Source organism: Pseudoliparis swirei, chromosome 19 (assembly GCF_029220125.1).
Source record: "Pseudoliparis swirei isolate HS2019 ecotype Mariana Trench chromosome 19, NWPU_hadal_v1, whole genome shotgun sequence".
Taxonomy (NCBI): Eukaryota; Metazoa; Chordata; class Actinopteri; order Perciformes; family Liparidae; genus Pseudoliparis; species Pseudoliparis swirei.
In genome coordinates, this window is record NC_079406.1 from 20,520,080 (window position 1) to 20,663,387 (window position 143,308).

The 143,308-nt window shown below is 40.9% G+C and overlaps 9 protein-coding genes across 11 annotated transcripts in view; 5 read left to right on the plus strand and 4 right to left on the minus strand.

The window, feature by feature from the left end:
- The first annotated feature begins 1,755 nt into the window (after positions 1-1,755).
- glra4a (glycine receptor, alpha 4a) lies at positions 1,756-49,699 on the plus strand. 2 transcript variants are annotated; one of them, XM_056438979.1, is made up of 10 exons: positions 1,756-1,847; positions 28,545-28,675; positions 30,116-30,183; positions 31,508-31,731; positions 33,407-33,489; positions 36,803-36,940; positions 37,225-37,439; positions 39,039-39,188; positions 48,851-49,006; positions 49,203-49,699. In XM_056438979.1, the coding sequence occupies exons 1-10, from the start codon at positions 1,780-1,782 to the stop codon at positions 49,281-49,283; spliced, it is 1,314 nt and encodes a 437-aa protein (XP_056294954.1). In that variant the 5' UTR covers positions 1,756-1,779; the 3' UTR covers positions 49,284-49,699. The 2 variants fall into 2 exon arrangements, with proteins under 2 accessions (XP_056294954.1, XP_056294953.1); XM_056438978.1 differs by having other exon boundaries at positions 48,851-49,291.
- Positions 49,700-59,726: 10,027 nt separating this feature from the next.
- LOC130209382 (kinesin-like protein KIF2A) lies at positions 59,727-77,694 on the minus strand. The gene is made up of 5 exons (XM_056438982.1): positions 77,616-77,694; positions 77,164-77,351; positions 76,572-76,662; positions 75,897-76,044; positions 59,727-59,758 (listed from the first exon to the last, which is right to left on the minus strand). Exons 2-4 carry the CDS (start codon positions 77,271-77,273, stop codon positions 75,898-75,900), a joined length of 348 nt encoding a protein of 115 aa, XP_056294957.1. The 5' UTR covers positions 77,274-77,351; positions 77,616-77,694; the 3' UTR covers positions 59,727-59,758; position 75,897.
- A 24,286-nt stretch (positions 77,695-101,980) lies between these two features.
- Positions 101,981-109,021, plus strand: gla (galactosidase, alpha). The gene is given in 8 exon segments (XM_056438980.1): positions 101,981-102,598; positions 104,117-104,291; positions 105,263-105,437; positions 105,649-105,740; positions 107,649-107,810; positions 108,173-108,370; positions 108,556-108,682; positions 108,685-109,021. Coding segments are annotated over 8 exon segments (1,269 nt in total). The 5' UTR covers positions 101,981-102,437; the 3' UTR covers positions 108,864-109,021.
- A 104-nt stretch (positions 109,022-109,125) lies between these two features.
- Positions 109,126-111,588, minus strand: rpl36a (ribosomal protein L36A). Of its 2 annotated transcripts, none has more exons than XM_056438984.1 (5): positions 111,570-111,588; positions 110,795-110,900; positions 110,641-110,708; positions 110,422-110,544; positions 109,126-109,206 (listed from the first exon to the last, which is right to left on the minus strand). In XM_056438984.1, the coding sequence occupies exons 1-5, from the start codon at positions 111,570-111,572 to the stop codon at positions 109,186-109,188; spliced, it is 321 nt and encodes a 106-aa protein (XP_056294959.1). In that variant the 5' UTR covers positions 111,573-111,588; the 3' UTR covers positions 109,126-109,185. The 2 variants fall into 2 exon arrangements, with proteins under 2 accessions (XP_056294959.1, XP_056294960.1); XM_056438985.1 differs by lacking the exon at positions 111,570-111,588 and adding an exon at positions 111,450-111,467.
- Positions 111,589-112,710: 1,122 nt separating this feature from the next.
- On the plus strand, positions 112,711-122,351 carry btk (Bruton agammaglobulinemia tyrosine kinase). Its single transcript, XM_056438976.1, has 18 exons — positions 112,711-112,811; positions 116,554-116,712; positions 116,804-116,908; positions 117,315-117,396; positions 117,559-117,684; positions 117,777-117,841; positions 117,925-118,112; positions 118,287-118,349; positions 118,543-118,597; positions 118,700-118,779; positions 119,056-119,183; positions 119,329-119,400; positions 120,062-120,233; positions 120,449-120,668; positions 120,812-120,876; positions 121,417-121,535; positions 121,663-121,820; positions 121,955-122,351. The coding sequence occupies exons 2-18, from the start codon at positions 116,572-116,574 to the stop codon at positions 122,024-122,026; spliced, it is 1,911 nt and encodes a 636-aa protein (XP_056294951.1). The 5' UTR covers positions 112,711-112,811; positions 116,554-116,571; the 3' UTR covers positions 122,027-122,351.
- Positions 122,352-122,633: 282 nt separating this feature from the next.
- timm8a (translocase of inner mitochondrial membrane 8 homolog A (yeast)) lies at positions 122,634-123,956 on the plus strand. Its single transcript, XM_056438986.1, has 2 exons — positions 122,634-122,835; positions 123,313-123,956. The coding sequence occupies exons 1-2, from the start codon at positions 122,725-122,727 to the stop codon at positions 123,478-123,480; spliced, it is 279 nt and encodes a 92-aa protein (XP_056294961.1). The 5' UTR covers positions 122,634-122,724; the 3' UTR covers positions 123,481-123,956.
- A 13-nt stretch (positions 123,957-123,969) lies between these two features.
- Positions 123,970-127,335, minus strand: zgc:101583 (uncharacterized protein LOC494104 homolog). The gene is made up of 5 exons (XM_056438981.1): positions 127,203-127,335; positions 126,494-126,550; positions 126,112-126,202; positions 125,362-125,522; positions 123,970-125,240 (listed from the first exon to the last, which is right to left on the minus strand). The coding sequence occupies exons 1-5, from the start codon at positions 127,333-127,335 to the stop codon at positions 124,618-124,620; spliced, it is 1,065 nt and encodes a 354-aa protein (XP_056294956.1). The 3' UTR covers positions 123,970-124,617.
- A 463-nt stretch (positions 127,336-127,798) lies between these two features.
- Positions 127,799-130,737, plus strand: mars2 (methionyl-tRNA synthetase 2, mitochondrial). The gene is given in 4 exon segments (XM_056438977.1): positions 127,799-128,313; positions 128,764-129,098; positions 129,519-130,236; positions 130,239-130,737. Coding segments are annotated over 4 exon segments (1,797 nt in total). The 5' UTR covers positions 127,799-128,024; the 3' UTR covers positions 130,694-130,737.
- A 716-nt stretch (positions 130,738-131,453) lies between these two features.
- med12 (mediator complex subunit 12) overlaps positions 131,454-143,308 on the minus strand; it is a 25,700-nt gene continuing 13,845 nt past the window's right edge. Inside the window, exons 18-43 of the mRNA XM_056438966.1 lie at positions 142,591-142,734; positions 142,344-142,507; positions 141,760-141,891; positions 141,274-141,501; positions 141,004-141,148; positions 140,611-140,731; positions 139,499-139,609; positions 139,291-139,404; positions 139,012-139,148; positions 138,300-138,479; positions 137,883-137,954; positions 137,621-137,781; positions 137,305-137,466; positions 136,581-136,782; positions 136,238-136,347; positions 135,974-136,109; positions 135,511-135,660; positions 134,776-135,138; positions 134,503-134,644; positions 134,170-134,384; positions 133,823-133,897; positions 133,272-133,501; positions 132,921-133,101; positions 132,460-132,702; positions 131,957-132,038; positions 131,454-131,844 (exon numbers count right to left, since the gene is read on the minus strand). Coding sequence (XP_056294941.1) covers positions 131,807-131,844; positions 131,957-132,038; positions 132,460-132,702; positions 132,921-133,101; positions 133,272-133,501; positions 133,823-133,897; positions 134,170-134,384; positions 134,503-134,644; positions 134,776-135,138; positions 135,511-135,660; positions 135,974-136,109; positions 136,238-136,347; positions 136,581-136,782; positions 137,305-137,466; positions 137,621-137,781; positions 137,883-137,954; positions 138,300-138,479; positions 139,012-139,148; positions 139,291-139,404; positions 139,499-139,609; positions 140,611-140,731; positions 141,004-141,148; positions 141,274-141,501; positions 141,760-141,891; positions 142,344-142,507; positions 142,591-142,734 — 4,038 coding nt within the window. The 3' untranslated portion in view covers positions 131,454-131,806. The remainder of the gene's footprint in view (positions 131,845-131,956; positions 132,039-132,459; positions 132,703-132,920; positions 133,102-133,271; positions 133,502-133,822; positions 133,898-134,169; positions 134,385-134,502; positions 134,645-134,775; positions 135,139-135,510; positions 135,661-135,973; positions 136,110-136,237; positions 136,348-136,580; positions 136,783-137,304; positions 137,467-137,620; positions 137,782-137,882; positions 137,955-138,299; positions 138,480-139,011; positions 139,149-139,290; positions 139,405-139,498; positions 139,610-140,610; positions 140,732-141,003; positions 141,149-141,273; positions 141,502-141,759; positions 141,892-142,343; positions 142,508-142,590; positions 142,735-143,308) is intronic.

Here is a 143,308-nt window from a genome sequence, read left to right on the forward strand (position 1 = left end):
GGAAACGGCAGGCAGAGTATCAACAGGACGAAGGGCTGGTAGGTTCACGGGGAGTCGGACTAGCGGGTTAACCAGGGACAGGCAGGGTCGGCAACAGGAAATCCGTCGAGAAACAAGTGCTGGAGAGTCTGGCATAGAAAAGGAAGAACCATCTGGCAAGGTGTGTGTGTGTGTGTGTGTGTGTGGCAAGAGACTATATAGGGATTTGATTAGTGATCAAAGACAGGTGTGTAAACAGGTGAAGGAAGTCAGACTGACGAGGTGGGCGTGACTGAACCACATAGTGAGGAGCTGAACTGTGACAACAGGAAGAGAGTTAGACTGACGACGGGGAGTGAGGAGGGCGTGGAGCTGAAACTGTGACAGGTGTGGCTTTCATGCTGAAGATAAGAATTTGTTCAGGATTTCACACCTGAAATACATATTTTAAATCTATGACCTCACTCTTTCTTTAACCCTAAACCCAGTTATTTTAGTAGCCCAATTTTACAGCACTCATGTAAAGGATTTAAAAACTGTACCCGGAGGCAGTGCAACAAGCTAAAAACACAGCAATGACGTTAGCGTTAAAAAGTTGATCCGGCAGCTAATTGTCCATTTGCACGTGCAGCAGATAATTGAAACATTAGCATCCATTTCAACTTGTTTTTCTGTCCACCTGATAAATGAAAACCAAATAAACTGTAATTGTGGCTTTTTTGCTGCTGAATGCTTCGTCCACCAGCTAGGTGCTAACTTTGTCTGTCTGCTGGTTGGGCCGGGCAGTTTCTGCACTATCGATATACATTTTTCATTAAACCTATTGTTGTCTGCTGCTGCTGAAAGGAGGTTAATACAAATAGTTTGTAGTTGAGAAACCAAAACAATGTTGGTTATCCTGACACGAGTACTATAAGTAAGAATCCTCTATAAGATGCACTCCCACACACATCCTCCATACTGTCTCCTCAGTGATTGTTCATTCCCTGCACCTGCCCTTAGCCTCTTCTGATTGTTTCATTCCCTGCATGCACCTGCCATCAGCCTCTCCTGATTGTTTCATTCCCTGCACCTTTCCTCAGCCTCTCCTAATTGTTTCATTCCCTTCACCTGCCCTCAGCCTCTGTTGATTGTTTAATTCCCTGCATGCACCTGCCCTTAGCCTCTCCTGATTGTTTCATTCCCTGCACCTGCCCTCAGCCTGTGTGCCAATTTGCCTACAACCAGTCCTTCTTGTTCGTAAAACGTGTTTTTTTGTGTCACTCAAACCTGGAGTCCAGCCTGTTTTTTCTGCACCTGAACCTTACCCGTGAAAGCCCGTGATAGAAATGTGTATTTGGACGTGTTTTCAGCAATTTATCTCATCACCGCCATCACTCCATACACCAATTAAGCTCAACTACACATGAGGCAGCCGCCAAAGCAAAAGCTACCATTGCTTGAAATCTTCACACCCGTTAATTTTTTTCTTTTCTTCTCCTTACAACGAGAAAAGAAAGAAAACAAGCTGGCAAAACCACTGTCCAAAAAACCACAGGGACACGCAATCCGACACTCCCCATCCACGCGCGCACTTACTGTCCAGCCTGCTGTGTGGATGTGTGCAGCCCTCTGGACTTGGTGGGAGGGGGAGAAGTTTCCCCCTAAGACAAGCTGCTTGGATCACACCGAGAGAGAGAGACGATGCATGCCTTCCTGTCAGCCGAGTCTCACGAGCTGCTCAGTGGATTTGCTGAATTTCCAACAATTAATTTTCTGCAAGTTATTCAACGGGACTGAGGAGAGACTTTAAAGCAGAGGATGCTCTCACAGGTTATTCGGATTCTGTATGTCTTGTCTTTCTGCTTTTTCCAACGAGGCTTTATCAGGTGAGGCGCACTAACCTCTTTTATTCTCATGAGTTTTTGTTCCGTCTTATTTTCTGCTCTACATCAACTTTTCAACCATCAGAGGCGACGCACATACTCGCTGTTCACGTCATCTGTCTTTTTAAGATACTTTTGACCTGATTTGGATGCAACTCTCCAGATAACTGACCCAACCCGTTGTTTGTATTGTTTGAAATGTTTTTTTAGCCCCCTTCAAATAACTATCCATTTTTGGCTACCAGGTGTCGCAGCCATTTAATGTCATACAGAATATGAAAAGCACCTGTTATAAAGCGGTGGGCTGTGTGCGAGATGCGAGCGGAGGTCATGATTTCTGATTTTCATTAAAAAAACGAGAATTTCACGCGTCGGGAGAACTGGAATCTCTCGTCACCAACTCAAAAATGAAGAAAAAAACCAATATAGTCTCATTTTATAATTTTTAAATTGCAGTGCATGCAAAGGTACAACAAAGTCAACATGAAAACACGTATTATTAAATCGCGGCATCAGATATCTAACCGTGTTGTCGTAGTGCGAAGAGAAAATAGGTCCTGGTCTCAAACTACCTGTGGATTTCCCGCTGGTACAGAACTGGTGGCTTTCGAGGGAGAACACAAATGTATGATATGATATTCATATAAGGTCCACCAGCATGTGGGAAACATCACATGCATTGCCTGCTTAAACCGAAACATGCAATGGGGCAAATGTGCATGGCTCAATGTTTACAGCAACAACAAGAAAAGTGTTTGGCACACGTACATCGCGGAGTCTTTTTTCATTTTTGGAAGGACAGCGGGGAAAGCTCTGGTCCGTGTGTGTTCATTCTGTCGGGGGATAAACAACAAAAACACTCCCCTCTCCATTCCCCTTATTACTTATACGTTTCTCTCTCTCTCTCTCTCTCTCTCTCTCTCTCTCTCTCTCTCTCATAACATCCACCAGCAACCAAGCGTCCTCCTCTCTCTTCCTTCCTCATTCCATCCATCCTTCATATCCCCTCTCTATTCTTCTTGGTGGCAAAAAACTTATTTGCAGTGAACACTTTCCTTATTTCATGCCCTGCCGACCTCAGGTGGGAACGAAAGGGAATTAAGATCTGCATAATCCTGGAGTGGAACCGAGCCGTGACTCCGTGAACCCAGGGGCGAGGAGAGCAGCTCTTAGCCTGGAGGGCAGTCGACTGACAGCCCCTCCTCTCAGAGATTACACGCTCTCCTACTAGCTTGTGTGCTCGCCACGTAGGTAGGAGGGAACGAGAGAGGAGAGGAAGGGATCGAGGAGCACGAGGTGGGCAGGTGTAAAAGACAGGCCGAATCTGATAGAGCTCTGGAGTGGTGTGCTGGAGAGATAGAGGGTGACAATGGGAATGGAGCAAACTGGGATGGAGAGAAATGTGAAAGAGATATTGAGAGAGTGATTCATTTAGCTGGAGGCTGCGTGGAGATTAGTAAAGTGGAGAACTAGGCCGGGAGATTGAGAGGAATTGTTCCGCAATGAAAGAGGAGATGAGATTGATCGTTGAGAGGGTGGACGGTTGGTGTCAGACACAGGAAGCATAGTAAGAGATTTGAAGAAAATGATTGTCATAGACAATAGTGAACACATTGGATTTTACGAACTGAGAATGTAAAACGTGAATGAAGGGTGGAGTAAATAAAGTTCATATTATAGTCTGAGAGGGTGGTGGCTGAGGGTTTGGAGATGGGTGTGAGAGAGAAAGAGACTGTTGTGTCTCGTGCTGTTGCAACACTTCTGGTCCGTTTGGATCAAAAAGGAAACCCAGAATATGGTTTCCTGAGCCTAATCTGCATTCCCGTTTAGTTGCATGTGGGTTTTGTTATGGGACTTTTCAAGGGACACATGTAATACAAAAAATGAAGAGACAAATCATTGTGAATTGGTAAAGTCGTCGCTTTACAGCCAAAGTGTTGTATTGGCCTTCATTGTTGCAGGGAGCATATGTGTGTCGGTCCAACCAGTTAACTTGTTTAGTGTTCACTCTTCCCCAGGTAACTACTGCCGGCAGTTATTTGAAATGTTGCTGCCGATTGGTAGGATTTAGATTCGTTATGTTGCATGATTCTGGTTTGTTTCATTGGTTTACATTACTGCCCTCTTTGTTTCCCAGGATGAATTAATTTGTGGCTGGGTATCGGCTCAGTGCTGATCTGATAACTAACTTATTGATACTGTGATACTCAACATACAGTTGTTGGTGAAATTAGACTCCAGGGGACAACAACATGATAATGGTGGTGGCACACATTATTACATAATGAGATAATCCTGGGAACACCCGCTTCTCTACTCTGACAAGCTAAGATATTGACTCTAAGAAAGGCTTTTTTGTCCCATTTTAAACAAATTTTTTTCATAAAAATTGGGAAATACAAGAGAATAAATCTGACGAAAGATTCAATGACAGCTTTTGTTCAGTACATGGCAGTTTTTTGTTTAAAAGGGAACAGTGTGTAGGCATCTGGCGGCGTGGTTGCAGGCTTCAACCACCTCTCCGCTCACACCTGCCCAGCACCAGTTAGTGCACAGTTGGGCACTATAAAGACATTCAATGTACTGTATCGTTAACTATGATTTGCAACCGCCGCCATCTGGTGTGGAGGGTCATTAACAAGCGGAACTTAAGTCATGCTACTTGCGTCTGTTCACAGCGGGGTCTTAAACAGCAGTTTTGATTCGTGCAACTTTGATTAAGTTTCTACATACTGCTGCCCTAAGGACGACACACAAGAGACTTTACCGAAATGATCACACGTACCGACTTCACCAGTATGTCGCGATCACAGCAGCGGAAACACGAATTTTGCAAATGGATCAACGCCATCTAATTTATGTTTGTTCGTTGGCAAACTGTGAGGCTCCCTGATGTTCTCCAGTCACTGAAAGATCATGAGTCAGACGTGGGGTTGAGGCGCACTGTGTTTTTCTCTTAACTCTAACAAATTAATTAAAGTAGATAATCGCTCCACTTACAGACATCACATCCTCAGAAAGTGGGTCACTAGCAGAATTATCTAAATAAACAAATGAAATGACTTAACTTCTTTGAAAAGGAGTATGAAACGCTTTAATCAATTTAGATGTTATTTTTATTGTTGAGATGTGTTCTGTTTCTCATATTTGGTTTTAAATAATGTGGATTTGTTGGGTTCGATGTACTGTAACAGGCACGCAGGAAACAAATCTAACCTAACACTTTTAACAATTAGATAACTTCAAATGTGTGTTGTGGATTCGATTGTGTTAGTTGTTTCCCCATGGATGACCAATTAAGATGATGCATATGTCACTGAGATATTTCTCGTGTTTCTGTGCTTTTGTTTAATAACTGAAAAATGTTCAGCTAAACCATCATCTTTAAATTTCAGACTCAAAGAGCAAATCCTTCTAGACTCTCCAGTTTTCATCAATGACGCAATATCTGTGTGTATATAACTGAGAGCTCATTATTTTCTTAAACTGAACAGAGTCCTATTATAGCAGGAAGCAGAACAACTTTGAATGAAGTGTTTTCTCAGAAAGTTTGTAACATTAAAATGATGAGCCTTATTAAGGGTCCATTCATACTTATATCATACACCAGTCATTTTGGCCCCACTTTGAGCTTTTATTTTACAGCTACTGCACAGTTAAAAAATTGCAAGTCAAGAGAGTATGAAGTAATGGGAGAGGAACACGTTGTGGGACTGGCCCTGCTGTGATGAGACATGGATGACAACATGTTGTGGCAAATAATGTCCCCAAAGATAACACTCCTTAATTAAAGTCACCTTTTTCTTGATCACCAACTTCATATTTGAATGACTGCTGGGCAAATGGGTGCAGGCACGGTCAGAGAGGCAATTACAACTTTTCATTCGAATAAATAAATGAAATAAATCATTTAAATCAGTGGATTCGCTTGCAAAATAAACACACAAAAGTTAAACTTCTGTTAACTTTGGTGCACAAAGTTAGGGTTTCGACAAAGAGCAAACTGACTTCAAAGCGCCCTACTTTGTATGAATGCTGAACCGAAGTATTCAAAACTGAGAGCCACGTTAATGGAATACTATAAAGTAAGAGCATTAAGTGCTCTAACAAAATGTTAACCAACTACTTTAAGTAGTCTCAATCTCACCAAGCTCCTGGAAGATGAAGTTGCCACTTTTTGGCCTGACTGGGTCTCAACGTTTTCTCAAAGGAAAAAGTCAGTAAAGGGACTGCAGCGTATGACTAATCACACACATGGACAAGTCTGCTGTCAGCAGAGCGGCACATTTTACAAACAAAGAGAAAACAATCATATCGGAGATAGACGTTAAACACATAATTAATGCTGAAAGTAAACGCACCTTAAACTGCCAAATGCAAGAAGGGCAGCAGGCAAGAAATCTCCTACACTGTGAATGCTTTAATTAACAGATGTATAATATCACTGCTTCATCTAGAGCACAATGGATCTGACTTCATTTGATGTGTGTATTCCGGTAAGTTAATGTGTTGCTTAGATGTATTCAGCTGCAACCCCAGTGACGTGAAACTGAATTGAAGGCCGATCAAAAATCTGTGAATGTAAGACACGACTCCGACATGTCGCCCTGCGACACACGACTCGAGAAGCTGACACACGGAAGCGAATATATGATGAGAGAATATATACAGATCTTGTTTTCCCTTTTTTCTCCCAAGTCATTTTCACACTTCTGAGGTGGCAGCGGAAAATAAGGCAAACATATTTTCACACACGCCATAAGAATAGATCTGTAACACATTAATTTAATGGAATACACACATGGCATTCTAGTCATATCTCTGGGGAAATATAAATCAGTTAATTTACGCATTTACAAAGTCAACGATTCATTACCAGCTGTCTTTTTTGCATGTTACTTTTAGTCTGGATTATGACTTGAACTTCTTTTATGATCCACGTACCCATCTTTTATTGGTCAGTAGGCGGTGCTTTTATAGGAGTTGATCTCGAACATTACCTGCTACACGGAGCAGGTTAGGTGTTCAGCATAAGTAACAATGGTCATCTATCTCGATAAGAAGTGAGCCTCCGTTGTGGAACTGAAAACCGTAAAGTTACTTCGCTAAGCCCGAATCCTGCTTCATGGTACAGAGCCCATGTCCGGATTTCTGCCAATAGACTTTTGAATACCCTTTAAAACCTCAAATTTAAATTACTTGTGTTTTCCTTCGAGAATTCTGTGAAACACCCATTAACAGCAGAAAAATAATACTCACAGGAAACAGTCTGGCCTGGCTAAATTGTGCTTACTTCTCTCCAAACTTTAAAAGCTCAGTGTTTGGACGAGAACACCATCATTCTGTGATATCTTTTAATTAAATTCTGATGCTAGTCCCAGCTGGTATGGAAGTATCTGCAAAAGCAAAGTTATATCTGGAGGCTATTAAACAGTAGAGGGAAGAGGAAGTAAATGATTGTGTGACTTCAATTCAAATGTTTTACAACCAACATGAATTTAAAATGTGTCTTGTCCCTGACAATAAATATTTGCATCCGAAAATGCGGGTGAAAAAACTCAATTTCCACCTGTTAATTTAATAGGCGGTCATTTTGGTCTCCGTCGACGAGGTTCTCTTGAGTCGATGTGTCGTCTTCTTTTGCTCTTTCACTGCTGAATGACTTATTTCCTCGAAACCTCTGAAAACGTCTGGTAAATACAACATTTTAAATGATGCCTCCGAAACTGAGTGATGGTCGACTAAGAATTTGGTCAAGGACAGCCCTTGAAAAAATGAAAAGTGCCAACAAAGCAGACATGCTTGACATCACATGCAGGGACTAATCGTATTTTTTTGTATCAACTGAATGTTAATGGGGATGTCATCTTGATTGGGGTTCTCTTATCTTTTCACCCAAAACAAGTCCCTGCGTACGTGGCTGATACACATAGTAGAGCAGCAAGGAGTGCTGATGAAGAGGAAGCGTGAAAAGAGGACAGATGGGATGTTTACGTGAGTTAATGACAAAAAATGAGAGCCAAGCTGGAGACAAGAGTCGAACAGACGGTTTGCGCTCCACTTCCAACGCCACCATGAACAGTAGTGGTGTACTTAGTAATGAAATATAAAGACTAAGGATACAATGAAGATTCTTTAAAAGATAATCAAAGAGTTTGTATTATTGTGCTGGTACGCTTTAAATCTCATTGACGATATATCGGAAACGTAACTGCAGTGTGTCAAAAGGAAGACTTCAAACAAGTCATTATTTATTAAGCCTGTTCTCAGAGGACTATTTGGATTTGCTTAATCAACAGGCTTTTTTTCACCAGTAAAAGTCACTGAAACACACTTTAAGCAAAAGTAACTAACCTCAATGCTTTTTATGTTTCATCAGCAACTCTTTCTTTAAAAACAAAAGGGAGTGAGGGAGCACACACACTTGGCCACACAGTCGGATTTTAAATTAAATTTTTCATCATGGATGAGAAATTGGTGTCCATCCAAGCCTATTCCTTACCAGCCCTAAACCATGTCTTTGGGATATGCCTCGGCTTCCAGCCGAAATCAAAACCACAAGCCACTGAATAATAAATGCATCATGAAGTGTAGCTGATGGGCATCAGCTCAGGGTAAACTTTTAATCCCCACAGATATGTATTAGCCAGCTAATGCTGAGCTGGAAGAGCATTAAAGTGCAACATTCTCTCCTGTTCATGCAGGGAACCACAAAAACAAATTCCCTTAGGTCAGCTCTTTATATAGAGGTTCAAATCAAATAGGTTTTTTTTGCTTTCTACACATCACTCCCTCACACACATGCAGGAGGTGAAAGAACGCATCGAGTTTCATTTGCAACTCATGGCCACACAACGTCTAGCCTTCAAACTGCAAGTATCTCCAAGACAAACTGAAGAATGAGACATTGCATAATATATGTCAAAAATCAAAGATACTTTAATCAATATGTTCACAGAGAAATATCACCCACTCTGCAGCTCCCCAAAGCTTTTAGCTTCTTTCAGCTTATTGCAGCGAAATAGCTCTTATCAAACTACTACATTCCACTTTCCTTGCATTACTCATCTAAATGGTGACTAGCTGGTGACCAAAGTGGAGCATGTAGCAGCTAAGGAGCCAGATGTTTTCCTCAGAATGCAGTGGTGATCAGAACAAAGCTATAACTTTGAACATTCAAACATGGCAGTTTAAGTTTCTGCTTGTCACGTGACTTTGTTAGAATACTTCAAACACAGCAAATGATGTTGTGTGCATAGACTTTGGATTTGACAAGCTTTCAGCTAAATGTTCATGTATCAGAATCAGAATCAGAATCAGAATCAGAATCAGAATCAGAATCAGAATCAGAAACAGGTTTATTGCCAAAGAATGAATGTTTTCAACAAAAACGAGATTTTTTTTTTTGTGCAACATGCAACATTGACATGACACAACAACAAACAAAGGAAGGAGGGAGAGAGGGAGGAGGAGGAGGAGGAGGGAAGAGGAAGGAGGAAGGAGGAAGGGAGAGAAGAGAGAAGAAGAGGTGGGGGTCCTGGGGTGTCAGTCAGGGTCCCCAGTCAGTCCGGATGTCCGAGGACCGCCCGAAAAAGCTATTGGTGTGGCGGGAGGTCGTGGACATGATGGACCAGCCTCCTCCTCGAGGGAGGAGGGAGAGGAGGAGTGGTGGGTGGAGGGGTCCCTCAATCTTTCTGGCCGTGACCAAGACAGTGAACAGGACAGGAGGAAGACCCAGACCGATAACCCTCGGCCTCTCGGCTCTCGGGATGATGCTCGATGCTCTGCTCTTTGGCTGCTGCTTGGCTGTGGGCAGTGAGTGGTGGAGGAGGAGATGATGATGGGGATGGCGATGGCGTGATGGATCGTCAACTGCATCTTCCTGCTCCCTGGCAGGTTCTCTGCTCAGGGAAGAACATCCTCTGCTGGGCCTTCTTGCTTTCTTGTTGGGCTTTTCGACCACTTGAGGTCCTGAGGGAGAGATGAGGACATGGAGGAGGAGGGACTCCAGGAGGAGGAGAGAGGGGGGCATCGGAGGGGCGAGGGGGGCTGTGGGCTCAGGGAAGGTAGAGATCTCCACTGTCAACCATCTCCCCTCCATCTCAGGTTCTGGCTGCACCAGGTCACCCAGTGGGGTCAGGTCCACCAGGGGGTCAGTGTCCCGCCAGAGGCCGTCAGAGAGGTGGTCATGAGGGTGGTTGCAGAGCTGAACTCAGGGAGCTTTAGGAGCTGGTGACTGTGGTGCTGTTGGTGAGGTGAGAGGGTTGCACAGAGGAGGGAGAACAGGAGAGAGGGAAACCAGGAGCCTGGGGCGTGTTCTGGAGACTCTCCTGCCTTGCTTGCCAGCTCAGATCCTGCTGCCAGGAAGATCCACCCAGGTGTGCACGTGGCGTCCAGGGTGGAGGCTGGCAGCTGGGGACGGGGCAGAGCTGAAGAGGCAGCAGGGAGGGAGACAAGAGGGACAGAGCTGAAGTCCACAAAGGAGTCAGAGGCTGGAGGATGGGGTTGGTTGATGCTGGCTGATGACTGCACCCAGACTGTGTCTGTGGGCGCCTGCACTGCAGGGGGTCCAGGTGTTGGTGGTCAGGAGTGGCAGGTGGTGGACTGATGGTGTGATAGGCACCAAGCGTTCAGAGCAGAGTCGGACCAGAGTGATCATTGAGGTTTGATCTTGGGTCATTTTTTGTTGGTGGGGATGATGGTGGAGGGATGCCTGGTGATGGGATTGGCATGTCTCCAGGGAGGTGTTGAAGATATCGGTGAACACCTGACAGGGTGGGTCGTGAGCCGGGGGTGACAGAGAGGCAGGTCCAGGGGCGCTGGGTGGAGGTTCTGCTTTTTAAACAGCCTGTTGGATCCAGGGCAGGAGCCCGAAATCGAGGGCTGGAGTTGATGTGAGAGGATGGGCTGGGTGAGCCCTGATGATCTGGAGGGGATGGTGGGGGGGTGGGCTGGGGATGGGGGGGGGCTCTCAGGCTGTGCTGTGGGGCTTGTCTGTCTTCTCAGCGGAACATTTTTAGCTCATGCTCCAGAAGCTGGAAGATTGTAGGGAGGTGATTTGGTGCAGATATATATTTGTGTCCCATACTACAGCTTTTATATTAGCACTGGTGTCACAACTTATATCAACAATGACGAGGAATACCAGGCAGGTAGCTGATGTGTGAGCACTCAACGTAGATGTGTCGGCTTTAGGTGGCGTCACTGTGGTTACAAAAACAGTCATTCACTGACGGCTCAAACCATGCTGGTGTGTGAGTCAATGTCTATAGGTCACAAAATATGTGACACAGTGGTAAGGTTAATGTCATTAAGTGGACATGTCCACTCTTCTTCAGATTAAAATGGCTAATCATGAATAGAGCAGCACTTTGGCTCTGATGTTCACTGCAGGAGGTCAATGTGTTCTCTGCAATTAGAAACAGGAAGTGGTGGGACATTATAAAACCCTCTATTGTTGTCATTATATTGGACCATACAATCAATGCTGATTATACTTCATTTATAAGAAAGAAAGTGGAGATTTCTTTTAATATTTGGGTCTTGAACTCTTAAAATAAATTTCAGACAGGTCAGGAAAATTATTATTTTACAGCTGATATTGAAAATAATAAATTATACAGATGTCGTCCATCAGAACACATCAGAAACAAATCTCCACCCTGTAGTTTCTAATAGTCTTTTTAGATTCGGTTTGAGGTTTCCTTATATGGGAACCCATCCCATGAACCCATGAATCTAGTCGTGAAAATAAAAGCCAAAACAACAAACAAATCGGCCCTCTTCCTCCATTTCACTCCAGTCGAGGTCACTCATGACCAGTGAAGCAGAATGTGTGGGCGGTAAAGGGGGTCGGGAGGGTTGTTGACGGGGTTTACAGCTGTGTTCGTAAGATAACACAACGGCAGTAGGGGGGGTCTCTCCTCTCCAGAAGCATGAAATGACAGTAGTCCATGCTTGGATACAAGGCAGGAGTCTGCGTAATGATGTTCACACTGAATGCATTCGTTTCTGATGTTAGGGCATTCGTACAAGAAGAAGCTAATCACATGCCCAAGTCCCATAATTTCAATGTCAGTGAGGAACAAGATGTTAATGGTATGAGGCAGAGTACATTATTGAATGTTTACCTTATTGACATTCAGCTATTACTGCTGTAAACGCGATATATCAAATTGGTTCTCCAATAATCAGTTTCTAGAGAAATAGCTCTGTATTGATGTTTGGAGGTGTCCATTATCTGACACTTTGTGATGTAAGTGGGCTGTTTTTCTGCAGGTTACTGTTTCGTTTTGTATACACTGTGCAAAGCTGCTTCAAGGGTAACACCGATCCTGTACTTCCACAAATCCCTTGTGCTCTGACCTCTGGATTACTGGCAGACGTTTCTCCTTCACATTAGTGAGATGACTAGATGTCCTTGACAGGTGAAGGCCTGTATTGATGATATTATAGTGCGCTCAAGTTTTTTTTTACGATTACAAAAACCCTGGCAGAAGCCCAACCAAGTCTTTCTTAAGAGCAGAACACAACCATTTAGAGTTTTGAAAGTTGGGGTCACAAAGCCCAAGATTATCTGGGTTACATCGGTACAGAGCTTCATGGAGAGAATACTTTTTAAAGGATGCAGCTTTAACTCTAACTCAAACTCTAACACGGATGTTTTATCATACTAATTGCTGTTGAATAAACCCTCGGATCTATACGATTATTAAGTCTCATTATTTACTGTCTTTGTTAATTCCTGGAACTGAGAAAGAGATAAGTACGCCTCATTTTGGACAAGGAGCATTTAATCTCTCTCTTTAGTGCTACTAAATCAACGTTGTAAACCTAGTCAGCGTATTCATTGATACACTGTTCGCTTACAGGCAATTTGAGAGTTATTTGAGACAAGCTATAGCATGTCGCTCTTAAAAAAAAATGGAGTTCTTTCCGCCGTGCTGTGCTATTATTTTGTATTGAGTGTCATTTAGTAGCCAGTTATGAACGCGGTTCAACACATGAGCAAATGTCTGTGGTGGAAGCATACATCCCTTGTTTTGCACCTCATTTTATTTAGTGGATGGAAATGGGATACTAAACATATTACGGTCGTATGGCAGGTTTACACAACATGTTTCATGCTCTAAAACGCAGTCTGAGTCATATTCATCTCTATTAGATCCTATCTTGAACATTTAATTAACTCTTCCCCCTTTTCCTTGATTCCATCAATGTCCTGCTAGGCATTTGTCTTCCCCTGAAAGGACAGCTTTATGTTAGTTAAGATAATGTTAGTGGGGCCAGAATTTAATATTCATCAAATTCACTCATTGTATTAATTAACAGTAACATTTAATGTTTAAGGGCAATCTGTATTGCAGTGAGTAATAGTAAAGGTGTATATGATTAGTTATTAATGCTGCATGTTACATAGTGTTCGTCAATATGGACTATTCAGGAAAAGCTTTTCATTTAATTAAAACCTAAAAAAAACCATTTTGTGATTTCTTGTAAAATAAAAGCCATTTGCAAAAAGCTTAAAAACGCAAGAGATTTTCCTCCAAAATGACTTTGGTAAGTACAGGAAATGTAATCAATCCATATACTATCTAGTAAATGGTCAGATATAACTATTTTCCATCTAAATTCATTCAAATGTTTCCAAACTAGGAGCAAAGTTGTATGATCAAGAAGTGAGGATGCAAAAACACACATTTGCTCTCCCCTCTGACTACTCGTAGGGTCGCAGCTGCTCTGTTTGCTCGAAAGCTCGAATGATTACACCTTCCATAAAAAAAATCTTCACCAATAAAGTTGTACAAAATCACTCAAACTTCAACAAGAAATATCAAAATAATAGAACATAATTGCTTTAAACTTCACAAAAGCCAACTCACGTGTTGAGTTGACAGAAAAATATAAATAGTGCCCTTGTTCGATCAAACTGCTGAATTGATAATTTCAAGGTAATCCTAGTCTTAAATGTCCTAAATTGTAAATAGTGAGGTTTTCATATTATTTTTATTATAAAGCAAGTCTAAGTGCTATATATTAATTTAAAGGCATTAAAAGCATATAAACAGTCTTATAGAAACCTAAAATACAAGTATGAACGTGTAAAGGAGCATGATGTGTTCCCTTTAATGACATCACATTTCGAGGTCCCAATGACATTGAGGAGAAATGGTAGACATCACAGTCAAGGAGAATATGCTCAGACGTGATTTTATCATGTGTTTTTTTTGGCCTGGTGACGCACACACTATTTGTCATGCATACTTTGTTTCCGTGTCACCTCAGGCCACACTGGACACAGAGCTTCCTAGCCATCCATAACAGGGCTGGAGACGCATCTTTTTATCATGTTGAACAGATGCTGTGCGAGTCCTGAATGTATTCTTTCTCTCACTTTGGTGCTTGACCACTGAGACCCTCCATTTGTCTGCGTTGCCACAAGACGCCCACATTGTTCCCTGAAAGAGTGTCAAATTCACTGGTTCTCTTGAGATGTAGGATGTTTGTTTTTCAATAAATGGGTGGTACGCTCGATAAATCTGATAATGACACCGCTTTATGCTGTTGTTATTAATTCCACCAGTAATTCCTGAGACAATTTAGATGTGTCTGCAGTTTAGGGCAAATTACACCGACACAAAACCTCCTCTTTTGTACAATCTCTTGTACAATGAAGTATTGGGTTATTATTGGAGCAATATCATTTTCAAATGTGTGTGGAGAGATGTGAAAATGTATCTCAATCCATATAAGATTTGTGAATCTCTGAGTGCACGCTCAAATTTGTAAACGTGTCTATGATTCTGCAAAAATGTGTTCAAAGTTGTACATAAGTAAAATAATCCCACATCTTGTGGGTCAACATTACACAATGAATTCAGTTCAAAATGTCACGCTTAGTTTCCACTGATTGTGATTCTGATTGCGAATAACTTCCGTTTTACTAAAATATGTAAGTGCTAGGGAGCGACTTTGAGGTTAACAGGTTGTGTTTCATAAAACTTTTAATGATTTACCCAAAAAGTATTTGTTATTATTGTTATTAAAGCTGAACTTTACCAATTAATGCTATTTTCTTTCCAATAATGTACTTGACATTGACATAAAGGGAGTAAATGTATGTATCTTCTGCTCAGCAAAGATGAGTAAATTGTTTTATCCTGCTGCTTTTGTTATTTTAGGAAGTACAATAGACTTCATTTTGGGATATATGGGTTATGCTCAGTTGCAATAACAATCATCTTTAATAAAGATAAGGTGATATACACATGGTTAATATGCTAACCTGACATTTGCCTTACAAACTGCAACAAAACCAACCATTCTTACTGAATATCTCATTACACATCTGTCTAGAGCCAAAAATGTCCCAAAATAATTACACAAAACCCCAAATATGAAGTCAAAGTTCTCATCAAAGGGTTAAAAACAACCTCTACCTTTTGACATGATGACGTTCTACGTTAACAGCATGCAATGAGAAGCGAGCATTTGAGTCTGCTGTTAGTCTGCTTCGCCTCTGGGTATGATTCAGAAATTCCCTGGTAAACCCAGCTCCATGGTGGCTTTGTCCTGACACTGTTGCTTCCAGCAGCTTGATCAAGCGAAACAGGCCAGCGGCAATGCCTGCGACTTTCTTCGTCCTTGCTGTCATGTCCAAAAATATGGATCATGTAGAGTGCAGTGGCTGTCTTGGAGTGTGTGTGTGTAACGTGTGTTTTAGTGCAAACCATTCTCTGTATGACAATTTGCCGTACGTCTACTGAGCGTAAACATCGCTGCCTTATACAGATTGATAGCAAAACCCCAGGAGCTTTTATTCCGTGGTTTAAGGCCCAAGTGGACCATAACAGGGGCCAAGCTCACGCTGACTCCCCCACTGGCCCGTGGCTTTCTCATTGCTCTCTTTTAATGCATTAGCTGCTATGGTGCCATTGTCCCTGGGGCAAAATGAGAGCGTCACCAAACTCTATTTCGCCCAAAAGCAGCCACCAATAGGAGTTCATTACTGTAATGAAGTAGCCAGAGGAAAGTCAGAACTGTGGAAGACTAACCAAGGGCTACTACCATATATAAAAAAGGGATAACACAGTTGTATATACTGCTCAAAGCAGTTAGCGAATGTTAATAGAAGAAAAAGATTATTGCAGCTGGAAATGACTCGCGGGTAACAGGTAAAATAACATGCTATTAAAGCATTTGATTTATATGACGACTGATGGAAGCTGAGACCTCTATCCATACTCATAGAGTTGCATTTAGAAAAAGGAAGACATTAATCACCACATCAGTCTATGGCTTAATTACATGTTCACTGTACACAGATTGTTGACTAATTCTGTAAGAAACGAGCTTGAGAGATTTCACAGTGGCCAGTAACAGACAGGTTGCAGAGCTCCGACATGTGGAGTTGCACATACCCTTTTCTTATCCACTAAAAACATGTTCACAATGAAGCCCAGTGCTTCATTATCATGCAATTACCGTCCCAGTTTGGTTCCATCAAAAAATCCAATCTTACTTCTCAATTCCCTGTATTTCATTATGGGAAAAAGATAGCCCAAGAAAAGGCACAAGAAGCGTTGAACGTGCAGATGTTGAAAATATATATTCATGAGCCTGGTTCTATCTGCATGAAACCAGATGTTCTATATTTTGTGTTTGATCCAAGAGAACAACATGGACGTTTTATAGTGCCAGGCAACATGACAAAAATACCCTAAAGCGTATATGGTGAGAAGCTGACACATCAAAGCAATCTTTTGCAGCCACTATAGTGCCTTCTCTCTATCAGAAATCCTGCTAGCTATGTTTCACAGAGAGTGACAGGAGGCAATTCATGCTGGTATCAGATCTTTGACATGCAAAAGGTGGCCTGCATACAGAGAGGCTTGGAGAGACATTGTGAAGATGGGTGGGTCTGATGAAGCTATATTCATCTCCCTTAAGGGGAAAGGTCAGCTCTTTGGGTTTATCACAGAGATTGCCATTTAAACTGCGGCGGTTAGAAACCATTTGTTTGTTTGATTTAGCTTTGGGGGGAGCTAACAGGAGGTAAATGCTGAACACTTCATATGCAGTTAAATACACATTTCTCCCTCAAAGATTAATTTTAATGAAGAGTTGGAAAGGGGGCTTCGTTGTCATTGATTCAAATGGCACTAGTGATTGTAGGTTTAAGATAATAATAAATGCATTTGACAGGACTTACTAAAAGGGGTTCTGTCTGAGGCTATATAGCCAACCAAGCTAAACTTGTATAAAACCCTATCTATATCAATGTGTACGTAATATATGTAAGTGTGAGCCAAGACGTGTGGTACAGTATAAAGAGGAGCACAGTCCGCACAGGGAGAAGATAATGTTTAAAAATACCAGACTTTCTCCCAGGAGACTGCTGTTTGTGTCCTGTGTGAAAACCAGAAGTCAACTTTAACTTAACTAGACAACACCACTTCTGTGGTTATTTGAACTCAAACATTGTTTAGTTCTTCAACCTAATGAAGTAGTTGTGTTGCCTTAACACAACAGGGGGTTGCACAGGAGCACTAATTGCTTGGTTGTAAAGTGTTTAAGTTAAATTCACAATGAATGGCATGTGGCGTATGGGGCCTAAAGAGGAGCAGTGAGGAACATTCACTAAGGGCTCCATTTACATGGCTTCCAAGGATTGAGGTGCAATGAAACTAAAAAGACCCCAAAGCACATAACCACCCAGCAGAGGCAGTGACACATTTCACAATATATGCTAAAGGCTATCATTACACTACTTCAATCTTAGTATCTAAAGTAAGCATACAGCATACAGTGAGCTCTCCTGGGCCTGATATTTCTGAAATTCAGTTCCTCATATTTCCACATTTATTAGCATTCTTATTTAGCAGAAAAAGTAGTGTAGTTGTGATTTAGTCAGCGTTAGCATGGATTAATCGGCCTTATTGAACCCTTGGGTTGGTATTGAGAAAGCTAAATATACTTTTCACAAAGGAAATTCTACCATTAGCATTGGCTCAGGGTTGAACTAATTAGGCTTTGCTCCAAAACAAAAGATCAAAGATAACACAGAGGAGAATAGAAATTGTTCAAAGACGGCGGTGGTATTAAAAGCAAGCCCAGTAAACACCACAATATCGAATGGAGATCTGAGTGTTCTGCCACTATTGAAAGTATCATTATTCTGCCAACTATCTTTGTTCCTTCTGTCAGCTGTCTAACCTTTTGATCCACACACAAACTGAAATAGTATTCCTCCGTGTTATAGACCTTATAGATTGTTGTCCACAAACTATTACAACCATATTAATGCGCCACACCGTTGCTCTTGTTGACATCTTCCCTCATTATTAGGAACATGGATGCTGTAATTTATTTTGAATTGATTTCACACACAGTGTACTGGTGCCATAAATACTTGCAAGCTGGAAATTGTCCTCTTATTATTTATTTATTAATGAGTAACATTGGCTGACAACTGCTAACCTGACCCACCAAATGTTTTGGTATACGGAATCATCAGAGAAACCGTCATTGGAAACTATTTTGAAAAGGCCATGCCCTTTAAACAAATATATATGTGGCAGGTGAGATTGGATGCACCAACTGTCAATCAAACTGTTGTAAAAGTCAGAAAATATATTTTCCATGGAAAAAAGCCTTTAGTGTTGTTCTTTGCTTTTCTTTCAGTGAGGAAATAATCTCCAGTTCTGATATGAATGATGCTATTGCAGCTTCCATATGGGAACCTCTTCAATTGCCTCTCTGTATTGTCACACACACACACCTAAGCCGCGCCTGTAACTGCCAGTAGCTGCCAGTAGCTCCTCACAGGAAGCTAATTAGGCCAAGCTCTGGCTTAACGGACACATACATTGAAGCCTGACAAGATGGATTTTTGTGTGTGATATGTGATCGTCACGGAAATCATTTTTTTGCCTTGAAAAAAATACAATATAAATACATATGTATATATATATAATATATATATACATACATATATGTATGTATATATATATACAAGTATATATACATATATATTATATACATATACACTACCGTTCAAAAGTTTGGGATCACTTAGAAATGACTTTATTTTTCAAAGAAAAGCACTGTTTTTTCAATAAAGATAACATTAAATTAATCAGAAATACACTCTCTACATTGTTAATGTGGTAAATGACTATTCTAGGTGGAAGTGTCTGGTTTCTAATGAAATATCTCCATAGGTGTATAGAGGCCCTTTTACAGCAACTATCACTCCAGTGTTCTAATGGTACATTGTGTTTGCTAATCGCCTTAGAAGACTAATGTCTGATTAGAAAACCCGTGCAATTATGTTAGCACAGCTGAAAACAGTTATGCTGGTGATATAAGCTATACAACTGGCCTTCCTTTGAGCTTGAAGTTTGTAGAACAAAATTAATATTTCAAATATTAATCATTATTTCTAACCTTGTCAATGTCTTGACTATATTTTATATTCATTTGATAAATAAAAGTGTGATTTTTTTTTTCATGGAAGACACGAAATTGTCTGGATGATCCCAAACTTTTGAACGGTAGTGTATATGTGTGTGTATATATATACATATATATAGGCAGGGCTCTCAAGTTTTGAAGACAGGCAAGCGTGAGATTTCCATCGGCATCGAGCCGAAAAGAGTTGTTGACGGGGGGGGGGGGGGGGGTGGTGCTAGTGACTATTTTTTTGCTCCATCCCAAGGCGCGCAGACTGGCGTCGGAGCTCTGCAGCGGAACAATCGATCGGTGTATTGAGCACCCCTGCATTCAAGCATTAAATAGCCGAGAGGTTTTTTCAGCGTGAGGAATTCGATGTGTGGCGGGAGTGCGTGAGATGAGACCGAATTGCGTGAGTCTCACGCTCAATGCGTGAGACTTGAGAGCCCTGTATATAGGTGTATATATGTATGTATATGTATATATATATAGATATATATAGGTGTGTATATATAGGTATACTGTATATATAGGGGGGGGGGGGGTTGACGTCACTCGCTGTGACCGCTGCGCGTGCAGACAACATTTGACGGAGCAGAGCAGCGCGTGAGCTCTGATCGTGCGCTCTTTTAATGAAGTATCGATCCTAAAAATATGCTAAATCACATAGTTTTTAACATACGGGTACTTTGTTAGTATCGATACACCATGCAGCGTTACAGCAGTAGATGTAGCAGACTAACATTCAAGCTAACCTAACTTCCCAAACGCTGTCGACATCTGAATGCTGATTGGCCGAGACTCGACACGTCCCATCAAAGATGTTTTATTGCGAAGAGCACCACTTCACATTTTTTCCGCGTCTCACTGCAATCTCAACGGCAGCGGGCCAGGTGAAAAAAATAATAAATCGGAACGCGTCTCTGATATTGTTCAGGGGGCCGGACCAAATGTGGAGGCAGGCCGGATCCGGCCCGCGGGCCGTAGTTTGGGGACCACTGTTCATAATGATGGATATTGCTCTTGGGAGGGGGGATATATTTAAAAATTAACTGTTTGAAAAATTCAGGAGTAATTTTCAAATTCGCCATCTATTTTATTTAGTTATGATTGAATATGCATGTATGCCCTGAAGGCTTCTCCCATGACATTGTAAAACCATGGAACAATTTCCCAGTAATCTACCTTGCAAAGGAGATCCCTGTACTGAATACTTAATGTTCACGTCATTTCATCTCGGCCCAACTAAACTCGACATACAGCAAGTGTATTGTAGTGCAGTATGTATTTTGTCATTGAGTTTAACATTCTGACTGCATCTATTTTGGGTTGTTTAATTATGTCTTCCATCCTGAGGTCTCAAGGTGTGATTCATTGATGTTAACCAGGTTCAGTCAAAGGTTTCGACTGTCAGATGCTCTGTCTGCATTTCCACACCGAGGGGTGTCACTGTGCAGGACTGGCAGTCATCATGTCATTGAAGATAAATGTGCAAGGTTTAATTGCAGTGTGTTCCAAATCCCTTTCTCCGATGAGCCTATTGATCAAAAAAGAGACAGTAGTAACCATCGGCCATCACATACAGGATTGTAAAGAGTACGGCTTCACAGGTCATTAAAGAGAAAACATGACATGTCGATGGATCACCGGGAAGCATTCTGTGGTTGAATGTACTTTAATAAAAGTCCTGCCAATGACACGAGTCAATCCGTATGATTAAAAGTGGTGTTGGTTGTCCAAAAGTCCTGCATTCAAACACAAAGTTAGAGCACGTCTATGAGGGCAATATTTTAGGCTCAAGTGAATGTCAAGGGCAATTGGACAAGTCGGAAATTAGAGCAATGTGTTTCAACAGGCGGCGAGAGCAGTTTTGTTCCGTTTCCCCATTATGCTAATAGCACTAAAAAGTTAGTATGTTCATGCATGGATGTCTAATGGGCCCGATATCCCTCAGTGCTTCCTTGTAGGAAACTAGGGAACATTCACACTGTGATATGATGTGCTTTTCTGATCACCAGCCTCTTAATGAAAAAGCAATTAAACGAATATATTTGGACTCCATGGGCAGAATCCCATCCCATCTCATTAGAAATCATGTCATCGGTTACTTACGAATCTGAGGCTCTATGAGGTAAAACGACAACATACAGACAACAATACTCCTTGTTTAAGTGAAAACCAATCAACCAGTCTTGTGGACTGCATATATACAAACCTACATCTAAAGAGGCGAGAATATAGCATTTATGTCATTCCATATATATACACGTAAGCTTAATGTTGTAAGAAGAAGAAAAAGAGGAGGCAGGGACTTTTGCAGATGTAAAGAAATGGTTGGTCTCTTGCTGACCTTCGCCTCCCAACCCTCTCACCCCAGTCCATTTGTGTCCTTATACATTTAAGCCTTATATACTGAACAAAGAATGACAGCTCCAGCTTCTTTTCGTTTGCTTGGTTATATATTCCTTGTAACTAAATGATGCAGTACACTGGAAACGGGTACCAGTTATGCTGCCTCTCATTTCTTGCCTTAGCTGCCTTGGCAATGAATTTAAACGATATATCTAATTTACTGGATTATTTAACTTTCCTTATTTGAAGCTTGTAAACGATCAGTCGCTAAAATTGGCTTCCAAGATCCATTTACCCACTTTGCAGCTGTGTGGTATAACGAGAACTCAAAAGACCAGTATCTGTGAGTATTATATCCATATAGGACGATTCTACATACATCTCTCTCGTTACTTAACTAATTTGGATTAACACCTAATAGAGATAGTGTTTTTCATTTCTATTGGGGAAAACATATTTCTGTGACAAATTTTTTTTTAAACAAGTCATGCATCGATGCTTGCAGGAAATTACTGCACACCGTTTTCCTGAACCATTGGTCATGTGTGCACATAGTTTGATTAAAATTAATGGCTGAAGATATTTGTGCCTGAAGCCCAGTTGGGTGAAACGCTAATCAAATGCAGAGTAGCTCTTCAGATGAGTTGCTCATACAGTTGCTTCTCATGGTTGATGTGCTTACAGCACAGACCTCACAGGTTTGTCATCACAGTGTTTCCCTCTCATAGCTGTCGACTCTGCACGGGATGATGAACAACTGCTACTCAAGCTCAGGTCTATTGCTGCAAAGGATGCCAAAAATAAAGAAACACGTTTGTTTGCTATGTATATTTAGGCTTCTCCTCAGAGACAACTAAATATGTACAGTAGTTGTTACGATCTCAGACACTTAGGAAGTAGGACCCAATTGCACGACCCGGGAGACAGAGATAAAGTATTTGTAAGTACTTTATTTTTCGGTTCTGCAGTGAACGACAAGGAACACTGGGAGACAGGGAATTTAAGCACATGGTAACAAGACACAGGTGGGACCAATGGCTGACACTGATGAGCATAGGAGACAGGTGTGATGACAGGTGTAAACAATCAGGAAGCCTGGAATGAGAGAAAGCGGCCAACTCCTGATGGCCCAGGCTGATTGTAAAGTCGTGGATAAGAGTCTTGTCTACGATAAATGAAGCAGCTATCCAGCTTCTAGCCTCAGGACCCTTCAAAGAACTTGATGACTCTGGACACTCAGCCTTCATCCGAGCTGAACTGGAGAAGAGACTGGCGAGCACCAGTGCCGATGGAACCATCACCTCTTCCTCGTTAGGGAAAAGTGGAGGCTGGAAACCATTGACACAATGGAATGGAGAGAGACCTCCATTTGACTGAGGGTGATAACCTGATGACAGGCTAAACTCTTTCCAGAAGGCGGAAATGGAAACAATGTCATTAGGGAATCCATGGATCCTGAATGATTCATCATGACCGGATGAAGTGAGCCATCTTTGAAAATCGATCAACCACTGTTAGAACTGGAGCAAGCCCATCTTAACTTGAGATGAGGTCTTTTTCTTCATGGATGGCCACCAGAAACGTTGTTGAATCCTGAACATTGTTCAGCACAGATGAGTGAGCCCAGTGGATGACCGAAGAGCCTCAGGAACAAACAGCAGATTGTTGGGACATGGAAGGATGGTCTTTTGAATCTACTAAAGAAAAGTGTCCACCTGGCCTCATGGATGCATCTTGTTGTCTTCAGAAGTCAGAACATGCAGAGGAGCAGCAACAGAACTGAAATTGATCCATTTGGATGTGATTAGGTGAGACTATGTATCCTAAGAAAGATACCGCCTTGACATATAGCTGATTATCCAGTAGTTTATGGAGAAAATCAGTATGTCATCCAGATACACAAACACTGAAATATTCAAGAATTAAACCTCATTCACAAAAGCTTGAAAACAGATTGCACAGTCCAAAAGGCATTACCAAGTACTCATAGTGACCATTCTGAGTGTTGAACAGTCTTCCACTCATCCTTGTTTTATTCTAACCAAGTGATATGCATTTCTTAAATCCAACTTGGTGAATATCTGAAGCAGTTCAAAAGCAGATGACATGAGTGGCAGAGGATAGCGGTTCTTCACCGTAATGTCATTTAGTGGACTGTAGTCGATAATCCCTGATTTGAGTGAAGAGGAGATGTATTCATCCATTGCTGTTCTCTCAGGTCTCAGAGATCAATGGGACAGTCAAAATCTCGGTGAGGAGGAGGCTTTAGACTTGTTTTAAATCATGGTAACAGGAAGGTACCTTGTGTAGATCAGGATAGTCAGGGTGATCTATAATGATCCTACTAGAGTCTGTTGGTGCATTAACAGGTTATTTATAGTAAGGGCTCAGTGCAATAACAGGATGAGATAGTCAATGGTCTGATTGTTAATACAAATGTCTACCTGAGTAACAGGTCGAGGAGGAAGTAGAAAGCCTGGTTCTTCCAAGCTGCATGGGTTCACATCAACCACCTGAAACAGTCTTCTGCTGGCCTACCATGCTCAGATAAAAAGCTGCTGGGTTGTGTTGAAAATGCAGATCACACTGTACCAGAAAGGGAGCAGTCTGTTGATGAGTGAAAAATTATTCATTTGGGCAACCAGTTGTTGCATCTGTGTAGATAATTCTTCCTGAATCAGCTCTTGTATTTCCGGCTGACTTTGTCCAGTCTTTCCTCGTGATGGATCTCAGACACTTCATGGTAACAAGACACAGGTGGGACCAATCAACAGTAGTCCTGGCTGCCACACAGAAAGTTCAAAGAACTTCTGAGCAGCCATTTGAATTCTGCATAACCACCTCCACTTGAAAGTGTATCTATCCACAATTGTGTGTTTGCTTTGATTCAGCTTGGCTGTCAAAGCCAAATTAAGTCACTTAGTAATAAGAGTAAGAGCTAAAACCTGCTCTATAGAGGAAGTAACGAAAGGTTTGCAATGTGTTCTCGACAGCAGTCTGGTACGGATGCTCAAATGAAAGGAACGCAGGGGGAGGCAAAAAGGTCAGGCTCATTAAATGTCACCAAAGAGCATCTTCATAATTGAATCACTCAGACAAAGAACCACATAAATTAGCTTGAAGGGTTCTTCGGAGCCACTTGCAGACTTGTAGTTTGTAGTCATGAGAAATTGCTGATATCGTTTTAGGATTGACTGTTGTACAGTACATTCACCTCAAAAGAACTACTATCCAGAATATTGCACAATATATAAAGTATATTGTATATCAATAAAGACATCCGTTTTTGCAGGGCATCCAGTTTTGTTCTTTCCCCTCATGCACTGCTCTCAAAACAGAAGACATCACTCTGGATGCAAAGTGTCCAACAGGCCGTTTCATGCCAAAAAACTGAAAGATCAAATCTTTCTTCTCTCACCCACTCTGTGAAATAAGAATGTTGAAGCACTGATGAAACAATAGGGAGGAAACGCATGAGTCCCATTAGAAATGCATGAGAGCTAATCGGGAGGTGACGTACATACCCTGAGGGAAAGCAGAAATCCACAGCTGCTCCCACAGCTCAGGGTGAAAGGTTCAGGTGTAGACCTCAACACAAAGAGTTCACGAGGAAAAATAGCACTCATGCAATTTTATCTTATAATTCATATCATACAAATGCTAAATGTATGGCACTTCTGAAACCTCTGGAATGCATGCCATAAGATGTGTACGGTAGTATGGCAATCGCTTCTGAATTTAATCAATGTGTCTGTGCTCCCAAATAAAGAATTTAAAAATAAAAGCTTTTTTATCATTAATCCACTCAGAACCACAACATTCTGCATGTGTGGGGAATGTTATCATTAGACAGACAAACATTTACTGGCATAGGAACGATAACAATAGAATAAATGTCAATACATTTGATCTGATCATTGAGGCCGGCTGTAAATGGATACTACAGGCAGACGATTGTGTTTGACTGGTAGCATGAGTGATCATAGAAATAACAGCTGAGGAATGTCATACTCTTTACTCGCATCAACAAGCAGAAATGACTCACAGAGACAGTGCCCCACATCCAGACTGCGTTTCGCTGAAATTTGCTGTGGAAGTGTTTGTGTTAATTAACAGTTTTGACTTCAAGTACTGACTCATGAATGTACAGTATATAAATTAACCTTGTCTTATGCGCTAGACTTGCAGTGTCTTGGTAAGTTATTTAACTATCGTGAATGATTTTCACAACATAAATCCACCCGTCATCAGCCAACTGGGTCAAAACACATTCACAAATCTCTGCTACATGTTGCGTTAGAGACCTTTTCTTCTCTCCATACATCTTGAGAACTACAGTTTATTCTCACAATCATTTGTCTCTGAAAGCTTGTGACCTGTCAGAGGATATCACACTCAAGAACAAACAAGATGTTTTATTGTTTTGTGCTGATCCGTAAAGCAAGCACAACCCAAGACAGTTTGTTATGGCTTTTTGTTGGAGTAAGAGTCTGACCATCAATCCATCTTGTGTGTGTGTGTGTGTGTGTGTGTGTGTGAGAGAAAGAGAGAGAGAGGGAGGGATAAAAGGAGTACCCGCATACTGTAAAATCAGCAACACTACAGAGTGGACTTTAGCCAGAAGCAGTGGATTGGAGTCAGGGGACCAATGAGAGTTGAGCTTCATCATGTAAGAAAGACCTACATGCACAGCAGCTCCTCTGAGGGGAATCAACAAAAAGGTTCTGGTGCTTGTGTTATATTTTGCAGTAGTGGTGGTGGTTCTGCAACTATTGGATGATTAGCACTGAAATGTGATACGTTGCCATGGTAACTGTTTGTATGCTAACGTACTAATGTTGCAGCACTAATAGGGTCGAGGTAACATGCCGAGAAAAAAAAGATTGAAATTTTTCACGTGTGCCCTACCACTGCATGTGACACGCTTCACATCCCCACAGTTCAACGTCCTCTGGTTGCAAAAAGAAGTCTGATTGTATAGAATTTGAAGAGAAAATGATGTTACACCTCAGTAAACATTTTAAATATCAGTCCATGTCCTCAATCTCTAGTTTCAAGTCTTCTTCAATAAAGTAAAGTATGGTCCCATTTAGAGTAAAATAGACATTTCATTGTTTTTATCTCACAACTTAAAACCTTTCAGTGTGTTTTAGCGTAACACTAATGATGCCTAAATATGTATTTTTCAGCGTTGGGTTGTACTTAGCTCCCCCCTTTCATGTCACTTAAAAAAAAACAAGATGGCACAGCCAAAATGGTAAACTTGAGGGTCACCAATGGGTGACGTCACGGTGACTTTGTCCGCTTCTTATACACAGTCAATAGAAAGTAGAAGTCAACCAGAAATCTTGAATGTTTACATGTACCTGACCAGGTGATCACTAAGTGGGTGTTTGGTAGTAAGATAATTGTGTTCTTCTCATCACAACCAAGTGATTTTGTTGTCGAAACCATCTAACCGTGTACAAACTCTAATAGCACTGGCAGATCAGAAAATCATCATATGAATATTTTTTTTTAATCATAATATGCATTTTGGAGGCAGTAATCATGTATTTTAAGTGTAAAGCTAAACAATAAATGACAGGGGGCTATTAAAGAATAGATTAGTAGTGGTTTTGATGCAACCTGCAAGCTTACAAGATGTCAACACATCATGTTCTGGCAGAGGTTCGGCCTCTATGAATTGTATTGCTAGCTAATTATGCCAATGCAACACTTTACTCTTAGTTATGTCTCGATTGATTTACACAGATGGCTGCAATCACTCAAATTCAAATATCGAAGGACAGAATGTCAATGTCAACCACAAAGGAGTTGACATCATGCTGGTTTCCATCTGAGACAGCGAAGCATTGACAAATCATGCAAGGACACTTCAAACGTCTCAGTAAGCAATCCAATGTATTATTTTATACCACTTAAATCTAACCGTAGCATCATAAACATTGTAAAGTAGTCAAAATATCATCAAAGTATGATGTCTTCGCCATCACTGCAGCTACATTCTAAAATAAATTCCTAATGGTTGACATCCCAAAGATATCCTCCACAGAGTCCTGATCCTGTAGCCCCTGACAATGCACTATATGTGGCTCCAAATACAACTAAGAGGCCATAAGATTGGAAGATCAGTGGCTACACACACACACACACACACACACACACACACACGAGAACACAAGGCATCAGCAAGGCTGTGCCTCGGAGGGGATTTAACCAGCCATCTGTACTCCGGAGTTTGAGATCATGACAGATTGTGAACCGTTAACAATTGTATCAAACGCATGGGGTGCAATCAGCTGTGCTCCAACGGGGACCAGTGAGAAATCAAATCCATTACGAACATTAAACGTCATTTTTCTTGTTTCCTTTTATGCTTCCTTGTGTCTTTTTTTTTGGGGTCGTTCTTCAATATTTTCTGTCTCTCTTCCTCCCCTTACTTTTACTCTGGCCTGTTGGTTATTCCCATCAGGGGCTGCCGGAGCCTCACTGGAGCTTGTATCAACACCTTGCTATCCCTAGTGTGACATTTACAGCATTACAATTGAACAATCGATCTGTCAAGCCTTACCCCTGCGAAGCCTCGAGCTGTGGGAAGCGCAGGAGAGGGACAACTCTACCTCTCCATCTGTTTTGCGTCTCTGTAGTTAGGCCCTGACAACTCCAATAGGTCTTACACGTGATGCCAAATAGATATGTTTTTAGCTGCCATCATTGTCATTTCTCATACTCATCCACCGCTGGGTATTTTTTGCTGATTACTAAGTTGGTGACTGTTCCCATTTTTTTTAGCACCACCCCCACTGCTACCTCTCATACATACAGAAACACCTTCCTCTGCAGTTTCAAAAATGTCTCTTCCCCCCCCCCCCCCTCTCTCTCTAATTTCAGACTGAGCTCCTGTAAGGAGGAGATAAAGCCCCCCAGCAGGGCAGGACCGCAGATGTCGCCGTCTGACTTCCTGGACAAGCTCATGGGGAGAACATCAGAATACGATGCCCGCATCAGACCCAACTTCAAAGGTATGGTATCCCTCAAGAAAAGTACAGTAGAAAGCACTTGGAGAAAGACAGACCACTCCATCTGTGTTGTGGAAGCTAGACAGCTGACCATTATCATGTATACGTGTAGTCTAGTCTAACTAACCCTTTGTGGTGAAGGACAGTTCTTGTGTCGTATTGATGGCGACTTAATTATAACACATAATATTTGCTGCACAAGCACACAGCGACCCTGTCTTCACAGTTATGTTTTGAAGGAAATGCAAATGCTGCCTGGAGTATGTTTACTGGTAATGTTTTTTATCCAGTACAGGAAATATGCATGAGTCATAGGGAGAGAGTCCTCCTCATAGTTTGCTTTGCAAAGTCAGTTTGCAGTCTTGATTGTTAATTTGCTACTCAGCTGCAGCACATTATAATCAACAACATAGACCAAATACATTAACAATGGTATGTTGACAGTATTCTTGACAAATGGATGAATACATTGGATTTCAGTTGGATTATTCATATGATTTCTAAGTTTATGGACAATTATGTGTGATGGATAATACAGATTAGGACATTCTTGTTAAGTGCAAATCCTACCGATTCTATGATTATGTGAATCATGGCTGCGTGTTTAGATTGTTGTGTTTAGAAGTTGTGACTCAGAGAGGAAGTACGATTTTTCACCGGGCACTTATGATTGAAGTAGCTTCATTGCCTCCATGAGCTGTGTGTCACAGCTGCTGCTCCAAATGCTGATCGTGGTCATAAGCAGAAAAAATCAATGAGCCAAATGACAAAAACTAATATCCCGTTGTTTTTAGGACGCCGGAATGCACTTGTCCCTTTTACCTGACGCAGCCTTTTTGCCTCACTTCTCTACAACCGTCTAGGGAGCAGTTTGGTTAAAGTTAAGAACGGATTATGGTTTGAGTTCACTGTTAATTAGTGCATACATCTTTTGTCGTACTTCAAGTCACTATTGCTTTTTCAACATCAAACCCAGACCATGGTCTTCCCCAACCAAAACCAAGAGCTTTGAGCGCCTACATATAACCTTTAAAAGTCAGCTGACTATGGACAGTATGTTTTTTTATGAGAGCTACTTCCAGGATACTGTAGGGAAAAACAAATGAAACATTAAAAAACAAATTTTTAACAATTTTTATTTAATGTATTTGCTGTTGCAAAGTAGTATTATATAAACATAATTTCAAAAGTCAGGGTTGCACACAACCATTTTCATGGATGCCAAAATGTGGACCGACGTTTCTGTGACCTTCCTTTCTCTAAGTCGTAACAATCCCAGTTGTGGAGCTTGCATGACTGAAAATGAATGAAGCAACTTTAATAAAACTTAAAGACCCACAAGAGATATTACAATATAATAGGTTTTGTTGAATGTGGTGCAATCTCATAGATCCCATCTGAGGGGAAATATGTGAGAATTCAGTCTGTTTTTTCTTTCCTTAGGCCCAGCTGTAAATGTCACCTGTAATATCTTCATCAACAGCTTTGGGTCCATCACAGAAACTACAATGGTAAGAAGACATTGGAGATTTTTAAGTTTCAAGTGTTCGTTTTCTTAAAAGCTATCTGCCTCACTAAAATTTGATCTAGACGGGATTATGGATTAGGGTTTGTATTTAGTCTTGTTGCATTTCCCCTGTGATATATATAGAAATCTTTATACACTCCATCCTCTTTCATCCCTAATAACTTCTTTGCTAATCCACTCAGGGCTGAAGCCGTTCCCTCATTTCTGTGTTTCCCGGAGCATAACAGTGCAACCTTCAGAGGCCAATGGGTCCCTGACATGCTGATAATGAACTGTCCACTCTGCAATTAAAATGAAAAATTTAGAAAATTGATGAAAGGGGGTATGGGAGAGAGGATGAGGGGTTCAGGGAGAATTAGTTGTCCTCAAGTCTGCATTTCCACTGTTATAGCTTCTGGGTCTGCACAACACGGCACTGTTTCAGGGTGTCTGAGGGAGGCCCATGGTCAGACCTCCAGTACAGTCAGCTCAGAGGATGACAACATTAACAGCATGGTGAAGCATGCTTTTTATTTTTGATAAATGAAATGAACAAGCAAGAAAAAGGAACAATGTACAAAGATGAATTCTGATTTAATTGCACAGATTAGAATTCTAATTAAATTACTCATGTCTGTTGGCTGCAGGCAGGAGTGAGTCTCCAGTACGTGGCATGGCTTACAACGGTTGAACAAACAATACCATCTTATTCAATCATTACTTTAGTATTATCTGACCAATATGGTGAGACAATGATCTTTCAAATACAGTGATTCCTTTATTATCATGAACTACTGAGGTTACATTTCAAAGATTGATCATATTATGTAATAACTTGAGTGCTTAAAGCTGTTATTACGATTTGGAGATATGTGAACATTAAGTAGTATGTTTATTTACAAAAGCATTACTGGCTGAAAATGACATCATCTACCTACGATTAACCATGTGGCTATTTAAAAATCGTCAATTGTTATTTGTGAAAAAGGAAAATAACCACAATGGGCACATGAACATCATGGCGTATTTCTTTGTTGTGTGGATTAAATCATCGCATATGAAAGACAGAAGAAAGTAGTAGATTTAATCTTTAAAGTGATATTCCATCCAACAAAGGAGTCTCAAAGTTTCAGCATGGTTTCATCTTTCAAAAAAGTACAATAGCTTTGGTCATCATACATTCTTCATCAGTCAGTGACAAGTAACAGAACATTCCCAGAAACTTCTCTAATCCCGACTGCAGAATGATCCACTTCTAAGCTCCTCATCTGTGCTACAAATTTCACCGCTGATATATTTCCCATTAACGTCCCCGACTTCTTTCACAGGACTACATGCTCAATGTATTTCTACGACAAAAATGGAACGACCCTCGCCTGGCGTACAGCGAATACCCAGACGACTCCCTTGATCTGGATCCATCTATGTTGGACTCCATCTGGAAACCGGATTTATTCTTTGCAAATGAGAAAGGAGCCGATTTCCACGAGGTCACCACTGATAACAAGCTGCTACGGATTTTCAAAGACGGCAGCGTTCTGTACAGCATTAGGTAAAGATAATATATGACTGTACAGGTACTGTAACAGTTTGAGAATGACATCCTGAATGACATGCTGCTGCAGTATGATGTGTAAAATCCTTTGCATGGAACTTATTAATTCAACTACTTTGATATTATCTGATGGTTGTTGGCGGCTTGCAGCTTACTGTGCCATCAACACTACGACAACGTCGGTTGGGATCTTCTGAATGTCAGATATTGCAAACAAATCCGACTCGTATACAATCTCTTGGCCACAAAACCAGCAGATTGAATCCCACACCCCTATATTTCCTTTCCACCCACTGCAGTTCACCAAAATACTAAGTGGTTGCAGGCGTGCAAAGAAATGCACGGAAATGCCAAGTGTGAAGTCAATTTGTTAAATTACACACAACACCAAACAGTACATTTGCAAACGGCTTATTAAACCACAACATAGTTTCCTCAGAACTTTAAACTGATTCATCCTAAAAATTGAACCATAAATAAAAAAAGAAGACCTTTAGTTGAGCCAGCTTTGGCACATTTCACATTGTTTTGGTCATTTTGCCTCTGAAAACACACCAATTTCACCTCTGTCCATTTGTTGCTTTTCTGTATGATATGTTTGTTGTTTTTTAGAAGAAGTTTAGAAGTTAAAATTGTAAAAGTTTTTCAATTCCTATTATACTTATTAAAAGTAGATCTGCATATTTCTGCATTTGTTTTGAGAAGAGGGAGAGACAAACAATATAAGTCCGCTGTAGCAAATTCACATAATCTCAACGTCATCATACCACTGATTTTCTATGTTTCGCAATTATGGACCACCAAACATGCACTAAATACACAACACAATGAATCCAATGTTCGTAGGATAAATCACTTGGATCTTTGTAATTTGTTGTTCAGCTGAATAAGACATTGTGTCATCATAACACGGGAGCAAATGGATGTCTGTGTGAATGCTGCTGGCGGCTCTTGTCTGGCCTCTGGGCGATGCATTAGAGCAGGTAATTACACAGTTTTCCTCCAGACAGACTACCAAATAGCTCTCTATCGCTCTCTCTCTCTCTCAGGACTTTTGAAGGCTTAATGCATCAACACCACAACAAATAGAAGCAGGGATTCCTGCACCAATTACTTTGCCGTTACTGTGGTGTGACAAGTAATCAAATGGTAGAGTAACCCAGTTTTCCAAGCTACCCTTAAATAAAGAAAATCTGTTTAGTTTTCTCATTTTTCCAATCGTATTGAATTAAACACTTACTCCTGACTCCTGTTTCATACTTAGCAAAACAAAGCAGCTTGGCACTGATTTATTTCATAGTTCTTGTGATCTGTTAACCCTTGTGTTGCCTTCGGGTCAATTTGACCCGATTCAATGTTCACCTCTGTTTACTTTATATATTTACTAACATTTTTTACCCTTGAGGATAATATATATGAAAAATAAAAAAAAAAGAAAATTTTTTATTTTATTATTTTTTTTTTCCAAGTAAGTGTGAGGTACTTGTTTGTTGTGTTTGTTGAGAGAACAATTACACAACATTTCGGGTTTGATTGGAATGAATTGACAGGAGGGTTAACCCGTCATTTCTCCAGCTTTGATGTCTTTTTCTTGAGCCGCTTTGTGCTTTTGGGCCTTTTTGACATCCTTTATTGCTTCTCTTCTTTTTTCCAATCTGTTTTTCTACCTCAGGCTGACTCTCACCCTGTCCTGCCCTATGGACTTGAAGAATTTCCCAATGGACATTCAGACCTGTACAATGCAACTTGAAAGCTGTGAGTCTTCTTCTTCTCTTTGGCTTCCTCTTGTCTCACTTTCCTCTTATTTCTCACCCCTTTTCAACATGTTTACATTTTGCCTGGCTTGTATGTTGCTTTATCTTGCTATAATCCAAGAGATAGGAACCACATCATGACTATAAATCTGTGTCAATATCTGGAATATATTCACAAAGTCCAGGTAGAGAAGGGTTTATGTTTTGTAATTTTATCTCCTGTGCCTTTCAAAACCCAAAATGTAACAGCAAGTTTACGGAATTAATTAGACAGTGTGCGTTTGTCTGCTACCATCTAATCTGCTGTGCAAGCTACCCTTGAATTACAATTATTTATCACAAATGTTCCTGTATTATTTTAATGCAAGTTAAAAGGATTCATTATTTTTGCACCAATTATATTTTCCACAGTACATACAGTACATGTACATAAGCTCCTGCATTTTTTCCCTTTTCACCATTCATTAACGTCACTTGCCGTCATTTGTCGACATTTTACCCAACAGTTAATTCATTGTTGAGTCCGCCATTGGACAATCTGAAAAGTATGTCTAAAAAGTATGTCCAGGAGCTCACGTCTCATAATCAGAAGTTCCTGCTAATCTGTATAATCAGACATTTCTTGCACACACAAAATCTACATGCTATGCAGTTGGAGCGCACTAGGTCTATATACTAATACTAATAATAATGAATTCTATTTGTAAGGCACTCTAAATAAAAAAATTTTTTTATCTGCCACCATTGTAAGCTGCACAGAACGTGAAGCCTGAAAGGTGTAACAACAATAAGGTGTGCAGGGGTTGAGCAAATAGTCAGTTTACCATTGTTGTTTCCATTTACATCTCACTAAATGTATTAAAAGGCAAACCTTTTTAAATGTTATTACATAGATAACAGGTAGGGTAAGAAAGAAATCTCTTTTGCAGAGATAGCATCTGCCCTTGTAAAAAACAATTTCCAGGACATAAATAATACAACTTTGATTTTGTGTCCCTTTTATTATATGTGACCCACCCTCTATGTCTAGAGGTGACCTAATTTCCTGTTATAGGGAAAAAATAATGTAAAGTGTAGCAATAGGGAGAAAAAACAGAAGAAGCACTCGTACCATGAAGTCCCTGCACCTTTTCAGAACCATCTCTCACGAATAAATAAGTCAAGCTGAACGTTGGTATCTCAACCTGCGCTCTTATCTGATCCAACCAGAACACGAGGCATTGGTTTTTATATAACTCCCTCTTTTACATGAGGAAGCATGATTTATGTTTGCAAAATAACCCAAACTGATAAAAAAAAATCAAATAAGTTTAGTGCACGACATACGTCAGAAAGAATAAAAACAAAAATATAATGATATTTTATCCTTTAGGAGTGTAAGAGAGAGGACTCAGGCAAAGAGATGCGTGCGTGTGCGTGTGCGTGCGTGTGCGTGTGTGTGTTTTTACACCACCATTAGAGGAGATGTAATCATTCCTGATTAAAGGCCTTTGGTGAGGAAACGTGGCCTTGTGTTGACAAGTGCTATAGTACTCCACCTAAGGGTGTGATCACCTTGGCTTGATGTTAAGAGGACATTGTAGGTTTTACTGTCGCTATTAGAGAAACATGAGAAAGCACGAAAGACGTGAGTGATGAGAAAATGGAAGAATATAAAAGAGGAGAGGAGAGTTCTCTTTGGGGTTTGAGAGAGCCAAGGCCAATCTTCTTTTTTGGCCTTTAATGCCAATGGATTATATAGATATATGAATAGAACCAACAATACGATTAGCCTCATTCTGACAGATCAAAGGTCCATATATGCAGCTTATACCACCACACTTTGCCTTGAGCCATTAGCCTTCAGTAACCTCAAATCCACTTTGTAATTTACACAATGTATGAAAAGCAAGAATAAGAATCTGAGGCATAAGCCTGGCTGCATTAAGATAGCGGCTTTCATTCGGTGAACAGCTATTTAACATAAAAAAGAAGACAACATGTGACTACCTGGCTGAGATATCCCAGACATACTGCCTCATGAATTTCATGTCAATTATCTTGTGACACCCCTGATAGCTGGCTCGTTATCTGAGGAAAGCCTTGCTATTCCCCTTTTGTGTGAATGACAGAGAATTCAGAAAAAAATATGAGTGTGTTTTAGTTGTGTTATACCAGGATATGATATAACATCTTGAATAATTGAGGCCTTTGTTACTTGGGTCATGAAAGGATCTCAGTGGACATCAGTATTATTCATATGTACAAGAAGCTCTGTGTTATTGCATGAGGTATGCATTTTTTATGTATATATAATCCGGTAGCTGTGAGAAGGAGCAATAGCCTCAAAAATAGCAGCCTTGTGTGGAAACAGAATAATTATTGAGTGGTTCAGAAAACTGTACATTCACTTGCAAAATAGAAATGTATGCAATACTGTTAGTTTATACTTTCTAATCAGCTTAGTCTGTTAGTATTTCTTGCTGTCATAGACGGAAAGGCTCCTTGTGTCCTTTATTCTGTAACATTTAAGCAACCACAACAACATGACTGGGTGACCTTTACTGGGACAAGCATGATGGCAGAGGGTCGCTGGTAGCTGGACAGAAGGGCAAAAGCGACATTATGCCACCACAAGTTTCATTCTCTCTCTCGCTCTCATTAGCCAAGGTTTCTGGTGTTTCATGCATAGACAATCTCCCAATTACAGTGGGTTAAAAAATAAATCAGGTAAAGGAGGAGGAGGAAGAAGGGGATGAGGATCACTATGATAGATAGAAATAATACAAATATTGCATTGTGCACTACAGCTGTTGCTGTAGTGCACAATGCAATCTTGAAATACAGTAGTGTTTGTGTGAAACTTATAGCAAACAAGAAATGTTGATGTTATATCCTGTGACCGATGCATTCCCCCATATAGTCAATAACAGTTTAAATCATTGTTTTCATGTCGACTTGGAAATATGAATATGAAAATAATAAATAATATTGAAAATAAGTGCAATTGCAAGTAAATGCTTCTCTCCACAATATCTGAAGCATTTTTTTTTTGTATTTAAGATTTTTTATATATTAGATCAAATATACCGTCTTGGCAAAATAAACTATAGAGCATCTTCCCTTTTTGGCAAGGCAGTGTCACATTTTTAAAATGTATGCCATGGTGAAATGGTATGCCACAATTCGTCTTAAATTATGTACAAGATGCATGAAAAGAGGGACAATGTGTGCCTTCATAGTCTATTCAATATGATCTAAAATTAAGTGGGGAAATATGACATTTCATACTATTTTTGTTTTACTTAAATATCCTCTCTGTTCACCTTTCACAGTTGGTTACACCATGAATGACCTGATCTTTGAGTGGCTGTCTGAAAACCCCGTTCAGGTGGCTGATGATCTTACCCTCCCCCAGTTTGTGCTAAAAGAGGAGAAGGATTTGGGCTACTGCACTAAGCATTACAACACAGGTACATAATGAATTCCACATATGGTGTCAAGAAACCAGGGACTCCACATTTAAAGTCAAAATTGTAATTAAGTGCCTTGGTTTATTTCTTCTCCAGAGGTAAAATGAGTTGTAAATGAGAGGATTCAGCTCCTACAACAACTTGAAGACACTGTAAACTAGTGGTTCTAGTTTGGATTTAACACGTGACCTCCTTTATCAGACAGCCTATTTTGCCAGTGCCATCCCAACAGCATTAGCAATGTTAAGCATGTCAGTTTAATGTTTTATGTCCTGTGTCTACAGGTCAATTCACCTGCATTGAGGTGAAGTTCCACCTGGAACGTCAAATGGGCTACTACTTGATTCAGATGTACATCCCCTCCCTCCTCATCGTCATCCTCTCCTGGGTGTCTTTCTGGATAAATATGGACGCTGCACCAGCCCGAGTGGGTCTGGGCATCACCACGGTACTGACGATGACCACGCAGAGCTCTGGCTCAAGGGCCTCGCTGCCAAAGGTGGGTTTGAAGACCAGTGATTAAGATGTATGATGGTTTAAATACAGCGCTAGGTGGATTCTTTGATTGTTTAATGAGCAAATTGATCAGCAAGAATCCAAGGATGCAGGGGATGTATTACAATCAGGGCTCATACTTTTTTAAATTGTATTTCCTGAGTATTTACACAGTCGGGCTATTTATGATTTCTTGCTCACGGGTATTTCTTAAAATCGATGCAGCACAACGGCAATTGAATTCACAGACACCAATAAATAAGCAAATGTAATCATATGCTGTTCGTCCTCCAATAAGCAAGTACGTGTTCAGAGGAAACAGGCATAATACCATCAACTCAACAAGACTTTAATCGGTGTATTAGGTTGTTTCCCATTTAGTCACTGAGTTGGAAACATATCCACCAAAAGGTGATACATCTAATATGTTAAAGTGATGAAGTGAAGACATTTTGGACAAACATGGACGTAAACGGCAAAATCGATATATATTTTTTAAAAGGGCAATAAACTCATAGCCAAGTTTTCTATTTTAGGATGGATCTGTTCACATTCACACCTGGACATTGCACAATCACAGTCTTATTTGCCAGCCACAAAGCGGCTCCCCTGGAACTGTGAGAGGTTAAGTGCGCTGCTCGAGGACACCCAAGTGGTGGCAATGAGGGAGGAGGAACGCTGCTCATTCACTTTTCCTCTTAAAGATTTAACCAATGTTCCCGAGCGTTATTGCTTCCGGACCCTTAAAATGAAGAAATGTCGACACACTGGTTCTGGCCGTATTGTGGTTGCAAGCTATTCCTACTTAAATAGTTTTAGATGAAGAATTTAAAGACACCTGAAGAGATCAAAAATATCTAGTATTTGATCAAAAGTGTTTTTTTATAATTCTTAGAAGAATCTGTGGGTACAGCGACAGTCTTAAATCGGTTTCCAATAGATATCAACTTATTTCTATTAATGTGTGTCTGTACATTTAAACAAAACATAACTCTGCACTTACTCTTGTTTTGGGAAAGGAAAGCCATGGAAGAATGCGGTAAATAATAAAAGTATTTCAGCCAACACAATATTTGTTTAAAATTATTAGAAAATCTACTCAGTAGGTGGTCAATGGCATGTTAGGTTGATGGTTGATAGTGTTAACAAGTCTCTTTTCACTAAGATGTGTGACAGCTGAAAACTAACACAGTGGAAGTGTTGATTTCACCACGACTGAAGTGTTTCCAGAGTCTGTGCCATATGTGTCAATTTGCTGTCCCGCCCCCTACACACACACACACACACACACACTTTCATGGATGCATATTTAAGAGCCACCAACCTGCTGCTCAATTGAGTGAAGTATCTAAACAATACACGCTCAGTGGGCGACATATTCTCTCTTGAACGACCTAGCACCTCAAGTCTTGAGCCGTGACCTGTCTCACGGCTATGTGTCAACTGCCCACAACCCACTGACTCAATACAATTCTAGACCTTCACAAAAATATATATCATTACGTGCCAGAGCGGAGGAATGGCGAGATCATGCTGCACCCACGAATTATCCATTAGGATTATTGATTGGCGGTTGATGACTGTTACCTTGTCCGTTTCCCAGGTGTCCTATGTAAAGGCCATCGACATCTGGATGGCGGTGTGCCTTCTGTTTGTGTTTGCTGCCCTGCTGGAATACGCATCAGTTAACTTTGTCTCAAGGCAACACAAGGAGTTCATCCGGCTGAGGAAAAAGCAGCGGCAGCAAAGAATAGTAAGTTACACTCGCACAAAGGCCAATGCATGCTTACACACGCATACACAAATGTGTAAAACACACATCCCGACAGATTCTAAAAACAAGCATGAGGAGGCCTCACACACACACAACATTGACTTATGCCTCTTGTTATTGTGGGCTGCTGTGTATCCAGGAACTGACAACATCAACACGCCACAGCATAATAAATGAGGCAGATCTATTCATTTCAGTTCAGGTCGTTTCCATCTTGAGCACGACCTGTGACGAGCCACTGACATATGTTCCCTCCGTCAATGCATTTGGCACAGAGCACCAGCCTACCTACCAACCCTGTCGCAGTGGGATAATCTAACCTTCCATTCCCACTGCAACACTGATATATTTCTGTAGTCTGACCTAAAGTGGTCAGCGTGAGATACTGTCATGCTTTTGTATAACAACTCATCCGTAACATATCTGTTTCGATCAGTTAAGGCCGCTACCAGAGCCATAAATGTCAATACGTCATTCTTTTGCAGTCCAGATATGGTCACTTCTATTCACTGGTTGCAACTTATAAGCAACTTATGATGGCGACGGACAAAATACCAAACTCGGAGCTTCAAAACGGCAGTCCACAAACCAATGTGTGACGTCATGATGATCCAAACATGCATCCTCTAAATTGGATTCATTTGTTGAGCAATGCTTATTTAGGCAAACAGCTTGTAAGTTGACAACTAAAAGTGTTAAGAGCGGAGAGATCATGTGTGACAGACAGGTTTGTTTCAAGAGAAACAAACGGGACATCTTGAAAATCCCATTAAACAAGGCTGGCTAGGCCACTTCCCAGACTCATAGCAAAGTTCCCTTGTAAAAGGCAGGAGAGTCCAGCAAATTTACCGGGCAGTGTGCCCTCCTACGTCGAGAGAAAATAATGGTTGGCAGTGAAAAAGACACGATTACTCCCACTCAGTTCAATTCAGTTTCAATTCAGTTTATTTGTATAAGCCTATAGCAGCATATCAAGGGGCTGGACCAGGGCAAACCTGATTCAGCCCTAACTATAAGCTCTGTCAAAGAGGAAAGTCTTCAGTCTACTCTTAAACGAGGTGACTGTGTCTGCCTCCCGGACTAAAATTGGAAGCTGGTTCTAAAAGAGGAGCTTGATAACTAAAGGCTCTGGCTCCCATTCTACTTTTTAAGACTCTAGGAACTACAAGTAGTCCCGCATTTAGTGAGCGTAGCTCTCTAGTGGGGCAATATGGTACGACAAGCTCCTTAAGATATGATGGAGCATCACCAATCAAGGCTTTGTAGGTTAAGAGAAGAATTTTAAAAGTGATTCTTGATTTTACGGGGAGCCAGTGCAGAGCAACTAGTGCAGGAGTGATGTGATCTCTTTTCTTAGTTTTAGTGAGAACACGAGCTGCAGCATTCTGGATCAACTGGAGGGACCTAAGAGACATATTAGAGCAGCCTGATAATAAGGAGTTGCAGTAATCCAGTCTCGAAGTAACGAACGCGTGAACCAATTTTTCTGCATCTTTTTGAGACGAGATGTGCCTGATTTTTGAAATATTACGAAGATGAAAGAATGCAGTCCTTGAGATTTGCTTTACGTGGGAGTTAAAGGACAATTCCCAATCAAAGATAACGCCAAGATTCTTTACAGTGGTGTTGGATGCCAGGGCAATGCCGTCTACAGAAACCACATCACCAGATAATTGATCTCTGAGGTGCTCAGGGCCGATTAAAATTACTTCGGTTTTGTCTGAGTTCAACATCAAGAAGTTGCAGGTCATCCATGTTTTTATGTCTTTAAGACATGCTTGAATTTTACCGAGTTGGTTGCTCTCCTCTGGTTTTATCGATAGATATAGTTGAGTATCATCTGCATAACAATGAAAGTTTATGGAGTGTTTCCTGATAATATTGCCCAAAGGAAGCATGTATAAGGTAAATAAAATTGGTCCAAGCACAGAACCTTGTGGAACTCCGTGATTAACGTTGGTGGTTATCGAGGCTTCATCCTTTACAAATACAAACTAAGATCGATCTGATAAATAGGATTTAAACCAAATTAGTGCCGTGCCTGAAATGCCAATCGACTGCTCCAGTCTCTGTAATAGGATGTCATGGTCAATGGTGTCGAATGCAGCACTAAGGTCTAACAAGACCAGGACAGAGATGAGTCCTTTATCTGCTGCCATTAAGAGGTCATTTGTAATTTTCACCAGTGCTGTCTCGGTGCTGTGGTGTTTTCTAAATCCTGATTGAAATTTCTCAAATAAACTATTATGATGTAGAAAGTCGCACAACTGATTTGCGACCACTTTCTCAAGGATCTTGGAGAGGAAGGGGAGGTTAGAGATCGGTCTGTAGTTAGCCAACACCTCTGGATCCAGGGTGGGCTTCTTCAGGAGAGGTTTAATAACAGCCACTTTGAAGGAATGTGGTACGTGGCCTGTTAGCAGAGACACATTGATAATATCTAAGAGAGAGCTGCCAATTAAAGGCAAAACATCTCAGGAGTTTGAGGTCACAAACTATCCATCTGAGCGGTATTGACGCATGACGTAATGTGTTGTACCAGAGAGAGGTTGAGAATCTGATGGAGCGTATACATCCTAGACTGACCATGGTTTAATCGATGCACTTACAGCTTTGCGTTTAGTTTAAGTCTAGTCATCTCTTGAGAAGAAGAGCAAAACAAGTTAGTGCGAGGATAACCACACAGCCTTTATAATTAAACAAATCAAAACATATGTGGCTTTCATTTATTTATTATTTAGTATTTACAGAAATTACTTATTTATCCATCTTCAAAGCCAGTTCCCTCACAGTGCCTCTTTAATTAAAAGCAGAGTTTGTTGTTGGAATTTGGAGTTTGCATCTTTAATCACTTCAGGTTTGCAAGGCATAGGTTTGATTTGTTTATTTAAATGAAGCAGGGGGAATAATTGTTCCCAGCAAAATGTGAAGGCCTATGTCCAAAACTGTTTTACTATATATTTAACACTAATTAATGTATCTTACAAGAGACAACCACACTCTTGTTTTACACCAAAGGATGAAATAAGGAGCAATAACTCTTATTTTAATGTGTCTACCTTCCGTTCCAATGGAGGTGTTTGCCAGTCAGCCTGGAAGTGTTGAGTCGTTGCGGAAAGTGAATGACATCCCTGGTAACAACTCAACCTACAGGAACCTGAATCAGCACTGCAACGCCTGTGACAGGGTAACATATTTAACCCTTTGTCAACCCCGACCTGGTCAACCCATTTTTTGTCCACCACTCCAATCTTCCAAATTGATTGTGTACTTTCACTGCAAACCTCAGTATATTCTGGCATTTCTCCCACATCCCAAACCCACTTTGTGCTGATCTCCCCCCGTCACTGAAGCCTTCTCTTTCTGACCTTCTGACCCTCTATACCAACATTACTAACTTGGTTTGTTTGCCCTTTATTTCCTCTCAATGTGTATCCTGTTTTCAAGCCTAATTTTTTATTTTTTATTTCTACCTCTTGTTTTCTTTTTTTCCAGGACACTCTCCAAAAATGTTAGCATTTACTAATGACAAAATAATACTTTGTTTTTATTTTGTATGGTCTAGTTTAAAGAAAGTTAATATTTTTGAGAAATGGCTTAGCTTAACAAAAAAGCAGGAAACAGAGGAAACTTCTAGTTTGGCTCCGACAGAAAGTAACGCAAGCTGCCTCCCAGAATCTCTAAATATCACAAATAGTCACAATGTTCAAGGTTCAAGGTTTTTTTATTTGCCATCTGTGCCTAGACCAGCAGTCCAGACACATCGGAATTATTTTTGCAGGGTTCTCCAAGTCAACAGAGGGACAAAACAAACACACTATAATAATAATAATAGTAACCGTAATAATAGAAATATGAAACATATTTTAAAAAACACTGTACAAAAAAACACACTGTACATAGTGTGGTAATGTGTATGCAATATTTACAGTATTAACAGTAATATATGTAAGTAAGTATGTAAGTAGGCTAGTGCTGTACCTAGCTTGTAAAAGGAAAGAAAGAGGGGGAGGGGACAGTGATATGGGGATATTGCACATGTTCAGATGTTGGGGGAAGGTTGTGTGGGGCTATTGCACTGATTGTAGTGTTGCACATTTTTCACAGTTTCAAGGAGTGCCTCTTTCTCAGTAGCTGTGTTGTGCCATCAGTCTGACTCAGTGCGGTTACATGATGGTATAATTCGAATCTTGCTTTAGTCGGACTATGCTTTTTGATGGGGAGTTATCCCCCATCCAATATACATGGCAGTGAGTAATTGAATCATTGGCGCAAAGCATGTCATATCCGATACGTGGCGTGGCGCTACAATTACAACTTGATGACACATACAGCCATTTTCCTTCCCTCTCCACCAACCAACAACACGAACATTTAGAAAGAAGAACTTTATTTAGTATAACCTTCAAATTCATGCTTTATAAATCTAATCTCTCTCTGCTCTTGAAATGTGGTGGTAATGTGGTGGTTTTGTCTTCCATTAGCGTTGTTTGCAGCCCGCGCCGCCAGCGCGGCAGCACACACGCAGAGGAGGGGGCACCAAGTCCTGAGGGGGCACAAACCAGGCTAATAATAATAATAGTTATAAATAATTATAATGCCGATATTATTTCAGTCTAGAAAATTAGGCGCCTTTGAGCAAGAAAAAAGGCAGAGAGATAGAGATATATTTAATCAAACTCAAACCCCACTTAACACTTGATGGGTCGCATCGCGCCGCCATCACGCCGCCGCATCATCGCACGAGCATGGACTCTCGGGCAGGGGGTTCGCGCGGGGTGCTTAGGGTTGCACCAACATGGTGCGCAGCGAGTTATTATTTGCAACCTGGCGGCGACTTCGGGTTCAAGAACGGAGGCGACGGCGAGGGAGGAGGGAGGGGAGGGAGAGGAGGAGCGGCGGCGGCGGATTCGCAAAGTCATGCATGCAGCGAATCGAATTCGAATTCAGGGACAGAGAATTATCAACAATTAATAATCATTCGGACGCGGATCGGACTCAAGTCGGACAGGTGTCGGTCGGATAGTCTGACTAAGGTCCAACTATAAACGGAAAAACGGATTGAAAGATTTAGTCCGACTCCATTGATTTGTAAGTATGTAACCGTGCAAGTTGGGACTGTGGTACTATCTGCTTCTGCTATCTTTAGTATGACTTCGGACCAATATACATGTTATTATCCCAATATACATCATCATGTATTATGGTGGTTAATTTTTCATCACAACATGTGATGATAAGGCATGATACAGTTTTTTGTTTCACCAAGAACAACATCAACATTTCGAGAAAACCTCTTCACCACCAACAACAACATCAACATTTTAACAATTAACCAGAACCAAACACTTTACTATGTTATGTTCAAGCATTTCACATACAGCATAAATCCTCAGTTGTGTTGTGGTTTTTGTGCCTTATCTCGTTGTTGGCGGCGCCTTGTGCACTACCACCGCGTAGGCGCCGCGTCCTGAGGCTCACCCAAAAGGGCAAAACTATTAAATCATAAAATAAATAATAATAATAATAATAATTATATTAATTCCTATTATAATTTATATGCCAAATTAGGTATATCAACAGGCAGAATAAACAAGATATACACACATTTCAAGCACAGTGTTTAATCGCTCTATTCCCACGCGTGACACATTCATGTCCGCATCCGATCCAGCACAGGCATCATGAGGTGGGGATCCGAGCAGAGTTATGATTAGGCACCAACATAGGTAGGTTGTTTTGGTTATTGTGTTGACTGGTGTTTTGTTTTTTTTTCGGGACATGTTTCCGTCACACACAATATCGGTAGGGAGGAGGAGGAGGAGGAGAGGGAGGAGGAGGAGGAGCATGGGAGGAGGGGCCAAAGAGGGCAGTCCAGTGTTCAGAGAATTCAGAGTTACATGATGTCAGAGTTACATATCGCGAGTCTCGGACGAGAACTGGATCGGACCGAATCGACCGCAGGTGTTACCGCACATGGTCGACCCGAGAACGGATAATTCGATTTCAGTTCGATTAGTCCCAAATTCGCCAATAATCTGACTAACCTGACTGTGGCAGGGAAGAAGCTGTGAAAGAAGCGTGTCCTGTGGGTGACGATGCTGTCCGCTCGGCTGTGTCTCCGGTTGTATGTGCAGTGTTTGTGTCTGAGCAGAGAGTGAGCTGGATGAAGTGAGTCTCCAATGATTCCCTCTGCTCTTTTCCGACAGCGCTGCACATACATAGAGTCCATGGACGGAAGTTTTGTCCCTGTGATCCTCTCCGCAGTCCTTATGACTCTTTGCAGAGCCTTCCTCTCTGCCTGTGTGGTGTTTCCATACCAGACAGTGATGCCTGCGGTGAGGATGCTCTCTATCAGTCCTCTATAGGCCTGAGTGAGAGGGCGACGGTTCAGACCAGCTTTCCTGAGCATCCTGATGAAATAAAGCCTTTTCTGGGCCTTTTTCACTGTGGCTCTGGTGTGAAGAGTCCAGCTCAGGTCGGATGTCACCTGCATTCCCAGGAATCTGTACCCGTCAGCCCTCTCCACCTCAGTCCCTTTGATGATGAGAGGCTGTAGAGGGGGAGGGTTCTTCCTGAAGTCCAGTATTATTTCCTTGGTCTTGTTTGTGTTGAGGATGAGGTCATTCTCCTCTCCGTAGACCAGGATGTTGTTCACCAGGGTCCTGTAGCCCGACTCATCCCCAATGTATGTGTTTAATCGGTACAAAATCAAAAGGGCAAAATATAGCTGGTTCCCATCTGTATGCTAACATAAGATAACTACAGCTCCATATTTACTCAACAAATATTACAGAAAATAAGTGCATTTCCCAAAATGACAAACTATTTTTGGGGAATTTTTCAACAGTTATTTTATTTTTTTGCTATTATTATTAATATAAAACACTCTAATAACTCTCTGAAAAATAGCCAGTTCCACAATTACTTCATCATATTTTGCTCTGTGGAGAATAATCGGTCTAAACTGGTTGTATGCCAACAAATCACATGTCGCTGCCGCTGAGAGCACAGAAGATGAGCACCTATTATCTTCAGCGGAACGCACCATTAGCCTTTAGCACATGATGTACTGTATCGTTTAAGAAGAAGTGGGAGGGATAATTAAGCTACGCTAGAAGAGCTACAACTCCCAGTTGTATGATGCAATTTGTCACTGAGGCAAAAGATAGTTAGTGACAATAAAATCACTCACAACCAGACAATTGTGAGGAGGAGGAAGATTCCAGTGAATGAAGTTAGTGTCCATGTCTTTAGCTAAACAGTGAATGACTAAATTAACATACTGGGCAGTAGCAGACAGGCGGAGACAGGGAGGAAATACATTCGTAGCATTGGACCTTTGACACGAGAGCTGGTAGTGTCTCACTGCCAAGTCTGTACGGCACAGAGATGCGAAGTTCGGCAGAGTACCAGAGAGCTGCCAGGGTCAGTGAAAGAAAAACAAGGGGGGGGGGGGATCAGCGTTTTCAGTGCACTTCGCACTGACTACTAATCATTCAATTTAAATCCTACCAGTGGCGGTGCGTCCATAGAGGGCGCTAGGGCGCCGCCCCTGTTAACATTTTGAGATGAAAAAAAAAGAAGAAGAAAAAAATATAATATATACTGTCAATAAACATTATATACCAAATCATTTAAATAGTAAATATACCGTGTTGACGCGCTAAATGTGTGTGGGAGACCGTCAGCCTGTCAACAACCACTTAAGTTAAATGTGACCAAAAATAACATATCGCCACTCATCTTCACTGAGAGAAGCCCCTCCCCATTTTCGTGGGGGCCGGCCAAACGTGTGTGCGGCAGCGAGCAAACATTTCACGGTCGTTTCGGCAAGGACGGCTTCTCATTGGCGGATGAAACGTGAATCTTGGGGAGCAAAAATGTGCGCCCTGGCCAATCACATCGTTTCTTATTTCACGCGGTTGGACTATTCGGCCAATCAGAGACCGGTATCATTCCCTCAGCCAGAGAGCTCCACGGAGCTACGCGAGCAGGTAGCTCACCGGAGCTGGTTAGCTGGAGGCTCAGTGAGTAATGCGCTGTTTAGTTTCCCCTGTCTGTTGTTCCAAAGTCCTGGGAATGAAACTCTCTGGACTACAACGGGGTGAGGGATCTAAAGAGCTTCAGACAAGTGTAAAGCACGAATCTTGCCACAGTTATCGAGCTAAAAGCATGGAGCTAACTAGCTAACCCTGTTTGCAGAGCAGAGCAGCAGAAGGAGACCGAACTGGCATCGAAAACACGAAGAAGTTCTGAAAAACAGACACATTCCCTCAAGAATAATGGAAACAGGCTCGTCACAGATATGATTGACTTTAACCAGAGAGTTATTGAGAAGTTTGCCAACTTTAAAGAGAGGAGGGCTACTTTTCTTTACACGTAGTGGGGTCTACTCTGTCAAACACCCAATGTACAATGTGCTGCATCTCTTTCTGACTATTCTGCTCTGAACCTCTTTCATGTGAGGGTGAAACTCTTTTATTTTGTAGACCTCTGAAATCCAACCCAATGTTTCTTAAAGCATTCTGCTCTGAACCTCTCATGCCCAAAGTTACAGTGTGTTGATAGTTGTTCTTGGACAGTGTTGAGCACGGTGTGTTCTTTAAATAAAGCTTTGTTTTTTACAATATTCTACTCAAAACCTCTTTTCTTCTCATTGTTGGGTGCTATTTAAACTGCGCCCCCCCCCCCAAAAAAATTTCACCAACCGCCACTGGATCCTACATCTTCACTTTCTGCTGCTAAAGTGAATCTCTCAAAGTGGCAGAGGACTGTCAGAGTTAAGCTGCATGTCGATTAATATTCTCTTCAAAGGGCGGGAACAGTGTCTCGTTCACTGTAAAAAAAAAAAAAGTGTCCCTCCATTCATCAAAGCATAATGCCAAGTGCAAGTTTTTTTTGTGGGGGTAAGATCGTGACTTTTTATTAATAGGCATTTTGAAAGGTCTATCATTATGCAACTTTGAAGAGCTGGAAAGGAGAGATGGAGGTTAATTTGTTGATTAACTTTCAGAATTAGAAATTCCTTTCTTCCTCCTAATGATGATGCCCTCTGATTCCTCTATTTGTGTCATAGAAACTTAAAAGATCTCTCTACAGAATATAAAGCATAGCTATTGCCTCCACACGGCTCTTAACTTGACAGCTGAGCCGGCAGCTATCTCCTAACGGTGCTAACAGCATGAACAGTGCAAACAATGGCTACAGTGCAGACAGAGCTCTGCAATGACGCGGTTATGTTCTCACGTTGTACCAAAACAGTGAGGACATGTCATCTCATAGAAAGTGGTGACAATTTGAGAAAATGATCCAAAATATGTTTTCATCTTGCAGATACCTGTGTTATTGTATGACCATGTGGGTTTTTCAAACATTTATATTCCAGAAAACGACATGCTCACCTGTGTGACATGAACAGTAACACATGGGGAGCACAAACTGCCTGTTTTACACACAATCGGCGACAAACATTAAATACAAATCTCACAAGTCTTTTTTTTCCGCTCCGTTGCCCTTTTGTGCTGCTACACCCAGAACACATTTAGGAATCAGCCACTGAGCGCGAATGTAATATGCTGTGAGATAATTTGTGTTGACAACGAGAGGCCAATCTGCTTTTCCTATGCTTGACTCCACAGGAGGATGAGATGGTGAGGGAGAGCCGTGGTTTTTACTTCCGGGGTTATGGACTGGGTCACAGCCTGCAGAACAAGGATGGTACCGCTGTGGAAGGGGCCACTGTGTTCACCCGGCCGCCGCCTCTTTCTCCTCCAGTTACCTTGTACGACGGAGAGGTACTTCACAAGCATTTTGTGGACCGAGCCAAGCGCATTGACACCATATCCAGAGCAGTCTTTCCCTTGAGCTTCCTCATATTCAACATCTTCTACTGGTTCACCTACAAAGTGCTGCGACATGAGGACATCCATGCAAATTTGTAACGCTCTCTGCCAACCCCGGTTGCAACATTTTTAATTCATCTTTCCTCAGAACCAAAACTGCCTGACAGATCTATATTACAAAGAGGAATTGTGTCAGGAGGCATATCTGCTTCTCTACAACCATTGCTAAAAACTTTGTGCTCAGGTGAGTCTTCAGGATCTCAGATGAATGAGTGATTAAACCGAAAGACAAGGTGAAGCTACGTGGATTCATGGTGTTTGTGATTGCTCTCTCGATTCTGTGTTGGTTGGATTCATAAGAATGACCACAGAGAAAAAACCCGACTGGTACTTGTGTGGTTCATGACCTTTGTTTGAGATGATGAGAAGTTGATCCTGGCTGGATGAGATGTACTGACTTGAATTTTGACACTACGCATTTTTTCATGAATGTTTTTGAAAACTCAAAAGATAAAAAGGTTCTTTTTACACCTTTAGATTATCTAATGGGTACAAATGGGTGTGGGGGAGAAATGAGTCATTGAGATTTAATATTCATTAAGTGGTGATAATTCAATAAATATTATATATATATATATATATATATATATAAGCAGTGTATATTTAACAAAAGCTGTTCATTAAACTGCACAAAGCACAAATATGTATTTCCTTTTGTCTAAATGTAAATAAATTGTTATTCTGCCAGGAAACCAGGAATGTTGTTCCTCTTGAAGCTGAAGATTTGATGTTGATTACTTTGATTACTTTTGTGCACGGAAATGCTTTCTTTTAACTGCGTAACAATTCAGTCACACAATAAATGCATCACACAAAATTACTTTTCCATTTCAGTCCTCTAATAGAACCGATCAACTCCAAACCCCAAGAGGGAGGAGACAAACTTTTAACCAAAGGTGGAAATCAAACTCTACAATAAAGCTAATTGTTAATTCTGCAGATGCTAAAGAAGTCATCAGTTCACATTAGTGGTTCTGGGTCTTTGGAAAGCTTTTCTTGTGAAATCGTACTTACTTACTACAATCAATCCGGGAGGAATCTGGACAAACTCGTTGAGAAAAATCGCATTTGAGCTGACATTTCTTTCCCAGTCTCAGGAGTGGCTTCGAAGGTGTGGAAATGCAGGGATGTGATGGAGGGGGAGCATCACCAGCGAGAGAAGATGAATGTTTTTTTTAATGGGAAATCAGAGGGTTGTTTTATCAACTAATGAGTTCGAAAAGGGTTTGGTGTTCCACTGCTAATGACAAGGAATTCAGACAGGCAGCTGGAGCCTACTGTCCTTTTGTCGGCAATCCTAATCAACTCCTCTGTATTGTATGGTTCCCCAGGTAATGAAAATGAGTGAGTGTGTGTGTGTGTGTGCTCCTATGCTTTCAAGCATGCCTTTCTTTCCACTTTATCTCTCCATTGTTATACTGATATAGATTTGTTTTAATGTATCCCGTCTTCCATATTATCCATTTGAATCGCAGCCTGCTGAACTGATATGAAAGAGATTCCGTTGCAGAACTGTATAAAGGTTAGTGGCATATACATCTTTGGAGCATAAATAAAAGACAAACAAGAGCAGCCGACTCATTGCCACAGATAGCTCATGGTTTGTGGAATAAGGCTTTAGTGGCTTGACATAGTAGAGTCCTACATACTGACAGCTTCAGTATATTTATAACAGGATGTGAGAGCAGTCCAACGTCAAGGAACAGTGGCTGTTCTACGTTAACACACTACATGCTCAAAAGCATACAAATGTCAAAAAGGGCCATTCTGTCACTGCTTATAAAATCCTCTACTCAGATTCTGTGATGGTACTTTCTAATGTCACCATTTATAAAAAGGTTTCTGAGTTGTAACTAATTACTTAATTGTTAATAATAATAATAATAATAATAATAATAATAAGCTGTATAGATAAGTTATAAATCATTAATAGATGTAATTGTTGGGTTATCAGAGTTTTTTTTATGTATCCTAGTCCTATCTATTTAGTTAATCATGAAGACACCTTCGAAATGATATTTTGACCACTTATCTTCTGGAATGTGCATTAATAATGACGTGCATGTATAGCGGCTGATGGCTTGTTGGAAATTGCATTATTACTGGATAGAAAAGATATCAGCCGAAGGAATATTTTACAGCTTTGCAAGACAAAAGTTTGTTTATTAAATGCTTTGTCAATTAATTACATTAAATGGTTTAACTTATAAAACCCTTTTAACCACAACATTTTAAATAAGTGATCTATCAGTTGTTTACTTAATTAATATTTAATAGATAGAATATTGCTATACAATTTTGGAAAACAGCAATGGTTGGAACTGTAGATTAACTGTTTTCCTGAACTAGTTTAGAGCTTTAAAAACAACCAGTGTGTAGAATTTGGGGAATTTATTTAGAGAAATTTAATATAATATTTATAATTATGTTTTTATGAATATATATACCTGAAAGAGTCATAGTATTTTTATTACCCTTGATATCCACATGGGAATGGGTCCTCTCCACGGAGTCTGCCGACCTGGAGCAGTCTGTAGGATTTAGTGGCATCTAAGCAGAAGACATGTGCGGAGAAATATTCAGTTGTTTGCAATTTTCAATATTACCACTAGATGCCACTAAATCATACAGACTGCACCTTTAAAAGTTTAAATTGAACACTTTGACACTACAAATAATCGTCCGTGATCTAAAACAAAAAGGAGCAGTATCAATAGTAGTAACGTCGCCTTGGCAACTACTCTCCTCGCCTCTCACTGCAACTCAGTGATAGTATTGTCAATAAAAATTACAAAACAGCACATTTGTGGCAATATTAGAAGCTTTTCTAGATCCACAAACCCTGGCTGACATGCGCAAAATAGACTCATGATTTCTAGCACAAAGCGCTTCATCACTTCTTCCAGTAAACAACATGTCCCCTAAACAATGTGTATCATTTCAAGCACACAGAAAGATTGATGGATTCCAATATTGTAGGATCTTCACTCGGCAGAGCGGATTCACACGGCAACTTTCATTGTGCACAAAATCCCAAGAGTGCGATGACTTCAACAAACACACCCCCACGACCTGTCACAGCGGACCAAAGAGAAACCCACAGCTATCGGACCGCCTAATTTATAAGAAGCAACCCTTCTTATAACCCTCCAACAGAAGGATGGAGCCAAATGAGAACATTAAATCTTCATTGTTCCTCAGGACTTTAAACATCTCTGACGCGGTGTTGTGCATACAGCTGCTAATTGTAAGACTTCTTATTGACTTTTTGAATGACATGTGCTCTCAAATCATCAGATTGTGTAAATGAATACACAATGAGCAGGAGAGGAAAGAATGAACATTTGATGTGGCTGCTGGTCATCATGTCCAAGGCATGGTCTAGCTGTCTCTGGGTAATCAAAATGTCAATGGTGCCAGAGCTACAACTGATGTGAGCTTTGAGAAGGCAGCCTAAGACCTGCAATCAATACCACAGTCCCTTCGAGCCACTGGCTTCTTACACGTTCACACACATAAAAACAGAAACACATACGTAGACACAAAAATAATACTCCTATGTGCAGGAAGTTCATACTCAATGAAATTTAACAACATCAATCAGCGCCACATTGTTATTATATGAGCTGTTATTTTTCGGTGGTGGGATTTTCTCCTCTATTGCTTGGAGACTTTTTTTAGCATCAATTTATTAAAAGTCCAAAAAAAATGTTAAGAAAAAAAAGTGCATCCAGGATATGTGCATGACTATATATAGAAGACTAAAAAATAGGTGCGACTGTAAAACTTTAACATTTTAATTTTAGTTGCATACAAAAATAAAATCTCTCGTACCAAACATTAGAAATATCCCTGAATCTCGAGGAAACTGTAGCCGAGGGGAATATATTGGTTTCTTTTGACAGTGATGTATTAATGAGACAGCGCTAGACATGTCATTTTGAAATATATGAGCGTAAACAGAGGAAACAGCTTGCTCCACACAACATTATGGATGCAAAATCTTGCAAATGTCTCACAGCAGGTGAAGAAATATCCTGTAAACACACCTTTTTTCTGCATTACCAACATTTTAGCCTTCTGTTTAAGGAAAAAAAATTAAATGTCATGGTTCACGGTAATAAATAAGATTTGTAATAATGAATTGCTGTTTGAAGTCTTTTACCTCGGCACTACCAACACGCATCATAAAATGAATCAGTCGACAGATGAATGTTAGACAGAAATGTAACACGAATGTTTCTATGACACAATACCCTGGCATTAAACAGACACAAAGCAAGCCCTGTATCTGATCTATAAACTAAAAGCTTGATTCACTATTTGCTCACCACAGATCCAAAATGTTGCTGTTACTGGATACTTTATGAATTAATAATGGTACCTAACGTAAAGAAAACCATGAAAGTCATTCCCTCTCATAATAAACGGTTCCTTCAGCACTTAATGCCAAGTGATGTGTGCAATACAGTTTTGTTCCAACTATTCTTCAACAGAGAAGAAAATATTTTGCCCCCAGATCACAGTTTCTACTTTGAGGTGATGAAGAAACAAAAGAACTACATTCCTGAAGCTGCCCGTGGTGTGTTGACATGGGTGTAGACAGGATGTTGTGTGGATAGCGAGAAATGCAAAAAACATCACACATTTCTGCTGTCCTTGCATCTACAGCGGCCTTCGTTTGAGAAATATATATATATATTTCACTATTCTCTAAATGTAAGCTCTGTTGACACTTTAGAAAAAACAGACAACCTTTTAACATCAGCCAGATAGCCAGTGTAAGCACAAAGGAAACATGCTGGAGTTAAGGTTGATGCACCAAATGTGATCATTCCTTAAAGCAGATATTTATAAACCTTCTTTATAGTTTGAATCGTATCTAGAAATCAGAGTTTCTTAATTTTGTATCTCCTTTTTGTCTCATTTGAATAATGAAAACATGCATCTTCAAATGACATGCTTTCAAGAGCACAACAGGGAGAGCAGCATTGAAAAACTCGTCCTTGTGTAGACTCGCGCAGAATATCCTATGTGGATTCATCTTCACTCATCCCTTGCTGTGCTTCTACATTTCTGTAATTCCAACACCCGAGAGCAGCCTCACTGCTGGGAAGACAGCAGCTCGGGGCTTTACGTGGATAATGGTAAGAGACATATATGCGCACTGCATTTCCTTAGTGTGCAAACAGGAGAAACATGGAATTAGCCCCTTCCCAATCCCTCTGTAGAGAAAAAGGCACCAGTCAGAATTATGTCAAGCCCCTTTTTAAAAGACCCTCGCTTTTGTGAGATATTCAGAATTTCTTGGGAAGAGCTGGAGCTTGAAGATTGAATTAGGTATGACAGCAATTGTTCACACAAGATGCCAGACAGTGTTTAACTTCTAGAGCAGAAAATTGGATGTTAAGTGTTCTGCACAAAAACACATTTATCAAACTATGTTTAATAAAAGGAATATTAGTTGCAACCATCAAATGTTAAAACATTGATGGACGCATGCTGCAAAACAAGTACCTTCCCTTTTCAATACAAGTTTAAATATAAATAGTTTTACTCTTGATGAAGTATGTTTAACATTCTCATATTGACACTGAAAATGATTTAAATCCTTCCTCCATTACCAACAAAAAGCACTCTAACGTTATTAGTTCTCCTCCGCGTACCTTCTTTGCCCTTCAGTTCATCTCCTTTGTCCTCTTTGTCCAGACTAACTGCAGTGAAAAGGTTTCTCGGTAAGTACAGACGTGGACAAGGAGACACGTGTGTCTGTGCACGTCTGCGGCCTTGATAAGTTGCTCAACAATGTGTCCGGCCCTCATCCAGTCCTCTGCTCCTCTCCTCTTGCTGCTATTTAAGTAAACAGGGTTTTTTCTCTTCCTCCTTTTTTTCCCCCTCACCGTCAGACTCGAGACGAGCTACGGTTAAAGCCTAAGAGAGCAAGGAAAGGAGACAGCTCGCAGCCTTTTTCCTCTGCTGCTCTGACACTGATTCAGCGCTGGGGGTTGTCTGGGAGAGGTGAGCCAAGAGTGAAAATAATTATTTCCATGGGAGACGATGCATGCCTACACAGCACACGCGCATATCGGCATGTGTGTGAAAATAACGAGCAAAAGAGACAAACATGTTCTCAAAGAGAGACCATTACTTTCATTCGTTGTACCTCTGTGACTCACACGCAGTCCAACCAGAAATGTTGGTCCTTTGCTTTCTGTTGGAAAGTTTTCAAATTCATAATTGTTGTCGACCGGCATGAACACTGCAAGCATTCAAGGAAATGCTGGTTTGATGTCCCTTTTAAATTTGTTCAGGGGATTACTTTTTTTGGAGCCTTTCTGTTACCTCAAGGAAATATTTATCACAAGAAACAGAGGAAATCAAACTCTCCAGCAGGCCTATTTCTCCTGTGGTGGTGTACAGCTGTGAGGAGCTTAACTCAACTCCAAACTCTTAGCTCTGTGCTGAGTTCGCTCTCTCAGTAGTACATCAGGGGGGGGGAGCAATAGCTGCTGACACACTTGAAAACATAATTAATTTTAACATATTTTAAAATCAACTCAAAATGGTTCCCATACGTTGCAAAATAGCAGTATTTATATTTGCATTTCTTGCTGATTATAGTGTATATAGTGGCTAGATAGCATCTAGGTTTACAGTGTGAAGAATTACAATCTGACTCAACTGCCTTCATATGTCGCCACCCACAGATACTCTTCACACTGTCATTATGTGATTCATTCAAACGAGAGATGAGGGGCCAACCCGTGCTTGGCTATCACAATGTCTCCATCCAGTACTTCAAAAAAGACAACTTTACAATAACTTACCGAATTAGGTGGCCAATCTTGGTAGGCTTTCTAACCAATGGCACATTTTCTCAGGTTTCCATCTTCTCAAACGCCTGTAGGAACACCGTACGTCCTTTTGTTGTTGTTGGGGATAAAGTCCTCAGAAGCTGCTTCCGCTTACATCTTCCTGAGAAGTTGACGCATGTTGTTGCTGCTTAGCAAGTCCAGCAATGTGTCCTCTTCCTCTGCAGTTCTCCACTTGTGATACAGTCAGGTGTGAAACACATTAGAACTTCATCTTTACGATGCAGAATAGGAGGAGCCAACATGCTGGCCCTCATTCCTTTTTATTTGCCCAGTAGAGCTCAAACTCGTATACATGTACCTGCACCATAAGCAACACAAATACAGATCATGGCTGGATTATTCATAGAGCATTTGGATGCCCCCAGGTCCCTGGAAACCACAGTTTCACAAGGAGAAAAGTTGCAATTGATTGATCAAAGCTGTGAAATTATAATTTTGGGGCCTAAAATCAATGAAAAAGTGTTGACTATACTGCTTCAAGTGGAGACATGATGTAAAATGTGTCAAATTGATCAACACCAACTTATTGTTAGTAGCTCTTTGAAGTACATTTCTGTTATGTTATTCTAAAATCCAAGGTGGCTACAATATGGATTCATTTATTAATATTCATCTAAATGCTGTTATCCAAATACATGGTATATCATGCAAAAACGTAGAGGTAATTTCTTCTCTGAAGGTGACACGGGCTGTGACAATTCAAAAAGGTCATTTTCTTCTGGGCTAATTAAATGAGGCGCAGGGAAAAGACCCTTTGTTAAATATCACATATCCCAGAGAATGCCAAAGACAGCATGATAATGAATGCTTGTGATGACTCTTAAGGTTAGCCTTTCCATCTTCATCTTGCTTGTTTTCAATGGCAGGTCAAAAGCAAGGCTGAGCCTGCAGGACCCTGTCAGTCTGCTAATTCTTCGACTTCCTTTTTGCTCTCAATTGGTATGCAAGAAGAGTTTGACCTTTTATATCTAATATACATAATTTAAAAATATAATTTTAGAAATTCAGGTATAAACTGCATATACTATTGCCATATTTTAAACTTGAATAATTGAATGCTATTTTTTAAATTGTTTTGAATTCAAAGGCCTTCTCAGAGTTTCAATCTTTTTAAAGGGTTTGACTTTCATGCATAAAGTCTATTCACAAAAGATATACATTTCCCAAAAGTGGATATCTCATTTTAAAACGTAACTAAGAAGATAAAAAGTCTGATACCTGGTAGACAGATGCAACAGCTGTCGTTTTAAAGACCTACATTTTAGATAAGAGAATATTTAAACCTCCTATCCTGGTATTAACAATGTATCAACCTTTCTCCCTGCCATTCTCATTCTAGCTTGATTTCTTCAGAAAAAGGACTAAACTGGTGGTCTTTAATTTAGTTTTTTTCGATGCCTAACATTTCTTTTCTTGAATGGTGTCAATGTTCTGGCAAATTCCAGATACAAATAGTGATTTATTTTGTGTTGAAGTTGACTTTGTCCTTGAAGGCCTGGATTCACATGCTCAGGGTAAACTCTGTGAAGGCCTCCCCACTCGGTAAGATAACATAAGATACACTTTATGGTCCCGCAGGGAAATTGGTCTTGTGCTCCAAGCCGCTGCATCACACTATATACTTGCCGGCATCTCAATTCACATGCACATAGATCATACCACTCCTCATTGACTTTTTCTTCAGCACTCCACAGAATCAAAACCACCGAGGATCGCATCTTAGCTCAATCAGATGCCTCTGGCCCTTATCCACGGTGAGGTGACAGCAACACTGGAAGCATTTCCACTGCTCTCCTGAAACGATGTGATTACTGAGAGTGTGGTCTCCCATGCCCAGCCCTGCTGCCCTCAGATCTGATGCCTCACTGCTGGTCTCCCCCCTTCCTGCTGAGGCAGATGATCTGATGCTGCTTAAGGAAAGCGAGAGGGGTGACCTCTCTTTTTTTCCTGCCAAGGTCGTGTCATGTTTCTCTACCTGCCACAGCCGATGATTATTTTGTATCCTTACTAAAAAAGTGAATTGCAATAGTTTCATTTTATGGCAAATGCTGTATTTGTAGGTGCAGCCAAATTGTACTATAATTTAATCTAATCTATCAGCTATTGAGGAGGCAGTTTATAGAGTACAGTGCAGCAACTGTTTTCACCCAGTGGGAGTGCTATGCTTTAGATGTAGGCTTGTGAGCAGTGACGTGCGGTGAGGTTCATGGTTGGTGAGGCACTGACTCCTTTAGTGTCAGATTTACAAATATATAAACCCAAAAGGGTAGTTTATTCAATTGACTCCTGGTTATTTCATGTCTCATCAGCATTCTTCACACAACACACACGCGCACACAAGCACACGGTACATATTACAGATACGTTAAGGTAAGAACAAGTTTGAAGCAAACCTTTTAGCTCCGGCGTTGGTCTACCTGTGTTAATCATGTCCACTTTTGACTGAAAGTCCAGTTTTGAGACATTTTTAAGCTTAGATATATAATCCTCTTCCATGTTGGCGGTCTGGTGTAGCAAAATACAAAAACAAACGGACTTGACTCGCCTGGCGCCTCAACGTAGAAGAAGCAGCAACAAGTACCCGTTGGCTCACGAGCGCCCCCTGCAGTGAGGCAGAGTATTATCTGCCTCACCCTGCGCCTTTTCACTGCGGTTTTATTTCCCATCAGCAAAACTAAATATGTCACTTACAAACATTAAACTGTAATGGTTAAAGACCTTAGCCAGACTGTGGAAAATCAGGGCAAATAAACATATCTGCAAACATTATATTGGCGACATGCAGAGATACGGCAACCCGCACGGACCAATTGCATGTCTCAACCCAGTTTGTGATGGATTGCGCAATCAGAGGTGCGGCTCGACTCGTCGCCTCAACTCTCGTTTCATCCTGTATTTGAACAGGAAATAGGCAAATTCAGTGATTTTGACTATAACATGTTCGAAATTAGTCATACATAAAGATCGGTGGACAAATACTAATATAAATGTGATGTTATCATTATTTTATTTGTTTACTTTTTAAAAACTTTTTTTACTCATGATGACAGGTGAGGCTCTGCCTCACCTGTCATCATGCTTGTGAGGGCCTATAGTGACAGTCTTAACTTTGTCCAGGAAGAAGCTTAACTTTTGGAAGGATGTTGGGAGTACACAATAATATTGGTGAGGACTGTCTCCAATATGTCAGTGGTCATGAACACCTCCCAGACAGGTTGAGCGGTGGCCTGCCTTGCGAGGAGAGCAGTGTGGCCTTCCAGGTTGAGTTGTAACACCACTCTGCTTTAACTGGCAGAGCTGTCATTGATCCGGTAGCACTTCAGCCTTGTGATAGGGTTTGTGTGGCATCAGCCACTGTCAACAAGCTGATGTTTGAGACTCCTGACAGTTACCGTGTGGCAGCCCCTTTAGGAAAGAGCACAACATGGATGGATAAACCGTTTAAACTAATTGTATTCTAACTTTCAAATAACTTAATTTCAAATTAATTTCAAAAAAGGTACAAATTAAGTTAAAATCAATTCAGTTTATTATATATAGCCCAAAATCACAGAGGGCTTTACAATCTGTACAGATATGACGTCCCCGTTCCAGGATCTCACATTGGATCAGGAAAAACTCGCCCCCCCCCCCCCCCCAAAAAGAAACAGGGAAAAAAGTGAAGAAACCTTCAGGAGAGCAACAGAGGATGATCCCTCTCCCCGGATGGACAGAAGCAATAGATGTCATGTGTACAGATGAACAGCACCACGATCCAGACCTCCACAATCTATGGAACAGAAGGAGGTAGAGAGGAGGGGCATCAGCAGGGCCATAGCAGGAAGCAAGGCCACGGAGGGTAAGGAGTCAGGGGGCAGTGCCCAGGAGCCAGGACCGAAGTCTTGGTTATTAAAAATATTTAACAATAATGTGTTGCACTTGCTGACTCTGAATTAACCTCGATGGCTGGTAGGCCTACACTGCTGCTCCCTAGCTGATATAAGGAACACATATGCCATAACCAATACATCTGCTTTACTTTCCCGTCCCTATTTAAAATTATGTTCTGGGAAAAAAGAGGTAAAGCTGACAGTCTTTCTGGCGGCTCTCAAGCTGGTACATTCATGTGCAGATATTATTCATCTGATGGGAGAAATCCACAGCATAGTTCCTCAGCGCTGGGCAGCACAGTTGGAGAGCCGTATGGACGGGACAGGGTGAATTCTTTAGGAGAGACGATATATAGTTGACAAGCACAGTGCAGAACTTTGAATAGCTGATTGTTGATGGTTTATCTTTTCTCCAGCTTCTGGAGAGTCAGTGAGTTAAATGATCAGGCTTCATCTCAAGTCTTTTCAAAGGGAGTCGTCCTTTAGTGTTGAACATGTTCGTTATGATGGTCTGATGCTCGTGTCAATTTCAGTGAGCCACGATGCCAGTGGAGCACCTGATAGAGGGCTGTGACCATAAAGCGAAACAAAAGTGACGCCACATAACTATCAACAGACTAAGAATAATCAATAAATACTTCAAATTAAACACAACCCTGTTCATTATCTAAACATTTTCTAAAATCCAAATATTTGTATATCTTTCTTTCTTTGAAGCTTTTTATTTCTGTTAACCTTAACGATGCTGATTGTCTAGACTACAGCACACGTCCACTACGTCTTGTTGCCTTGGAAACAAAGGGCCTGCTGAGCCAAGAGTGAATAATAATCTGTGAGATATGGGTTTGGGATTGGAGGGGAGGCAACCAGTCTACGGGGGCTGAAGCATGAAGGTGAGTGTGTGTTTTGTGTGAGCGTACATGATGCACAAAGCAGACGCTTGTGTTGGAGCGAGGGGACTTTGGCGTTTGAAGAAGATCCACCAGGATCAACACCAGCGAGTTAAGCTTGTGTGCTCTTCCATCACCTCTTTTTCCTCCTCCCTATCTGCTCTCAAACTCCCATCTTCACCGTCAGGAGATGTTTCTGTAGGAGCTTCTGAAATAAACATCACATCTTTCTTTGTTACGTCCGTGTTGAGCTTTATATGAGAACTCTCGGGGTGGACTCGAAGTGAGAAAGACGAGACTCAGCAGAAGATGCTCAGCATGTTTCACCACATCTTTTAATTTACTGTCCACTTCCTGCTGAGTGATTGCCTGTCCCATCCAGTTACCCCACGCTACACACACCCCATCCAATGTGTCACTGTTCAAACTTGAATTTGTCCATTCCCCGCCGTTGCTCGTGATATATAGATATTACATGTGCAGTTGACTCTCAGGAGTCGGAGAGCTAAACAAAGGGCTCCTTTTCTGCTGTAGATGTAAAACGTCAACAGTCTACTTGCACATTTGCAATCAAGGTTAAAAAAAGAAATATATATACGATGTAATAATATTTATATTTATTTATTTATATTAGCCCCAAATATATTTTAAAAATGTGATTTGTCTCGTAAGACTGTTGCATCATGGTTTGTTGTACCCTTGAAGGCACGAGATAAACAGGTACGGTTTCACAGATCCGAATTGTTCCGTTAAGTTTATTCCATAAGCTCTATGCTTCACTCTGTGAAAGGAACTGGTATTAATCTTTTATGTGTTAATTCATTTAAATTAAGTTTATTTTGTACAGCCCAAAATCACAAATTACATATGTGCCTCTGAGGGCTATATAATCAGTACACATATGACATCCCGGTCCCAGGACCTCACATCAGATCAGGAACAACTAGTTAGGCATGATCAGGCCCGACTTAAACCCTTCCTAACTTTGTAAAACCAAATGTAATAAATACATACATATACATAAATTAACAGAATGTTTTCTTTATTGAGATAATGGTATCCGATTGGCCCATTGTCACCGATACCCAATCCAGCTATTTGAGTCGGTATCGGGCCGATATAAGTATCAGTATTGGTGCATCTCTACTCGCGAGTGTTTATAGCGACTGTTCAAGGCGGTAAGCACTACAAGTGTTTCATCAGTTTAATCTGCCTTAGTTGTGGAGAGCTTGTGTGTTTTGCTGGGAAATAAATTCATGGCAACTGAAAACTAGTCCAAGCCTTTTCAGACGTCTTCACTCCAGAAACAAACTGTGGACTGAATGATCTGTCAAGCAGCCAAGAATTACCACCATCACAGATGCCGAGGAGCTTAACGAGAGAAAAGGACAAATGCTAACTGTCACAGAAAATAATTTGGCCTGTTGCCCCAAGAGAGCATGTGAGTAGTTATGTGGCTGATGGACAAAATGTGTCATTTCATGTTTCACTTTCCCCAGAGAAAATGTTTCCCTCTCCTTATGGTCAAGGAAACGTTCCAACTATATAGCTTCAGTACTTGTCCTACCGACCTTGACCCGGTTGGTCTTAAGGCCAGGAAAAATCCATTAGTGGTTAATATTGACCTACAAATAGAACGTACACACACATTTGAAATTCATCAGGAACTAACATCTTAAAAGCTTCATCTTTATCTCTGATTGGTACGTCCCACCATACACCAAATACAACTTTTGTGTCTCACTAGGGAAAGGTCGGATGCGTTAAACATATACGGTTGTTTTGATGTTGCTGTCCTGATGAACAAAATGCTGTGAAGCAAAGCGGGCTGGGGTTAATCAAGTTCAAAGAATGCTAAAGTGTCTGCATGTCTGCTTTGTTTTGTCTGTCTTAAATATTTCACTCACAATAGACGCTCCGTGCTAAAGTGGTCCCTCTAATCTTCAAAACCAGCTGGGAGTAGTCCTTCTCCAATCAATTCTTTTTAAACTGACAGATGCACAAACATTCTGCAGAGAGTAATAGCAGTCACAACCTTTAATCTCTGTGTCAAATAACTGAAGAGCTGGGAATTGGCTTAGCTTTAACCTACCAACTCCTCATTTGCATTCAATATGAAAAGAACGAAGCATTAACATTTTAGCATCTTCCAGCACACAGAACGTTATTCTAATAGGTTAAAATCTCATTTGAATCCAATTAAGTGTCGGAAAGCTTTCCAGTCAAGTGTAACAGGACTAATGAGCTGAAGCCTCCATTGTAACATGTTCGAGATTACACAGGTCTGTAAACAATTAGGTGGGGATGTTTGGAGCATGGGGGCTTTGAGTTGCAAATGGGATCTGAATGCAGTGATAGCGATGCTGACTTGTTACCACGTTGATACTGTATGAAAAAAAACATAATCCTGCATACCATGTCCATGTTTTCTAATATACTGAGCACAAATTCACAGAGACACTACAGTGTACGTTCTTGCTGACTTCTGTATTTCTGTCCATTAAGGTCCAGCATGCACGTATGCTGTTTTTGCTGTCAGATGATGTTTATAGTTTAACTGAGGGAGGTGGGGGGGATACAGTATAACCTCGTACAAAAACGTTTTCCTTCTGTAAAACCAGAAGAAATTATATGACTTGATAACCTGCTCCCCTCAGGCTATTGATAATTTTCATCACCAAACAATAAAACGATACATTTCATGCGATGACAAAGAAGTAGAACGGTGCGAGCAAAGATATTTTTTTGTTTGTCACCTGAACTCCTATACGGAATCATATCTTCAGGTGTAACACAAAGGCAGTGTTTCAAACTAATGTATTACCTCAAATGAAAAATGAAACAGGGGGTACCACCTAAAAAAAGACCAGATTGATTCTCCCCACATCAATAGGTAGTGCTGAACTACTAAATGAAGCACATTTAAACTTCTCAGTCTTTAGTTACAGACAAAGTCTAAAGTAAATATATGTGATGTACACGTCTACGCTTTCAAGCTGCAAACTGATGGGTACATGGTTGATTTGGCTTATCACAATTCTGGGGGGGATTTCTGGAGTCGCAGTTTATCTCAATGTGAAAAGGTTAGGCCTGCACGCATTACACAGACGCAACATGTGAACCACGAGCAATGAGTGTGAACTGGTGGAAAGCTTGGCTTCATCCTTACTTCATGGATGACACGATAACTTGTTGTGTAATGCCCAGTAATGTTACTGTACTCAAAGACACACAATTATAAATAACGTGCAAATGTTGTTGGGTACAAATAAAGGTCACTCTCTAGAACCTACGTGGAAAAACTGGTAAAGTAAAGCACAATGAGTGCTAGAAACCTGCTTCCAGCTCTTCAGCAGTTCAGTAAACTTTTGACATCATTGCTATGAGCTTAATGTTGGTGTATATGTAGTTTCTCTCTACCATTCAACTACTTATGACAGTAAAAACTGCATGCCGTTGCATTTTGCAGTCTGCAAGCCAGCATGCTCTTCTGGCTAGTCTGACCCACAATCCTATGCACATGAAGGTCAGAGTGAACATTATGGTGAAGTACTATGTCCCAATTGTATGCATACATACAATAGTTCTTACTTGCCAACTGCTGAAACTGTATACGAGCATGACCAGTAGATAAAACATATGTTTGGTTTTAGTGTATGGCTTTAGAACACAACTCCAATTTAGACAGTTCCCAAAACAGTTGCTTTTTACCACTGAACACAGAGTAAAGTTGAGGCTGATGGAAAAACCACATATGTCTATATCGAGGTGGCTCTAGAGGAAAGGTAATCACTAAAGTCATTAGTTTCATCACCTTCGCACCATGAATGTTTGTTCCAAGAGAGAGAGATATTTCAGTCACCAAATAATCGATACAACAATAAAATCTAAATGACTTAATATTGGTCCAAATGACTCGGGGATCACCTGTTTCATATTAATCTGTCAAATGAATTAGTAGCAGTTGTTCAGTATTTATCGGGACAATCAGCTCCGGTTGGTGCGAGGCAGCATGATGGAGCGTGAGGCAGATGGTGGCAGCTCAGGGATTTAATGACCAGTTGAAGAGACAAATACATATGTGTGTGGGTTGACAGGTAGGTGCAGGTAGGCAGGTGAGCAGGCAGGTATGTGTGGCTCAAAAGCAAAGAAACGTCAACAATGTGACAACTGGCTGGAGAAAGGGGGATGTAATATGTGCTGCTCGGCCTGTGAGGAAATGAGGTGCTGGTGGAGAGATGGTCAGGGTGAGTGAGGTGGTTGCAGGGTGATGGGAGCGGCAGGAACTGGAAAAAAAATAGGAAAGTCTGAGGCCCTCTTGTGGATATGTAAAGAATAACACTAAAGGGGTCTGGGGAAGTGGAAATGCCTCTGACAGTGAAAAAGACAGAGAAGCAGAATGAGCAGGAATCCACACAAATGAGGCGGGCATTGTCAGAAAGATTTAAAGGAGCATATTTTATGAGACTTTTAGCGGAATTGTAATTGTCCCTTATCCATGTGCTTTGACTTGACCAGACAAAACAAGACCAAAGCAGACGTCAAGTAGACTGCCTCAAATTATCCTTGAGGAAATGTCCTGCATACCGAGCGGCACAAATCATTGATTCTATCAGACATTGTCTTCTTCTCTTTGCTTGTTATTGATTTTACAATCCACTTTGTTGACCAGCTATAGTGCACAATACACAGTTACATCTAATTATTGTGAAGAACGTGCATCATCAGATCTACTCAAAGGTAGAATTTTTCCTTGCAGATCAATGGTGCTTTTGTAACTGAGGCCAGAAGGTCAGTCTTTATGTACTATATGTAAAATGAACTGACTCATTGATTAAGTATTAAAATAGATCTTATTAAAATACACTAAAGCACAGCAAACAGAGGCTGTGTAACTACCTCTGCTGCGTTAGCTGATCCTAAGTAATAATAGTTTAGATGTAATCACTAGAATACTATTGACCACCATCTTCCCATTAGCAAGAGAGTAAATCATTATTTCCAGGACAGAAATGTGACAAATGTTAAATGGCGGTATGAGAACAGAGGAAAATAAATTACAATACTTATTACTGGTTGCTTCTTTCATTTGAGCCCTTTAGCTAAAAGGCAGTGAATACAGTATTTGTTAAATAATTTATGATGAAGGTTTTATTGATAAAAACAAATGGCTTTCCCCCAGTTAGGTGCTAAACATCTGAAAGGAGCTGCAGATAAGCCAAAGGTAAAGTGATGACATTTCGACAATTGAAAGCAAATTAAATCCCCGCCTTTTTTATATTTCATGTGTGATGTCAGAGAAAATGAAGAATCACAAATGATCTCCTGAAATATATTGAAACAAATAATGCATGTCAGCCTTCTACTTCAAAATGTGTGAAGATAATTGAATGCACAGAATGGTACTGCAGCATGAACACTGCTGTGGAAGCAACACACGGCGGACCCCTTCTGTGATGAGGGATTTCATTTAATTCACAAAGAACTGAGAAATATCCACAGCACGCTTCCCAGCTGTGAGGATCTGGGAAAAGTAGGGCGAAAGAATACAAAAATATGTTCGACCACCAGGGCAAGCAGATTTAACGTACAGTATAAGATTGGAAATATTCACAGTCATGACTTTCTAATTACCTTTTGACGAGTTCGAATGAACCATTGATAATCTAATCACAGATATCTCCTATTTAGTTTTGAATCACCAGACAACTTAATAATCCATTCGCACTGCTCACAATTTAATTAAAGATATCTTAAATATGAAATCCATCTGGTGGTCAAGTGTTTAAGATTCATACCACCATAATATATATATATATATATATATAAATATATATATGTTCACATTTTAATTATGATTAGTCAAAATGCATTTGCAGATGTCAGAAATATAATTTGATGGTCAAGGGAACTTGTAACCGAAAGAAGTATTTACACTAACTAACGACGTGGAAAGCTCCTGAGATCAGGATATCATGTCAAATCATTCTTTGACTTGTTCTTTACTGGCTTAGTATTAATCTACTCTTTAATTCTACTGTGTAGCTTTTGACTCGGTTACGTTAGCCGTCTGCAATTTGATATTTCAAAACACAAAAACAGCTCGAGTATAAGTTGAACACAGTATAAAGTTATTCTAAAATGTTGCTTCTGCTGAAATATCAACATTTGATATTAAAAAAGGGATTTAGAGAAACTTACTGCAGTCTTTCCAGAATTAAAACGCGCATGATAAAACTCAATTTTAAAGGGGCGGAGCTTTCCAGAGTAATAGTGAACGTTGCCATTAACACTGGGGTTTTTACTCTTGCTCTTGTTGTAATAACTCTGAGACAGTCAATTCACTTTAACTCTGAATTTTTAACAATGGGGAATTAACTTAATAAATTACACCAACACTGGGGGCTATTTACTCTTGCTAGTGTTGTAATAACTCTGAAAGAGTTACTTTGACACTGATTTTTTAACACTGGGGAATTGACTGTGTAGTTGAACTGTACAGAAATGTTCAATGAAGAAATAAAACCACTGCAGCGAATTTCATCAATCAACAAAGTCATGTACAGGTCATATTATAAGCTTATTAGCAATAGACATTTCTCAGCTCAACAAGGACCTAATTACAGGAGCAGCATCAGCTCATGAGGACTCATTCTGCTGTCATAGCCACATAAACCACCTGAGCAGCAAATTACAAGACAGCACTGTCCACTGAGGGTATGTGAGCCGTACAGTGTTTTATTTATGCAGGCACAACTATTTGGTGACATTTACTCGCACTATCACCTATAGATCAACACGGTGATGCAACTCCTTGGAGAGAAGGTCCACCATAGCACAGCGTTCCCTTTCGTTTCATCCCCATCGCCTACACTTCAAAATAGAGTTTCTGACATCAGTCAGGCATGACGGTCTCGTCAATCATGTGACGATGGCGAAGAAGAGAATGTGATGGATTGGTGTCAAAGCTGAGGGGAGCCAGCTGCACATCTGTCAACTATCTCTATTAACCACTGTACAGAAACTCTGCTTTGTGCAGCGCTGCGAAAACACAACAACACCAACAAGGGTTTCTATCACGGCGATGGGGGAGGGGTCCCATTTTACAAAGAGAAAACTGTGTATTCAAGTGAGCTGGATTGCTCCATCCATCAGTGGGGGCGGTGGATCAAATTGAAATCTGACATTTAGAGCCCCACCGCCTTTGCTCGCTGGCACTGATATGAACTATAGCAAGTGACAAATTGTTTGTATCGGGCCTGTCCCCGGGTGAAGCCTGTGATAATGTTTAGGGTGGAAATAGGCACCCTTGACATTTCCCTGAAAGGCCAGGTGTTGTGTTAGTCAATGCTCCCTGTTTACATACAGCCAGTAAGACGAGGATTATTGTCATAATCTGGGTTTGTGCCAACTCGTGAACGCTGCCTCGTTTGTTTTGACTCCTCTCAATATCAGGACACAATGAGTCGTGCACAGGAGGTCACAGGAGGGTTTATCTGAGGCCGCCTGTTGATGTAAATAGTGTCCCCTCCATAAAGATCAACTCTCTTACGCCTCTCATTTAGCTGACACTTTTATCCAAAGCGACTTACATTCATACACACAGCTACAGGAGCAGTTTGGGGTTAAGTGTCTTGCTCAAGGACACATCAACTAGGGTGAGCGGAGGCGGGGATTGAACCTTGAAAGACAGACCTGCTAACCACTGACCCACAGTCACCGCTGAACAAACTTCCCTGTTGCTGGTCTTATTAGCAAATCATTAGTATACAGGGGTCTACTTGAATTACAACAAAATGGCAAAGTATCACAATACATACAAAGCTTGTCACTCTCTCTGCATGTGTGAGGAGATCGCTGACAAGGGAAAACATCCAGGATTAATTTGCTTCTGTAAGCAGGGTGTCCGATTACTGCTAGATTAAGAGACCTATCTGGAATTCATTTAACGTACTTGCACCAGACAAATTAGTGTCTTGGACTCTGATCTAATAAACAGTGTGAAGCGGCGTTGATACGCACATGGTCCTTCATTATTGCTGATAGTGAGTGTGGCATTTCTGATTTGCCAGGCTTCTCCTCAAGCAACAGTGGGGTAAATTGGGCCATTTTCTGCTGAAGAGCCAATGCAAATAGATATCCTGTCTGTGTATGTTTTGGTTTTTCACTTACACTGATGCTTGATGCCTTCAATTTATTCTTGAATGCCCTCATGAAAAAATACTATAGCATAGAGGAAGTCTATGAAGCCTTTTATATGCGGCCCTCAACAATTCAGGATCCCCAACCAGGCAAAGCAGACTGCCACAGGGCCCCAAAACCCACTGGTGAACTGTGGCTGCAGCAACAGTGTGTTATTGTTGATTTGTTGGTGTTGTTGTTGAATAATTAGTTGTTCCTTTGCAGGTGAAGACAACGGGCCTGCCTCTAGCTAAATAAACCATTTAAAGCCACACTGAGCGCTGAAAACAAGGTTTCTTTTCTTAGCTCATGAAATGTTTACACTTCACACAGTTCATCACCTGTATCACAATCTAGTTTTAAGCATTGGTTAGAATACAAATCCTTTATTTAAGGAGCAATACCAGACAATACAAATATTCAATTACAAGCACAAGTCCTGCTAATATATGTTGAATGTAAAATGTTATAGAAGTAATGCAATATTTTAAATGAACTTGTCTTTCAAGTAAATGTTATGTGATTAAAAAAAAGTTATGTCTTTGCCTAGAAGTATAAAGTAGCACGGTAGTAGCAAGCACCAAATTGCAACTACATCAAAATGGTATTTAAGTGCAGTACACTCAAAAAAGTGGGACTGAGCTCAATTAATATTTACTCAATAAATACTAGTAACCTTTACATAAAAAATATGTGTTTGTGGAATTTGGCATATTATTATGTTGATTTAATACAATTTGAATTATTTATCAATTGCATTTTACTCATTTTTGTTTGAATAATATCAGCTCAAAATCATTGAGTAGAATTTAATCATATTTTATGAGTAAAGTCAACAATGTCGAAAAATTAATAAATTCTACTCAATGGAAACTTCAGTTTTAAACGCCGTACACTTCCGCCCAAGGAATTTGCGCCACACCTTACTTTCCGGTACATAAAGCTGGATTTATTCTTAGCAAACTAGGTTACCGGTAACTTACTCTGAACGGCAAACCTGCTCCGGTTCAGGGTAGCTTTCAGGATTGATTAAATAAAATTATATTCAAAACTCGGTGAAATTACAGACATTATCTGTAAATTAACAACCCAACTGTTAATTTAAGTATTATGCTAATAATAAAAAATAAAAAATGTTGCCCATTTTTGTAAAGAAAATGACTATTATTAATACAGTCATTTTTACAGTTTTCTTAAATGACATACAAATTCACTTTTTTCATTACAATAAACATATTGCAGTTTTTTTAAGAGTACAAAGTAGAAGAAATAATGATAAGTTTTGATACTTGTTCTTTAGAGGAGCATTATAGGGCGACCGTGAGTATTTGCTGTTGTGTCCAGTGTCCAATATTTGTAATCAGAACTTATAATGAATGAATTAAAATAAATTCTGAAACACTAACATCTTTTTAAACACACACATGCATACACACATACACACACACACACACACACAAACACACTACTCTGCCAACTGACCCTTAACCTCCTATTTGTCTTACATATTATATTTACCTAAATATAATACATTGAGGTCATGGGGTGAAATCGCCTCCAAAATCTTGACGAGGAAAATCCTTAAAACCAGTCTTTTAGTTAATTTTTCCACCAACTCAGATATGTGGATCATCTTCAGATTTAAAGAGGGACATCTGAATATGAATACCCTAAAGTTTGGGACTGATAGCTGCAAGTTAAGGGCCAAAAAGGTCCAAATGGTCAAATTGGGCCTTATTCTCTTATAATCGCATATTTTTGACAAGTGCAAAATTGTCATAATCTCCTTAATATTAGTCCTGGATATCCAAGATTGAACACAAACACTCAAGACAGGGCCTACAATGAGGTGATGGGGTGAAATTTCCCCCAAAACACCCACAATAGTTAATTGTCTGTCTGAAATCCAGGACTTGAAGAGGGTGTGTGGCTTTGTAAATCTGAGACCCTGTTAAGAGTTTGGGCTGATTTTAGCTTCTTTTTTTCTCAACATGTCAGAGCTTAGCTTTCTTTTCCAGGTTGTAACTACTCCCAAATGGGGCCCAACCGGCTGGCAATATCTAGCACTTAGTATCCCTGCTTGGTAGTGGTTTAAAAACCGAGAAGACAAAAAATGCACTCCTTTGAAGGTTCACAAGTCCTCAAATGTTTGTAATATGACAAATCTCAGTTATGATGTTCTACCAGTCTGTTGGACCAGTGCTCTGGACTTCTCCGTACTCTGCTGGGGGAGCAGCATTGTAACTGGAGAAAACCAACCGACTCACTAAACTGGTGTGGAAGGCCGGCTCCATCATTGGCAAAGAGGACTATCCGGAACAGGTGGAGAGGAGGACATGAAGAAATGTTTGTCCATATTGGAGAACCGGACCACCCTCTCCACCACCTACTGCAGGGACAGCGGAGCACGTTCTCCAACAGACTGCTTTAGCTCTGCTTCACAAGGACAAACAGGAGAACATTCCTGATACAGGAGAACATTCTTGATAGAGGAGAAACTTCCAGATACAGAAGAACCTTCCTGGCAACTATTAGACTTTACAATAAATCACCTCTGGCCAGATCCTCCTCAAATTGAACAACATCAATGAACATTGCACCACTTTCACTTTATATGCACTTAGATACACTGTATTTACTTTCATTTTTTTAGTATTTTTTATTTCCTTTATTATTTAACTTCTTAAATGTAATATATCCTGTCCTACTATTTTATTGTATTATTCTAAGAATCTAGTTACTAGAGAAGAAAACAGCACAGACAGAGACAGACAGACAGCCCGTCCAACAGAGAGAGAGAGAGAGAGAGAGAGAGAGAGTTCAAAGGAGAGGCCAGGTGTCAGTGATCAGTCTGATCACAGCAATCAACACAAAAAGCAGATTGAACTGTTGAACCCGGTTTCGCGCCACTTCTCCGCAGTTTGAGCGGCGCGCTGCTCTCCTGCTTCAGTGACTCAGGAAACGCCACAGAAGGAACGACTGCCTCCTGACATGACTGCTCTTCTTGAGGTAAGAATGCCAACTTAATTTAATTTCAGAGAGTAACGTTGTATTGAACGGGCAACGTTAGTGACACTTTGAGGTTTCTACTCGGCTCTCTGGTGAGGAGTTGAGCTAGCCTCGTGTGAGCTAGCGGGTAGCTACTTTTGTATTCGAGGCATAGTTTTCTTAAGTTCTGTGTCGCCTTGGACGTCAAGAGTAAGTTAACTTAGCTATCTGATGGTTAAGTGTTTTCACGTTTCTTTAACATCGTCGATGTAACGTAGGTTGTCGGTTTCTGTGTTGAACGAGCTAACATTAGCTTACTTTACATATGTTAGCTGAGGTAATGTTTAGCTAACGCTCGTGTTATAGGTTCATTAGTGGCAGGTGGGTTAAGACACCTGAGGGGTCACGTGCTACACACTTCATCTAATAACCACGATTTTATTGAAGTGCTTTGAAACTGGTTCCACGCAGACATGTATAGACAAGCTCACATATACCGGAGCGGTCAGTCCGGACAGTCACGTGACCAGACACGTTATTGTACAGGTCTGTTCACGTGACGTCGGGACTCTGTTCACGTGACGCTCTTAACGTGATGCTGTTGACGTGGTCGGGACTCTGTTCACGTGACGCTCTTAACGTGATGCTGTTGACGTGGTCAGGACTCTGTTCACGTGACGCTCTTAACTTGATGCTGTTGACGTGGTCGGGACTCTGTTCACGTGACGCTCTTAACGTGATGCTGTTGACGTGGTCGGGACTCTGTTCACGTGACGCTCTTAACGTGATGCTGTTGACGTGGTCGGGACTCTGTTCACGTGACGCTCTTAACGTGATGCTGTTGACGTGGTCGGGACTCTGTTCACGTGACGCTCTTAACGTGATGCTGTTCACGTGACTGTTGTTAACATGACGCTTATAACTGCGCTGTGGCGGACATGACAGCTCACAGCTCCTCAGAAGCTCCGTGCACCGTGAGCTGTCCAGTGAGGGGATGGTTTCATGATCAAATCTTCATTTACTGTCCACATTATCAGATGAGGACGTCACCAAAGAGTGTCATTTGAGTCAATGTTTACATTTATGTACAGATAATTAAGAACAATTAGTTAATTGTAAAATGCTAATTATTTTCTCCTGCCACCTTTCAGACATTATAATCCAACTTGGATGGAAAAACTTCGTGACCTTAATGACACCCAGCAACACGGTGAGATTATAATCCATTTAAATGCCAGAAGCAAGCAATTATTTGTTTTAAGATGTTTTTCTTTATTTGTGTTAGAGCTAGAGACACACAAGCACCACAGGGGTGGATCTGCAGCAAAGGGACCACCGGAAATCAAACCTTGGCCGCCATGATGACAACATGGGGCACTTGAGTGTGAATCTAGCCTTTTCATTTTTATTTACAACATTAGCATTGAAAAGAGCAAAAGTTGATGCTTGAGATGATTTTGTTTTTACTGAAGAGGATGTATGTCCTCCCTTTGTCCTTTATCCCCTTACTCTGTCTTTTTAGGTGTGACTACGACTACCAGCATGAACCTCAACACCTTCTTTGCTGTTCCACTAGTGTGACCCATGATCGGATACAAGTTGTCAAGGATAAACGGGAGTAAGTTGTTTTAAGTTCAGTGTCTTAATTTAACAACAGAATAAATTTTTATTGTTCGAACCACCTAGTCATGTTGTAAATGCTATTTAAAGTTATATTATTGTTAATCTTTTCTGTTTTGTCTTTTTTCTGGCTGTAGAGAGAATCATGTCAGCCCACAGACAACCGATTGACCTGTGAGTCTTCAAGCAGTAATGATGACTACTCCTGCCTTAAGTTCCAGTTTCCTGGACATCATGTCGGCATGAGATTCTGTCCCCACCTGTCTTCAGTCTGGACCCAATGAGTTTGTTTTTTTTACAGTGCGTTTACAGTCACATGGTTTTTTTCGAGGCTTTGTCTGAGTTTCAGTGCTGCAGTTATTTACCATTCAGGGTTGTTCAGAAACATCCAATTTGTCATTCTCATTTGAAGGGCTTGCTGCTGTGATTCTTTTGTGTACACCAGGATTTCTTTGTATTTTGGCATTTTACACAAATGTTTTTGAAAGATGGTCAACAAAGTTGCACAAATAAATGTTTAACTGCTGTTGTCCTAAATGTGGTAATTTGTTAACTGTTCCTCAGTACATTCTTGCAAAAAGAAGGCATGATATTAAGTAGATTCTACATTTAAAAAAAATATGCGAACAAAGTGACAATAACATTACATAGATTTTAAGTCATGTGGTACCAATTATAAGTTGATTTACAAAATGTATTTATGTAAAGATAAATAACAATTTCAGTTTAAATGTGTTGAATTAAGTAACATTCTTCCAAGTTGAGTTGTTGTAACTTATTTTATTTATTGAATCCAAATCAGTATTATCCAGATATTTAGTAAATGGAAATCAATTTCATCCACATAATTAGTCAATCTAAATTACTTTTTCACAGCTATTTGGTATATCTAAATTACTTTCTTTTGAATACCTAGTAAATATGAATCATTTCCCCTGTATAATTGATTTGGATTTACTCAACATTTGCCATATTAGTAAATCCAACATATTTGTATTTAATATTTTGTTTAAATTTGCTTAATTAAATCAATAGTTTTTAATCAAAGATGAAGTATTAAATTCTATTCAATTATATTAATTGTCACTTTGTTGCCTTAATTTTATTGAGTAGACAATGGTCAAACTTTTCTGAGTGTACTTGGGTAAATGCACTTCCTTCCAGTCTGAACTGATTTGAGATAGTGTGCTTATTCCATTAATGAACTTCCAACACAGAAAACGTACGGCTATGACATAAAGTTATAGACAGAGACGGACTGGGGGGAAAGGGTTACTGTCAGACTGTCCCACTCAATACACGGCGGGCTGTCCTACTTGGAGAAATGTCTATTAACATTATTTTGGCTCGCGCTCAAAAGCAGCTTCGTCTGCGAGCAAGTGACGCAAGTGTTGAGTGGGCTCGAGCTATTTACATTTAATAACACCTACAACAAAGTTACACTGACGGAAGAGACGAGATGAGTAAAGAAGATGGAAACCATGAGTGTGAATACAGATACTGAGGAGTAGTATAACTATCATTCAGTGAATATTGACTCTAAGTGTTAGAGCATATAAGATATTTGTTTCCACTAGATCCCCTATTTATGGCCAGCCCACCCCTGGTTATAGACTATAAACATTTACACGTAGGCCGATATGATTTACACAGTAATGAGCAATGCAACTCTTTTTGCTCCACACGTCTTTTAAAAGGGTTTTAACATCACAACTTTACCATCAATGGATACAACAGGATATGTTTTGATATTGTTGGACTCTTTGTTGTTTTTATGTTTCTGGTGTAAGGTAAGTCACGAGACATGATCATTACGTTGTCATGTCACGTCAGCTGACAGCATGTTTTCACCGGACTCCGTGGCTGTGTCTACTACCGCGCACTTGAGCACTTCGAGCACTGACTTTCAGTGTTCGAAGTGCGCCACTGAAAAAACCAACAGAATTCAGTGCACTGAAAGTACCCGGATGGTGCACTGCAAACGGGCAAAAAAATGTAGTGTAAAACGATGGACACTACTCGCCCTAAACGGCCGCCATCTTGGCGACGTAGCGGAAGAGGAGGAGCCCTTTCGCCAGCTTTTCATTTTATTTCTAAAACAATGGCGGACGAGATGGCTACGGTAGCACAAGCGGTAGACCACGGAGGCTCCTGCCGCGATTGTGGAGGTATCGCAGTTTTCACATGGGGTGGAGAAAGGGGTAAACAAGGGACACAAAGAGGGCAAGAAGTGCATTCATTTAGTCAGTTTAAGTTTCGCGGGTATCGCAAGCAGATTTGCGTACGTCACTCCCGGCTTAATTTCGCGGGTGCCGTGAACAGATTTGCGTCCGTCACTTCCGCCAAGTGGTTGACTTACGTTAACCACTTGGCGGAAGTGACGGACGCAAATCTGTGACGTCCTCGGTGCACTTCACCTCCTTCTCGTGCAGCCCCACCACCTGCACCTGCTGCTTCCCGTCCTCCAGGACCCGCAGCTTGGCCTTACGGTTCAGCAGGTCGAACACCTTTTCACACAACGACATGAGATGAGCCTTTGTTGGTCCACCAGCGGGGGAAAAAGTACATGAAACTAAAATAGAAGGAACAACAGGAACCATACAAGAACAATTCAAGACAAAATGTACTAAACATTTCACTTGCTAAAGCGGCAACCTCCGGCTCTGAAGAGAGAAGCCGGCGCTTCATGTGTTAAACCTACATTTTCTCTCCAGTATTTCTATTCAACCAGAGGAGTCGCTTTGCGTCTGCCTGGAGTCGCTGAGAAAATTACAACAAAAGAAAATGCATAAATTTCAATCAGTGGATTTTTTTTGTCCTGCGACGCTTCATGAACACCGGCTCATAATCCTTGACGACAGAGAGGTGCATCATGGGAGGAACTAACCCGAGAGCGCGTAGACCCCTTTAGCGCAGACCTGGGTCTTTCCCGAAAAGTCTCCTCCCATCGTTTAGAAGGAGAAACCAGTTAGGAACCAGTTAGTTAGAGCGTTGGAACCATTAACTCCTCTCACGTGACAACTCAAAGCCTCACGTGTGTTTTTCCACTTCCTGTTTGTCCGTAAGCGAAGCACGTCGCCATTCCTCGCTCAAAAATGGTCTCAACCAGCGGCTGAGCAGTGAACCTGAGAGGGAGAGCACAATTAGAAACATCCTGATCGTTTATTAACGCACTTCACGTTAAATATCTGCGTTCAGCAACATGCACACGTCCTTGTTTTTACATTTTCATTTCCTTTATTATTTAAATTCTTAAATGCATCATGCCCTGATATTTTTTTATTATATTGGATATTTGTTTAAAAAAAAGTGCTGCTGCGGCAAGAAAATTGTCTTTTCCGACTATATCTGGATTAAAACACAGATTAGCACTTCAGTGGCACTTAAATAGCTCTTATTGTGGTACTTTTGTAGTTCGACTATGTTGAGGAAATGTTACTTTCTGTATTCTTGTTCTCAGTTTGTACTCTTGGTTGATGCACTTATTGTAAGTCGCTTTGGATAAAAGCGTCTGCTAAATTACATGTAATGTAAAAAATAATGAATAAAGTCAAATCTAATCGAAGTCCTGTTGATTTGAGACATTTTAATGCCCGAAAAAGATTTATTTATGACGTTTCCGGTACCTGTCCATCATTTCGTTGGTGGAGTTCTCATCGAAGGCGTATTCGAATCGGAACGTCTGGTTCTCCAGGTACCGGGTCAGGTCCACTTTCTGCTTGGGCTCGTGGACCATCACCACGTCCTTACTGGGCACGGTGGTCACGTCCAGATCATGCGGTGTCGAAGTACCCGGCCCGAGCCACCACGACCGCTGGACCGGACACACAGGAGGAGAGGAAGTGAATGCAGGGTTTGTATTTTAGGAATTATAGGGACAGGTCTGGGTTTAGAAGGAACCCCCTTGATGGGGTGGAGAGGGTCCAGGAGGAGTGGACTCGTCAGGCCGAGAGGGATCCAGCCAACAAGAGACAATTCTGTAGCGTTTCACTGTTGCCTCAACCAAACCTGTATTGGTTACATCTTTATGTTACGCACCCGTGTTGGTTGCCGGTGTTACACCCCTACTGAGTCCCACCTGGAAGAAGTTCTCTGTTCCCCTGCAGACGTTCTGCGGCAGCGACCTCGACCGACCGCTGAAGGTTCGACCAATCAGAATCCAGCTCCATTCAAATCCGTAATATCTTTCCACAGTTTACCTGAGGCCTCCTCCTCCTCCTCCTCCTGCAGGTGGATTGCTCTGATTACGACAGCGATGGAACTCACGATCTGATTGGTTCCTTCACCACTAAAGTGTCCGAGCTGCAGAAAGCTGGAAGTTCGCCGGCGAGCTCGCCGGCTATAAAGCGTTTGACGACTTCCTGTCGGCCGGCCGGAGGTCGTTAGTAAACTGTCGACGTGTCGTCCTCCCAGGTGTCCTTTGACTGCATCCACTCCGAGAAACAGAAGAAGAAGAAGAGCTACAAGAACTCTGGAGTCGTCTCTTTGAAGAGCTGCAAGGTAGAGACCGCGTTACCCAGAGTGCTTTGCTTTGTGAACCTTCTGTCGTCTTGTCACCTGAACAGAGCCGTCTGATTGGCTCAGAGCCATCTGATTGGTTTAGAGCCGTCTGATTGGCTGTCTGAGGCGCATGCAGCCGGTGAATGTGAAGCTCATTTTAATGACTTTATATATTGCTGTATACACCATAAAATAATATAATGTATCGGGTTATTTACAATTTGATGATTGAAAAAACCTTTTCCCTAAAAAAATTTTTCCCAAAACAATTCCCAAAAAAACCCTCAAAACCCAAAACCAACCCCGAAACCAAAAAAATTTTAAAAACCTTCCCCTCTCCCCACCCTTTTTTTTAAAAAAACCGATCAAACCCCAAACCAAAATAAAAACCCCCCCCAAAAAAAACCCCCAAAAAAAAAAAAATTTAATCCAAATTCCCTTCCCAACCCAAAACCAACAAACAAAATACCCCAAAAAAAAATTTTAAAAAACCAAACCCTACCCCCCCTCTTCCCACCTGCCCAAAACCAAACCTTTTTACCTTTTTTGCCCGCCCCTTTTTCCCTTTCACCCAAACCTAAAACCCCCCTTCCTAAACCTCCACCTCACCCTAAAACCTAAACCACCCTAAAACCTAAATTTCCCCAAAACCACCTCCCCTCCTTTTCACCTAAAACCAAACCCCCCATTCTCACCCAAAAACCAGCTCCCCCCCCTAAAATTGCCCTCCCCCTAAAAATTTACCTCCCCCCTAAAACCTAAACCCTCCTACCAACCCTAAAAACCCAGAAAAACCTAAAACCTGACCCTAAAACCCAAAAAACCTAACCCCTTTCTAACCCCCTTTTCCTGCCCTAAAACCTCATTTAACCTAAACCTAAACTTCTACACCCTAAAACCTAAATTAAATAAAATTACCCCTAAAATAAAACCCTAAAATAAAAACCCCCCCAAATAGACCCTCACCCTAAAATGACCCTAAAATAATTATAATAAAAAATAAATATTTCACCCTAAAACCCTAGACCCTAAAATAATTAACAAAAAATTTTAAAACCCCATTTCCCCCTAAAATCCCCTCACCCCCTAAAACCTAGACCTCCCCCTAAAACCAAAATTTTAAAAAACCTAAAACCAAAAATCCATTCACATAAAATAAAAACCCTTTTAATAAAACCTCTTTAACCCAAAACCCTACTCCCTAAAACCTAAAACCCCATTTCACAAAACCTTATTACATAAAACCTTTATACACCACCTAAACCTCCATTCTCACTAAAACCAGCCCCAAAAAAACCCAAAATCTGCCCCTTAAAACCCTAAACTACCCTAAAAACCTAAAAACAAAACCCCCTTTAAAACCCAAAACCCTAAAACCTAAAATTTCCCCTAAAAATAAACCCTATTCAAAAACCCAAAAACCCCCCTAACCCCTCCCTTTAAAAACTTTTACACCAAAAAACCTCCTTCATAAAACCCCAAAAAACCCTAAACCAAAACCCCCTTTTAACCCTAAAAAATTTTTTCCCCAAACCCCCCCAACCCTAAAAAACCACTCAAAACCTAAAATTAACCCAAAACCCCTACCTCCTAACCCAAAATTAAAACCCCCCTCCCCCTAAAACCTGACCCACCCAAAACCTGCCCCACACCCTAAAACCTGACTCTCCCCAAAACTAAACCCTACACCCTAAACCAATTAAACCCCTAAAACCTAAAACCCATTTCACCCAAAACCTAAAACCCTAACAAAAAACCTAAATCTCCCAAAACCCAAATTAAAAACCCCCCCAAAAACCCAAAAACCCCTTTCCTAAAACCAAAAACATCATTTAACCCCAAAAACCAACCCAACCCAAAAACCCTCCATTTAACCAAAACCTAAAACAACCCAAAACACCCTAAACACTGAAAACCAACCCCCCTCTCCTAAAACTAGACCCTCCCCCAAAACCCCCACCCTAACACCTAAAACCCCTAAAACCAAAAAGACCCTAAACCAAAAACCCCTATACCCTAAAACCTCCCTCCATTTAAAAAACCCAAAACCCCTTTTCCCCCCCTCCCCCCCTCCCAAAACCTAACCCTAAACCCCCCTTCCTACCAAACCCTACCACCCCTCCAAACTCTAAACCCTAAAATTAGCCCCTAAAAACCCTTTAAAACCGACTAACCTAAAACCTAAATTACCCCCAAAACCAAAAACCCCTTTTACCCTAAAACCAACCCACCCTAAAACCTAATTTTACCCCCAAAAAACCCTTTTCCTAAACCTCCACTACACCCTAAAATCTAGACCCTAAACCTAAATCTATCCCCTAAAACCTTAATTTACACCTAAAACCTAAACCTCCATTCTACCCCCTAAAACCTAGCCCCTAACCAAAAACCTAAAACCTAAACCAAACCTTCCCTACCCCTAAAACCTAACCCTACCTATACACCTAAACCTACTCTACCCCTAAAACCTAAACCCTCCATTTCACCAAAAACCCTAGACCCAAAAACCAAAAAACCTAAAACCTAAACCCCCCCCTTCCCCTAAAACCCTAACCCTAAAACCAAACCCTACCCCCTAAAACCTAACCTTTCTCCCCCAAAAACCTAAATAACCTACATAAACCTCCTTTCTCCCAAAAAAAAACATCCTTTTCCCCCAAAAACCCTTTCAAACCTAAAACCTAAAAACCCTGAAACCTAAACCTCCATTCTACCCCCAAAACCTAGACCCTACACCCAAAAACCTAAAAACTAAACCTTCCCCCTAAAACTGACCCTACACCCTAAAACCTACATTATACACCTAAAACCCAAAACCCTAAAAAACCTTTACACCCAAAACCTAAACCCTCCATTCTCCCCCAAAAAGACCACCTAAAATCTCCTAAAACCAAAACCTCCATTTTAACTAAAACCTAATTACACCTAAAACTCCCCCACAACCCACCACCCAAAAAAAAACCTCCCCCAAAACTACCCCCCTTTTTCCCCCCTTCCCCCTAAACCTAACCTCTTGCCTAAAAAACCTGACTTACACCTAAAATCGTCCCCTCCCATTTCCTAAAACCTTCTACCCCCCTAAAACCCCCGACTCCCCTAAAATACCCAACCCTAAAACCCCCCCCCCTAAACCCTACACCCCAAACCTAACCCTAAAACCTACAAAAAACCCACCCTAAAACCTAAACATCCTTCTCACCCAAAACCTGACCCTCCCCCTCCTAAATCTGCCCTAAAAACCCTCATTAACCCTGAAAACCTTTTTAAAAACCCTCCATTCTACCCTAAACCTAACCCCAAACCCAAAACCTCCTAAAACCCTTCTTAACCCTAAAACCTAAACCCCTCCAACAACCCCTAAAACCCCTAACTCCCCCAAAAAAACCCTAAACAACCCATTTAACCTAAAAACCCAAAAAACCCAAAAAACAACCTCCCCCAAAAAGTTCCCCACCAAAACCCTCCTTCTCACCTAAAACCTGCCCCTCCCCCTAAAACCAAAAAATTTACCCAAAAAATAAAAACCCCCCAAAAACCTAACCCTAAAACCTATCTACACCTAAAAACCAAAACCCATCCTTTCTCCCTAAAACCAACCCCCAAAAACCTACACCCTAAAACCTAATTTACACCTCCAAAACCCCTCCATTCTAAAAAAAAACCCTGCCCCACCCAAAAAAATTAACCCTAAAAACCTTTTAAAACCCCAATTAAAACCCCACCTAAAACCCCCTTTACCCCCTAAAACCTAAACCCCTACCCCAAAAACCCTTTTACCCCCCTAACCTACTCCACCCCCCAAAACCTGCCCAAAACCCCTAAAACCAAAATTAAAAATAAAAACCTAAACCCCCATTTCCCCCTAAAACCAGACCCTAACCCAAAACCTAAATTAACCCTAAAACCTAGACTCACCTAAAATCTGCCCTAACCCTCCTCAACCCTAAAACCTAACCCTACACCAAAAACCTAATATACCCTAAAACCTAAACCCCTTTACCCTAAAACCAAACCCCTTTCACCCAAAAACCTAAACCCTAACACCTTTTACACCAAAACCTAAACCTCCATTCTACCCCAAAAACCTGACCCTAACCTACCTAACCCTAAAACCCAAAAATCTGACCCTACCCCAAAATCTAACCCCACACCCTAAAATCTAAAACCCTCCACACCCCCTCCTAACCTACCCCCTAAAACCAAAATTACCCAAAAACCTACAACCCTAAAACCTGCCCCACCCCCAAAAACCTAGACCCCCAAAAAACCCCACCCCACTACCCTCCTACTTCCCCCTACTAAAAATCAACCCCAAAAACCTAACCCCCTAAAACCTCAAATACACCTAAAACCCAAACCCTACCCCAAAAACCTGCCCCCTACCTGGTCCAAAAACCTTTTCACCTAAAAACCAAAACCCCTCCATTCCACCAAAAACCTGACCCCAAAACCTAACCACATCCCTAAAACCTATTATACACCCCTAAAACCCTCCTCCCCATTTCTACACCCTAAAAAACCTAAACTCCCTCCAAAATGCCCTAACCAAAAACCCTCCCCCTACCTAAACCCTCCATTCACACCAAAAAACCTAAACCCTTTTACACCCTAAAACCTAATCTCCCCAAAAATCCCTAAAACCCACCATTTACACCCCTAACCACCAAAAATTACCCAAAAACCTAACCTCCCCCTTGACCCTACACCCAAAAACCTAATCCCAAAAACAACCCTAAAACCTAATAAACACCTAAAAACCAAAACCCTCCATTCTACCCCCAAAAACCTGACCTACCCCTAAAACCTAAAACCTAACCCCCTTTTAAAAAACCTTTAAACCTGAAACCTAAATCCTTCACCCCCCTCCCTAACCTAAAACCTGACTCACCCCCAAAAATCTGGTCCCTAAACCTCCATTTACCCCCAAAAAAAACCAAAACCCTCCAAAATTTAACCAAAAACCTAACCCTAAAAACCTAACCCTCAAAAACCAAAACCTAAAAAAACCCTCCTTTTTACACCAAAAACCTAAACCCTCCACCCTAAAACCTAACCCCACCAAAAACCCCTAACCCCATTCTGACCCTCACCTAAAACCTCCCTACACCTAAAACTAAAACCCTTTACATAAAACCAATAACACAAACCAAACCCACACCCAAAACCTAGCCCACCCCTAAAACCTAATTAACCAAACCAGACCCCCCTAAAACCTGACCCCCAAAAACCCCTTTACGAAACCAAACCCCCATTCAAAAAACCCCTAGACCTACACCCTAAAACCTAACCTAACCCCCAAAAACCTAATTAAAAAACCCAAAACCCCTACTCCCCTAAAACCTAGACCTACCCCCAAAAACCTAACCCAAAAACCACTTTAAACCCTAAAACCTAAACCCTCCTCCCCAAAAACCACCACACCTAAAACCTAACTCTACCCAAAAACCCTTCACCCTAAACCTCCCTCCTTTCCCCTAAAACCTAACCCAAAAACCTATTCTCCCCCTAAAACCTGACCCCTCCCCTTTTAAAACCCTTTTCCCCTGAAACCTAAACCCCTTTTAAAAACCAACCCAAAACCAAACCCCAAAAAACCCCTAACCCCCCTTTCACCTAAAACCCAAAAAACCCATCCATTCTACACTAAAACCTAACCCTAAAACCAAACCCCTCCCTAAACCCCTTCTAAAACCTAAACCCTAAAACCCTACACCCAAACCTCCCTACCCCCTAAAACCAAAAAACGACCCTAAAACCTACATTATACCCTGAAACCCCCTAAACCCTCCATTCTACACCCTAAAACCAAACCCCCCACCCCAAAACCTAATCCCCAAAAACACAAAAACCCCTATTTTTAAAAACCCAAAACCCTCCATTCTCACCCTCCCAAAAACCTGACCTCCAAAACCTACCCCTCACCCAAAACCTCCCTAACCCCCTAAACCCCCCCTTCACCCCAAAACCACCTCTACACCTAAAACCCAAAAACCCCAAAACTGCCCCCACACCCTAAAACCTTTCCTAACCAAAACCCCTAAACCCCCATTTAACACCTAAAACCTAAACCCTCCAAAAATTCACCCTAAACCTAACCCCTTCTACCCACACCTAAAACCCCATTCTAACCTAAAACCTAACCCTAAAACCTCATTTACCCCTAAACCCCCCCATTCTACCCTAAAACCTGACTTACACCTAAAACCAAAAAAACCCCCATTTCCCAAAAACCAAAACCCCTCCACCCCCTAAAACCTAACCCTAAACCTCCCCAAACCCCCTAAAACCAAACCCTACCAAAACCTAAAACCTACCTCACCACCCAAAACCCCCCTACACCCTAAAACCAACCTACACCAAACACTCCCCAATTTACACCTGACCATCCATTCTCCCCCAAAAACCCCAAACCCAAAAACCTAAATCTCCCCTAAACCCCTAAAACTCCCTACCCTACCTCCCCCCCTAAAACCCTAAAACCCCCAACCCACCTAAAACCTATTTTTAAAAAAACCTGAAACCCCAAAAACCTTTTTTACCCTACCCTAAAACCTCACCAAAACCAAAACCTCCATTCACACTCCAACCCTACTCCCAAACCCAAAAACCTACCTCCATTCTGCACCTAAAACCAAAACCCTACACCAAAAACCTAACCAAACCCCCTAAAACCAACCTAAAAAATCTCCCCTAAAACCTCCATTCTACAAACCTAAAACCTAATCTAACCCTAAAATCTAGCCTAAAACCTAATTTACCCCCAAACCCCCCAAAAACACCCTAAAACCTAAAAACCCTAAAACCTCCCCCAACCCTAAACCAAAAACCCCTTTACACCTAAAAACCAAAACACCATTCCTACACCCTAAAATAATCTCCCCCAAAAACCCCCATTATACACCTAAAACCAAAACCCCTCCATTCTACCCCCAAAACCTGACCCAAAACCTCCTCCAAAACCTTTTTTACACCTAAAAACCTAAACCCTCCATTCTACAAAAACCTAACCCCTAAAACCTAATTACACCTAAAACCTAAACCCCCATTCACACCCAAAAACCTACCCTAAAACCTAACCCTACACCCAAAAACCTCTCTCCCCCTAAAATCTATCCCCAAACCTAAACCTCCATTCACCCCCTAAAACCTAACTCCCCAAAAAACCTTTCCCTAAACTAGCCCCTACCCCCTAACCTCCTTTTCCCCAAAACCTAAAACCTTCTACACCCTAAAACCTATAATCCTAAAACCACATTTCCCCCTAAACCTTCTACACCCAAAAACCTAAACCCTCCAAACCCTAAAAACCTAAACCCTTTACCAAAACCAACCCCTAAAACTGCCCCACCCCAAAAACCTAAATTTACACCAAACCTAGACCCCAAAACACCCAAACTCCTAAACCTCCTTCTACACCCAAAACCAGACCAAACCCCCAAAAAACCTATTTAAAACCAAAAACCCAAAAACCTCCCTCCCCCAAAAAAACCCCTAACCCTAAAACCTAGATCAAAAAACCTAAACCACCTACATTTACACCTAAAACCAAAACCCTATTCTCACCCTAAAACCTAGCCCCTACCCCCTAAAACCTAAATCTAACCCTAAAACCTTTCCAAAAAACCCTCCATTCTACACCTAAAACCTAGACCCACCCCTAAAACCCTAAAACCTCATTCAAACCAAAAACCCCTTTTAACCCCTCCTAAAACCTAATCTACCCTAACCAAAAACCTAACTAAAAAACCCCCTAAAACCTAACCCCCCCTAAAACCTAATTATAACCTGAAAACCTAAACCCTCCACTCACCCCAAAACCAAACTCCCCCCTAACTGACCTAAAAACCCTAACCCTACCCCTAAAACCTCCTTTCACCCAAAAACCCTTTCTACCCCTAAAACCTAAAACCACCTAAAACCTCCCCTAACCCCCTAAACCTAATCTAAAACCAAAACCCCTGAAAACCTAAACCCTATCTAACCCTAAAACCTAGACCCTACCCCCTAAAATTAAACCCTACCCAAAACCTAAACCAAAACCCTCCATTCACCCTAAAACCTAATTAACCCTAAAACCTAATTATACACCAAAACCAAAACCTCCATTCTACACCCTAAAACCTAGCCCCAACCTAAAATAACCCCCTACACCCTAAAAAACCTGACCCAAAACCAAACCATAACCTGCCAAAACCCCTCCCTCCACCCAAAAACCTCCCCTTACCCCCCCCCAAAAACCTGCCCCTACACCCCCTACCCCTAAAACCCCTTAAACTAAACACCAAAACCTAACCAAAACCTCAAAAAACCCCCCCTTTCTACACAAAACCCCCTACCCAAAAAACCCAAAACACCCTAAAAAACCCCTACCTAAAACCTAAAATTTACTAAAACCTCCCCACCAAACCTAATACAAAAAACCGCCCCTAAAACCTACCTAAAACCAAAAAACCCCCACTACCCCAAAACCCCACCACCCCAAAAACCCCAAACCCCAAACCCCTGAAACCAAAACCAAACCCAAAAACCACTTAACCCAAAAACCAAAATCCAAAACCCCCCTAAAATAAAAACCCAACCCTAAAAAACCCCTACCAAACCCTAAACCCCCTAAAATTCCTAAAAAAACCCAAAACCTCCTAACCCCTAAAATAAAAAATTTCCCTAAAACCCCAAACCTAAAACCTACCCCCAAAAACCCAAACCAAAAAATTTCCCTAAAAACCCAAACCCCCAAATTTCCCTAAAAAAACCTCCAAAAAAAACCTAACCCTAAAAAACCCCCCAAAAATACCAAACCCTAAAAACCAAAACTTTAAACCCCAAACCTAACCCTCATTTCCCCCAAAAACCACCCCTAATACCCAAAAAACCTTAAAAAACCCAAAACAATCAAAAAAAAATTAAAAACCTCCCAAAAACTACCAAAACCCCTAAACCCCAAAAACCTAAACCCAAAAAACCCAAACCAAAAAAAAAAACCTAACCAAAAAAACCTCTTTTACACCCCCAAAACCCCCCTCCCTTTCCCCCTAAACCCTCCCCTCCCCCCCAAAAAAACCCCCCAAAAAAACCCTTTTAAATAAAACATTAAAAAAAAAAAATAATAAAAAACCCAACTAAACCCCCTAAACCTAAAAAAAAAACCTAAAACCTAAAAAACCTAAAAAACACCTCCAAAAACCTTTTTCTTACAAACCCCAAATTCCCCTAAAAAAAAAATAAAACAAAAAAAAACCCAAAAAAATTTAAAAAAAACCCACAAAACCCCCTAAAAAACCCAAAAATAAAAACCTAACCAAACCCCTAAAACCCAATAAAAATAAACCCCAAAAACCCTCACCTAAAATAAAAAATTAAAAAAAAAAAAAACCCTAAAAAAAAACTCCCCCAAAATAAAAACCCTAAAAACCTACAAAAAAACCCCCTTTCCCCCCAAAACCAAAAACCAAAACCAAAAATCTAAAAAACCAAAAATTTACACCTAAAAAAACCCCCCAAAATTTTAACCAAAAAACCAAACCCCTAAAACCTAAAACCCAACCCTAAAAAACCCCTCTACACCCAAAAACCCTAACCAAAAAATTTTCCCCAAAACCTAAAACCCATTTCCCCAAAAAAACCTAGCCCCAAAAACCCTAACCCCCCCCCTAAAACTAACTTCCCCAAAAACCTAAAACACCTAAAACCTAAAACACCATTCACCCTAAAACCTAATACACCCAAAAACCCTTCCTAACCCTAAAACCAAATCCCCTAAAACCTAAAACACCAAAAACCAAAAACCCTTTTACCCCCTAAAACCTAGCCCCCAAACCCCCCAAAACCAAAAACCTAATTTACACCTAAAACCTAAACCCCCTCCAAAAATTCACCCTAAAACCTAGACCCCCTAAAACCCTAAAACCTAAAACCCTAAAACCTCCCTACACCCTAAAAAACCTAAAACCTACACCCTACCTCCCTAAAAACCCCTAAAACCTAAAACACCTAAAACCTAAACCCTACCCCCAAAACCAAAACCCTACCCCCTAAAACCTAACTCTACCCAAAAATCTCCCAAAACCAAAACCCCCCTTTAACCCCAAAACTAGACCCTAAACCTAAAAAAAATTCACCCTAAAACCAAACCCTACACCAAAAACCAAACCCTACACCCTAAAACCTACAATACCTAAAACCTAAACCTATTCTACAAAAACCTGACCCCAAAAAATCTCCCCTACACCCCAAAAACCCCAATTTAACCCAAAAACCTCCCTCCTAAAACCAAACCCTAAAACCATTATACACCAAAACCAAACCCCCATTCTACACCCTAAAATCTTTAGACCCTAAAACCTACATTATACCCAAAACCAAAACCCCTCCACTCCCCCAAAAACCCAAACCCCTACCCCCAAAAACCCTATCTAACCCAAAACCCATTATACACCTAAACCTCCCCCCATTCTACCCCTAAAACCTAGATTTTACACCCTAAAACCTAAAACTCCATTCTACACCCAAAACCTAGACCCTCATACCTAAAATTAGACCTAAAAACATTATACACCTAAAAACCAAAACCCCTCCATTCTACACCAAAAAGACCCTACCCCCTAAAATCTAAATATTTTGTATATATATATTTTTATTATATATATGTTTATATATTATATATATTTGTATATTTTATATAAATTCTCAAAAAATTAGAATATTGTGAATTTTTTTTTCTTTTGCAATTAAAAAAAAAAATTTTACATTCATTCAAATCCAAATAGCAACCATTTTTTTAATATTTTTTTAAAACACAGAAAACTCAAATATCCTACTAAATATTAGAATATCATGAAAAGTATACTAGTATAAAACAAATCACTTGAATTTTAACTAAACACCTGAAATTTCCCTACCCTACAAACTGCTATCTTTTTACGGTCTGAAAATTAACTTTTTTATGAGATAGGTTTTTGGTTTTCTTGCCCTAATGCAAAAAAAAGAAAAAACTTTTTCATTGATTTAATAAAATTTGTTTTTATGCAAAAAAAGAACTTTTCAACTAAAGTTGTGTTTTATATATTTTGTATATATTTGTATGTATATATTGTTATTTATATATATTTGTAAACAATTAAAAATTTTTAATTTTTTTAAATATAATAATAAAACATTACACCTAAAAAAAATAAATTTTTAAATTTTAATAAAAAAACATTTAAAACATAAATTACAGGGCTTTAAAACAATTAATTTTTTATTTATTAAAAAAAAACTTTAAATGAATTTTTAAATTTATTTTTTCATATATATTGTGTATATATAGTTATATATATATTTTTATATATATATATGTGTTTTATATATTTTTGTATATATATTTTATTTGTTATATATATTATATATTATATATTATATATATATTTTTGTGTATATATTGTGTGTATATATTATATATATTTTATATATTTATTTATTATATATATATGTGTATATATGTATATAAAATTTTATATATTTATATATAAAATGTGTATGTGTGTGTTATATATATATAGAAAATCTATCATATATATATATATATAAAAAAAGTCTGGGATGCTCGAAAATGTGATTGTTTCAAACTTTGGAGGATATCATTATTAGTGAATGAAGCGTCACTATTTTCAGAAACAGTGACAATGAAAATATTAAACCACGTTTATGCCAAAAGTAGCGGACACTGCGGGAATCGAACCCCATCCCAGTAAACCAGGAGTACCATTACCAGTGCCTTTGTTCTTTTGGAGGCTTGTGGGTTATTTTAATTTCTGGGATAAAACTAAAATAAATAAGTAAAATAAATAAATATATTAAATGAAATGAATAAATAAATAAAATAAATTAAAAAAAGTAAAGTAAATAAATAATAAAAAAATTAATTAAATAAGTAAAATAAATATAAATTAAATAAATGAATTAAATTAAATGAATAGGGGCCCCAGATGCTCGAGCCCCCCTCCTGGGTCTGGCCCCGGGGGGGTGCCCGTTTCCTTGTCCGGGCGGGTAGCTGAAGCTCGGGGCTGCTTTCATCAGGGTTTTGAACCGCTCTTAGTCTGGACTCTCACCCGAGACCTGTTTGCCTTGGGAGACCCCGGACAACATAGCTCCCGGGATCACTGAACCTCTCAAACTCCTCCACCACGTTAAGGTGGCGATTCACGGGGGAAAAAATAAAAAAATTAAATTAATTAAATGAATTAATTAAATAAATAGATCTTCTCGGTTTTCTGTTGATAAAGTTGAGAGTCTCCTGGTCGTTGGTGTTCTTCAAGGCAGATCTCAGTTTCTCATTCTCAACAGTGAGCCGATTACCGACACTTCAGGGTATCGAACCCCATCCCAGTAAACCAGGAGTACCATTACCAGTGCCATTTTTTTTTTGGGGGCCCCTCCCCCCCCCCATCCTCCTTCATGACTTTGTATCTGTATTTTCCAAACGACTGAATGTTCTGTATACACCGTTCTGAATACCCTAACTTTTTGGGGTTATTTTTCCCATTCCTGTTTTTGCAAAATCAATACAAAATCATAAATAAAAAAAAAAAAAAAAAAAAGAAATAAAGTTTGAATCCTCTCAGAATCCTCGGCCTTGGGGCGGCCGACCCCGAGCTGCAGTCAGACAAGATCAACTTTTCAAAAGCTTATCAACCACGTCTTGGACCTATCCCTTACCGGGGAGAAGACCCCAGAAATGAGCCACGGAAATATTTTTCCCAAACGCCGAGATTCAAAGTGTTCTCAAACTTGATCTTGTTGTTAAACCTCTCGGTCGTAGCTCTGACCGAGACCTTTAGAAGGCTTTCTCCAGTGGCTCAGTTCTCCGTCGTGGGTCTTCTGAGGTCACTGGTTGTAACGTTCCTATGATGGATGATGCAGGGTTTCTGCTGCTTTTCGGAAAAAGTTTTTCTTGATCAACGGAATGCTCCGTATTTATAAAACGAATCTTGGTGTTTTCCACCTTTTCCTGCGGATCGATCTTCAGGGTTTCATCAAATTTGATCTTTGGATCCATAATCTCGGTCAGTTCCTGAAAACCTGTTTTCCCAAAAGGCTCTTCCCCGACCGAGCCTGTTGAGGGTTGAGTGGCTGAGTTGTCCCGTCCGCATGGATCAATTCAGCCCACTCTTTGATGGTAACAACCTTCTGGTTGATTATGCAGGGTTCTGCTCAAATGATTTGGGCAGCTGCCCCCAGTATGACTTTTTTTCCCGGGAAACCTCCGTTTTTTCAATTCGATCTTGATGTTTCTCCTCGATCTTCAGGGCTTTATAAATCTTGATCTCATCCATCTCTCGGTCGTAGCTCTGACCGAGACCTTTAAAGGGCTTTCTCCAGTGGCTCAGTTCTCCGTGCGTGGGTCTTCTGAGCGTCTCACTGGTGGTAACGTTCTCTTGATGGATGATGCAGGGTTTCTCGAAAAGGGTGCATTTCTCCAATGACTGTTGTTTGTTGATACATGTCTTCTGTAGCTAACAAGTTGATCTTGTCTGAGTGCACTTTGTTTCTCTGTGCTTTGGTTTTTTTCTGTGTGTTGTGCAAAAACTTTAATGCTCTAAGAAACTGAAAATTTTTTCCTATATATTGGCATCCGTGACAACACTGATTAAAGCCCCCCCCCCCCACACCCATCCCTCCTTCATGCCTTTGTATCTGTATTTTTCCAAACACCTGAATGTTCTGTATACACCGTTCTGTATACCCCAACTTCTTGGAAGTGGTATTCTTCATTCCTGTGTTTGCAAAAATCAATACAAAATCATAAAGTAAATAAAATAATAAAATAAAATAAAAAAAATAAAAAAAGTTTGAATCCTCTCAGGAAGCTCCTCCTGAGTTTTTTTAGCTCTGGAGGATTTTGTTGAAGGAGGTGTTTCCCAAATGGGCTTGTTGTTGTCCTCAGCCTTTGAGTCACTTCACGGCCTTTTTTCACCGTCTCGTTCAGAGCTGTTATGTCTCCAGCTGGTCTTTGTTGTTGACCTGTCCGGGGGAGCTCCTTTGGAGGAAGTCTTTTCTTTAGTCACAGACGATTATTTTCCCAAACCCGAGATTCAAAGTGTTCTCAAACTTGATCTTGTTGTTAGCCACCATCTCGGTCGTAGCTCTGGGGACCTTTAGCCCCCCAAAAGGGGTTTCTCCAGTGGCTCAGTTCTCCCGTGGGTCTTCTGAGCGTCTCACTGGTGTAACGTTTCTTTATGGATGATGCAGGGTTTCTCCCGCTGCATTTCTCCCAAAAAATGTTGTTTGTTGATCATGTTTTTGTATGTTGATCTTGTCTGACTGCACTTTTTTTTCTGTGCGCTTTGGTTCTCTGTGTTTTTGTCATACTCTTCTCGGAAATAGTTGTCCCTTTTTTTGGCATCCGTGACAACCTGATTAAAACCCCCATCCCTTTTCTGACTTTTTCTTATTTTTCCAAAACCTGGTTTTGAACACCTTCTGAACCCCAAATTTTGAAGTGGACTTCTTCCTTGTTTTTAAAAATCTAAAAAACATAAAAAAAAAAATAAAAAAAAATAAAGTTTGAATTTCAAAGGGTCGGTTTACTCCCGGGTTTTGCGCTTTCTCCATGTTTCCCCCTCTTTCCCGAAGCTTTTTTTGCTTAAAATTTAGACCCACCTTTCGAAACCTCTCCCTTGTGCCTTTATTGCCGACTTTTATCTTTTCTTTCCCTTCCCCACCCCAACTCCGGACCCCCTGGCCTTCCACCCTTTAGCACCTGTTTTTAAGTAAAAACTTCTCCCCCAAAAAACATTTTTCAAATTTTAAAAAAATAAAAATTTTATCCTTTTCCCCTTTCAGCGATTTTTTAAAGATCCTTTCCAACTCGCTTCTTCCCCGACTATTCTCCACTTTTTCTTCCCCGTTACGAGGAGCCCTCCCCGGGGGAAAACCCCGATCGGATCGACTTTCTCTCTTCCCTTCTCTCCAAAAACTTGACCAAAAAATTTTAACTTCTTTTTTTTCCCCAAAACTCCCCATCTTCCCAAACCTCCGCCCCCTTCCCCCACTTCTCCAGCCCTTTTTACCCTTTAAACAAGTGGGCCACAGCCTCTCACTAATCCTCTTCTCTCACTCCTTACCCTTATTCCTCCTTCCTCTTTCAGTGTCTCCTTCAGGTTCTTACCCGATCCCGGCCCAAGCCTTGGGTCATTCACTTCCCAGGCTGTTGCTTCACCCTTTAACCGTTCTCAATCTTACAGCTCCTTCTCAAATTTTTCTAAGGGGCTAAGTCTCTGGGAAACCCTTAAGTTTATCAAGGACTCAGCCTTTTTTCTTCCCTTTTTTCCCCGCTTGCGAATCTTCGGTCCCCTTTCCCAAAAAATCGCTCTTAGGACCCTGGGGGAGCCTTTTCCCAGGAAGAAGAGAAAAATCTGGCCCCCGACAAGTGGGCCAACCTTTCCCCCTTAAAAAAGGCTTTCCCCCTTTTTGATTGTGGGTGTTTCCCTTTTTAATGGGAGCGAGGTCAGTGTCTTTTGGGGATGGGCGGGTTTGGGGCCGAAAAAAATTAGGGGTTTGGGATTTTGGGGGTGTTCCTTTGGGCGGCTGGCTCCTTGAAGGTCCAGGGGCCCCCTTCCTTCCCATTGCGGAGGGTTTGTTTGGGGGAGTTTGTTTTGGCGGGAAATGGAAAGAAAAATTTTTTCTTTGGGCCCTTTTTTAGAGCTTTTGGTTTTTTTGCCTGAAAGGTTTTCCCACTTTTCCGTCTTCTCTTTTAGGTGGCTCCTGTCCCCGCTTTTTCCTGGCCTTTGTTTTAGGCTTTTGGTTTTGGTGGAAGGGAACTTGGCCATTTTTAGGCCGGGGGGTTGGAGGCTTTCCTAAGAAAGGGAAAACCCCGTCCCCCGAGTTTCTTTTTCGCCCTTTTTTCTGTTCCCCAAAAAGGGGGTTTTTTTAAAAAGGGAGGGCTTGTCCGTCTCTTGTTTAGTGGGGCCGTAGTCCTGAAAAGGCTCTCCTCCCCCCCTGCTTTTGGTGGTTTTGGGGGTGGGGTTTTGGAGGAGTTTTGTCCCCCGGTCCGGGGGGTGGCCAAAAGGGGGAAAAATGATGTTCGCCGGGGCCCTTTTGTTTTACCTGGCCTTTTGTTTTTGGGAACCCCCCTCCCCAACAAGATTGGTGCTTTCTCCCTTTTTTAAATTTTTTTCCCTCTCACTGGGCTTTGGTCCGGCTCTTTGTTGTTGCCCGGGCCCCTGGGGTTTGGGTGTTCTCTTTTGGTTTCCCCTTTTCCCAGGTTTGGAGAATTGGGCGCTGGAGACTCTTGGGGCCTTTTTTAAAGGGTTCTCCCCTCCCCCCCTGGGGGTTTTGGGCCTTTTTTCAGGTTCATCCAAGGCGTTGGCCCCAGGTCTTTGTGGCCCGGGGGTTGGAGTCCCTTTTTAGGGTTCCCTCCCTCCAGGTCCTTTTCTCCCGTTTCTCGGTAAATTTTAGCTTCTATCAAAGGGCCTTTCTTCGGTTTGGACCCGGGTCTTTTTAGTTTTTTGGGGGGGTTTTCTCCTCCAACCCATGGGTTTCGGGCCTGGGAGTTTTTAAAGAGGTTTTTCTCCAGCGTCTTTGGTTTGGGCGTGGAGTCTTTTGGGGGGGTTTTTTTTCCCCCCCCTTTTGCCTTCCACGAAAGGAACCTGGGGCAAAGGTGGGTCTTTTATTTACCCGGGGGGTTTAGTCTTTTGGGGGGGTTTTCCCCTTTTCCCCCTGGGGGTTGCCCGGGCCTTTGGGGTTTTGGCAAATTTCCTTCCCCCAAATTGGGGCTTGGTTTTCCCGGTTTTGATTTTAAAATGGGGTTGGGCTCCTTTGAGGAAGCCCTTCTGCTCCAAAACCCAGCTTTTTTTGATTTCCTTTTTTTGGGTATTTTTAGGAAGTTTTTTCCTTTCCCCCCCGGGGGCCTCTTTTTAAACTTTTGTTTTCCTATTAAAAGTTGGCTCCGGTCTTTGTCTTGGCTGGGCCTTTTTTTAAAAAAGGTTTTTTCTCCCCCACCCCCCGGGTTTTTCCGGGGTTTTGGGCCCCCGGGGGAAGCCACTTTAAAGGTTTTGGTCTCCCCCCAGGTCTTTGGTGGTTTCTGTTGGAATTTTGTGATTTTACCCAGGGCTTCTGCCCCGGTTTACAGTGATTGGTTTTTCCTTTTGAAATTTTTTTTGGGCCTTTTACTCTTTGGGAAGGGTTTTTCCTCCAAACCCCCTGGTTTTCGTTTGGGCCCGGTAAAACCAATTTTTGGAAAAGTCTTTTCTTTTTCCTTGGCTCTTTTTAAAGGGTTTTTTCCCCAACCCAGGGTTTGGGTTTCCGTGGCTGACCCAGGCTGGGTTAGTTCCTTTTAAGGGAAGCCTTTTTCCCCCCAGGTTTTCTTTGATTTTTTTGGGCGTTTGGGAGTTTTGGGGGTTTTTTCCTTTTCCTTTTCCCCCTGGGTTTCCCCTTCCCCCGGACAAACGAAATTGGGGTCTCGCAAAGGTTTTACTTGGCTTTTAGTTGGTTTTTAGGAAGGTGTTCTTCTCCTCCCAAAAACCTGGGTTTTCCTCCTTTTAAAAGGCCCCGGTTTGCCCAAAAAACGTTGGTCTCCCCGGTTTTGATTTAATTATTTTAAAATTTTATTTTTTTCTTTTTCCAAAAGGCCTAGGTTTTTTTCAATAAAAGGGGAATTTGGGCCTTTTCTTCGGGCTGGGTTTTTCAATTTTTTTTTAAAAGGGGTTTTCTCCCCAACACCACCCCGGGGGGTTTCCTTTTAAGGCCTCAAAGGGCCTTTTAAAGGGTTTTTCAGCTATCGGGTTTTTGGCGGGAGAAGAGGAAGGCCCCCCCCAAACCCCTGGGGGGTCCCCTTCCCCTTTTAACCGACCTCCCTTCCGTTCCTAGGAAAAATTTTTCTGTTTCCCTTTGATTTTTACCTGGGGTGGGGGCGCAGGTTTTTTTTTTCCCCGGGGCTCACCTTTTCTTCGGAAAAATGAAAAATCCTTTTTCATTTATCCCAAGGTTTTTAATAAAAGGGGTTTTAAAAGGGCCTTTCGGGTTTTTTCCGTGCCCTTCCAATGGGTTGCGGTTTCCTTTTTTAAAACGGGGCCCCCCGGTTTCCTTTTAAGTTTTTGGGTTAAGTTTTAGTTAACTCTGTTTTGGGGCTTTCCTTTTTGGGTTTTTCTTCTTTGTTACTTCTTTTCTCGCTTTTCTTTTCCCAAAAAATGGGTCTCCTTTTTTCGGTGTTCTTTGGGGGTGTTTTTAAATTTTTATTTTCAAAATATTATTTCTAAAACTCAGGGTTCAAAATTTTATAAAAGATTCTTGTTTTTCCTCCTTTAATTTTTCCCCAAAAACCTTTTGGGGAGGAAAGGGGGGTTAAGGGCTTATTTAAAATTTTTATTAAAATTTTTTTTTTGCCCCTGGGAAACCCCCCAAAAAAAAAAATTTTCAAAAAAAATCCGTTTTTTCAATTGTTTGATTTTTAAAATTTTTTATTAGGGTTTTCCACTTATGGGGATCCATTTGGGGTACCCCCTAAATTTTGATCTTTTCCCAAAACCCATAAATTTTCTAAAAATCCCGGTTTTAAACTTTTCGGGCCCCTTTCCGGGTTTTAAAGGGGAAAAAGGGGCAATTTACCGAGGGTTTCCCCCTTTTGGGCAACTCAGGATTTATTGTTTTAATACCGAAAAATTTTGGCCCCAAACTATTTTATTTTTTTATACCCAGGGTTTTATAAATTAAAAAAGGTTTTTGTCCTTTTTGTTTGGGCCCTCGTTTTTTTTGTTGCTTTTTTAATTTAAAAGAAACAAAAAATTTTTTTCTTATAACTTCAAAAATTATTAAAAATTTAAAGACAAAAGGAGATTTTTAAAATTTGGGTCACTTTTTATGTTAAAAACCTTTTGTTTTATCCTTTAAAGTTTAAAAATTTTTTCCTTCTTTTTAATGGGTTTAAATTTTCCCCCCTTTTAAACAATTTTAATTTTAAAAAAAAAAATTTAAATTTTTTTTAAAAAAATATTAAAACATAAAAAATGGTTTTAAAAAAATAAAAATTTCCTTTAAAAAATTTCCTTAAAAAAAACCATTAAATAGAAAAGCTTCAAAATCGGGGAAAACCCGGGTTTTCGGGGATTTTTTGAAACCAAAATTTATCGTTTCGGGTATATTTCCCCGGGGGTCGGAATACTGAAATTTCGTGGGTCGGGACCAAAAACCTTTTTTTTCGGAGCCTTTTTTTTTTTTTTAAAACTTTTTTTCATGGCCGAAAAAGGGAATTTCTTTTTCTGGGGAAAAATCGGGGTTTTAAAAAAAACCGGTATAAACTTACCTAAAAAAGTCAAAAAAATGTAAATAAAAACTCAAATGTGTGGGCCCTGGAGGGTTAATTTTCCCCCACATTCCTTGTAAAAATTTGAGGAAAAAAAAAAAAAAATTTTTTAAAACTAAACACCCCTTTTTTTTGGAGTTTACCCGGGGAAAATTTTTTTATTCCACAAACAGACAATGGGGGGGAAGGGGGAAAGGGGGGGTCAATCGAGGCCCCGCAAACAGAACCATGTCGAAACATGGCGTTGTTATTACCACAAGGTGCTTTTTTGCCCCTAAAGGAAAACATTACCACCTTTTAAAAAAAAAAAAAAAAACCCGCCATCTGTATTTGGTCAACAAAAACAACAGTTTAGATTTAAGTTTTTTGTAATTACTTTAATTTTAATAAACTTTAGTTTTTAATTTAAACATTACACAAAACACCCCACCTAGAAAATGTGAAACTTAAAACAAAAACTAAAAGTTTAAATTGTGAATAAACATATTTTAAAAGCATTTTTTTTATGTCTTTACGGCAGGTTTTAGGGTTTATAAATGAGAAGGCTTAGATAATTGTATTGAATTTCCAAATGGACTTTTTAATCGGGGTTTTTGTTGTTTAAAAAAAACGTTTCTTAAAGAAAACAAAAATAAGTGTTTAATAAACGTTTTAATTTTTTGAATAAAGCTGAGTAAAAGGGTTCAAATTGAAAACATTAAGATTTAAACGTAAAACTAAAACCAACAAAAATATTAATTATTCCCCCAATATTTTTATATTTTTTTGTTGTAGCACAGCCTGTTAAAAGTTTTTTTATTTACGGCGGAAAAAGTGGATTTTAAAAAGATTAAATTTTTCAACTTTTAAAAGGCACGATTTCTTAACTCGGTTGTGGATGGGTTTTTTGGTTTGGAAAACCTTTTTGTTGGGGGTTATCCTCATCTTTAATTTGGTGTTTAAAATTTAAATAATCCCCCGTCTGCTATTTAATTTTAATTGTCATAATAAAGCATTTTAAAACAAGCCAAGAGGTGTGGTAAAAAAAACGGTTTTAAAACCCAAAACCTTTATTTTCGCTCTTCCGGAACTAGAAAAATAAGTAATTCATTAAAGGTTCAAAGTACCAGCTTGCTACCGGGCCTCTAAAGCTGATTAAGGGGGAATACAATGATTTATCATATCTTTCATTTTTGAACACCCAAAAGCAAAAATTCCTTAACCCAAAAAAAAGAAAAGATGAGCTTTACCGAAAGAATGAATTTTGGTCCAAATTTGGCCCGTCTTTTAAAAGTTCCCAAAAGTAATAATTTAAATTCTCAAATAAATAGAATTCTATTGTAATTTTTTTTAAATGGCATAACTGGATTATTACTTACTGAATTTCGTCTAATTGCGGGTAAAGGCAAAAGCTTTTGAAAACCTTTCTTCTTTTTTAAAATTTTTATCCCCAGGCCAGGAAAAAGCCGGCCCCAGTTTTGCAAAGCTTTTGAAAAAACCTCAGGTTTGAAAAATAGGAACGGGAGTTAAACCTCTGGGGGACCGTAAAAAGGGGGGATGGATAAAAAAAAATTTCCAAAATGTGAAACCAATATAAGTGGTTGGTTTTTCCAGTTGATTTGGGATGGACCCCTGCTTTACATGTTGTGATCGAAAATAAAGACTTAAAAACAACAAAAAATTCCTTTTTAAAAAGGAAAATAAAAGCACTTTTTTCCCCCTCAAAAAATTTACCTGAAATTTCCCGAGTAACATTAGTCTTTAGGAAATAAATTTCTCCCTTTCCTCTATCTTGTAAGAGTACACGATCCCAAAACAGGGGCGTTAACCGGAGGCCCAAACCCAAAAAGGGGAACGGTTCAAAAACGGAGCCTTAAAAATCGCTTGTCGTCAAGGTTAGCACCTCCCTCCTCTCCGCTCAAAGCGAAAACATTTTTAAAGCACTTTTCTTTCTCAGACAAAAGATTAAAAAGCACCAAGCGTTCAAAAAAAGGAATGGGGGAAAAACACCCCAACAACAGGCTCAAGAAGGGTTATAAAGTTCTTGTCCCAATTCCATAAGTCTCCTTCTCGTTCTCGTAAATCTTAACACCCCGACATTACACCACACACACAAAACACGTTTTTAAATGGATTCCAGTCAAAGGGAAATTGCTGGAAAACTCCACAAATCTGCTTTAATAAAAAAAAGAAACCCAGCCTTTTCTTTATGTTGGTATGGGATGGGCCTGTAGTTCTATAGACGGGGACACAGGGTGCTTAAAGCTTATTCGGCATTTTGAATTGCCCAAATTAAACAAATAAATAAGGGGTAAGTTGTCGCCCATCGATCCGGTTTCTCCTCCAAAGAGAAACAAAGACAGGAGGGTAGGTGTCTAATTTCTTGTTTGGAATTTACCCCCGACGCCACGCCCCACCCCGGGAAGCTCACGCCTGCACAGCAGGGTCAAATTAAAAGACACGCGGGACAAATTTAACCCAATCTATGAAAAAAAAAAAAACCCAAAGTTACACGATACCTAAGTTTTTGGAAATGATTTTGGCTTTTTTGGGGGTTAAGACGTGGGCCACCCCCTGGTGGTGAGGGAGGAAGGGGAGTGAAACAGGCGGAAAAACCCGCTGGCCAAAGCTTTCCGGAGGTTTTTATGTTTTCAAGCTCCTTAAAAACGACAAAATGCTCGGGCTAAATTCTTGCTTGCCGAAATCCTTCTCCTTTCTCCTGCAAGAAAGGGGGCCTTTGTCCCGATGGGCACATTCATAAATCCATTTACAGTTTTTATTTTGTATTTATTGGGTTTAAAATTGTACAACCCCCCTTCTACCCCCCTCAGGGTTCTTCAATTTCTTCAAAAGGACAAGAGGCCATTTATCTAACAATAGGTCTCCCCCAAAGCACTGGTTTTAGGGGAAAATCCCCAAGGCCTCTTAAATATACTGTCCCCCTTCCTGAAAGAAAAAAGGCCTAGGTAAAACCTCCTTTAAAGCTCTCGGTCAGGATCCCCCAGCCCCCCCCCCCCGCATTTTCCCATTTATAATAAAATATTCTTTGGGAAGTACGTGCCTGATTTGGGGCTAAACTAATTTTAAAACACAGGGCCAAGGGCTATGATAAAAAATAAAATGGGACCCAAACCTTGGGGGCCGAAACCGGACTGGAACTGCCAAGGTTTTTGGCTGTTTCCTTTTTTTAAAAGTCTCATAAGAGTTTAAAATGGATTGTCTCAGAAAATTAGAATATTGTGATAAAGCTTTATTTTTTTTTAATGCAATTAAAAAAAAGTTGCTTCTGGGCATTACAAAAAAACAAATAGCAAGCCTTTTTTTCTTTTATTTATTTGGTTACACTTTAAAAAACTTAAAACCATCTCTAAAATTTTAAATTTCCTCAGACCAAATTAAAAAAAGTTTATAAATATTTTTCGGCTCAGGAAACCCCTTTCATGTTTCGAGAATTGAAAAACAAGTGTTTTTTTTAATCCCACTAGATACTTTTCATGATTTCTAAATTTTAGAAAGGATTTTGAGTTTTTTGCTGTAAGCCTAACGGAATATTAAAAGAAAAAAGGTTCAATATTTCAGGAGAAGAACCGAATGCTGCTTTTTGTTTTTGAATTGCATTCGAAAAAAAAAAACTTATCACAAACTAATTTTTTGGGCAGTCCGTATATATAAGGGAAAAGACAAACCCCCCCTTCACCCGGGGCCGATTGAGTTTTTAAGCAGCGTTGCGGGGTAACCCGCCTTTAGATTGGGTGGGGGCCTTCTTTTTCCCCCCCTCCCCTTTTTATGAAAACCCAAACAGTGGACAAAGCGCACGTGAGGGGGCCATTTTCTCCACATCCACCTGGGGGGTCGTCCGGCGTTTCCACACCAACAGCCGGGTTTTTCGTCCTTTTGGTAAAAAAAAAGGCTTACGGGTCAGTTGGGCGTTCGTGGAAGAAACAATACAACTTTCCTTCCTTGCCCCCCAACGCAAGAAAAATGAAAACCAATTTATTCCATGTCCAAAAAGCAAAAAAATTGGGGCGCCCCAAAAGGGGGGAAAAAGGGGGGAAAGGGCCCCCAACAGGGGGATCAGGGACTGCAAAGTGAAATTGAAGGGTTTTTCTGGGCTGTAAGAGCCGGTGTTGCTTTAATGCTGCGTGCCCTGGCTGCTGCTGGGCCCCGGAACACGCTGTTTCGGACGTTAAGGCCTTGACGCCCAAGGAAAGGGAAATACTCCAGTTACAACCAAAACTGCCTTTTAAATCATTGGAGTGAAGAACAAATGGTTATTAGCTAAGACAATAAGTTTTTCCTCCGAACATTATATTTCAGAGTAAACACATCAGGAACCAAACTAAAAAAAGACCATTTTCTATTATTTTGGTTTATTTATAATTAACAGCTTATTTCGGCAGGATAATTTTTTCCCGTTTAAAGGTGTGGTTTAAATTTTCATTTAGGCCTGCACTAACCCTACTTATCACCCGCGGACCGGGTGTGACGTGCAGTTGACAGATTCCACCGAAAATAAATAATAAAAATAAAAAAGAGATAAAAAGAAAATAAAAAAATTCTCCCCTTATCACCCGCGGGCCGGATGTGACGTACAGTCGGGCCGAGTCCGGTCCGCGGGCCGTAACCCTGGCACCACTGCTCTAGATTATTGGGTCGGAGGCCGTAATCTCTGACAAACAAACCCCACACCTCCTGAATGGATAGAAACCACAAGAGGCAAGTGAGAACATATGTCTCGCATTTACTTTGGATGAACTGACTCCCGTTTTTTCTGCACTTACTTATTGACAGTCACTTTCTGGGTGGAGTCGTCGTCGCCGCTCGCCTGACGGTGGAACGGAAGCGGAAGCCGAGGTCTTCGGCTCTTTCCGGTTGAACTCGGCCTCAAACCGGCGCTCGACCGCTTGAAGTTGCCGTTTCGTCCTGAGCTCATGAGACATGAGCAGACGTTTAGCGCTTCCGGAGTTGTCCTGAAACGCGATTGGACAGTGGCAGGCGCATTTTGATTCTATTGGTCCAGAACTACGTCAATCGTTCAGGGGGGCGGGCCGAAGGTGGTTAAAAAGAGGAAATCGATCCTCATTCAAACACAGTCGGTTATTGTCATTGTTGTGCAAAAAGTGTCGTGTTTAAAAGGTGAAAATGTGCAGAGTCGCGTGTCTCCTGGCGCTCGTCGTGTTAATGAGCCGCGCTGCTGAGGCGTTGGACAATGGCCTCGCGCTGAAACCCACCATGGGCTGGCTGCACTGGGAGAGGTTCATGTGTAACATCGACTGTGACAAGGACCCCAACAACTGCATCAGGTGAGAGAGCACTGAGCTGCTGGAGCCAAGTGAAAGCAGGAGTTACTCCAGTACAACCACCAACTGGTCCTCTTTTAAACATCTCATTTAGGAAAATGTCTGTAAGAAGATCATTTAAAATAGATTCAACATAAATAAACGCTCTTAAATGCACAATATGGGGTTTGTATGCACAATAAAATAAACCGACACATCTATGGGGTGATTAAAAACAAAGAAATGTTTAAAGAAACACACTTGTTTAACAAAAGGGAAACCCTAAACGTGTACATGTACGCATGGTTTATCTAAGAATTATACTACAAACTAATATGGTCATTACTTTCAATGCAATCATTATGACAGCTTGTAATTATCCTGTGATCTCAGAAGGAAATAAATTGACAGCAGAGATTGTAAAAGGTGTTGATGAGATTTAATATACCTTTATTTGTTCTTTGAGCTTTAGACACTGGGAGATAATAATGTGACGTTAAATGTAATAAACTAAATTTGCCATGCACTTTGTGAAAAGGTCTGCACACATGCCGGGCATGTTTAAGGCAATATGGTCACAGACAGTGATGAACCCAATTCACGAGGAAAAAAGAATCAGCAATAAGAAAAAAAAGAGGAACACAGATGAAGAGAAATGACACTATCAGTTTCAACATCAACCTGCCAATTATTTTCTCAAATAATCAATATTTTCAGAACACTGTGAAATTGATCATCACTAATAGGTCCTTAAAATCCAAGGTTGCGTCCTCAAGAGTCTTGTTTTGTTTGACTTGCTGACGAAACCCAAATATATTCAATTTAAGTAAGGCACGCCAATGCAGCATATCATCTAATTTCAACCAATTATCAAAATATTTGCTGATTCATTTTTGTGTCAATGAGTTCAGCTCTCATCAATCATTATTTATTCATCTGCTTATTTTTCCCAAGTAACTAATGAATCATTTAGTCCATTAAATGTCAAAAAGCAGGGGGGGGGGGGGAAAGCCTGTCACGTTTTCAAAGCCCAAAGTGAGAGATAGATATTCAGTTCTAGAGCTATTCAGTTTACTGTCATTTATAAGAAAGACACAATCTCAAATTTGAGAAGCTGGAAGCAGCCAACATTAGTCTCAAACTCAATCCGTTATCATAAGAGCTGCAGATACATTTTCTTACAAGAGACAAATCGATTAATCATTGGTCATAACAAGTTAGTAAAGTCTCTTTTTGTCTGTAAGTAATGCAACATCTCATTTATTTTAGGGATGCTTTAAAATATAAAAGATAACTCCCTTCCTTTGGACAGCAAACTTTTTTTTCTCCGAAGATGAGCTGTCCAACAAAAAGTTGCCTGTTGGCTGGAAAGTGATTGTGTTATGTCGCTGGCGACAATATACAGAATGCACAACAGAAACACTGGCATCATGAGAATAGCACGTAGTTGAGTCTGCCATATTACTCCTGCACATGACATCGAACATTGGCATCTAAACTGATACTATCGGCCCCGCCTGTCTCCTCCCGTTGCCCTGGCAGCGAGCGTCTGTACATGCAGATGGCGGATGTGCTGGCGAAGGAGGGCTGGAAAGAGGCCGGTTACGAGTACATCTGCATCGATGACTGCTGGCCCTCCCACCAGCGCGATGCCCAGGGCCGCCTGCAGGCAGACCCACGAAGATTCCCGGGAGGCATCAAGAAACTGGCGGACTATGTGAGTAGTAGATGTAATAGAGGCATGGAGACTCTATTGGTGTGTATATGTCATAATTTCTCCATAGGCATCAAAGACAGAAGGGTTTAGGTAGACCTAAGAGAAGCGAGAAATACTTTCATTTCTCTTCACCAGCTGGAAGGATCTGCACTTGCAATATGACTTGTTGTATTGTTTCCAGGCTATGGGGCTGCATTATGAATATTATACATAGTTATATAATGGTAAACTATGTCATATGTAACACATATTCCCTTTGATGTGATTCCACGGTGCAATGCGTCTAATTTTGGCAAATCTTTTGACAAAAAGTAAACTTTTTTGAACCTCTGGTTAAATAACTGATTACAACGTCAGATTACATATGATTATACATCCATCTGAGCCAACCTGCAGTTATTTACATAAGGAAGGGGAAAGGACCAGATGTGGAATCCAGGTCTCAGAGTTCACACCAGTAGAAGTTCAGCACCTGTTGAGCCAGAGGAGATACGTGGGCACGTATCTGTAGGAGTGCAGACGGTCGTTTGGAGCTGGAGGCCACTGTGACCGGCCGGTTCTCACACAGGCAGCTAGACACACTGAGGCAGAGCTGTGTCCTGGAACAGAGGATCAAGCTGTGCAACATCGCCACCTGCTGGTTAATGTCCATATCACAAACAGAATCAGAATAGTTTATTGGCCAAGTATGTTGCACATACAAGGAATTTGACTCGGTGAAAGGCGCATTACTATAAACATAGACAGAGAATAAAAAATAACACAAATATATATATATAATAAAAACAATACACCGTGCAGTTTAGTCTTTTGTTTTACATGTATGTACAACAAGAGCGTACATTTAACCAGTCAAATCCCATGTATGTGCAACATACTTGGCCAATAAAGCTGATTCAGATCTTTGCCTGGATGGGTTTGGGTTTAATATCACATGCTATGATTTCGTGTATGTATTTCTCTGTTTTAAGGTCCATTCTAAGGGACTGAAGCTGGGCATCTATGCAGATGTTGGGAAGAACACCTGTGCTGGATACCCTGGCAGTCTTGGTTACTATGAGACAGATGCTCAGACCTTTGCTGACTGGGATGTGGATCTGCTCAAATTTGATGGCTGCTACATGGACTGGACCTTACTGGGAGAGGGTGAGTTTAATATTCTGAAGTATGATGTACATGTATTTGAACATGGTGATGAAAGAACAAAGTCCACAATTACTGCTACTGTATGTACTTCACCTAAAGCAAATGCTATTGAAGCGCTCATTGATATGAATGTAAATAAGCATTAAATATTTCTACATACAAGCTTTTTAATGGGGTTTAATCAAACATGTTATGATTTATTCTGCTTCAGGATATGCGAACATGTCAAAAGCACTGAACAAAACCGGGAGAAGTATCCTGTACTCCTGTGAGTGGCCTTTGTACGAGTGGCCTTTCCAAAAGGTGAGAGACAAGTTGTTTGGTCTGTGCACCACTTTAAATTACAGCTGCAACTAAACAATTAACTTTTAGCAATATATATTGTTTAAAGCAAAAAGGCTCCAGCTCTAATTGAAGGATTTGATGCTTACCTTCATAATTGTATATTAAATCACATTCATTTGTCTTCAACCATGTTGCAACTAACAATAAGTGAATTCAAACCACGTTGGAGCAAGATCTCTAAAATGTATTACGTTTTTAGAGATGTGGAAATCATAACTATCATTTTTCACAAATGTAGCCTTTTTTTTGGCCAAAACAATTGCAGTTGTGAAAATAATTGGTATACTATCTGGCCAATCTTGATATGTATTATGGGTTTAATCTTCCAACATTCCACCCACACAGTAGCAAAACAAACTAGAAAATGCATTTCCTGCTGAAAATGCATTGGAATGCTAACATCTGAAAGCTTGAAGCTGAAAAATAAAAGCTAAATTGCTGAAAATGTTTGAAAATAGCTGAAATATGAAATGAATAACTGAAAATGTCTGGAAATAGCTGAAAATGTCTGAAATTAGCAGAAATATTTTTTGAAAAAGCTGAACAAAGCTGAAAATAGCTGCCAACAGCTGAAATAGGCTGAACATAGCTTAAACATCTGAACATATCAAAAAGGGAAACTTCCTGCTGAAAATGTTGAAGCACAAACATACTGGATAGAAATGTATAACTGGAAAAGATAAGCAAAACTTTATCTTCTAAATATTCCAAGATATGAATCACAATCCAAGAAATGAGAGTGGGAAAAGTCAGACATGAAAATCAACATGAAATTGAGAGTCAGAAGGAGAAAGTTAAATAAAAAAAGAGAGGGAGAAACCAGGGTGAAGGATAGACGAGATCTAAACACTGAGTGGATTTTGTACAAAAGCACTTTTTAAACCCTGTCAAAAAAACATGATCAAATCAACAAAATAGTAGAATCAAGAGGAAAGATTCAGCCGAACACGCCGATATGTTTGTTATTTTTGTGGGTTAATTGTGGCCTGAGAAACTCTGAAGCTGGTTCTCCTCTGATATCTCTCCATTTAAAAACACGCGGTTTAAAGTTATAAAAAATTATTAAAAAGTTATAAAAAAGTTTAAAAGTTATAAAAAATTATTAAAAAGTACTAAAGTTATAAATGTTTTTAAAGTAATTAAAAAGTTTTTAAAATGTAAAAAGTCATTAAAAAAGTTATCAAAAAGTTAAACAGTAATTATAAAAATGTAACAAAAGTTATAAACAATTCAAAAAGTAATAAAGTAATACAAAGAAGGGAACTACGTTCTACAGTAGCAAGGTTCAATTCTTAACTAATATGAAAAACAAATACAGCTAACCAAGTAATTGAGTTGGTATGAGTCTGCATTAATCTTCAGTCAGGAGCCACCCATCTAACCTAAAAAACTAACCTCCATATAAAAAAGTTAAAAAGTAGTAAAAAAGTTACAAAAAGTTTTAAAAAAGCTACAAATGTAATAAAGTATTCCTATGGGCAATTTAGAGATCAATTAACATGAGCATGTCTTTGGATTGTGGGAGGAAGCCCATGCTGCCAAGGGGAGAACATGCAAACTCCTCAAAGCGGGACCGCCACAACCGGGTATTGAACCATCAGCACTCGCTGTGAGGCAACAGTGCTAGCCACTACACCTCCGTGCAGCCACACAGATCTAACCTAAAAAAACTAACCTCCATATAAAAAAGTTAAAAAGTAATAAAAAAGATAAAAAGTAGTAGTAATGAAGTTATAAAATAGTTTTTAAAAAAGTAAAAAGCTGAAGCATTCCAACTAAATATGAAGAATACTCATTGCCGGTTGTTTGCTGCTTGATGCCACACATCGTGTTACATGACATAAAAGAGCATTTCCGTGCCTGCAGCCCAACTACACGGCTATTCGCGAGGCCTGTAACCACTGGCGCAACTTCGCTGATGTGTACGACTCATGGAGCTCCATCAAGTCCATCTTGGACTGGACCGCTTCTCATCAAGACGTTATTGTCCCCTCGGCTGGGCCTGGAGGATGGAACGACCCCGATATGGTACTCTGCGCTACTCCGGCTCTTATATGCTCCTCTGGTTGACCTCAAACTCTATAGTAGTGCCATTCAAGCTATTTTACTTCAAAGAGGAAAAGCTGGAGGAATAGTGTGAAACATTTTTATTCACTTTCTGCAGCGCGATGGAGATTGATAACCCAGTTAAATTAGTCACAACCAGCAGCTGACTGACCTAGCTCAGCACAATTCTGTAAAGAAATATCACTATTCCATTCATTACTATTTTAAGGGTTCAATGGGTATTTTTTTTTTAAACGGCACTGACGTCAACAAAAAAACTTATTGTAGATTGTTCTGCTGCATACCGTCTGTACACCCAAGGTTGCTGTTATTTTCATATTTAGCTCGTGATCGGGAACTTCGGCCTCAGTCATGCCCAGCAGGAGTCTCAGATGGCTTTATGGGCCATCATGGCGGCCCCTCTGCTGGTGTCTAATGATCCGAGGGACATCTGCCCTCGCTCCAAGGAGCTGCTGCAGAACAGACTCATCATCGCCATCAGCCAGGACCCACTCGGCAAGCAAGGGTACCGCACTGCCAAGGTGGGGGGAGGTGGCATAAAGCATTTAAACTCCTGGAATGAGCCGTTGGTACATTTAGTCTCCAAATAGAAATGCTGTAGTCAGCTTAATAGAGCCTTGTAGACAAACTTTAGACTTCTACACAATGATCTTAATTGTATCATGTGGGGAATGATCAAAGTATTGAAGGGCAATTCTTTCTACAGGTGGACAATTTTGAGTTGTGGGAGAGGCCTCTGTCCGAGAGCAGACTGGCTATCGCTGTGCTCAACATGCTGGAGATCGGCGGCCCACGAGGGTTTTTCATCGGAGCGGTTCCTGGCTGGAAGATCTGTGACCCCAGTGTAACGTCACTCAGATCCTGCCTCAGCACAAGGAAATGGGCGTTCAGACTCCACAGACCAAGATGGTGGTGTCAGTCAACCCCTCAGGCACAGCTCTACTGACCGTCACGCCGCTCCAGAAGCTGTATTGGGAGAACACGGTTGAGAACCGCAAGCACACTATTTTATAGCGCTGCGGTGGTTTTGTACTAAACTTCACTATTGAATTTCTTTTTCCAATGTCCTTATGTAAATACATTTTTTAACATTTACTTGAATCCTCCCAATACTGTGAATAATGTATTTCAGCTACTTTTTATGTTTATTAAATGACTGGAACATAACACAAGCTGCGAATTGTCCAGATGTTGCTGCCAATAATATTTAAAGACAACTTGAATTTTGCACACATGACAACAAACAAGAGGTGAAGGAAAGGTCCAAACGTCAATGTATGTTTTAATACATTTATTGAAAATAGTGACAACTTCCTCCATGAAACTGACCCACAGTTTAGAACTGGATGACCTGGCCCTGTAAGAGAACGGGAAAACAAACCGTGGTTAGAACAAGCAGAATTAATACAGAGGTGTAAAAGAAATGTGGTTAACTATAAATACTGCTGGAAATTTCAATGCATTCACAATTTACTTCGAGTACGCAACTTCTGCATCATCTTTAAATAAAGACAGTTAGTGATAATTTTACATTTGTTGGCTTTGACAATGCGAGGGGAATTGATTAACGAGACATATCTACATGAAAGAATTTTCTTGTCGTAAAATACATTTTAAAAATAGGAGAACTGCATCAGGTCAGAAAAAGGTAGGCAATCAACAATTGTATTAGATTATGTACTGAGATTTCTGCATTAATGGCATGTTGACTCATTGCAACTTTACCAATATGAAAACCAATCGCAACTCGGTATAAAGGGGGCATAACATTACTTAATCCTAAAATGAAAAACAGTTTAGGGCAAGATAAGTCATTTTTATTGTTCACTGTATTGTCTCCTGCATGAACATGCGTACCACTGTCTAAAGCAGACAAATGCATTCTCGCCTGCCTCTTTGAAGTACCACAAGTAAAGAATCATTTGAGTTAAGGTTGTGGCTGTAAAGAAATTTATTCTGCAGCGATAAAATTTGGCTAAACGGAGCATCATTTTATATCGTTATTTATTGCAAATAATGTGCATTATTCTGATTGTAGTGCTATATAAGCTTTGAGGGCTTTTGGAATATTGGTGCATTTACACATTTGACAGAATATTTTCATTTTAAGATTGCAATCATACGACAAATTTAAATATGTTGGTAAGTTTGGGCACATCTTACAAAAACCTTATATAGCAACTAATTCTGCCTCTTTACTGTGCCAACTGTTATCTTCTGCTAAATTAAATCCATGACCGTCCTCTTCTGCAAGAACTACACTACCAACCTAGTAGTCTACACATGTCAATGATATTGCATCAGTGACCGGTCTGACCAATATAACCAAATCACATATTGGATTACTGAATTTCAGTGGCACCGCTAAATAGTTGACTGATAACACGGAGAGTTAGAATGATAACCATGAATCACCAGAAAGCACTGTTGGCCAGAGGGTTTAGGAAGGTATTTGAGGCGCATCAGTCTGTACAGTTCATAAAGCTTAACTAAAAGAAATCCCTGACATACAGAGCATTGCATGAAAGCACAAGCCAACGTCGCTAAATAATGCGATGTCGAGGACTCCTACCTTTCTCTTCTTGTCACCTCCCAACTCGAAGTGCTTGCATCTCTTGATGGCCAGCATTCTCTTGGATCGGCAGTTGGGCTCCACACACTCAAGCCTCAGGACAATCTTCTTTGTGGTCTTGGCCTTAAGAGACAGATCACCATTAACTCAAGAGTTCACACAGAGAGAAATTCTCAACATGGACGCTCTCATGGCACTGGACAGAAAAGAAAAGCATACCTTTTTCCTGAAGATGGGCTTGGTCTGGCCCCCATAGCCGCTTTGCTTTCTGTCGTATCTCCTCTTACCTGCAGAACAATTTCAGTTCAGCCACATTTCATGACGACTCATTTACGATAAAACTGCATACCATTAAGAAAAGAGGATTAATTACCCTGTGCATAGAGGGAATCCTTTCCCTTCTTGTACTGGGTAACTTTATGGGGCTGGTGCTTCTTGCACCTCTTGCAGTAAGTCCTGCGGGTCTTCGGGACGTTCACCTGGACGACACAATCGATAAAGGATGAGCACACGTGCAATGAACGTGGTCGTAGGCGGAGAATTCGTTTTTAGCGCAACAGCTAACAATGTGGGGAAACCAATAACATCAAAGAAAGCCTGACAATAGGTAGTTATATATAGATCATATGTGACAACTGCTCAACATACACGTCTATTTGACCAAATGGCTAAACGTAGAGCAGAACAAGTTCTTAAAAAAGACATAATGGTCCCGTTCACGGACAGTAGACTCGTGTTGACCATTGCAAGATGGCTAACTGGTCGAGCCCCGGTGAGGCCTTGAAGCCATTTAACGTAATTTCAGTCCTAAATGCGTGTAGACGTGTCGCTGCATTATTGCGCCAAATGGAAATGATGTCTTCATTCACAACGTTAACGTTGACAAACATATATCTGTTATTTATATTAAAAGAAAAGGCCGGTTTTGGTGGAAGAACGCGTCACAGAAAGCATTTCGCCACATGCGTAAAGCGGAGCTAAAAGACCATCAAACAAGAGCAAAATGTCCACGAGACGGTAAATACTACCATCGTCGTGTGTATCGAGACGCTGGTAACATATGTGAAGCAACTAGAAGCAGCCACGAATCTTTAATCGGCGAGATTGAGTTCGATTCTGTAAAGTGGATCCGAGAAGTATTTTCCTACCATGGTGCCGTCCCGATGCAGAGGAAAAGAGAACGTCGAATCCGGAAGCAGTTCCTAATGTAGGGCTCTGCGGTGACGGGGCTGTACAGCCTGCCCCCTAGCGGCGAGGCGTGGCAGGAGGACAACAGCAAACAACGCACCAAAATAAAGGCTCAGCTTCATAAATGCAAGGAGTTATTACCTTCGCATTGAAAATGCCGGAAGGTTATGTTTTGATCGCCGTGTATTTATTTATTTATTTATTTATTTGTATGCGTGTTATTCGCAAATCTCAAAAAGTATTGAACCGAATCGCAAAGGTCATGAACAGGTCAAAATAAAAGTGTATATTCTAAAAAATCTTTCGCAGAACTCAAAAAGTATTGAACCGAATCGCATGAAATTTGGTGGGATCATTGTTTATTATCCGGGGACCAGTTGATTAGATTTTGGGATCGATCGGGTCAAAGGTCAAAGGTCATGAACAGGTCAAAATCTTTCGCAGAACTCAAAAAGTGTTGAACCGAATCGCATGAAATTTGGTGGGATGATTGTTTATTATCCGGGGACCAGTTGACTAGATTTTGGGATCGATCGGGTCAAAGGTCAAGGTCAAAGGTCATGAACAGGTCAAAATGTTCTTGAATCGCCTGAAATTTGGTGGGATGATTGGTTATTATCCGGGGACCATTTGATTAGATTTTGGGATCAATCGGGTCAAAGGTCAAGGTCAAGGTCATGGAAAGGTCAAACTCTTTTTTTACCATAGCACGATACATTTTTGTCCAATTGGCATGCAACTAATGCCAAAATGTTCATAATTCAATGCCCAATCTTGTGATATGCGAAGGTATGCGCTCTACCGAGTGCCCATTCTAGTTAATTTAGTCTTTGTATGCCTGCAGAAGTTATCAGGTTGAAGATAAAATAATTATAAACCTGTAATACTGATGTTAGCAGTTTACTTAATCAATAAAATAAATAAAAGGGAAGTATACGCACAACACAAATGGTCCTGCGTTAATGTTTAGCCCGCTTGCACTTATCACTAAAACCATCCAGAGGGCTGATATGAAAATGAGTAGGAAGAAAAAGAGGAAGTTAGCACAGTCAATTCCTCTCTGTGGGTGGGTTTGAGTTTCTTGCATTACAGACTAGCACATTCTTTGGAAGGCGATCAACTGAGGCAAAGGTTCATGTCACCGCTTTAAGCCTCAGCATCTGAAGTTGTCTTTCTGATGCTGTACTTTTGTGAGTGTCTGGGTAAGTGTCAACGCTCTTTGAATGTTGGGCTGGAAGGCCATTTGCTCATTTAAGTATAAAGAATAAAAGCAGCTATAAGAATGCATTTCTTTTAAAAGCCTAAGGACAAAAGTAGTTGTGAGTAGATTCGTGCGAACACTGAATTGAAACGAAATTAAAGTGTGGATGTAAATCCTAAATGCAGTGTGGACAACACTAAAGTCAAACCATATAGTGACATTATCTGATAAAATGTAAATATGTTATATTTGTTTCTGCATTTATTGTCGACAATGATACTATTGTGCTGCACGTTGCATGATTTTGAAACCCTTGCATCGACACATCCTGCAGCTTTACAGTGGTTTGTATTTTCATGTGGTCACCTTCATAATCTATGGATCACACATATCTTGAATCATGTGAATTTTTTTGCACGCATTAGAATTTAAGGCATTAAGACAAAATTATCTTTAGTTACATGCCAGGAATTCTGATTCATATTGGTGTGTTCTGAAACTGGACCTGCACAGAACACAGCAATGTTAAAATGATCTGGTATGTTAGTATGTGTGAGAGGTTATTCTTTGTGGTTAGATATAACCTTTAAAACTTCGACTGAACATCCACACAAACACTCAAACACACATATTTTGTTGCATGAACCCCTTATCTTTCAGGAAATGTCAAGAAGGAGAGCCTCTTGACAGGTTCCTGTCAACAAAAAAAACTTTTCACAATATAGTTGTATTTGCTGTGTCATACATAGAGGACATCAAGCAACGCGGTTGCACACTCATTAGAGTTTATTTGTGAATTGAACACATTAAGGTAGAGACAAAGATGACAATATGGACGGTTTACAAAGATACTAACTTAAACAGCCACCTTAGCCCGAAAGGGTGAATATATATTTAAAAAATACAGTATCAGGTGATTAGTTGATTTTATGAGAATTATTTTAAGGATATACTTGGAACATTCTTGACTTCTGAGTTGCTAAAAAGTTCCTTTGTGTACACTAATAGGTGGAATTTTTTTCTTTTTAAAAAACATTTATTGATATGATAGAGTCATGTTAATTTACATAGTTTATAGAATTTCATAACCCATGCTTGAGCAACAGAGAGGATAAGCATTAGAAGGTGAGAAAAAACTCCTCTGCAAAGTGTTATAGTGTTTGGTGTGCTGTGCAAAAACAGAGGGGAATTCTTCAAAATGAAGTGGTGAAATACCAGCACACATCACAGGTGAAACATACATTTTCAATATTCTAATGATAACCACTTTCTCAAGAAGGAGATAGATATAATCAGGTTGAAGTGCTGCAGGGCTATGGGTTTCTTCTTCCTTCATATTGCAGTAAAACCCTGATGCAACTTCCCTATCGGTTCATCTGTGTCAGCCACCGTGCGTCAACTCCCCTAAAAAAAGACACAAAGAACTCTCCTTCTGGTGGCCATGATTTAGTGAAGCGCTTTAGCCGACTGGCCCCACTCGATCCGACATAATGAGACAAGGGATGCTACATCGGTGTGTTGGTCGTTCACTATCAGAGCATGCTGACCTCTATACTCAAGTTAGTGATGTGAGATAACATGAGGCGGCGAATGAGGAATGAGTAAACAATGTTTCACAGAATAGGGAACACTGCTGTATGTTTATGACGGCACAAACAAAACTGACTGGTATTGTCAGTCTAGTGTGAAGAAATGTCTCACACACACACACTGGTTAGCAGGGAGGGACAGAAGCTTCTGGTGGTGTTAAAGTTCCAGTTCAGATGATAGAAGGAAGTATTCACAAGCTGAAAATAGGCTGAGGTGAAGTGCAAACACATCTCACAGAGACAATAAGCAGTTCAGCTGTGTGCCAGAGGTTTAGTTTGAGCATCTGATCTACGATTTACTGTGCAGTAATGCACTGTGACTTCCTACCATTCGTGCACTGTGTACTTTCATAGTATTTTAGAATAGCATGTGTTTTTAGACAGTGTTTGCGGTAAGAAAAGACATCTGTGAATAGTGCTTTTTGATTATTTTACTTCTGCACCAGTCGGTTCCAGCTAAAGCTGACTGTATTGCCTGTGTCATAGGTCATAAGTCAACACACTATATAGCATGTCTATTGATATTCAATTGGGATGAATTATTCCACGTCCCAAAGAACTTTTCTGCAGCATTTGTGCTGATTTTATTCTTTCTTAACCAATTCACTGTGAAAAAACTCATGTAGTGAATTATGTGAAACTTGTTTTTTCAAAATGCGAAGATATTTAGAGTTTATATTTGTGTTGTTTTAGGAATGACGGCATATGTGAGTGCTTTAACAGAATCTACATTATCCTTATCCCTTAATATCCATTAGTTGTTCTCTGCCCCACCAGATACAGTAGCAAGAACGGTCTTGTCTCGTTTCAGCTCTGCGCCAGAGGTCATCAGGTGTTCAACACAAGACAAATTGAGCTGTATTAAAGTAAAAAGAGACCAACTTTTTTTGTTTGCCTACTCATGTCATAATGCAGGTCAAATGTCATTTTGTGGGTAAGCCTTCTATGTGAAAGAAAAAGCCTTATGATGGGAAGATTGTTTAATATCTTTTATGGTTTCCCAGTTAAGATGTTGTTGTACTGAAAACACCAAAAACATAAAACAAACATAATTTGAATGTGTTACATCAGGAGTGTCCAAACTTTTTGCAACGAGGGCCAAATTTGATAAAGTAAAGATGCCCTGGGTCCAATAGTTCCTTCTGACATTTTTTTCACTAAAGCAGTTACATGAAAATACAAACTGTTATGAAACAGGTGGATTTACCTATCTTGTGGGGACATAAAGCTGGTGACACAGTCACATTGTGGAGATTTGGCTTGTTAGGGGATAAAACGGGTACAAAGATGGTACAATTGCATTTTGTCAGAAAGTAAATCTTGAAAGAAGACTTGGTTTTATGTTGAGGTAAGGGTTAGGATAGAGCTGGTAACATTGGTTAGGGTTCAGTTAAGTCTCCATGAAATGCATGTAAGCCAATATAATGTCCCCAAAAGCCATGAAAACACAAATGTGTGTATTTGTGTCTGCATTCAGAGAAAGCAAAATCAATCGCTCAGTCTATCAAGCCAATTGAAATACAATCACACAAAACTTTTGGATGCAGCTGAATGTGTTTAATATTACAACAATCTAAGAAGAAGAGGAGCAATGTCAGCCGAGCATATTAGGAGCTGATCAGGGATTTGGTGGACAAACTTATCCAAAATCTCCATCCACAGTTTCCTGGCACAAAAGCATTCGAGTCATGCAGCATGTGTGATGTTGACCAAAATACAGTAGCCGAGGGAACCAGATGTGACACACGGGGGAATTTTTGAATTGAAAAGATTGAAAAACAGGCCTTATACAAACTAATAACACGCTGTATGTGCCCCATACTGTATTCATGCTGCTTGCATTTTCATCTCCTTCCATGGCCCTGACTCTATGAATGACTTCTATTTTGGCTCTTCAATTCGGTTTGAGTATGTTTTTCAAAGTAATTGAAGACACTGAGGGGTCAGTGCATCATAACCCAAAAGGCTTTTGACTTATAGTGCTAAGCTGAGCACAGGGATGATGCGGGAGTTAGTCACAGCTCTCAGAGAACCCTTCATTGCCTGAATCCAAGTGTGTATGTGCTGTTCAGTGTTGCTCTGCCACCAAAGAAACAGTTGGTTGTTTTACTACTGTTGTGCTTTTTAACATTATTCCCTCTTCCTCGTTCCCAGATAAATCCTGACTGAATCATGTCAGACAATATACTGGAAGAAATCTTCGTAAAACGGTCTCAGCAGAAGAAGAAGACCTCCCCTCTGAACTACAAGGAGAGATGGTTTGTTCTCACCCAGGAAAAAATAGCCTACTATGATTTTGATTCTGACAAAAGGGTACGTATATGGACCCACAGTAAAACACTTTATTGCAACGGCATCACATTTGTCTGTTGGTTACCTGACTGTTTCCTCATCTGGTAAGCAGAAGCGAAAAGGTTTGAGAGGATCAGTTGACCTCGAGAAGATCAAATGCGTGGAAACGGTCCAGCCGGAAGCCAATTCTGCACAAGAGCGCATGTATGCTTTCCAGGTAGAGATGTCTGTCAATGTACTTCTTTCACAGAAAGGGACTCAGTCAGACACTGTTGTATAATAGTGAAGCATGAACTATATTTCTCAGCAGACAAAAGCGTAAGAAGTGAAACCATCTCTGACACTCACATGAACCGAGGGCTTACAGTGACAGCGCAGGTGTTGCCATTGCACACATGTTAACTCGCAGGTCAAAGTGGCATGAACAAGGTGTCTGGCTGCCCAAGTGAATATTATCACACGTTAGCATCTGTATAATTTGCCTTCATCTTTTGTGACATTTATCACAGTATATTCTGCTGTCACATGTATTAACTGAGCTAGTAACTTCATTCAAATCACCCAATGTCTTAAGATAATAGACAACTTTGACAAACGTGTTTTCTTTTTCATTCTTGCCACAGGTCATTTACAACGAGGGGCCGCTGTACATCTTTGCAAAGACCGAGGATTCCCGGGCCCAGTGGATTAGGAAGCTGAAAGAAAGTTAGTGGATGCATAGAAAGTTACGAATGTGCTATATGTGTCTTGTCAGATCGTATCTTAACATCGCCTAGTGCCCACAAAACAGAAGAACTGGGAGAATATGCAAAAGAAAATGTTGATTTAATGTAAATGTCTGGTGTCTATGTCGATACTTGTGCATAGTGGTGTGCTTCAACAAGGATCTCATACAGAAGTACCATCCTTGTTTCTGGGCGGATGGGGTGTGGCTGTGCTGCCAGCAGGAAGTCAAACAAGCTATGGGTTGCAAAGTGCTGGATAATAAGAACGGTGAGAATGAGATTCCCTTTGGTTAGAAATCGGCAACGACAAACATGATGACTGAGTCATTCCATTCATGTATAACATGATGTCATTAATAGGCTTTACCTCCAAACCATCTCGGCGAAGGGGATCCAGGAAACCCCTTCCTCCTACCCCAACAGAAGTATACAGTCCTCTTCAAATACCATTCACTGATTACACACAGTCAATTATTTTAATACAGCCACTAATCCTGTGTTTTTCCAGGAGATCTCTGTTCGGCCTTTACCCCCACAGCCTCCTGAGGAACCTTCACCCTCTGTAGGCATGACTGTCATGGCAGAGTATGATTACACACCTATGACACCCCAAGACTTGGAGCTTAGGAAGGATGAAGAGTACACCATCCTGGAGATGTGTGATCAGAACTGGTGGAAAGCCAGAGACAAATATGGGTGAGAAAAGGTTAATGTGAGAAGCTTGAGCGAAACAATGGCACACAAAAAAATTGTTTGAGCACGAGTTTAAGAAATCTAGCTAAAGTGTTAGTGAGCGCCTCAGTGTTTAGCCAAGATGTCGTTTTTGTTTACATTATTAATAAATACAATGTGTTTTCTTTTCATTTCCAGAAAGGAAGGATATATACCTCGTAATTATGTTGTGGAAGCAGCAAATGGGCTCGAGCGATTTGAGTGAGTATGGGCACTATTGTACTGTATCTAAATTGTAGTTTCTCATATCATCATTCATTTATAATTACTCTGTCAGTACATGAAAACTCGGGAAAGTTCTCTGTCTGTACATGAATGTGTTTTTGATTGCTGAAGCAATAAAGGTTGCAAAAACAGCATTCGGAACAATTTAGATTCACATTTATTTTCACAGCTGGTATTCCAAGAATATGAACCGTAGCCAGGCAGAACACCTGTTAAAGACGGAGGTAAACGTATTGACATACACAGAGATACAGAGGACAGCCTTGATATGTTTCAACTGGACTTCACTTTTAAGCTTGAATAAATGCGTGTGTGTTGTTTCCCAGAATAAAGACGGAGGCTTCCTGGTACGGGACTCGAGCAAGGCCGGGAAATACACCGTGTCTTTGTTCAGTAAGGGTGGCGGGTGAGTAAGTTCAGCGGTGTTAAACTGCATCTACTGGCTCCAGTCATGTATGAACGTATCAAAAGAAGAACTGTTTCTAATGAAAGCGGAAGCAGAGGGCCACAGAGGGAGAGAGATGTAAATTATTCATGCAAAACCTGGACCAAACTGCCTTTTCAAACTTTTTCATAGCCGGTTTCAGTAAGATTGTTGTAAATAAAGCTAAGAAGATATTAAGGCACACGTGAAAGATGCTGAAAGCTGCGGCTAAAGCGACTTTTCCCTTTCTCCCATTAGGGAAACTGGTGGAAGCTGCAGACATTATAATATCTGCACCACCACACAGGAGCAGTTTTACCTGGCGGAGAAGCACAATTTCGGTACCATCCCAGAACTCATCAACTACCATCAGCACAATGCAGCAGGTTTGATGCAGTAACTATGATAATATTGAGATATAGATTAAGCAATTTTCAGTGTTAAAGTATTGGGAATATAAAACATGAAATCAATCAAGAGTCTCTGCATCAACAATGTTGACTGTACAAGTTTTGTTATCTCCCTCACTAGGTATGGTTAGCAGGCTGAAATACATTATATCTAACCGGGCACAGCCTCCATCAACAGCAGGGCTTGGTTATGGTAAGATTATGACTGTACCAATGTACATTATTGATATATTCTCTTGTTAATCATTATGTCTGGTGATTAACCTCTGGTTAAAGATTAGAAATGGCTTTGTGTGACCAATGTATAAACCTCCACTCTCTGATGCTGAATGCATTAACAACATGATTAGTCGTTATCGCGTTTGAGGGCACGAGCCTTTGTTGACAGCACCATTAGTTGAAGGTAAAAGCAATAAAAGCATTAAAGTTCATTCAATTGTGTACCTACTGGCACCTCTAAAGCTGACGATTAACATTTTATATCTTGTTTGCTTAATGCATAAAAATATATTTCCTGGCATGGGGCTGTAACATCACCATGAAGTTTCCGAGCAATCAGAGAATCCAGAAAATAATCCAGTAAAAACCACAATGTGATAATTCACTTTTTTTCGCATTGATTAAACAAACGTAATATATGGTTTTAATTTAAAAGCTTTGGAGGCGCTCATTGGTAAATAGTGTTCCCTTTGTAAACAGTTAGACTTGCTGTTTGCCCCTGCTTCCAGACTTTATGCTAAAATAATCCGCTGTTGGCCATAACTTCCTCTGGACTTGATAGTGGTCTCAGGTATTCTTATCCAACTCGGCTACAAGTATGAAAGTGCTCCTCCATTCTGCCTTGTTTGCTCCAGGCGTGTGGGAGATTGACCCCCATCACCTCACCTTCATCAAGGAGCTGGGCAATGGTCAGTTTGGAGTGGTGAAGTACGGAAAGTGGCAGGGCCAGCACGACGTGGCCATTAAGATGATTAAAGAGGGATCCATGTCTGAAGACGATTTCATAGAAGAAGCCAAAGTCATGATGTAAGCCAAACTAGATGAGTCTGAATTTGGGCTGAGCTGACCCTTCATTTGGTCATGAAGCTGCTTCATTTGAACCGACTGCAGTTGAAATATGATACTGAGGATATTGTGCGCAAGACTCATGAAACTTGTGTGTCACACTGAGAAGCGTCGTTTCTCTAACTTTTGTGAGAAAAACCCAACACTTAACTTCCTTCTGCTTTTGCTTAAACCAGGAAGCTTCGCCATAAAAACCTGGTCCAGCTGTACGGCGTGTGCACCAAACAGAGGCCCATTTATATCGTGACTGAGTTCCTTTCCAATGGCTGCCTGCTGACATACCTAAGGGAAGGCCTGACTCAGCACCCAACCGCTGTCCAGCTCCTAGAGATGTGTAAAGACGTCTCCGAGGGCATGGCCTATCTTGAGTCCCAGCAGTACATCCACAGAGACCTGGTGAGAGACATAGGTCCACTGTAGTGTGTTCAACTCTACTTCATCCTGTTGTGTTGATATATGCTACGATTAGGTATTTGAAGATAACAGTAAATGTGTAATGATTACATTTTGATGAAGAGTGTTGTTTGTTTTGTTCTCAGGCTGCCAGGAACTGTTTAGTAGATGGGAACGGCACCATCAAAGTGACTGATTTTGGACTTTCAAGGTAAAATACTTACAGGACACAATGAGGCCCATTGGTGCCTTATAAAGTAACTGCTTTCTTGCTATCTTCCCAGGTCAGTGATAAAAGGTAACAGTACATGTAGGCAACTCAAGTAGGCCACTGTAGTTAGGTAGAATTAAAGATTCTTTTCTTGAGTATTTCTCTTTTTTTCTTCTTTGACTCCACAATATTTATTTAACAATTTTAGTTCCTAATTTCTTGCTTTATTAAGATTTTACATACACAGATGAGATTATCTTAAACAATAACAGTCAATAAAGTCAAAGTTAGCTCCATCTCAACTGACTACAGCAGTGAAATGCTTCATATACATTAATACGCAAGTAAAAATGTACACAGGAGCCTTTTTTTGCTTCACAATGACTACTGTAACTTTTGATACTAGGTAGCCTATGTTGGGTTGACAATCCTTCTATAAATTGATTTTGTTTACGTGCATAGAATATTTTTTACATAGCAGTGTTTGGACTTCTACATTTAAAGCGAATAAACTGAATACTTCTTCAATCATTGCCTTAGGTATGTCTTAGATGATGAGTACACAAGCTCAGCAGGTTCCAAGTTTCCTGTTCGCTGGTCACCTCCTGAGGTCCTACTCTACTGCAAATTCAGCAGCAAGTCAGACATATGGGCATATGGTGAGTAAAGTTTTTTTTTTCTCCACACCGCATTTCTGTTCAGTTATAAGTGTTAAATATGAGTTACCATCTGTATTAAAGCGTCCTAGCCGTTTTCACCGCATTAGCTTTTGCTCTACATGTTTAGGGGTTCTTCTGTGGGAGGTGTACACTTTGGGACGGCTTCCGTATGAGCGCCTTAACAACACGGAAATAGTGGATCAGGTGTCACGGGGCCTGCGCCTCTTCCGCCCCCAGCTGGCCAATGAAAAGGTCTACAGCATTATGACAAGCTGTTGGCTTGAAGTAAGTTCATTTTGTATTGAGACGTGGGCCTCAGTAGAAGTCTTTGAAATGATCTTGTACAGACTGATGAGAGTATATACAAATATTAATATATATAACAGCAATCTCAAAGATTCTTTTTGTTTTGTTTTCAGAAAGCAGATGAGAGACCAACCTTTCAGGAGCTGGCGCTGACTGTTCAGGATGTGCTATACGAGCTCCAGTAGATCTAAAAAAACAATCACAACACAGAACTGCCAACTGAGCAGCATCTCCAATGCAACAACTCGAACATATCCTCTGTAATATGAATATACATTATATGAATGCCACTTGTTGATTAACATAACCTTCCTATTATATGACTAGAAGTACAGTCCGACATACTAGCATTTTAAATGTGTATATTGTATTCAATGTTATCTGTCTTAATTGAATCATGAGTATTTTATTCTGTGGAATCATTGTGAAATCTAAACACCTTTGCCTGTGGAAACAGAGCTTTGTGAGAACATATCTATTGCACAAATAAAAGCCAAGTATGCCAGGCTATGAAGTTACTGAAAAATCCTGTGCAATTAAAATGACAACGTCAAAATGTCAAAACATCTGATAGACCTGTTGCTCACATTCCAATCGAATATTAGTTGTATACTATTAATATTGTTATATTGTTATATATTATAACAATAATACTTTTGCAATAATAGGAATTAACTTTATTCCTTAACTAATATGTAATTAATGTTCTACTATTACTACTAATAATAATGATGACAAAAGCCGTCAGAAGATCGCGCTCTGTTATTGGTTGAACTACTTCCTGTTTCCGGTCGTCCACATACACACGTGAAGGTCAGCAAAAGAGCCATAAGGGATCTATAATTGGACAATAATTGCTCTAACGACCGCTTTTTAGCAAAATATGAATGGCCAGGGAGCGACAACTGACCCTCAGCTTAAGCAATTCATCGAAATCGAGTCTCAAAAACAAAGATTTCAGCAGCTGGTGCATCAAATGACTGAGGTTTGCTGGGTAAGAGAAGCTTTACGCGAGCAATGCAGCTCTGCGTTTTACTTTTTACATATCTGTGTGTACCTAGAACTAATTGCTAGAATTACATACGCGTTGGGGATATTTGTTAGCATTTGCTGTGGTCAACTAATGAAGCCCAAATAAATGTATAGCTCTCGTGACACCCCGGGACATGATGTAGCTAACGTTAGCGTCGCGAAGAAGAAGTGTAGAACATGTGGAGGTAAACGTTGGTTTCCTCCATCGCAAACATGTGATCAGAACCGACTGGAAGCTGACATTTGTGAGATCACGAACATGACGTTCAGGGGGAAACCTGCTGCCGTACAACGGGTATAAAATGGTTTATAATTGACGTAACGTAAAGCAATGCCGGGGTCAAAGCAGGGGCACGACCACGCGCCACTGACTGATCACCAGTACTTCCTGTCACGTTAATCGTATATCTTGTATCTCACTTTGTTATTCTGTATCCAGGAGAAATGTTTGGATAAACCCGGACTAAAGCTGGAATCGAGGACCGAAGTGTGCTTCGTTAACTGCGTGGAGCGATTTATCGACACCAGCCAGTTCATCCTAAACCGACTGGAACAGACTCAGACTCAAAGGGGCAAGGGCTCGTTCTCTGAGCCCATGTCAGAATAAGAACTGTCCTCGAAAGGACTGACAAGACACATGCACACGGCCCCGCGGCTCCGTGACTGGGCCGTTTGGTCCCGTCCCGGCTGTCCGTTCAACTTGGAAAAGGGAACCGCATCAAGTGTAACTTTTGATACAAGTGCCTCAGATAAACCTGCTGTATGGATGCTGAAGTCTAGGATCTTATTTGTTCTCCATTTAGCAAGATAGGGGTGCTACGAACCGCTTTAGATTTTGGTCTGTTATCAGTAACTTAGTTTTTTTTGCTTGTCGAAACTGTGAATCTGAACTTGAATGCGTGCTGAATACTGCAGAAAGAGGAATGCAACTGGGACATTGAGCATCAGCCAGCTGTTTCTGAAACCCACAAGGACATCACCACACTTTGCTGAACTTTAAGAGAACTAACAGATGACTTGAGCAAAGAGGTGCAATGATGTGGACTGTACATATGCAATAAACATTATGCCAAATAACTGTAATCTTTTGGAAAAGTGTAGGCAAGTAATTTAAATGTTATTCATAGACACAAAGTTCAGTTACACCGGAGATATGTTACAGCTGAGCACATGTTGGGAATTAAGTCACACAGGGAAAGGATATTCTTTGGTGCAGTTTGTATACAATACTGAGGTATTACAGTAACTCAAGAGTAATTATTCAGACATGTTAAAAAACCCACGATTGAGTTGCATTCAGGACAAATCATTTTCGTTTGTCTTTAACTTGGGCTTAAATCATATTCGTACGACACCATATATGCTCATGGTAAAAGTGCAAACCTAGGAATAAGGTTCTTGTTTTCAGTTTTAGAAGGCACAATCTGGTTTAGGCATGCTTATCAACCTTACATTCTTTAAACTTAATACTGGATTAAAAAAACAAGTACACCAGTGCAACAAACCAAACAATATGTGCTTGTTTTTTTTTTTACTTAAGATGTGGGTGTACCATCATATTCAAAGTCAAAGTCAGTTTTATTTGTCATTCAACTATGAATGTAGATTTTAAATGAAATTCAATGTTTCAACAGGAACATTATCCTCACTTTAGGCAACTGTGTTCATCCAGTGCATACTGCATCGAGTAAGACACACTTGAAAGTAGAATTGCAATAAGACATTTCTCTCAGCAGTGATGAGACTATTGGTCCTCCTTAAGAGCTCTCTGGTGCGTTCCCCGGCCCCCCTTTGAGCTTCCCTCTGCTTGGGTTTCGTGGCTAGGAAGAGCCACGTAAGGCTGGTGCCCCCATGGAAAGCCCTGAGAACCCTTCCTCAAGTAGAGTGGGAGGGAATCACAGCTAAATGTAATGTCCTTAAAGGCGTGGAGGAGGAAGATCCCTGAAATGATCGTGAGGAACCCACTGATTGTTCCCACTGCTCCGTCAGTGGTCATACGCAACCATTCCTTGAAGAGGATGGCTGAACAGGATAGGACTGAGGTGGTGAAGAAGACATAGTAGATGGGAGTGACGATGGAGGTGTTGAAGATGTCGAGGGCTTTGTTCAGGTAATTGAGCTGAACACTGATGCAGATTACCAGGCAGATGACTAAGGACCAGAACAGGGGCTCCTTCAGCACCGCTGTGCCAGCAAACAGCTCCTTAATGCCAATGCCCAGGCCCTTGACACAAGACACAGACAGGGAGCCAATCACAGAGCAGATCAGGATGTAGACCAGCACATTCTTCTGTCCGAACCGTGGAGCCACAGCAAAGATAAGAACCAGGCTGCTTCCAACAACGCACACAGCAAACACAATGAAACCTAGTGGGAGCATGCAAGAACGAGTTAGTACCCTGACAAATAAAATCCGTCCAACCCTCATCAACGATTCAGTTTCCACAGCACGGTTAATGCGATCACACTGGTGACGCGCTGGTCTTACCTGGGTCTTTGAGTTTCTCAGCCATGGCACTGAGGGAAGCAACCTCCTCTTCCTTCGGGGCATGAATCACCATCACTGTGGAGCCCAAAATGCACAGCAAACAGCCAATCTTCCCGTGAACATTCAGCCTCTCATTCAGAAAGTAAGTGGACAGCACAGCGCTGGAAGGAAAAACAAATTACGCAGAAACAGAGTTACCACAAATGTTGCTTCTAAATCCTTAAAAGGGACTTTTTTTTAATTGTCATCAAGTCTGAAAAACCAACAATTCAGAAGTCTGCATCTCAAGAATTTCGGACTTCTCCGTCTAGCTCCAAGCCACAAGTCCATTTATTCTTAGTGGAGGTAAATCTTCAAAAACAAGTAGCTCCACTGCAGTGGTTGCCAAGCTACGTCTCAGGGGTCACAAGATAGATGAAAGGTAACTAAGCAATGATGAAGTAACACGTAACTCAGTGTAACAAAGTCACACAATTATGTGTTTTTGAGAGACTAATTGAAGTTTACATCACAGAGGAATAAGCTATATTGGTCTTTGTCTACAGGCCATGTTTGTTTTTAGGATCAATTAATTGTCGGTTTTGGTTCTTATGAGATTTGTTGACAATATGAAAAAACAAGAATATCACTAGACGTATGCTTAAGTAAACATTGTAAGCAAGCGTTGGGAGTGATAGAAGTGTTTGAAGTCTTAAACTTGATAACATGAGGGTCAAACTGCAAAATAAGAGAGTAAAAAAAGACAGTTACCTTACAAGTACACTCAATGCTCCAAGAGGAGTCACCAGTGTTGCTGGCACAAATGCATATGCAGCAAAGTTGGCGGCCTCCCCAGTTCCCACTAGAATATAAAACATGAACATCAGTGTGCAGATGGTTAAAAGGTTGAACAATTATTCTCCTCCACCCAACATGTGCAAATATGCTCGTTGGAGGAATGTGCATGCGGTGTGGGTGCTGCATCAACTGCAACGTTACCAGCAAAAATACCAAACCCACAAGAGCCTCATTCCCACTTTGAAGAACAAAAGACCCTAGTGTCTCTGGGCCATGGCTGGTTCGGAGTTTTACCAAGTAAAAACACTAAAATAATAAGGCTGACCATTCCCAAGTCAATAGATTCATCACTTACTTGAAATGAGTCCTGCCCACCACAGCCATTCCTTCAGGTAAGCATACCCCCCTTGACCTGCGATGCAGAGAATAAGGCTGAAGTCATGAATGCCGTTGCAACAGTTAAGTAATTTGATTATATCACCGATAACACACTTCTTACCAGAACGTCCTTAATCCTAAAAAAAAGTCCTGTAAAGAGTTTCTGCCTGGCCTTAAATATTTCTATAGTTTACATCTCCTCCCATATTATTCTAGTATCCATGTGTCCATCAAGACATACCTTCCTTCCTATTGATATCTATAAAGTGCCCTGTAACGTTTACAGATGTGGAATGTAACTAAGTGCAGTGAATGGAAGTACAGTGTTAAACAACTTTGAACTTTATTTACATTTTCTGCTTCTTTGTACTCTGGCTCAGAGGGTAAGCAATACATGAATGTATGCAATGATTAGTCTCATCATCCACACAATCAGTTGACAGAATATTAACTGGCAAAACCATTAAGAAAATCTATTAAATCGTGTCACTTTTCAAGCAAAATAGGGGAAATGATCAAGAAAAAAGATGATTTTGTATTTGCTTTCTTTCTTTAAGTGAGTATTTGTTGATTGGGGAAATAAACAATGCATCAACAGATGCTTCGATGTTGCTGCACTATCTGCCATTCTAAAAAAAAGCTGAAGGTTCGTGTTATTTTAATGATGAAATAATGAAATAATGTACCTGCTCGCGTGGAGCCATTGCCGGCCAATCGCAGCAGGCCTTTCTTCTTCAGGATGAAACTGGCACCGATGAAGGCGCTGGAGCTCACGGCCAGGGAGAGACCGATGTAGAAGTCCAGAGGGTTCCCCTCCATCTAAAGTAACGGACACACAACACAAGGGTGTGTATACGCGTGCTTGGCTAAATAACGGAACTTCTTTTTTTTATGACAACTTAAGCTTTCGGGAACTTCTCAGTTGAGCAACAATGCTTTAACGTCACGTGATGGGCGGATCTCTCTCCACTGCAACGATGTTGAAATCAGCTTTTTAGCCGGCTGGATATGCCAATACATTGATAACCGACGAAGAGTCTGATTTAATTTCGATTTAATAAAGTGTAAAACACTATTTAACTGACACTGAAACATACAGCTGGTAAAATGTCTTACCTTCGTGGTCACGTCAACCCCATTCGTCGTAGTCTGACAGCGAGGAACCTGTAAGCAATCTGATTGGCTGTTGGTGATCGTTGCCCACTATGAAGCGTTTTGATTGGACCAGAGCTGTGTCGTGTTGATAGATACCGGAAAAGGAGCTGACCTTGGGAAGCGAGCAAAACTCATGTGCTGTTGGCTCTAAGGGAAACCGCCGGTTTAATAAATAACACATACAAGGGCTATTCTGCTAGTATTTTTCCGATCGTAATCGTGTTCCTCCACATGCAGTTTCTTGCGCGAAGACTCAATCGTTCAGCTCGCTAAATGAATGTGTAGCCCTTACATGATCGTTACTACACTCCTCGTCGTGTGGTTATCTTCACGTGGGCATCGTCCGCGATCCAATGATGAGGACCTCCCTTCTGTTCGTCAGCAGAAGCTGTCAGGCTGTTCACAGGCTGCAACCAAACACTTTTTTCTCACCAATGTCAGCTCTATCGAGGCACCAGAGGATCACTGTGTTGAGAAACTCCAGCACCCATTCCTGCGAAGCCGACAGGAGTTACTACATCACCACTCCCATCTTCTACGTCAACGCGTCTCCACATTTAGGACACCTGTATTCAGCTGTGACAGCGGACTGCGTGCACAGGTATAAGCTTCTTCAGGGCTTCAACTCAAAGTTTACAACAGGTAAGTCCTCCATGATGCATTTTGACTGTTACTGCTATTGCGTGTGTTTTACTACAACTTCTAGGGACTGAGTCGTTTTTGTCAAAGTACAAATCTCTACATTATAGTAATTTTAGATCTTATATTCGAAATGTGTGCACAGAAGATACATTATGCATGTAACTATATCATTCATATTAGTAGAAGTAAAGACAGCAGTAACAGAAAACGAATGGGCAGCCTTTGAAAATGGATTAATCAAATCACTCAAATAAACACCCTAACATCAGTATTTGCTTTTTATTCAGTTATCTATTTTCAGTATCTTTGGAGATGGCCAAAACAAGCTAATCAATGTCATCTTGGAGCCCGAGAAAACATTGCGGGGCATTTGTTTCTTGACCCTAAATCAATTAAACAATTTGTCAAGCAAATAATTAAAATAATCCACTTTATTATATTGCATTTCAGGCACAGACGAGCATGGCTTGAAAATCCAACAAGCTGCTGAGGCTGCCGGAAAAGATCCCTTGACCTTCTGCACAGATGTGTCCGAGAGATTCAAACATCTCTTCAACAGCTGCAACATATCTTACACAGACTACATAAGAACCAGCGAGCAGAGGCACCAGCAGGCCGTAAAGCATTTCTGGTCGGTGCTCTGTGACAAAGGGCTCATTTATAAGGGGAGTTATGAAGGCTGGTACTCCACCCAAGATGAAAGTTTCCTCACGGCGTTGCAGGTGGAAAATGCTTTGGACTCATCAGGGAAGGAGATCAAAGTATCACTGGAGAGTGGCCACAAGGTAATCAGAGTGGACTTGTGAAAATAGCATAAGTGGGATTTTAGTGGAGATGAATGAGTGCAGCACAGATTTTGTTCTCTTGTCTTACATCGGCTTGTTGGGAACGGGCCATGGGTTTGGAAAGTACGTGGGCTTTACCAGGCAGGGAGGATCTAACATGACATCTCACATGATTTAAAATGACATTAAGTTGCATTATGGCAAATGTATGAGTAAAATGTTTTTTCTTCTTTTCTTTTAGGGACTCCATGCAACCATTTTGAACATTATTGTTTTTAATCTGACTCGAGTGCCTAAGCAATATAAACTTGTCTGGTTTTATACATAGCTTAAAGGTCTGCCTACCACCACTTCTAAAACTAACAAAGTTAACATGGTTTTGATCATTTCATCTACCTCTTGCTCGCCCCTGTTTTACAGGTGGAGTGGATGAAAGAGGAGAACTACATGTTCCGTCTGTCTGCATTTCGGTCTCAGCTGCTCGACTGGCTCAGAGGGAATCCCCGGGCCGTTCAGCCGGAGCCTTTCTATCATGCTGTCCTCCGGTGGCTGCAGGAGGACCTTCCTGACCTCTCGGTCTCCCGCCAGAGAAGCCGCCTTCAGTGGGGCATCCCGGTCCCGGGTGATGCTGAACAAACCATCTATGTGTGGTTGGATGCACTGGTGAACTACCTCACAGTAGCTGGCTATCCAGACAAACACGACCAATGGTGGAACGTGGCGCACCACGTTGTCGGAAAGGACATCTTAAAATTTCATGCCATCTACTGGCCAGCTTTTCTTCTCGGGGCTGGACTGCCACTGCCACAGGTGATATATGTGCACTCTCACTGGACAGTAGGGGGAAAGAAGATGTCCAAAAGTGTGGGTAATGTGGTGGATCCTCTTGAACGCTCGCAGATGTTCACGACTGATGGTATGAGGTACTTTCTTCTGCGTCAGGGAGTCCCGGAATCAGACTGTGATTACACAGACAACAAAGTTATCAAGCTGCTCAACGCAGAGCTCGCTGACTCTCTGGGTGGTCTTCTGAACCGCTGCACAGCTCCAGCTCTTAATCCGGCTCAGGTCTACCCTTCTTTCTGCCCTCAATCCTTCCCAAGAGAACAGGAAGGCCGGGCCGTGGTTGAGGACTACAACATGTTGATGCTGTCAGAAGCCTCCCGGCCGTGGTGGAGCTGCACTACGAGAGCATGCATGCATACAAAGCTCTGGAGGCCATCGCCGCCTGCGTGAGGAAGACCAACGGGTTTGTTCAGCGCCACGCCCCTTGGAAGCTGGATAGGAGGGACAGTGAAGACCAGCGCTGGCTAGACACCATCATCCATGTCTCGCTCGAATGCCTGAGGACTTATGGCACACTCCTCCAGCCAATAGTGCCAGGGATTTCTAACAAGCTGCTGTCCAGACTTGGGGTGCGGCCAGGCGAGAGGAGCTGGGCCGATGTGAACTTCCTGCCGAGGTATCAGGGAATGGACTGTCCCTTTGAAGGGAGGGCGCTAGGATCGGACTGTGGGGTGCTTTTTAGGCGCTTGGAAAGTCCGAATTTAGATAAACAAAAACCTAAGAAGACAAAGACCAAAATCTCGAAATGAGGGAAATGTTCCGTTTCCCCAGATTCAATAAAGAAATAAAACTCTTGCTGCTTTTTTCACTTTTCTTAAGACTCCGAGGTGTCTTTACCATCTAACTGTTTCAGGGTGTGACAATTTACAGCTTTAATGATCTTATTGGAGACATCAAAGGGCTTTTGCAGCAAACATTTTAACTTTCCATAAAAGTCAAGGTGGAGTTAACACACATGCAGTTCCCTTACCATGAAATTGATACATCCAGCTGGAATGCAGCCACATCATTAATAATTACACTGTAATTTCTACATTAACATATCAGGCAGTCTGAAAATTATTATTCTCAGCATTGCTTTGCCCAACATTAACCAGTTAGTCTAATTAGGCAGCGTAAGCAGAAACACCGGTGAGTTCACAGGGCTGTTCATATGTTGCCATTATTACTCTTTGTAAAATTTTATTAAAAAATGCCCTTTCAATACATACAATATACATTGTATAAATGTCTACTGCAATGTATTTGTTGCTGTGCAACTGCATTATTTGTGAATGTCAAAGCAAACCCTTCATTACACTCCAGCCTTGCTTTCCTTCTTTTGAATATTACAACTGTAGAAGTCGTCCAATTAACAGGCATGTTGTCATGGCGGACATTGTAACACGTCACAGTAGGAAAATTAAAGATGTAAATAAAATGAATGATGACTGAATTTGATTTAGCTGCCTCCATTTCAGTTTTTTTAAACACAGTATACAGGCAGCCAACACAAGTACTAGACATAACAACTGACATGATTTTTTTAATGAGAAATACACGAAACTGAAAAAATTGTACAAATTGAAATAAAATAAAAAATTGCATTATTCTTATAATTTCTGGTACTTTTTTTACATAGACTTTCCCATTATTAACCATTATCTGTTAACTTCTGAGCAGGATCCCTCCTTTGATCATCCATAATTACACAACTGAAGTCAAGATATTTTCTCACTGGTCGAGATGGGATTTGGTTCATCGGTTTGGTGGTCCGTTGTGCCTTGAACAGTCGCCCCTCCTGACAGCCGCCACGGGACTGGACACATTTATCTGTCAATCTACAGAGCTGAGCCTAGTCTTCACACGATGAACAAGCACCATCAGTAATATGAATTGGTGCCCTGTCCTGGTTGTGTATCTGAAAAGAGTGGGACAGTTTTATTAGAAAGATGAAATCTGTTGTTCATCAATAACAGAGACGGAAACAATGACAACACATCATTTGGGGGGGTTGGAAGTTTCTGACTCACTTGAAAGTTGTTGTTGCAGCTGTCGGACCAGAGCTGCAGTCTGCTGCTGCTGTTGAGTTTGCTGCATTCCTTGTCGTGGGAACTGAAATACAGAAACACACATCGTTTTTTGAGCAGTTTCAGTTTATTCCATTACCAACTCGTAACGTAATATTACTAACAATCATTTCACAAAATGCCGACCAAGTTTTAAGATTGATTCCCGATAACAAAGACGACCAGTGATTTATGAATAACTTTAGAAGTTCTCTCCAAACTTCTCATGGAGCATTGAAGGAGGCAACACTGCCTGCAATTTGAAGAGTTGGCTGCCAAACAACGTTTCATTTAAAAACAATATATATATCGTATATATTTGTATTTGAATGTAAAGCAGAAATTAACATAACAATAACACATACAACTTTCTGTGAAGGACACTTCTATTAAACACGTTTGTGAACACGAGTCTCCTTACACTGTCATCCCACGAACAACATCCCCGTCACATAGATTGGACCTACCATAGGTTGCTGGGGGGGCAGTGGCTGCATGCCCAGACCCGGGTTCTGCTGCTGGCCTGGTGGCGGCACCGTTGACACCTGCTGCTGCTGCTGCTGTTGTTGTTGTTGTTGTTGTTGCTGTTGAACTTGCTGTTGAGGAGGAACCTGCTGGGGCTGTACCTGCTGTTGTTGCTGCTGCTGCTGTTGTTGTTGTTGTTGTTGTTGTTGCTGCTGTTGTTGTTGAACTTGTTGTGCCTGCTGCTGCTGTTGTGAAAACATAGAAAATAACAGGTTGGTGTTTGAGGGACAGACTTTCTTCGGGAACCTTTTCGTAAAAGCACTAGGTAGATTCAGGGTTACACAATTGAAAAAGTAGTGCACACAAACAGCCTGCTTTTCCCTCGCAGGTTACCTGGGACAATAAATAAACTCAGCCAACACATGGCTAAAGACCCAAATAAACGAATGATCAAGTGACGTACTCTGAGTGCGTGTTGTCTGAGGTACTGCTGCTGTTGCTGCGCTGCCTGTTGCTGCTGCTGTTGCTGCTGCTGCTGTTCTGTCAGCGTCGGATTCGGCCTCAAGCCTGGATGGACGCCCTGGCCTCCCATGTGACTGAGACCGTGCAAGATGGGATTCTGCTGAAGTGGTTGGTTGGCAAACCTTTAGGTTTACAGGGCAGGAGGAAGACATGTAGTTAGCAATGTAGATAACACAAAGTCGAGGATTATAATCTTGTGATGTGTGTAACTCAACACACAGCACCAATTGGACTTCTCGGCCCCACCAAACAGCGAACAAAGCAGCAGCCTTCCTTGCAAGACAATACTGACCTCTGTGAGTTCTGCATATTGTGTGCGTAGCCTGGAGCCTGCTGGTGAACGTAACCACTGGGCCTTTGTTGCATTTGCCTCAGAGGATCCACCACAGCCGGGTTGGCTCCAGGATGGGTGCCCTGGAAGTTTTGGTTCCCGTAGGAGGACGGAACTCCACCACCACCTTGGGACGGGTGCTGCTGCATCCCCATGTGTGATCCGTATGTGGTATAGCCCTGGGATATGTTCTGTACAAACAGAGGCAATGTTGGTCATTCATTGAGAGTGTCGAAGGCAAGATAAGTTATGTGGTGAACCCAAACACGACCAGATAAGTGCACGTGAGGAAGTACAACTTTTAAGGTATTTCTCCATGGATGGCGAACACAGGTGATTGTCTTAAAATGATGTTATGGTAAACAGAATCCTGTTAAAACAGCTTTTTAAAATTCTTCTTTTTTATAAAAGAAGATGTATGATAAAATATGTTTTCTGAATATAGAGGTGTCAGATGCATTGCTTGGCGAAAGAAGAAGAAAAAAAAGAAGAAAATAAATAAATAGACTTACCTGAGATGCCTGCATTGAAGTATATGGTTGGTTGGGTGTACTTTGTCTGATCTGCTGCCCTATCATGCTCTGGTTCTAAAAGCAGAAACAATAAGTAAGCAAATTGAAAACATTACATGTCATCTTCCAGCTATAAAGAGAGGATTATTAGTAGAATTAAATTGCAACTTTTTCCACTTAACATAACTATATTATTCTTCATTAATTCAACTTGTAAACTAAATTACAGCAGCAATAGAACTGAAGATCCACTTCTGCAACTCTGGTCCATCTTACTAGCTACTGCTTTTGTTCAATGCTAGCTGGCCATAAGGGGCAGTGTGACCCGTCATGGCGGACTGACTTACCAGTCTGACCTGTAGGTGCTGCCGCAGTATCTGGCCCTGTGCCATGGTAGACTGGGGTTTATAACCCATTGGATATTGCTTGTCCATTCCCATCACGCCAGGCATGCTTCCCTGCATATTGGGCATCATGCCTGGGTAGCTGGGCCGAGTGGGCATCATTTTGTTCATCTGTGGGTTGCGGATAGGTCTGTAGGGAGGTTCTAAACCTGGACCTCCTGTGGAGAAAATACACTCGGTAAACCACAATCCCAGATTATACTTGGTTGTTTCTGTGGTTAAACCAGTGTGTCATACGGGTACTAATAATGATGAGAGAAGACACAAAGAGCTGACCTGGAGGTAGAGGCTGGTTCTGTGTGTACATGCTCATGGTCTGCTGGCCGTATGGGAGCCTGCCATATGGGTGGTTCTGCATCAGCTCAGGTTGCATACTAGTCCCATATGTCACACCTCCTGTTGTACGGTTCACATATTCCTAGTGAGAAGGGGGGAAATGTACAACTTTTAAAATCTGATTGGAGCAACTTACGTCCAGGAAACCAACATTTAAAGAATGATTTTAGTAAAATAATATTATTTGTAATCTGAAATACAAACTTAACTGACCTCTGTCTTGGCAGACGGAGTTTTCTTCTTCTTGGATTTCTTCTTGTTTGTATCGGTGGGCGCAGCGGGCACACTCTTCTCTGGCTTCACTGCCTCCATCATCTTCTTCTCGGGTTCCTGGGAGACGGGGGTCAGGGGCTCCTCCTCTTCAGGCGGCAGGGGGAGCGGTTCCAGGTAATAGCTGCGAGGTTTGGGCTTCAGGTGGGTGTGGTAGAGCAGAAAACGCTGCTGTTCCTCAAATTTGGTGACCTTGCGGTCTACGCGGACCGTACCAAACCAGCCCCAGGAGAGCGGGGCGGAGTGTTTGAGACCCTCAAAGACATCCCAGGGAGAAATCTTCTGTTTGGTTGAAACTTGAAGGCCCTGATGGCAGATAAGCAAACAGTTAGAGCAGTCGTATATCTCAAGATCAGCATGTGCAGTTCTCTGAAAACCCAAATCCAATATGAGCAAATATTTTTTTGGGCTGTATGTCATATTGTTGTTGTGTTGTTATGGTTTCACTGTAAATTAATCATTTATCTGGAAATTATTTCATATCACCGTAACCCAAATTGTTCTTCATTTGTGTGTCTGATTTTGAAGATATATTATGAGCAATATGGTCAAAAAAACATCATGCAACTAAATATATGCAACTAAACCAAAATTAGACTGGGTGATACAAATCAAACTGTTTAACTGTAACAGTGCAGGTTGATGTCAAGTCACACCAGCGTGTGAGAAACAGCGTACCTCCTTCTCAAATCCAGCGATCTTGTTCCCCTTCGTGTCGATGAGTGAGCCCTGAGGTTCACAGGTTATGACATCCCGGGTTTGCTTGGGCAGCGGCAAAAGCTGGCGAACCTTTTCCAAACTTTCTGACTGCCGATCCCCGAGCTCTTTCTGTGGAAATAAAATGGGTCCACGGAGGAGAAGAGCGATTATAAAAATGTGAATGAAAAGCATTTTGACGCAAGTACATTCTTCAAACGTTTTTTCCAGCATGCAGAAGAATAAGCTAAAAAAGACAGAATAAACTAAATAAAATAAACCCTGTGTATTTAATTAAGTGTGAACACCTTATGCACACTAGATGGAAGTGATAGTGTTTTTTAAATTTGTATTAGGTAAAGAAAATGGCTTTAAAGAACAACAAATACAAGTTGACAATTATTCTAGGGTAATACAACATCTTAGAAGTGTGATCACATCGTACCCTGAGCTTCTTAACCAGGTTCATGTAGGCTCTCTTGTTCTCCTCCATGCTGCCTTGAGAGATGCTGGACATGTCAGCAGCCAGTGTGCCGTTGATCAGCACACTCAACATGTCCAACACTGTTGTGAAAAGCTCACTGTTGGGACAGAAACACACATCAGAGCAGAAGTGGCAGATCAAGAGACTGACAATTGTACTGGGAAGAGAAATAACAATTAGAGGAATACTGTTTGGAATGGAGATTTATTTTCCCTCAACACTTACTTGTTGGACTGCATGTCCACTGTGCCACTGCTGATGATGTCAAGGAGTAGTACCGCCCACTCGGTGGTCTGCTGGGTGCTGCGCTGCACCGTGTCAAACATGCCACCCACCTAGTTACGAGAGGAACACAAACTGTTAGACTCCTCATAACATGTTGAATCAAACCCAATGTTGGATGTAAGATTAAGTTGTTTGAGGTTTTTGTTCACTATTAGGGATGGTTCACTTCATTAATTGAGGCCCATTTCTGGTTCTCTCTGACACAGACGAATTATAGATGGCCTTTATATAGCCAGGTACGCTGCGCTGTCCGGCTGCTTGTGTTGATCAAGAAGTTACGTACGAGATTCAGTCGAAGCTTCAGAGCCTCATGCATCATTTGCTTTGCCTTGCAGTCGTCCTGGTACTGGTCCTCTCTCCAGTTGGTAACGATCTGCTGCACTTGGCTGTAGAGGGAGGTGAGGAGGCCTTCCCTCTGTTCATCCTGCCCCTTTAAGCAGGTCAGCACCAAAGACAAGAACGGCTGCTGGCTCAGCAGGGACATACTGAGAAGGGGAAACAAATACAGAACTGAACTCGAACGGGCACTCGGTAGAGCGCATACCTTCGCCGCAGCCACATTTTGGCATTAGTTGCATGCCAATTGGATAAAAATTGACCGCGCTATGGTAAAAAGAAGATTTTGACCTTTTCATGACCTTGACCTTTGACCCGATCGATCCCAAAATCTAATCAAATGGTCCCCGGATAATAACCAATCATCCCACCAAATGTCATGCGATTCGGTTTAATACTTTTTGAGTTATGCGAATAACACACAAACACATACAAATAAATACACAGCGATCAAAACATAACCTTCCGCATTTTCAATGCGAAGGTAATAAAGAAGAACTCCAGCTCAGATGGCTGGCTAAATTATTTTTTTGCCGCTTCAATAGGCTGTGAGAGTGGCGCACAATGAAAATGCCCATTCTGCCAGACAGACGCTTGCAAAGGATTTTCACCTTGTTGAACTAGCAGATTAAATTTGATTCATTCCAGAATTGAAGAAATATGCTGCTTACCTTTTCTGTTTCTGCCGGTCCCTTTCTTTGCGAGAGGAAGAGCCCAGGTGCTGTCCTTTCTCCAGCTCCTCTCCGGCTGCCTTCAGTACATGGCCCTGGACTGAGGTGGGCAGCTTGGCTATCAGCGGAGCCACCAGCCACACACCTGACCGCTCCGATGAGCTGCAGCGCAAACCAAAAATGTACATATTAGCTCTTGAGCTTTGAAGACGTATGAGCTTTTTGTAAATTCATACTGTGTAAAAATAATCAAAATCCCAATGGAAAAGAAACTGTGGGAGGTAAAAGCCCTGAGAGCAGACAGAAAGAGACGCACCTTAGAATTGGCTTCATCTTGCTGGCTGTGCTGTTGTTGTTGGATGCGGAGCCACCCTGTGGCACTGCTCCATTTCCTGAGGGGTTACTGTTCATCTCAGCCGATTTCTGAAACACTTCTATGGTGGCCTTGGCTATGTTCTCCAAAAGAGAGTAGAGCTCCTATTGGAAAATAAACGTGGATTATTCAGATTAATTTGAGACTACACGTTCATACTTTGATGTATAAAAAGGAAAGAAAGCACTGCAATGGAACACATTACATTGTTTGTGCTCTGTTTGATCATCAGCTGCAGCTCCAGCGACGACTGTCTCATCGTCCATTGGTCCATGTTCTATGGAAGAGGAAAGAAATACTGTTAGACATGAACATTTTCTTTCTTTTTCTTGTCAAAAGCCAGTTATGAATATGCTCAGTTCATTGCACGAGTGGGACATTTCTTCAATCCTGAGCCAGGAGAGGGCAGGAACACCTCACAGCTCGAACAAAGGACGACTTTACAGCAGATAATGGAAGTTATATTTTTGAGAGATTAATCAAGGAAGGTCAAGGCCTACCCACTTGCTGGATGTATGTTTTCATTTTTTTTTTTTAAATAGACACAAAGGTTTTATTCTCTGGCACAAGCAAAGAGACGGAAGAACATTTGAAAGACTGTTAATTTCTTTGTATTCTAGACCTGGAGGATGCGTTTGATGCGCTGCCGCTGAGGGTTGTCGCCATCATCACTGTCCAGCTGGCGATGTGGATAGCAAATAAGCTGCAGTAGCCGCTGGGCCTGAATGTTTACCAGCACCGGGTCCTGGAGGGCACTGCTGTCCTCAGACAGAGACTTCAGGCAGCGCTCTCCAACCCATTCCTGGAAGACAGCACAAGAGTGGCACAGTGGGAAATATGACAGAGGTCAACAACTTCAGTGATCCTTAAACTCAAACTAAAGCTGAGCGGGACAAGAGAAATTTCTCAGGAATAGAACTGCACATGCCAAAGCCTGGGTAGAAAATATGTTTGAAGTCTCTCGCGGTCTCAGAGAGCATGACTGGCCCTCTGAGCTACTGCCAGCTCTCTCTGGCCTTCATATCTATGAATATGCAGAAAACTATCGTATACTCGCTTTTATGCATCTTTTTCTCACTGTAGCACATTACTAGTGCTTTTGTGGGGGAAAATAGAACATTCATTGTTTATGCGTGTTCCCACAAAAGCTTTTAGAAAGAAGAGACAAGAGTGTTGATGGAACTAAAGATGACAAAAAGCATGCATGCTTAGCGCTGTGCAACAAAAAGCTATTTGTTTCAGACGCATCAATAGTTATCTCAGTAGCTTCATTTCCCCACTGACTGTGAATAGCGGGTGCATATCTTTCAACACCTTTCAACTCGTATCCTCACCTGCTGGCAGATCGTCTTCAGAACATACTTTGCATAGACATCCAAGCTTGCCGTTTCTATGGAGACATTGCGCCCCTCAGACATGTCGTCGAGGCCGGCAGGGTGCGACAGTCCTGAGCCTCTTAGCTCAGCATCACCTAAGACAACAGAGAGACGCGCGATCGCAAACATGAGGCAAGTGTGATGAAGAAGAAACATATTTTATTGTTTTTGAAAACACATTTTCTGCGTGACCAGTTTTGACCTTAAATGATATGACCGCACTCCAAGGACTCTTACCCAGCATAAAGACAGCTTTGAGGACAGCAAACACTGCTCCAACAACTATGCTGTTCTGAGAGGCGGCAAGAAGGTGGCGATCACAAGACCACCGGATACCAACCGAGGATTTATCTGCAAAGTCATGACACCAGTGTGAGACGAACAGTCACAACAAGGTCAAATAAAAAATGGTGTCGAAACAATGGGAAACATATCTGTTGACTACCTGACTTCACACCCTCTTGGGGGAAAGGGTTGCGCTGTGGCGTCTTGAAAAGGTGCAACAGAATCCTGCAGGTGAGCCTGGCTCCTGGCTCAGAGTCCTGCTCACTGCAGGCTGAGGGTATGTTTGGACACAAGTGCGTTGGTTAGAGTTGACTTTCTACAAATCCCATAACTGAGGTTCACCTCTTTCTGGATGGGTTACACATAAAAGTGACAGGTCTAAATTTAAATGTTGTCCCAGATAGACCTTCTCATCGGTCAGGATGAAGTGGAATAGAGCTGTTGGTGTAAAAGGGGCAGTGAGAACAAAGCGTTTACCACAAGCAAGAGCTGTTGGCATTTGGCATGTGTGGTTGTGTTATAAAAATCAGCCAAACCCAACCAATAGCACGGCTGAATGGGGCTTTGTCTCCAAGCTGGGAAAGAAAAGAGATTAACAGTGTGGAGAGGGAGTCATGTCTCTGGCAAGTGCACAAAACGCACTGAGGCTTCATGGATCCAGATCAAATACGCGGCTGTAACTCTCCCCTCTGATAGAAGTAAAGCATTACACAGCCTGGTGCTCCTTCCTACGAGCCAAGCTGCAATGTGACGCTGCATCAGACAGAAACCACTAACGGGAGAGTCTTAGCGTACAAAACTATATAACAGGCAGTTTAAAAGGAAGTGTGTATTGGAACCCAATAGGGTACTTGAAAAGATAAAGATATTATTCTAAAAAATATTTATTATGGTTTAAAAAGTGTGAATAATTGAAATAGAGAGCAAGTATTGGGGGGAAAAAAAGGTGTAAAAGCAAAAAGTAATAAATAAATGGTTTAAAATTCCAGCTTACGCCGCTTTAAGTTGAATACAGAACACAACAAACCACACCCAAAATGACCAAAGAAAATGACATTTCAATTGAAAGAGGAAATTGTTGTGACAAGTTCCACTTTTATATCATACATTTCTTTTTCATAAAATTCAGTTTAAAATCAAATCAAATATACACATTCAGAACATGACGAGTGGTGTCGCTGAAGAGGCACATCGCACAAAAAGGACAGGAAGAACAAAGGATGACGTTACAACATTTCTAAAGCGGGACGTATACGATTAAATGATCCTTACCTGCATTGAGGAGGGAAGGAATGGCCACACAGCGAACCAGGTCTTCGAGGAGGAGGCACTGCCGAGCGATGAGAATGGCTACGAAGGTTGCCAGGGAATCATGGAAGGACAAATCGCTAACCTGAAGGACGAGAGCACGTCAATCAACTTTATAAGAAATGTCGCAACTGTAATCAGAGTTACAGGATATTCAAATGGGATTTATGTCGGATTTAAATTGAGGTGAACTGATGGAAAAGGTATTTACGTCAAATGAAACAGAACTGATTGGTGTTGACGAGCAAATAATAGCACAAGTCAAAGCCGTAGTTTATAGAGACCAGATGCAACAATAACTTCTCAGGCGGGACACCCATTGACGCTTCGCCTAAGAGCCTTAAAACCACAACTTACGTCTACGTTACACAGCAAATCGTTGAAGCCACAGTTGCCATTGTTAGATGAGCAGCAGAGAGCCTTGAGGATGCCGAGCCACTCGGCACTCAGGGAGCGGCAATACGCAGTCAGCTCTGCACAAAGGATCCCAATATCGTTCACCCTGAAAGCACATTGTGTGATGGTAAACGGCGAGTAAAAGAACACAGAGTGGAAAACTGGAGCCACCTGAGCCACACAGACATCTTTACACATCATATCATCGAGATCTTTTTTTCAGTAGCCCACCTCTCTGGGTCCCTGTGGTCCACACAGACGTCCATGAGCACATTGCAGACGAAGCTGTAGCGGTTGGCCGGGCTGTCGTTGAGGATCTTGCCCACCATGGAGTGGTTGAAGTTGGGGGCACAGGGGTTGGCAATGGCCTCCATCATGAACACAGGATCCCAGAGCATGTTGGAGTCTGAAGGGTCGATATTGCAGTAGATGGAGTTTTTCACTTTGGAGCAGAACTCACTGAGAGAAGACACAAAGGAGAGGAGTTATGTCAGTACTGAACTATGGCCATTAAATAACATCTGGTGACGGCTGACTCACTGTACACAACAGCGTAAAACTGGTTGTAAATATTCTAAATATGTGTGCATGTGTAGCATTTATACATGCGAGGTTCCTTTTAACTTCGAGACAACATTTTGAAACATTCCACAAACTACATGTGACTTTTTTGTTCACGCAACATTCAATTTAAAACATGCAAAGATCTTTTTCTACCTGAATATCTCTCCAAACTTATTCTTGAGGTGACTGCAGGAGGTGTAGAGGTCATAGAGATAGGCCAAGATGCAGCGCTCAGAAGAGGAACAGTCTGCCGGGTTCACTCCGGATTTCACCACGATGCGCAACCTGAGAACACAGTTACACACATGACTCATCGGCAGCTCCTTTCAGCTTCATGCTTTAAAGGAACAGTCAGACATTTTGGGAAAACGCCTCCGCATGAAGGCTGTCATCCATGTAGAATCACCATTTGTAGCTCTAATTACATTTACTTTAGTTTGAGGCTTTGTAGAAGCTTTCTTTATCTTTAACACTTTGGGCATCTAGCTAATGTTTTAATGCCAAATTACTTTCAAGCGCAACAACAGAATCCTAAAGTGTCAAACAACTGCGAGTGGTACAGCGTCCCCCGTCAGCAATCCCATGACAAAAAGAATCATCATTAAAGAAAGTCAAATGAGTCTCGGAGAGAGTTGTTGAAGGTGGGCCAACAATTCCAATCTGTCTTTCTGGAATGGCACAAGACTGAGAGTTTGTGGAACCCTTTATACAAACATCAACGCGTGTCGGTGACATACCCATCGAAAACTTGCGCAGTCTGCTCGGGATTGAGAATGAGGCAGGAGTGGTACCTCCTCAGCACAGCTACGATACACAGACACAGGCCGGTGGTGTAGATGCCCACCAGGTTGGAGGACTTCAGCAGCAGCTCAGCTTCCACCAGACTCAACTCATTCAGAAGCTACGAGACACAGGCAGGCAATGACGATGAGTAAAGAGAGACCTATCCATGTTGAATGACATCAGGGATGAAGTTGCCCATACCTGGATAGCAAAGTCTATGAGGCCACTAATGTTGAGGGAGTACTCCATGAGGTCAAAGATGAACTGAATGTGCGGGACGAGAGGCAGGAGATAGGACATCCCTAAGGCAAAGCTGTTGATCTGTTCCAGCACATTTCTGGACACCTGCAGATGTCAAGCAAAAACAACAACATTTACATCCCAGTTCCAACACTGGGCTCCAACACAACAACATGCTGCCTTTCAGCAAAGCTCCAACTCACGCAGTCTACATGTCAAGGAGGCAGAAATGTTTAAGCAGTGCAACAAACATCTTATTGGCCACGGCGATGCTGTTGTTTGAGGATGAAAAACAGGACAAGTGTAGATAAAAACAAGCAAAAGAGAATTTTAACCATTCAAATGTTGTCTTATGGTCATTAGACCGGGAACAAATATCTTTAGTTTTCCAATAACTGATTACATTCATTAAGTGTGTGGGATACAAATCTATTTATTTGTTATGTTAAAATGGTTTACTTCACTTCCACAGGCTTAGTTGCCAGTAAATGGTTAAATTAATACATATTTGAAGCTCAATGCGAGATAGCTTTCTTTGCTATAAACACCAAGCACCAATAACCACCTAGACATGTGTATGATGATGGCACTACCTCCATTCAAGATTCAAACAACTAGCAGGCCAACACAGTTATTTCTCTCACTAGGAAAGGAAGAAGAAAGCAATGTACAAACAATA

Bases quoted from the DNA above. Each gene is read 5' to 3' on its own strand.
- glra4a (XM_056438978.1), top strand. From the start codon at position 1,780: ATGCTCTCACAGGTTATTCGGATTCTGTATGTCTTGTCTTTCTGCTTT. The intron at 31,732-33,406 runs GTAAAGATAATA...TTTCTACCTCAG, and splicing joins AGCGTTCTGTACAGCATTAG to GCTGACTCTCACCCTGTCCT. The intron at 39,189-48,850 runs GTAAGTTACACT...TTGACTCCACAG, and splicing joins AGCAGCGGCAGCAAAGAATA to GAGGATGAGATGGTGAGGGA.
- LOC130209382 (XM_056438982.1), bottom strand. From the start codon at position 77,273: ATGGTCCACGAGCCCAAGCAGAAAGTGGACCTGACCCGGTACCTGGAG. The intron at 76,663-77,163 runs GTACCGGAAACG...TCTCCCTCTCAG, and splicing joins ACCAACGAAATGATGGACAG to GTTCACTGCTCAGCCGCTGG. The intron at 76,045-76,571 runs GTGAGGCTTTGA...TTGTGTGAAAAG, and splicing joins CAGGAAGTGGAAAAACACAC to GTGTTCGACCTGCTGAACCG.
- rpl36a (XM_056438984.1), bottom strand. The intron at 110,709-110,794 runs GTAATTAATCCT...ATTGTTCTGCAG, and splicing joins GGATTCCCTCTATGCACAGG to GTAAGAGGAGATACGACAGA. The intron at 110,545-110,640 runs GTATGCTTTTCT...CTGTCTCTTAAG, and splicing joins AGCCCATCTTCAGGAAAAAG to GCCAAGACCACAAAGAAGAT.
- btk (XM_056438976.1), top strand. From the start codon at position 116,572: ATGTCAGACAATATACTGGAAGAAATCTTCGTAAAACGGTCTCAGCAG. The intron at 117,685-117,776 runs GTGAGAATGAGA...TGTCATTAATAG, and splicing joins AGTGCTGGATAATAAGAACG to GCTTTACCTCCAAACCATCT. The intron at 120,877-121,416 runs GTAAAATACTTA...TCATTGCCTTAG, and splicing joins ACTGATTTTGGACTTTCAAG to GTATGTCTTAGATGATGAGT.
- timm8a (XM_056438986.1), top strand. From the start codon at position 122,725: ATGAATGGCCAGGGAGCGACAACTGACCCTCAGCTTAAGCAATTCATC. The intron at 122,836-123,312 runs GTAAGAGAAGCT...TTCTGTATCCAG, and splicing joins AAATGACTGAGGTTTGCTGG to GAGAAATGTTTGGATAAACC.
- zgc:101583 (XM_056438981.1), bottom strand. From the start codon at position 127,335: ATGGAGGGGAACCCTCTGGACTTCTACATCGGTCTCTCCCTGGCCGTG. The intron at 126,203-126,493 runs GTAAGTGATGAA...TTTATATTCTAG, and splicing joins GTGGGCAGGACTCATTTCAA to TGGGAACTGGGGAGGCCGCC. The intron at 125,241-125,361 runs GTAAGACCAGCG...TGCTCCCACTAG, and splicing joins TGAGAAACTCAAAGACCCAG to GTTTCATTGTGTTTGCTGTG.